General features: G+C 47.4%; 12 protein-coding genes and 3 non-coding genes across 18 annotated transcripts in view; 7 read left to right on the top strand and 8 right to left on the bottom strand.

Moving 5' to 3' along the window:
- Window positions 1-1,391: 1,391 nt before the first annotated feature.
- On the top strand, window positions 1,392-24,791 carry LOC135813987 (cytochrome b-245 heavy chain-like). Its single transcript, XM_065327033.1, has 20 exons — window positions 1,392-1,675; window positions 3,434-3,529; window positions 4,593-4,703; window positions 5,180-5,264; window positions 5,930-6,045; window positions 6,507-6,534; window positions 7,033-7,079; window positions 7,430-7,455; window positions 8,141-8,221; window positions 12,662-12,815; window positions 13,371-13,463; window positions 14,642-14,713; window positions 14,995-15,057; window positions 15,651-15,705; window positions 15,887-15,987; window positions 16,360-16,442; window positions 17,160-17,280; window positions 18,526-18,597; window positions 21,023-21,147; window positions 23,796-24,791. Exons 1-20 carry the CDS (start codon window positions 1,631-1,633, stop codon window positions 23,917-23,919), a joined length of 1,698 nt encoding a protein of 565 aa, XP_065183105.1. The 5' UTR covers window positions 1,392-1,630; the 3' UTR covers window positions 23,920-24,791.
- On the bottom strand, window positions 19,314-19,385 carry Trnad-guc (transfer RNA aspartic acid (anticodon GUC)). Its single transcript has one exon. It is a non-coding gene; the product is annotated as a tRNA-Asp (tRNA).
- Window positions 24,792-24,927: 136 nt separating the features above from the next.
- On the bottom strand, window positions 24,928-40,639 carry LOC135813988 (cysteine-rich with EGF-like domain protein 2). The gene is made up of 12 exons (XM_065327034.1): window positions 40,314-40,639; window positions 34,589-34,671; window positions 33,269-33,323; window positions 32,456-32,511; window positions 30,066-30,118; window positions 29,425-29,463; window positions 29,073-29,122; window positions 28,031-28,148; window positions 27,560-27,661; window positions 27,027-27,113; window positions 26,662-26,763; window positions 24,928-26,254 (listed from the first exon to the last, which is right to left on the bottom strand). Exons 1-12 carry the CDS (start codon window positions 40,434-40,436, stop codon window positions 25,872-25,874), a joined length of 1,251 nt encoding a protein of 416 aa, XP_065183106.1. The 5' UTR covers window positions 40,437-40,639; the 3' UTR covers window positions 24,928-25,871.
- Window positions 27,242-27,313, bottom strand: Trnad-guc (transfer RNA aspartic acid (anticodon GUC)). Its single transcript has one exon. It is a non-coding gene; the product is annotated as a tRNA-Asp (tRNA).
- Window positions 40,640-41,937: 1,298 nt separating the features above from the next.
- On the bottom strand, window positions 41,938-48,851 carry LOC135813989 (tRNA wybutosine-synthesizing protein 5-like). 3 transcript variants are annotated; one of them, XR_010553144.1, is made up of 7 exons: window positions 48,716-48,851; window positions 48,300-48,596; window positions 45,174-45,246; window positions 44,202-44,246; window positions 43,769-43,906; window positions 42,365-43,240; window positions 41,938-42,052 (listed from the first exon to the last, which is right to left on the bottom strand). XR_010553144.1 is itself a non-coding variant. In XM_065327036.1 (7 exons), exons 2-6 carry the CDS (start codon window positions 48,530-48,532, stop codon window positions 42,734-42,736), a joined length of 996 nt encoding a protein of 331 aa, XP_065183108.1. In that variant the 5' UTR covers window positions 48,533-48,596; window positions 48,716-48,851; the 3' UTR covers window positions 42,285-42,453; window positions 42,726-42,733. The 3 variants fall into 3 exon arrangements, 2 of the variants coding, with proteins under 2 accessions (XP_065183108.1, XP_065183107.1); XM_065327036.1 differs by lacking the exon at window positions 41,938-42,052 and having other exon boundaries at window positions 42,285-42,453; window positions 42,726-43,240; XM_065327035.1 differs by lacking the exon at window positions 41,938-42,052 and having other exon boundaries at window positions 42,285-43,240.
- On the bottom strand, window positions 42,182-42,255 carry Trnan-guu (transfer RNA asparagine (anticodon GUU)). Its single transcript has one exon. It is a non-coding gene; the product is annotated as a tRNA-Asn (tRNA).
- An 84-nt stretch (window positions 48,852-48,935) lies between the features above and the next one.
- On the top strand, window positions 48,936-54,696 carry LOC135813990 (peptidyl-prolyl cis-trans isomerase FKBP3-like). The gene is made up of 7 exons (XM_065327037.1): window positions 48,936-49,139; window positions 50,609-50,710; window positions 51,743-51,829; window positions 52,198-52,342; window positions 52,910-52,977; window positions 53,538-53,632; window positions 54,169-54,696. Exons 1-7 carry the CDS (start codon window positions 49,032-49,034, stop codon window positions 54,221-54,223), a joined length of 660 nt encoding a protein of 219 aa, XP_065183109.1. The 5' UTR covers window positions 48,936-49,031; the 3' UTR covers window positions 54,224-54,696.
- Window positions 54,697-56,646: 1,950 nt separating this feature from the next.
- Window positions 56,647-73,714, bottom strand: LOC135813991 (uncharacterized). The gene is made up of 17 exons (XM_065327038.1): window positions 72,666-73,714; window positions 70,898-71,013; window positions 68,662-68,821; window positions 68,224-68,257; window positions 67,591-67,729; window positions 67,306-67,458; window positions 64,404-66,377; window positions 63,748-63,809; window positions 63,291-63,396; window positions 62,525-62,610; window positions 61,974-62,074; window positions 61,211-61,281; window positions 60,587-60,694; window positions 60,062-60,132; window positions 59,355-59,481; window positions 58,892-59,056; window positions 56,647-58,164 (listed from the first exon to the last, which is right to left on the bottom strand). The coding sequence occupies exons 1-17, from the start codon at window positions 73,486-73,488 to the stop codon at window positions 57,925-57,927; spliced, it is 4,536 nt and encodes a 1,511-aa protein (XP_065183110.1). The 5' UTR covers window positions 73,489-73,714; the 3' UTR covers window positions 56,647-57,924.
- Window positions 73,715-76,164: 2,450 nt separating this feature from the next.
- LOC135813993 (uncharacterized) lies at window positions 76,165-81,705 on the top strand. Its single transcript, XM_065327039.1, has 2 exons — window positions 76,165-76,461; window positions 78,885-81,705. Exons 1-2 carry the CDS (start codon window positions 76,432-76,434, stop codon window positions 80,943-80,945), a joined length of 2,091 nt encoding a protein of 696 aa, XP_065183111.1. The 5' UTR covers window positions 76,165-76,431; the 3' UTR covers window positions 80,946-81,705.
- Window positions 81,706-82,644: 939 nt separating this feature from the next.
- Window positions 82,645-87,849, top strand: LOC135813994 (cytoplasmic phosphatidylinositol transfer protein 1-like). The gene is made up of 8 exons (XM_065327040.1): window positions 82,645-82,836; window positions 82,961-83,109; window positions 84,634-84,722; window positions 84,925-84,932; window positions 85,267-85,338; window positions 85,759-86,013; window positions 86,307-86,370; window positions 87,325-87,849. The coding sequence occupies exons 1-8, from the start codon at window positions 82,786-82,788 to the stop codon at window positions 87,399-87,401; spliced, it is 765 nt and encodes a 254-aa protein (XP_065183112.1). The 5' UTR covers window positions 82,645-82,785; the 3' UTR covers window positions 87,402-87,849.
- An 817-nt stretch (window positions 87,850-88,666) lies between these two features.
- On the bottom strand, window positions 88,667-91,682 carry LOC135813995 (far upstream element-binding protein 1-like). The gene has a single exon (XM_065327041.1). It carries the CDS (start codon window positions 91,581-91,583, stop codon window positions 89,046-89,048), a length of 2,538 nt encoding a protein of 845 aa, XP_065183113.1. The 5' UTR covers window positions 91,584-91,682; the 3' UTR covers window positions 88,667-89,045.
- A 51-nt stretch (window positions 91,683-91,733) lies between these two features.
- On the top strand, window positions 91,734-93,922 carry LOC135813996 (large ribosomal subunit protein uL11-like). The gene is made up of 5 exons (XM_065327043.1): window positions 91,734-91,883; window positions 91,964-92,037; window positions 92,133-92,313; window positions 93,296-93,492; window positions 93,874-93,922. Exons 1-5 carry the CDS (start codon window positions 91,847-91,849, stop codon window positions 93,880-93,882), a joined length of 498 nt encoding a protein of 165 aa, XP_065183115.1. The 5' UTR covers window positions 91,734-91,846; the 3' UTR covers window positions 93,883-93,922.
- Window positions 93,923-99,557: 5,635 nt separating this feature from the next.
- On the bottom strand, window positions 99,558-111,425 carry LOC135813997 (proline-serine-threonine phosphatase-interacting protein 1-like). Its single transcript, XM_065327044.1, has 12 exons — window positions 111,107-111,425; window positions 110,928-111,028; window positions 108,390-108,464; window positions 107,930-107,964; window positions 105,928-106,037; window positions 105,542-105,604; window positions 105,195-105,290; window positions 104,489-104,614; window positions 104,199-104,297; window positions 103,743-103,839; window positions 100,881-101,078; window positions 99,558-100,269 (listed from the first exon to the last, which is right to left on the bottom strand). Exons 1-12 carry the CDS (start codon window positions 111,134-111,136, stop codon window positions 100,244-100,246), a joined length of 1,056 nt encoding a protein of 351 aa, XP_065183116.1. The 5' UTR covers window positions 111,137-111,425; the 3' UTR covers window positions 99,558-100,243.
- Window positions 111,426-119,183: 7,758 nt separating this feature from the next.
- LOC135813999 (vasodilator-stimulated phosphoprotein-like) lies at window positions 119,184-130,705 on the top strand. Of its 2 annotated transcripts, XM_065327046.1 has the most exons (12): window positions 119,185-119,398; window positions 119,486-119,651; window positions 119,802-119,970; window positions 121,526-121,630; window positions 122,226-122,608; window positions 122,841-122,920; window positions 124,006-124,027; window positions 124,274-124,304; window positions 124,738-124,768; window positions 125,601-125,751; window positions 128,482-128,539; window positions 129,727-130,705. In XM_065327046.1, the coding sequence occupies exons 1-12, from the start codon at window positions 119,394-119,396 to the stop codon at window positions 129,750-129,752; spliced, it is 1,227 nt and encodes a 408-aa protein (XP_065183118.1). In that variant the 5' UTR covers window positions 119,185-119,393; the 3' UTR covers window positions 129,753-130,705. The 2 variants fall into 2 exon arrangements, with proteins under 2 accessions (XP_065183119.1, XP_065183118.1); XM_065327047.1 differs by lacking the exon at window positions 121,526-121,630 and having other exon boundaries at window positions 119,184-119,398.
- Window positions 130,706-131,113: 408 nt separating this feature from the next.
- Window positions 131,114-140,553, top strand: part of LOC135813998 (transketolase-like) — a 9,933-nt gene continuing 493 nt past the window's right edge. Inside the window, exons 1-11 of the mRNA XM_065327045.1 lie at window positions 131,114-131,361; window positions 133,156-133,226; window positions 135,061-135,107; window positions 136,597-136,716; window positions 137,031-137,128; window positions 137,352-137,543; window positions 137,803-138,133; window positions 138,416-138,737; window positions 139,539-139,756; window positions 140,056-140,272; window positions 140,494-140,553. The exon at window positions 140,494-140,553 is cut by the window's right edge and continues 493 nt beyond it. Of these exons, the coding sequence (XP_065183117.1) occupies window positions 131,279-131,361; window positions 133,156-133,226; window positions 135,061-135,107; window positions 136,597-136,716; window positions 137,031-137,128; window positions 137,352-137,543; window positions 137,803-138,133; window positions 138,416-138,737; window positions 139,539-139,756; window positions 140,056-140,272; window positions 140,494-140,553 (1,759 nt within the window). The 5' untranslated portion in view covers window positions 131,114-131,278. The remainder of the gene's footprint in view (window positions 131,362-133,155; window positions 133,227-135,060; window positions 135,108-136,596; window positions 136,717-137,030; window positions 137,129-137,351; window positions 137,544-137,802; window positions 138,134-138,415; window positions 138,738-139,538; window positions 139,757-140,055; window positions 140,273-140,493) is intronic.

The following is a 140,553-nucleotide window of genomic DNA, read 5'->3' on the forward strand; positions in this document are numbered from 1 at the left end:
TCAGCTCATACATGTACATGTACGTGCCGCAAGTGCCAGCCTGCAGTCGTGGCCAAAGAAATCCGACCCATGTGCCGAAAGCAGCGCCAAAGCTCATACGGCCCTCGGATGGGTTTTTGATCGTGCGTGTGCATAAAAGGAAAAGGAAGCGTGAGTGTGGCGCTACTTTGACTCGTTGGTCGTATTTCTTTGGCCAAGACTGTCATGGAATACTCCTACGAGTACGGAGTAGAGTCCGATGTGCAACGCAGCAACGCACGCCATGACTATCCACTGCATTGTAGAGCAACTCGGATCCAGTGTCACTGTCAACAATGGTCAATGAGCCTAGTATTAGTAATACTGCAGGAAAGCGGTCAGAAGTCGGAGAAGTGAAGTGAACCCTGGAAACCAGTGCAGTGCGCAGTGCCTATTCCTCTTTGCACGCTAGGCGGAAAGTAGAAACACCAATGTCACCACGTAGATCTACACGTGACGTTACATTACTCGTAGGGATTTAACACAATTATTCTCAATCTTCCATTTGCGTCGTGCTGAGGAACGGTGGGTGCTGTGAGCTACGGTAGATCGACGAGTGGATGGATGAGCAGCAAAGGAATTCAGTAGACTTGAAAGCGCGCCACCAGGCCTACCTCAGCTCACAGACTGGCGAAGAGGCTGGCGAAAACCTGAAACCGGCAAAGCGATAGTTCGACCGCCATTGCACCATTGTAGTCTCAAGGGCAGCAGGAAACGGGTTAGTTTCGCTTTCGACCATTCCCTGCCCACACTCTCCGCGCGTGGACCATTGCTTACTGAAATCAACTCTCTGGTAAACCTACCTAGTACCTATAATACTATGGCCCTATGCCTATGGCCCTAAATTAGGCCTTATGGGCTGTGTACGTGTGCCTGCCTGTGTGCCTGCCTGTGTGCCTGCCTGTGTGCCTCGCTGGGCATTCGTATCCCTGATGATTCAGTGGTCGCGTGGAATGTATTAGCATTACACTATTTACAGCATGACTGTATTGACCACCGTGCGGAAGGGCCGGCGTGAGGACCCGCCGCGCGCTCAATTAGGCCCCGTCGAAAGGCTGACTGAGGACTTTTGTGGTAAGCTCGTCTCGTCCTAGTCGCACTTCCCTATCACGCCGTCAATTTCACGCCTAATCGTCTCGTTGCGCCAACCATGTCCTGTGGAAAGAAGTAACACACTAGTGTCGCGAACACAATACACTGATGCAGTTCTCAGTCTCAGATCTGCCAGTGTGCCAGGTTTCACTTTCAGCGTCCATCCAAGTGACTAAAGCCAGTCTATCAAGTCTGTACTGTTCACGCCGTGGATGTAGACCCACGGCCACGCGGACGGAGAGCCGATTCTGACCTGGCACCGGTGATGATGCACACAGGCACAGGCACCGTGTCGGCACACCACACAGCACACGCTGTAACACTGTGTCAGAGAGTTGTACTTGTAGGCACAAGCACACACTAAATGCTCCTGGCTCTGAAGCAGCATTGTCCTGGGCAGAATAAGGAGTTGTTTCGGTCGTGACGTTTCTTGGGCATTGCCTTCAAAACACAAGTTTCGTGATCAAGCCAACGTTGTCTGTCGAAGTCACCATCGATACTGCTACAGCAAGGAGGAAAGATGGGAGACTTCTTGGTGAACGAGGCGCCACGTTATCTTGTTCTGGTAAGGCGTTGCATACGGGCGGTTGCTGATAAGAGCGTGTCTGTATTGTTGTGTGCGCAATGTATCGGTAAATACTGCGTTTTATCTTGAGCTTCCGAATGCTGTGGGGGATGGAACATGGCTACCGTCTCACTCTCGATCTCATTCACCAGTCACGGAAATCAGTGCAGCAAAGATAGCATCGCCTTGATCATGGGTGCGAAGCAGCCTTCTCTGATCTTTAGGAGGCAGGTCGTGCGCGACTGTGTCGCTAAAAAAATGCCCTGTTGGATCCGTGTCGCGTTGATATTTTTGAGCGCCAAAGCTTTCTTGTGGTCAACCGTCCTGGACTATTGTGACTATCGTTCGTCTTGCGTATGCGAAAATCCAAACTATCGACACTGCAATTCTGGGCTTGGAATACATGTAGACAGGGCAGAGTTCACATTGACAAGGTCATAGTTCACAAGCTAAGGTCACAAGCTAAGTCAGAGTTCACAAGAAGTTCAGCAGTGCACAGACTTGTTTTTTTCTACTCAGCTAAAGTACCGTATGTAGCCTTGCGCCTGTGCGCACCTAACAGGTCAGCGGAGACTTTTGAGATCTAAACATTACTTCTAACTGACAATAAGTGATAGTGATACACGGACAAAGTGGAGCAATACTGCATGCAGCACTGCACAGTCCACAAGCTAAGCTGAAGACAAGTGGAGACCAGGGAGAAGGTTCTGCATCACTCCCTGATAGAGACCCAGCAATTACCATAACTATAGCGCCCAGGGCAGGAAACAACTGCTGCGCACAGTGGCCAATGACAGTGGTACGGGTAGGTACTGGTAATGGATTGATGGTCCACTGCCTGGATACCTTCCTGCATGGGCTTGTATCAAGACCATGAGCAGCTAGCAAGCATGAGGAACTGACATAGTTCTGGAAACTGGAATAGTGCTGGACACATGGCGCTTGGTCATACAATGTAGGTCCTCTCACGCTGGGTAAAAAAACCAGGGTAACGATTATCGTTCGCGTCCCCCAGAGAACTCGCGACAGCTTGTAACCTGACCGGAAAATCCAGGGGCAGATGCAGCGCCAACAGTGGGGGTGAGAGGATATGTCTCACAACCACTGGCACAAGTGCCAAACCCCGATTATGGGCACAGTCTGCAAAATCAGACACCAAAGTTCCTTGCACAAAGACTACATGTAGCCAAGAGTCTGCAGCTGTGATGGGTTGCTGTCACAGCAAAACTGATTCCATGATTACATAATTTTCGTGTTGTAGTGTGTACAAGTAGGATTCAAGCAGGTCTCTTTCTGCACAACTGCAGCTCATTTGTATGCACTACATTACACCACGTCCTGCCTCACGGATCTGCACCAAATAATGATGAAATACCGGAATTTCGCCGTGACAGACACCCATGCAGAAAAAGTCAGAAGCTGCAGACCCTGGGTTGTATGTACTCTTGCTTGCACACATAATCCACCCCCACCCCTCTCCCCCAACCAGGACCTCAAATTACCATTGGCTGAAACAGTTGGTTCCCCGAGCAACAAAGCACACAAGGTTGAGATCACGGTGCTATTCATGTGATGCGGTGATTGTACTACAGTTTGTGTATGATATGGCGGGTACACATGATCTCCTCAGTCGCTTAGTGTCAACACCTGCTGGTGACCAAACAATTGATCCGTCCATGGCCTGACCAACCGGGCTGGTTCCGCCGGTCCTGCATTAACATGATGTCTGTACTGTACTGTGTGTCTCGCTGTGCACAGATCCTATGGATTGGCATGCAGGCATACTTCTTCGTCTACTTCTGCTGGGTGTTTGACTCCAGCAGGGACTTCTTCTACCTGAAGCTGGTCATCGGGGTAAGCGGCATGACCAGTGACACAATGATGGATCCCACAGCACATTTGCTCTGCACTGCACACAAGCCATGGAATACATGCGCAGACTACATTGACTGAGCAATGCATGAAAAGACTACTTCGAAGTACAGTCTGTATCGCCTATAAGGTTGGCGGCTATAGTAATATACCGGATATAGTGATCAATTTATCAAATTCATTTTCATTTGCCATAACTAAGTATACATAGTTATCGCGTATAGTAATAATTGTCTATAGTAATATATCGCCTATAGTGATCAAATTCTTATTTCAAAAGACCTTTATTACATTATTTTTGCATCGGTTATAGTGATTGATGTAAAATCAAGCGATGTTAGAGGAGAACAGGGTGTTGATTTTTCGTGAAGAGCTTGTCCAGTGAGTGTTGTTTGGTGAGTTTTGCTCGTACAAGTTGCCAAAATATGCCTCCATCATGAGGATATGCTGATTTTCTGTGTCAGGAGCTACAGCCAGCTACATGACATTGTACATGTATGTAGTGCGTATGTGCACGGCGCGCTGAGTCGTTTGACACCCCATTCGCATACATTGCATGCAGTATCGGTCATAGTAATAATTATATCGCTTATAGTGATAAAATCATCAAAATCAAACACCAACGCTATAGGCGATACTGACTGTACATTGACTGAGCAATGCATGAAAAGACTGCATTGACTGAACAATGCATGCAAAAACTCCATTGAGTGAATAGTGCATGAGTTTGCTGTCTGGAGCTCTACGGTCGGCAGTATAGACAGGGGCGTCGGGAGGTATTTTAGTGTGGTACGGTCAGCCATGTGAAGTACAATTTAGTCGTGTGGGAGGGGTGGCTGAGCTGAACATTTTGAAAATTTAGAGCCCAGGTGAGTGCATTTTATTAATTCACAGGGTATCTGTGGCAAAAAGTGGTACGGTCAATACCGTAGTGACCGTACCATGTCCAACGCCCCTGATAGATCAAGTGTTAATTCATGTTGATCTTGATGTGGGTGTCTCCTTTAAAATCATTATTAAAATGTGTCACATATGTCCCTTGCAGAAAGGGTTGTGCATAGCACGAGGCAGCGCGGCCAATCTCAACTTCAACAGCATGCTCATCCTGCTGCCGGTGTGTCGCAATCTCATCTCATTCCTGCGTGGATCCAATCAGGTACAGAGTACAGTGTTGAGGATAAGCATTCGTACTGATCTGTGCACACCGCACTGTGTGCATGTGTTGTCCTGCTGGCTGTACCTGTGCAGTAAAACCCTACTACCTACCTGCATGAAGAGACCACCTGCATGAAGAGACCGGTCATTTCAGAGACCAGACCATATAAACACGTTGATGCTCTGTGACCCACCCTCAGTATCATCAGTGTTGTCTGATACTGATTGGCCCAAAGCCATGATACCCTGCTCTGAGTTACAACAGAATCAACCTGACCACCATTGTCAACTCATGATTGTCAATGCATGTGCACCGTGTAGTCAGTATGTCAGTCTGCCACATGTTGCTGCTGCTGCTGCTGCTGTTGCTGCTGCTGCTGCTGTTGTTGCTGCTGCTGTTGTTGCTGCTGCTGTTGCTGCTGCTGCTGCTGCTGCTGCTGTTGCTGCTGCTGCTGCTGCGCTGTCCATGGTGTACAGGGTGTGCGACGAGTGGTACGGCGTTTGCTGGACAAGAACATCACCTTCCACAAGTGCATAGCATGGTCCGTGGTCTTATGGACAGGTGAGTAGCAGTAGTACTGATCTTAAACTCCTTGTACGTACTTATCGCTGTGTCCACAGTCAGGCTAGCCCACTTCTACAGCAACTAGTTCAGCTTCGCCCGCACGCTACCCACACAGTTGCGGTGACCCGGGAACAGGCCACCTCTGCTCTCAGCCTTCCTACTGCCCATACCCGCTTTGGCTTTCACTTCCTCGCATACAGCGCAGTTGCATGCTGGAACACCCTCCCTGCTGAATGCCATCTCGCCGACTCCCCCGCTATCTTTGTCACACTTGCCAAGCAATACCTAGGGTTCCCTGTAAGAAGGCAATAGCCTGTTTGGATTACCCTAGTAAAATAAACTATATATTCTACTACTACTACTACTACTGCTGCGGCTCAGCTGAGAAATAGCCGAAACTGCTAGCCTTCGTTTTCTGTATTGCAATCCCCTGCGCATGCCATTCACAACATGTCCTGTCATTGATAAGTCTGTGAGCAACTCTCCACTGATTCTAGAACTAGTTTTGGCTTAACATCCGAGTGGACCGAGTCCCAAAGTTTAGATTGTTCAGCTTGCTCCCGATCTCTACAATTTCACATGCATATCACAATGTCCTTCAACTTGTGAATATTTTAATGGTGACCGGCATTACTCTTGTCACGGTGTGCTCTCATTTCTAGCTATCCACACCGGCTCTCATTTCTGGAACTACGAGCGGATCACGGTTGTCCACAGTGAGGTTCCGGGCATGAGCTGCATCCCGCTAAACGCCCAGCCAGTACAGCTGCCCGGTGTGGTAAGGGAGTGCACTAGTGGCAGTCTAGGTCATATTATGCAACATTTTATACGACGTCCATTACATAACATCATACATCGTGCATGCAGGACCGCCGGAAGCAGTTTTTGAATGGTCTGCTAGTTTCATTGCCTTTCATGCTTTGTGTACAATATGGCGGGTACGCATGCCCTCCACGGTAGGAAACGCGTGCTGGTGGCCAAAAAGTTGGTCCGGTGATAACCTGACCAGCTGGACCGGTTCCGGCGGGTCTGTACATGTGATATGTATAGTACATGACCGTATGTGTGTCCGCTGGTTCTCGTGCTGGGGCTCATTTTCTCCGCGGCATCCGAAATTCATTTATTGACATTGTCCAACAAGTGCGAAAAATCAGGCCACTGTCTAGTTGTTTTTACTCTGTGTGTGTGTATCTGTGTGTGTGTGTGTGTGTTTGTGTGTCTATTTCTTATTGGCTGTAGTCACCAATCAAAGTCATGTGGACGACATGTAAGTAACAATACCCAAAAGCACCATTTTGTGTTCCTACCCCCCCCCCCCCCTCTCTATGTCCAATCAGAGTTTTCACACGCATTGGCCTATGTACAAGTGGAGTCATTGTCTGTTTGGTCACCGATATAAAACAACTTGCCTTGCACGTGTGTCCCTCTTGCCTATTCGCCCTGTATGTCACCTTCGCAGAAACTGGCCTGACTGGACTCTATGACGGTTTTCTTGTGGGTGATGGCAATGTGACCTGTGAGGATTCTGTGCTAGCAAACTGTTGTTCATGGCAGTGTGTGACTTGCCATATTACATGACTAGAGTAGTACGCCTGTGTGTATGTGTGTGTGTGTGTGTGTGTGTGTGTGTGTGTGTGTGTGTGTGTGTGTGTGTACGTGTGTGTGTGTGTGTACTAGCTGGTTCGGTTGGTGGGTACACTTACCTAGTATGTACGTGTTCGTATTATGTTTGTGTGTATGTGTATGTGTGTGTGTGTACACATAGATGCTGGCATCTCCGGTCATCTGATTGTGGTAGCGCTATTCCTCATGGTAAGCCACTCTTATCACCAGTATCACCATGGTTACCATTGTTATCATGGCACTGCATCATGGGCTTTACGCCATGACCGATCCACTGTGAACTTGAAACAGTATGCAGCAATACATTTAGTGAATTTGTGAATTTAAAAAAAAACTTTGACATCTGTTCTTTCCTTGTGAGTGTGTAACTTTAGTTGTGTGTGTGTGTGTGTGTGTGTGTGTGTGTGTGTGTGTGTGTGTGTGTGTGTGTGCGCGCGTGTGTGTCTGTGTGTGTGTCTGTCTGTATGTGTGTGTGTGTGGGTGTGTGTGGGTGTGTGTATGGGTGTGGGTGTCTGTCTGTCTGTGTTTAACATACCCAGGTGACATCATCCATGGAAATAATTCGGTAAGTCAGGTGGTGCCAGTGCGCAAAAATAGAACATACGATCAGTTTAGGTAACCGGGATGGTCGGACAGCCTTTACAGCTTACAAGTGGACTGGCTGATTACATCCGGCACCTCTGCTATACGGTAACACTTGGGTTTACCGGACCCTGCATCAAGCGGAATCCTGTCCGGACAGGACACACTAGCTGCCATAGAAAAGTCTCCGAAACAAGCGGAATACTGTCGACTGAGGAAAGCGGAACGGATACACGCACCAAGTACAGTTTTTGCTTGTCACAAGCAAGCTCCGTACCGTGCCGTGTGGACTAACTTTAACACATGCAGAAGCTGTTTGCAGATCGCGATCTTACAATCGTAGTTTTCAGCATGTACTCAGGGCCTTAGTTAGTACATGTACATGTGCTGTACCATATGATCAGGTTCGCCAGCCACATGACTTCCCCACATGGTGGCACACCTGCTCCTGTGCCGCGAGCATGGACACCCTAAAAATCATGTACTGGAGAGGTACATTATGGCATGTTGTGTGTGTACTGTACAGATGTGTGTCTGTGTGTTATTGTGTGTGTATGTGGGCATGTGTGTGTGTGTGTGTGTGTGTGTGTGTGTGTGTGTGTGTGTATGTGTGTGTGTGTGTGTGTGTGTGTGTGTGTGTGTGTGTGTGTGTGTGTGTGTGTGTTCAGGCGATCCTACTTTGAAGTGTTCTGGTACACACATCACTTGTTCATCATCTTCTACGTTGGCGCTGTGGTCCATGGTCTCCAGTAAGCTGAGAACACAATGTTTTTTTTGTAAATACCCATCACCTGCAAGTTTTCACCCAGTATATATGCAGTGAATGGGATTTTCGGTCTTTGACCACTTGCTGGTGAGCTGATCTACACACCTCCCACCGCTTTAGGAGCTGCATCTGCGCCTTGATCCTTGAAGGGTGGTGGCGTTCCTACGGATGCGGAAAACCCGGCTTCCAGCCGAGTTTCACGCAAACCGTGAAATATATATATATTGGAAAGGCTTCCTGTCTGAAGCCTTTCCATACTGGTACTCGATGTTCCAGTTTTGTGACACGAGAATGGCACGAGAATTAGTGTACCGCTGAGTGTACCGCTATACACGTGGTCGACACGTAGTCGACACTTTGTTGATACTTTTTTGACACGTGACCCCGTCAACGGTCTGCTTTGTGCCAATGCCACTCGGTAAACGCCGATGTCGCGTACGACAAAGACGACTATCCCGTACGCGAAATAGTTGAGAATTGCATGACGTGGACCTGACGGCAAGGACAACTGCGAGGAGGCCCCTTTCGGTACCCCTGACGGGAAGGAGAACTGCAGAAGTCGACGAAGTCGAACGAGGAGGTCCCTTTTCCGTACCCCATACTGCAAAGTGCCATTGATGGATACCTTTTGCACCTGGAACGACCCCTTAAACGCTGTCGCGGCGACTATCCCGTACGCGAAATAGTTGAGAACTGCTGACGTGGACCTTTTGCACCTGGAACGGCCCCGTAAACGCTGTCGTGCAGGGTACTAGGGTGAAAAGCTGCAAAGACGTCCCCTCTACTAGGCTCTAGGCCTTTGCCTTTGGAGACATCGTCGGCGAACTGAATGCGCAGGGCGAAAAGAATTGCTGCAAAGACGTCCGCTCTAGGCCTTTGGAGACATGGTTGGTATATTAGACATCGTGGGAACTCCTTCCGGTACTATACAAACTGCTGACGTGGCCGTGGACATGTACATGGAGAGTCATGGTGGGACTTCATGTACATGGATACATGGTGGGAATTCCTTCCGGCACCCCCGTACCGCAAAGCCAACGGTGGGGAAGGAGAAGTGCAGACGTGCAGGAAGACGAACGAGGAGGAACCAGGACGAGCGAGCAATGGCAGGACTAGCTGGACCGTAAGTAATAGCTGAATTGTGCATGACAACTTGACATCCATGCGGCACTCGCCACTTGCCACTGCATATTTCTTGTCCACTAACAATGTCTCTCTTCTGCCCCCTGTGTGTCCACGGCCCTGTTGCTGAATTGGCCTGATGAATCGAATGTCTTCCGCAGCTGGAACGGCCCCGTGAACGCTGTCGCGTCGGCGACTGAATGCGCAGGAGGGAAAATATTGCTGCGAAGACGTCTCCTCTAGACGACGGTAAGGCACCCCATTGATATGTTGCCAGTGTGTGCCAGGGTATCGCGCGGTGGTGAATGAGGAATGATGAAGGGTACGGTGGGACTGTAGACCTGTATTACGTTACCTTCTACTAACACGTTATCAGGTGGAGAGTGTCTTGTAGTCACTCTCTCTATTCCTGTACTTCATTACGTTTAAGGTGTACGTATAACTTCTCAAAAAAATTTAATGGTCTACAGTCGTGTCGGAAGGGTACGGTGGGACTGTAGACATGTTACCTTCTAACACGTTATCAGGTGGAGAGTGTCTTGTACTCACGTTATCACTATATCAGGTCGAGAGCGTATTGTAGTCACTCTCTCTATTCCTGTACTTCTTTACGTTTCAGGTGTACGTATAACTTTTCCAAAAAATTTAATGGTTCACGTCTTCAGATAGAGAGCGTATTGCACCGTCTAGTCTCTGTAGTGCATTGAGATTTTGTTGATCGAACATGAAATGGATACACAGACAAAGCCAGGCCAAGTACATGGCGAGATGTCGCCAGAAGAACGTCTTCAGGTAGAGAGCGTATTGCACCCACTGTCTAGTCGATTTTGTGGATCGCACATGAAATGGATACACAGACAAAGCAGGCCAAGTACATGAGAGAGTGGACGATGTGCAGATCGACACGGCCTGCGGGTACTTCATTAAAGTTACCCATGACATAACTAGGATAAAAGTTAATCACTGCAAAAACATTGCCAAGTATGTGAGCACTTTGGACTTGACAGAAGAGTGCACGGGCGACGTTGACAAAACATACTGGGCGGTGACTGTCACTATCATGACAGCAGGGCACATCGCACGCAGCATCGCAGATCGTGTCGAATTGCGTATCATAATATTGCAAAATTGCTCCTGTGCATGCAAGTGGATTTCATTGCACTTCTCAGTTTGGGAAATGCTCGATTATGACAATTCTGCGTGTGAGTGCACTAGCCCTGAACAGACATGTAGGTGAACCGTTTGTGGCGTCTCATAGCCTACCTCACGACCTTCTGCTTTCTTTCTTCATCACTTGTATCTTGCAGGTATATCATCCCGTGACGACCACATTGAAGTCTGAATTTGAAGTGTGAAGATGCTTCAGCAACCACATCATACTTTTCCATTGCTTTCATTGTGCTTCTACTGTGCATGTGTGTAACTTGTGGGGTAAACATGTGATGACATTGTATGCTGGCGACACGGTCAGATGTTCATGCGTCTAACGTACACCTGCATGTTATGCATTGAAAAGGGTTTGCCACTTGCGATCCTGGGACGAGTATCAGGTCCGCTTTGTCCTGTGTGGGCTGTATCAGATTGCTGTTCACTTCTCTATCTGTTGGATATGTGACTTTCTGCAAGTTTCTGGTGTATGATGGCCACGTCCTTGCTTGTCACTTTGTATGATATTACATTCTGTATTCGCTGCTTCCATGGCATGGTCTGCAAACTACAATCCTTGGGCAAATGTCATGTTTGCTATGTTGTGCTTTGGTCGTCAGCTTGTCTACACGCTGTAGTTGAATTATTTTTGTTTCACAACTGACTTCCTCAAGTACGGTGGCCACTGCTTTGCATGGCATTATACATGAAGAATTTCCTGTTTGTGTCGTGTGCATGTGCGTATGTGTGCGTGGCCACGTGTGTGTGCCGTGTGCATACACATGTTTGTGTAGTTGGGGTGGGGAGGGAACGGAAAAAGAGCTGAAATTATCCATATAAAAATCGCTCTGTGAGCGGTTCTGAAAAACCTTTACTGGTACTGCCCCGTCGTAAAAGTAAGAAATTAGAACTGGCCCATTGTCCCCCCAAATGCGAACTGATCCACCTAAATCGCGAATGACGGGACCCGAACGCACCAGTAGCACGAGGTTCCTACCTGTGGATGCAGATGGGGACGTTGGTCCGGACCATGGGCCATGTACTGTACTAGCGGAAGGCTTCCCTATCAAAATAATAAATTCTACTGCTACTACTGGTGTTACCCTATGATAATTGCCGTGATCCTGTGCCCTCCCGACCTCGTGCTACTGGTGCGTTCGGGTCCCGTCATTCGCGATTTAGGTGGATCAGTTCGCATTTGGGGGGACAATGGGCCAGTTCTAATTTCTTACTTTTACGACGGGGCAGTACCAGTAAAGGTTTTTCAGAACCGCTCACAGAGCGATTTTTATATGGATATATATATATATACTCAATATATACAGGGGGAAGTGGTCCCGTCCACCGCAAAGAGGGCTCAACAGCGCTGGGGTGCACTGGAGCTAGTACACAATGGAAGCGGTCCTCACCAAGAAAACACAATCCGTTGCTACTCCGAGTTTCTTGAGTTTTTCAATCGTCAGGCAACTTTTGTCAGTTGCCTGACGATTGAAAAACTCAAGAAACTCGGAGACAAGAAACTCGGAGTAGCAACGGATTGTGTTTTCTTGGTGAGGACCGCTTCCATTGTGTACTCAATATATATATATATATATTAACTGGTTTGAGGGAAAGAGACAAACGGGAAAAGTCTGAAGAAAAAATTGACTGCCACCACCAGGACTCGAACCAGGGACCCTCGCTTGTAGCCAACGATGCTCTAACCACTGAGCTATGGTGTAGTCGTCATCCCAGCAGAGGCCGTTCAACATTTTCTTCAGATTTCGTAACTCACACTTCCTGTGAATCCACACAGGCGGGTGGGACGCAGCCCTCATATATATATATATATATATACTCAATCTGCGGACAGAACTGTTTCGTCCTTTGTGGACTCGTCAGCGCAGCACATATATATAATTATATATACACCATCGGCATGCATTACTAGGATTCCCTGTAAAAAGGCGATGATGCCTGTTGGGAATTCCATGGGCACACAGTGGGCGCCGTGATATCATCTGCTCTGTGTGTGTGTGTGTGTACGTATGTGTGTGTATGTATGTGTGTGTATGTGTATGTATGTGTGTGTGTGTGTGTATGTGTGTGTATGTGTCTGTGTGTAAGTGTCTGTGTATGTGTATGTGTATGTGTATGCATGTGTGCATGTGTGCAGGGGCCTAATCCAAGGCCAGGTGAACACGGGTATTCATGATCCCGACAGGTGCTATCAGACGTACATGAACGGTTCAGGCATCTGCAAGATAGACCACGCGACTGACCCAGACTGTGATCTGGCAACTGCTAGGTTCAAAAGTGCTGGGGCACAGGTGAGCAGGGAGCCCTCTAAAAAGCAGTTACTCTTTCAGCCAATAGCAAAGTTACTAACGTTAAGCCCAAATGATCCAGTACACCTGATACATTGTACATGTGTGACTTACTTGACTGCTAACCTGCATGGCCTGATGTCTGTTTTGCCTATTCAAACAACATTAAGAAAGAAAGTTTCTCATTAGCTACTGTAGGCTTTCCAGCTGGAAGTGGTTCTCATTCATGCTCATCATAAATCAATCTCCGTATCTCTGTTTCGGAAGTACGTCATGTACTCATACAGGGATGTAGATCCAGGGGCAAGCTTGCTTGTTTTCATGCCACATGTGTGTGCGTGTATGTGCACGCGCGCACACACGTGCGTGCATGTGTGCATTTGTGCGTGTGTGTGTATGCATGCTGCGTGCATCTCTCTTTTTCTCTGTCTCTCTCGCTCTGTCTCTCTCTCTCTTTCTCTCTCTCTCTCTCTCTCTCTCTCTCTCTCTCTCTCTCTCTCTCTCTCTCTCTCTCTCTCTCTCTCTCTCTCTCTTGCTCTCTCACTCTCTTGCCCTCAGACGTGGAGGTGGGTTGTCGGTCCACTGGTGCTCTACCTGGTCGAGAGAATCATACGATTCATCCGTGCCCAGCAGAAGGTGGTCATCACCAAGGTACATTGCACTCATGCACTCATGCACTCATGCAGTACAGTAGCGGACATGACCACGCTAATGAGATGGATAGTCAACCAGTACTCACAGTGATAAACTCGGATGGAGAGCCAATGTTTAATTTTTTAGTAAAGAAAGGGACCAAGGAACTACAAGTTACGCTATAATGTTCCCCTCCTATGTTATCATAATTATAACTTAGAACCTTCCAAGTCGGAAGGCTGTTGGAGTGCGCACCCAAGACGTGCTAGAGCTGATAGCCAGTTAGTTGTAGAACGTCAGTCCTGTCGGTCAGTTTTGCGCAATGTTATCGCATGAGCTGATTGTCAAGTACCTGGTGGTGTTAGTGGACATTATAGTGTAACTTTACTTGTAGTTCCTTGGTCCTTTTTCTTTACTATAAAGTACTATCAGTCTACTCGGAGCATTACAGTATAGAGTAACATACCTCACTGCCTGTACTGTTAGTGTGCATGTAGGCATGACCGCCGTATTAGCCCCTGAAGTAGAATGACCCCCCCCCCCCCTTTGATGTGTACAGTGTACTACTTCATGCTGCTCTTCTTACGTCGTACTGACTTGCGTCAGTACTTATGCATTCTTGTACATCATGACGTATTCTCCTCTGCTGTACCTGATTAAGCCTGTCGTGCCTGCGTGCGCAAGGCACGCGATCTCTTTTGTTCCTTAGTTCTTTCTTGCTGTTTTGTGCGGAAAGGAGCGTAGTTTTGATGGCTCCTTTGCATTTGTTCTTATTCATTGTATAAACCTTCGGTATGTAATAATAATAATAATAATAATATTGACTGGTTTGAGGGAAAGAGACAAACGGGAAAAGTCTGAAGAAAAAATTGACTGTCACCACCAGGACTCGAACCAATAATAATAATAGTAATAGTCTAATTCTCCCCCCCCCCCCCCCCCAAAAAAGTCACTGAGCATCCATGAGAACATGGACCACAGGCATTGACCAAAGAGCAGAAAAAATAGAACATCTACAGGGGAAATGTTCCGAAATGGCATTTTCGCCATGACAATCCAGATATGATCTGCACTAATAATTGAAGGAGTGTGAGCTCCCACAGTTGTGCTATCTGCACATACACGATGCACTGGTAATCGTGTTCTAAAACTTTCGACTGTACCCATTGTCTGGGATCATTTGTCGGCGTGTACAGGTGGTTCAGCATCCGTCCAAGACCATTGAAATCCAGATGCAGATGAAAGGATTCCACGCGGAGGCAGGCCAGGTAAGGAGTTGTAACATTACAACTGAACGGAGACAAAACAATAATCTGCCTTCTTGACCAACTTTTAAGTCTTTGCTGTGTACCTTGACAGTATGCGTATGCACTAGCCACACAGTAGTACTCTTTGTGCTTGTTACTCCTAATCCAATACCGTGACGACTACTGATAGAATAATCTACATTTAATAGACTCTGCAATAATTGTACTTCCGGTAGGTGACTGTGGACTGAATCTGTTCTCACGGCTTTCCTGTACTGTCCTGTGTCGATGTACTCTTGTAGTACATCTTCATGCAGGTTCCGGAGATTTCATGGTTTGAGTGGCATCCATTCACCCTCACCTCGGTAAGTTTCCGGGCCATGCTTCATAATTCCAGCACAGCAAGCAAATCTTGTTAAGAAGACATCACATCCCTTATCTCAGCTACTGCTGATGGAAGCTTGTGAAGAAATTCTTCGTATTGACTCAATACTATGGAGTACAAAGTTGAATGTTCTTCAACTACTAGTACTCTGACCAGTTCATTCTATTACTAGTGGTCACTCTTTCTCTACTTTACACGTGCACGGCGCTCGTCCATATCAAGATCAATACTAGTATGTCTTCACCAAGCCGAAAGACAAATAGACGTCCCTCCCAAATCAAACATCTTCTCTACAGATATCGATATTTGTAGGCGGTTCAACGGTAGTGGCCACATCCACATCTACATATGCGCTGTAACTGTTGTATTCCTTGGCCACCTCAGAGATTCTTGATGGTAGTACATTGTGTTATGCTATGCATCTAGCATGTGCCGTTTCCCTCCCGTGTGCGAAACAGACTTGGCATTTTTAGTTGCTGTGCATGAGTTGAGCCAGGGCTCTTGTTGTTTTGTATTGAAGGAATACAGAATACTACAACGGTCACGGCAATCTCTTTTTCTCTTTTTGTACAGTCCCCAGAGGAGAACTATTTCAGCCTACACATACGCATTGCTGGAGATTGGACAGGTAAGCTGTCAAGAGCTATCCGCTGCATTGGACTTCACTGCATTGACAGCCTTGCTTGCCTTGTAAAACGGTCATGCCTGCTACCATGTGCTCTCTTACTCTTGGCTTCTTGATGTGTTTGGATCACGACAGCATGGCAGTAACAATTCCGATCCCGTTTTGCTCTGTGGATGTTATGCAGATGCGTTAGCGAAGCGTCTTGGCGTCGGCAGTGGAGAGTTTCAGCCAGCCCAGAACATGCCCACTATCCGCATTGATGGACCATTTGGTACACCGAGTGAGGTAATCTTTCAAATCATTAATTTTAAGTTCAGCTCCTATCCATGAATAGCTACAAGCAATGATGAGCAACGTGTACCTGGCACGCTGTACTCAATGCCAGCCGCAAAAATGCCTGCAAAGTTACAACTGACGCAATGCCTATCACACAATCTCTGGGGAAGGGAGGGTGATACAAATAACGGCCTTTTTTCAATTCACGCATAATTAAAGTTGATGTACGTTGTAATGGTGTGTGTGTGTGTGTGTGTGTGTGTGTGTGTGTGTGTGTGTGTGTGTGTGTGTGTGTGTGTGTGTGCGTGCGTGTGTGTGTGTGTGTGTGTGTGTGTGTGTGCGGGCGTGCATGCGTATGGGTATGATCTGCTTATCTTTCAGGACATCTTCCGTTTCCGCACAGGCGTGTGTATTGGAGCAGGCATTGGCGTTACTCCATTTGCTTCCATACTCAAGTCTATCTGGTGAGGAGAGCATTACAAAAGGAGGACACCATACTAATTTTCTGTACTGTACCAGCAGTAATGTGATGATTACTTAGAGAGTATGGGACATGGTGTTGTAACTTGTCACTGATTATCCTGTCTCCCTGTTGTATTTCTGCATGACATGCGGGTTGGGTTGTGACTGGGATTATAAACCAGGCAACATATAGCGGGTAGGAGCATGTTGATGCACTTACAGCAACAGTATTTTTCTCCTGCCATGGGTCCATGAGCACATCCTTGGGTTTGAAAGCATGTGATTCGTGGATGTGCATGGCAAGAGCATGATGCGCTCTTGCAGTGGTTGTCCTGAAGCTTTTGCAATTCTATCTCTCTGTTACTGCCAGTCAGCCACTGCATTCCCCTTCTCTGCTACTGCCAGTGAAGCCATCCATCCATCCATCCATCCATCCATCCATCCATCCATCCATCCATCCATCCACCCATCCACCCATCCACCCATCCACCCATCCATCCATCCATCCATCCACCCACCCACCCACCAACCCACCCATCCATCCATCCATCCATCCATCCATCCATCCATCCATGAATCCATCCATCCATCCATCCATCCATCCATCCATCCATCCATCCATCCATGAATCCATCCATCCATCCATCCACTCACCCACCCACCCACCCATCCATCCGTCCATCCATCCACCCAGTCTTCTTTTTCTCTGTTGTTGCCAGGTATCAGTCACTGAACCCTGACAAGCAACTGAAGTTGAAGAAGGTCTACCTCTTCTGGATCTGCCCGGACACAAATTCATTCGAATGGTTTGCTGACCTACTAAAGTCCCTGGAAGATCAGGTGAGACTGCATGGCCAGTGTAGCCTATGAGCTACGAATAGTGTAAATGGTTGACAACTTGACAAGTGATATGAGTCATGACTCACCGCTGCACCAAACGCACTAACAATACAGTCTTGCTCAATGTGTCCACGGACTCCACACTCATGGATAAGCCAGCGCTCTGTACCTTTGCGAAGCCTTTAGCCTCGGGCAGGAAGAGGGGGCACAGTGCCTGCCTAACCCTTTCCAGATTTCATTGAGCAGCACTGCTTCTGGTATTATAATTGACTTGCTTCAGCTTAAGCCTAGTTCACATTCGACGGGGCGCGACGGGACGCGACGTAAGGATCGACGGGAAGCGACGGGACGGTCTGACGGCGTCCAATGTGAACACCAGGAACGGGAACGCAACCGTACTACCGTACAGATCGGGAAGCGACGGGAAGAGTTGGATCGATCCAACTTTTCATACCGTAGACGGGCGTCGACGGGGACGCAAGCGTACAAAACGGCTGCAATTCGAGTGTGAACAGGAGACGGCGTCGTGCGCCGACTACTCCCGATTCGTACTTGGAAATTTTTAGCATTTCGAACACTGCGCTTCCCATGATAACTCACAGAATGACTAGCACGACTTGAGTTGAATTTTAGCAACATAAGATCTCATGTCACTTATTGTATTTAGGGATAATTCAGAAGCGTGACAGACGAACTATTCTATCATTTACTGGGGCTATTATTTGACTGCCACAACTTTCAGGGCTAATTTTTTGGCCTTCATGAAAAACTGGTATTGTGAACTTGATTCTGCTTCTTTCAAGGAGAAATAATTGAAAAGAAGTCCCGAAAAACGAGAAATTAGGTCCGAAGTCACCCCGTCACGGACCGTGCCTTATGACTCGCGCCGTTCGACGTTGAACGTCGCAACGACTGCTGCATGTCGTGTCGTACGAATCGTACAGGATTTTACAGCTCACCCCAGCCCTCCCGACAAGCCCTTACGTCCCGTACCGTCGGCGTTGCGTCGAATGTGAACTAGGCTTTACTGTGTAGACGCATGGCTGCGACAAAGGCGGTTAGAACATTTGAAAGAATACGGACACGCTACAGTATCATTTCCATCTCATCTATATAAATATTTAAAAAAGAAGCTCTACATGTAAGTTTTGTCCTGTTGCTGGTGTTGTGTGTTTTGTCCTATTGCTGGTGTTGTGTGTTTTGTCCTGTTGCTGGTGTTGTGTGTTCTCTACCACTATACTGTAGATGATTGAACATGGGCGTGCAGACTTCCTGGATTACAACATCTACCTGACGAGAGGTTGGGGAACAGATGAGGTGAGTAGGAAACATGATACATTTGACTTCATAGCCACAACCAGCAAACACACAAACATCTCAGAGCCAGTGTGATGGGAGACAACAGATAAGGGGTCGTCGCAAAAGTTTTTTTGTCGTCCCTGAAACGAACATGATTCATTTGGGGGGGGGGGGGGGGGAGGGGGTGCGAGCCAAAATCGCAAGTCGACCGACACTGTACATATGACATGTACATGCATGCGATTTTCGTCGTCCAGCATAGCAAGCTGTGTTCGTTTCAGAGGGAGGGGAGGGGGTCTGAGTAAAGGCCGATTCACAATACAACTTTCTGCGACGCGACACGCGATTTGCGACAGTTGCGACAAGAAACTGCCTGTCGCGAGCTGTCGCAAGCTGTCGCAATGCACCTGTCCCAGAAGTTGAAGAAAGTTCAACTTTTGCGACATGCGACACGCGACATACACAAATGGAGTACAGTTTCGACCCTGGGTGCACGTGCAGTGTACGTGCAGTGCACGTGCATAGTACTACTTGTGCATGAGGATGTCGCAAACATGAAGAATATTGTGAACCGTGTGTCGCTGTCGCAGCTCGTCGCATGCGTCGCAAGTCGCATGTCGCGTCGCAGAAAGTTGTATTGTGAATCGGCCTTAAGAAATGAACGATGTTCGCTTCAGGGACGACAGAAAACTTTTGCGACGACCCCTATTAAAGAGAAAGAAAAAAAGAATGTCCTCCCCGGCCGGGAATCGAACCCGGGTCTTCCGCGTGACAGGCGGAGATACTCACCACTATACTACCGAGGATTGACTGGTGTAAGATCGAAACGTGCCCAGCTTGATAGGAACACCACATGTGCACTGCGAGTACTGTCAAGTACCACGACAGCCCCCCCCCCCCCCCCCACCAACTCGTCCTTTTGTGGTCGTGCTGTGGAGGTGGTGTCCTGTCTGAAGGTCATACAACACGTACCTTGTACACACATCACACACTGTGCAGTCAATCCATACTCAGTTTACTTCGGAGATCCACACTAAAACATTCGAAGTGTGACATTAGTATACTAAGGTTCTCACACCGTCCAAACTTTGTTGCACTCTGCCATACGATTTTCTTTTCCCTTGCTTGTAAAATCAAGGTGGGGCGCTCTCGGTAATTTACGGTGTAGTCAACCTCGAATGAATTTTTTTACGAGAAACCACGAACCTCAAGAACAGAATACTGCATGATAGAGGTGGTTGCAGACGCAACTGTGGTGGTGAAACTGGAGCATCTCCGCCGACCTGACGTCTCGGCTTCAGCGACACTTCAGTGCACCAAAAAATGGGGAGGAGTAGGCACAGGAGGAGGGGGTACATTTGTATAGAGGGTGGAAAATGGAAAGATGATACATGTGATAGAGTAAAAAAGAGGGAGCCAGGGTGCAAGTGGAGAGGGTGTTCAGGGACGGTTCAGAGGCCATCTGTGGCTGAGTGCCAGTCTCGACTGCGGAGAGACTTGTAGGCGCGTTCCTTGAATGCCTGCATTCCCTTCTGCGTGGGAAGGTTGCATAGCAGGGCAGATGGGAGACGATTCCTGTCTTGGATCGTGGCATGGGAAAATGATCGGAGAGCACTATTACGAGCTCCGGCGGGCAGTGTCGGTGCTAGTTGGTGCTGCTCCTCTTGCTGGTGGCGAGTGGAGCGCCGGTGCTGGTTAGCAACTGTCCTTGGTGGTGTCATGGTGGTCAGGATTGGGGGACCGTCAATCCAATGCAGCTTGTACAGGCATGTTAGTGCTGCGAAAGCCAGGAGAGGGGTATTATTTCGGGCAGGTACTTATTTACAGACGTTCACAGTAGTCAATCAGAATCAGTCGAAGTAATGAAGAAGATTTCGAACGTAAAACTGTTCCGAGTTCAATCTCCAGACAGCTACATGTAGGTGTTTCGATCTTATTAAGTCTCCTCAGCGGAGCTTAGAGTGACTCTGTAGTATTGGTGCTCATGCTGCTACATGTACAGTCGTCCCTCTCCATCCAGCATTTTATAAACCGTCACCCTCTATAAACCAGCGTAATTTTCAGCAACCAAAATGTCCTCTTCGTGCACATTGCAGCAGAAAATCAGATTTTGTAATCCAGCACCCTCTCTAATCCAGCACCCTCCCTAATCCAGCACCCTCTCTAATCCAGCACCCTCTCTAATCCAGCACCCTCTCTAATCCAGCACCCTCTCTAATCCAGCACCCTCTCTAATCCAGCACCCTCTCTAATCCAGCACCCTCTCTAATCCAGCACCCTCCCTAATCCAGCACCCTCTCTAATCCAGCACCCTCTCTAATCCAGCACCCTCTCTAATCCAGCACCCTCCCTAATCCAGCACCCTCTCTAATCCAGCAGAATTCCGTTGCAGAAATGGTGCCGGATTATAAAGGACGGTACTGATATTGTGTCTAATCTACAGGCTAAGAACATCATGCTGCACGAGGATGACGAACAAGACCCTATCACTGGCCTGCAACAGAAGACGCACTATGGACGACCGCAGTGGGCGCAGATCTTTTCCAGCATGGCTGCCGCTCACAAAGGGTGAGTGTTATATACGGTAGTATGCATGTCATGTATCAGTAGACACACAAGTAGGTAGTAACACACTTAAGGCACGAAGGAGGCAGTGTAGAGTTTGTCGCAACAAAGGGAACCTCTTTGTCGCACAAATAGAAATGCATTTACTACAGTCAGACCTCGCTTATCAGGCCTCTTTTATCCGGTTCCCTCGCCTATCCGGATATTTGTGTGGAATACGGATGTGTGCGGGTTAAGCGAGGTCTGACTGTACATCACACTTGCATCCATCCTTCTGTGCATGCCCATATTCACTGTCTTTTCCCATGCATGTACTTTGCCTTGCTGGTCGTTCGTGGAGTTTAAAGGGGAAGTTAAGGCAAAAATTAAAATTTCACCAGTTGTAGTCTTCGGGGTGCTGAGTCGAATGGTCTTGGTCCGAGGAAGCTGAGACGCTCCCTTCCTACTTGAATCCCAATCGAACTCGCGCACTTCCACCGAAACTGGGTGACTGCGCCCTACTAGATGGGGATTTGTATGCAAAATGTCACTAAAATCGCCATTTCGTTCTTATAAAAGCACGGATGACCGCGATTGGCCCATATGTTGTACTCTTTTGGACGCTGAGTCGACTGGTTTTGGTCCGAAAAGGCTGCGATGCAGCGTTCCTCCTTTATTCCCAATCGAACATGGTTGAACAAGCGGTCACGTGATCCTGGGTGCCCAAATCACCTGGTCACCACGCCAGCACTGGCCCATGCCCAGCAGGCGACAACTAACTTACTTTCACACCAAGGTTCAACTCGAGTGACAGGACTGCACCCAAAATGGGTCAAACAGGCTAGTAAGTTGTACCCTGCAGGCGCGGTGACCAGGTGACTGGTGTACGCAGGAGCACGTGACCGCTTGTTCAACCATGTTCGATTGGGAATAAAGGAGGAACGCTGCATCGCAGCCTTTTCGGACCAAAACCAATCGACTCAGCGTCCAAAAGACTACAACATATGGGCCAATCGCGGTCATCCATGCTTTTATAAGAATGAAATGGCGCTTTTAGTGACATTTTGCATACAAATCCCCATCTACAGTCCGTTTCAAAAAGATTTGCAATCCTGGCGACCGCCCGCGGAGTTTGGCGTCTTACCGTATGAGCACTCGAGCGCTGACTGGAAAAACTCACTGTGAACTCGAAGAAATATTCCGCGCGAAAGCAGGAAAAATGACAACTCACTCACGTTGATACAGTCACGTCTGGTTTGCAACAAACGAGTTCTTCCTCGTATCGATAATGTAGTCAGAGATCTAGAGAGGACATGTCGAAACGAAAGTTTGGTAAATGTTGACGAGCGGAATGGGTCCCGTTTTGTTACCAAAATAGTTTCTTTGAGCTGCGATGCAATTTACTTACCGTGTGACGAAAACGACATCGACACGGACTCATTCCCAAGGCCATGACTTGGCAAAGCTAACCGTGTGACTTCGACGACATTTTGAGAAAAGCAGACGCTTTTGAACCATGTGAACGCTGATAGAAGACGGCGTTGACTACTAAATTCAAATAAATTGGCGATCTTGAAATACTAAAATAAATCTCAAAAAGCTTCAGCGCGATGACTTCCATATTCACTCACGCCATTGCAGTGTTGTGGGTGTGTTCACATGGCGTGAGCCAGTCAAGTGTCAGTCAGTTCGGCAGGAAGCGCGAGCTGCAACAAGCCGTCTGGTGCAGCCATCTTCTTTGTCTTGTACCAGCTTGATCACCAAAACAATGAAAAAAGGTTTGTCTTGAGGATACGTTGGGATTTGAACTCACAACTTCATGGTCAGCAGACAGCATTCATAACCACAAGGCCAAAAAGGAAGGGATAAATCGTGGGTTTTGATAAAAAAATCGATACTGGCTTCCTGGGCAAATTGTAAACCATGGGAAAAGGCCGGAAACCTGGCCAAAATTCTAACTCCTTAACGGCTGGTCCAATTGTTCCGAAACCTTCACAGAACAATTTGCCGTGTCCTAACAAGCCATTCTATGTACTTTGTTGTCCAAATTTCCCTTATCTTCGTACTTTTTAAGACCCAAACCTGATTGTAAATCTTTTTGAAACAGACTATAGTAGGGCGCAGTCACCCAGTTTCGGTGGAAGTGCGCGAGTTCGATTGGGATTCAAGTAGGAAGGGAGCGTCTCAGCTTCCTCGGACCACGACCATTCGACTCAGCACCCCGAAGACTACAACTGGTGAAATTTTAATTTTTGCCTTAACTTCCCCTTTAAGCGCTCCTCGTGGGGCACCAGGGACATGACAGTCCCGCAGCTAGGATGCATGGGGCCACTGCATGAGAGCACTGTTTCTTGCTTGAGCTGCACACACGCACGACATTTGCGCCATTGGTCAACAGTAACCAGCATTGACTGCATGATGCAGGTCTGGCTAGTGTCTAGTGCAAGCTTTCTAAAAGCCAGCATAATAACAGTTACCAGCACATGGTATGACCGGAATCTGAATTGCATGTACCGGGCGGTATATTGGTGTAGACTGCTTGTCTGTGCTATGATAGTGCACGAGTAGGTGGGTGTTGAAACGCATCCTTTCTGAACAGTATGTTACTGTATGATAGCCACGCTGACTCCATGCTATGCTGTGCTCTGCTATGCCACTATGCTGCCTGACAGGGAAGACCTGGGAGTGTTCTTTTGCGGACCCAAGATCCTGTCCACCAAGCTACACATGATGTGCAACCAGCACACTGACCAGGCCGCAGAGACACGATTCTTCTATCACAAGGAGAATTTCTAACATATACCCATCTTCACCCGGCAAACCTCACACAGGACATGTGTATTCAATAAGCTATGCGTGCTGATGGGCTTAAGTTTGGGAGTTGCTCCAGATAGTAGGCTGATACAAGCCATAGGTGGCTGATTCACGCAAGCCAGGCAGATGACACAGGTGGCTGATTCATGACAATCAAGCGGATGACACGATTGCCTGGTGTGCTTGCCTAATCCTTCTGTTTTTGCAAGAAACCTGTCCAGCACAATACACATTGTACATAGAACTATTTATCATCAGTGCTAGTACCAGCAGCCATGTTGAGCAGTTTTTTTTCCTCTGACCAATTCCTACAGGCTACGGTAATCTTTCCATGTAAGCACTGCCTCTCCCTGATAAATATACCCCCATTGGATTTACTCGATCACCCCTCTTTTGATCTAGGTAGATAATAGAAGGCCATTCAAGCGTATTCAAATACAATGCATGGGGGAAACCAACCAGCTTCGCTATTAATGAAATTTCTTGAGCACTGTTTCACATAAATCCAGTTTCACTGTTTCGTTTTTCTGCACATCAACGCTCACTGCACCATTGTTTACAATTCTTCTGGCGGAACAACTATTAGCATTGAATACTATAACGCCAGGACAGACGGCCAGGTACTTAATTTTTCTCATGAAATCGGTCTAAATCATGGAGACTTGCTGAGATCAGGACAAGACATTGATTTCTGGCTCTTCCTGCTGGCCTGCCTTTCTACAATTCTGGTGGGATCAATCTGCACAACCAACCACAGGTGCACTCTACACTGTACCCACACTGATTTCATTTTGTTTTAAAAGCAAAGACCAAGCCGCAAAGCCCTGCCGAGACAGCAGGTGCGGTGCCAGGGACTGCACGGATGTGGATGGAGATGCCATCCACCAATGTCACTTTGGCTGCAGCCCTGCAAACATGCTCTGTAGTGTGACATTGGAAAGCTGTTCCCTAGTGCAACTGGCCATGATGCACTACAAATGTACGACTGCGTCATGTCAGGGCCGATTTGCTGGTGAGGAGGATACGACTTTGAACGACCGGCAAAGTGCAAAATGCATCTCAGAACAGGCAGCATTAGTTTAGTTCAGAATTAGCATCCTAGCAAGTTTAAGTCAGCAGTTCAGTGTCAGATAAATACAAATCATTTCAAATCGGCAGTGACCAGCTTTAATAAAAGGCGATGAGGTGTATACAGTCCAGTAGTGTATGTGCTGTTAGAGTGTAGGTGTGTGTGCTGTTAGAGTGTATGCGTGTATGCTGTTAGAGTGTATGTGCTGTTAGAGTGTATGTGTGTGTGTGTGTGTGCATGTGCTGTTAGAGTGTAGGTGTGTGTGTGCATGTGCTGTTAGAGTGTAGGTGTAATGCATGTGCTGTTAGAGTGTATATGTATGCGTGTATGCTGTTAGAGTGTAGGTGTAATGCATGTGCTGTTAGAGTGTAGGTGTGTGTGTGCATGTGCTGTTAGAGTGTAGGTGTAATGCGTGTATGCTGTTAGAGTGTATGTGCTGTTAGAGTGTATGTGCTGTTAGAGTGTAGGTGTGTGTGTGTGTGTGCATGTGCTGTTAGAGTGTAGGTGTGTGTGTGCATGTGCTGTTAGAGTGTAGGTGTAATGCATGTGCTGTTAGAGTGTATATGTATGCGTGTATGCTGTTAGAGTGTAGGTGTAATGCATGTGCTGTTAGAGTGTAGGTGTGTGTGTGCATGTGCTGTTAGAGTGTAGGTGTAATGCATGTGCAGTCTAGTCTAGTGTTTACTGGATTCACTTAGCAATGGTTAGTACTGGTAGTAGCGCAGGTAGTCTCCATTATCGGCAACGTTGAGATCAAGTCAGCAGCAGAGTACGGGGAAATATAACCGTCAGCTTTTAAATACAACTCACTAGTGATTGATTGGGCGTCATGTTATGAGTTAGGACTGCCATCGCACTATCATGATCACAACTCATCTTTGCTGGATGATGACGCTGTGGCGTGTGACTCCTTGGCTGCTGGTACATCATCGTCATCGTCGTCAGCAGTGATTTCCTCAACGGGCGGTAAGTCATCAGCAGTGACCGCCGACTGCTCAGAGACCGGTTCCTTGTACTTCGTATCCACAACACAGCCACCCTTCTTGCGTTTGTAGCCCCGCTTGCACAAACAGCTAAACGAACCCACCTTGTTAACACAGGTCTCAGTCTCCTTGCAGGCAGCAATCCGGGGTAGCTCAGTGGCAGCGGCAGCAGGAATAGCATCTTTGTCGCCCGTGTCTGCTGCTGCCTTTTCCTGTGCCGCCGAAGCTGTGGAATCCTCCACACCCTCCTCGCATTCATTAATATCTACAACAGCGGCGGGTTGTGTATACACATACACACATAAACAAAATATAAATATACATACATCCGTACACACAGCAGCAGGTTGTGTATACGCATACACATGTACATACTGTGTGACTTGTGTGTATCATGTGCGTGTAGTACACACACACATGATACACACAAGTCACAGAGCACTACGCATCTTCATTGTAACTAGTAGCTTCATGCCCTTAGGCAGTCATCAGACAACTAATGTGCGTAAGATAGGTCTGTGCAACACACCCACACACACACGCACACACACACGCACACACACACGCGCACACACACACACACACACACACACACACACACACACACAATGACAATCGTGAACTGCCTACAATGAATATACTTAGAATCGCGACCAACACCACGGCACTCACCATCACAGAGCGTCGCTGTCGCGTTCCATCTGTATCCTTGTGCACAGCCCTTGCAGTCCTTGTGGCCAGGGTCCTCACAGCTAGCACAGCTCGTGTGGCAATCTGTCCAAAAACAACACCCGTGATAAAGGTGGCGAGGCTCAGGCAATGTTAGCAACATGTAGGGTGTAGTACATGTGGGAAATTCTTTTCACGGACAAGAGGTCAAGTACTGCCAGGAAAGGAACTGCATCCTCTCGGCTTCCCAGTTTAGCTCCAGGGATAACAACCGTGGTATAAAACATTCCAGACATTGCAAATAAATGAAAACTAGAGAAAGGATATGCACACTGAGAGATACATGTACTGGTAGTGGGAGACAATACCTTGACAGGAGAAGCTACCCTCAGAGTTCACACAGTACTGATTAGCAGCACAGTTGTGCAGCGACTTGCTCAAACATTCATCTATGTCTGTACAGCGGATACGCCAACACATGGAAGAAAAGTTAAACAAAGAGGCAAGTGGAAGTGCCGGTAAGTGAAAACACTTTCTTTGTGAAGGATCATAAACTGCAAAAATGGAGGAAAAAAAGAATGTCCTCCCCGGCCGGGAATCGAACCCGGGTCTTCCGCGTGACAGGCGGAGATACTTACCACTATACTACCGAGGATTGACTACTGAAGAAATCACAACTGAATTCTATCAACACACCATACACACATTTAGCAACCAAAACAGGTGTTCACAGCTGTAATGACACCTGTAATTCATTCTTGTTTTCAGCTCTCATAACAATTGCACACAAGAAAAAAACACACAAGTAAAACACAAGAAAGCACACTAGACAAAAATAGACAACGAATCACTATTAGCAGAAAATGGAGTACATGTACATTGAACAGAGTACTTGCATTACCTCGACATCCTCCTGTAACTAGCCTATTCCATCCTGGCCCACAGTCCAGACAGTGTTCTTCCGATGCTCCGGTGCAGTTGAGCAAGCAAGCGCGATGGCAGTCTGTGCATAATAATGCAGCAAGCACGTGACCACACTCAATGATTCAAACACACCTAGATACGTGTGCGGATAGACCGGTCTTGACACCCCAACTGTACCTGTGTTTTGAATGCCACTGCCCCGTGCACCGTGCCAGCAGGGGGTGGTGTTCAATACAACCGTGCCAGCATGACCTACAAGTTTGACCTACGTATACACTTCAGGTACCTACTTCCTGGGATGCTTGCTAGGGAAGTGACAATCTGCACCATGCAATACAACATGTACAGTACTGTGACTCAATTCATGTCCGCTGCAATATGTACGAGTCCTGTAGTAACTAGTACTTTAAGTAACACGTGCCACCATGAATACACTCTCACAGCGTACTTAGGCAATCGTTGAGCTTGGTCTCATTGAAGAATCCAGGCAGGCATTGATCGCACTTTGTTCCCGTGATACCATAGCGACAGTTGCATATCCCAGAGCCGGTACGGTCTCCTGCACCCTGTGTTACCATGGTCACAGAGGGAGAGTAAACACACGAAAAGCAGTTACCAGCATCAGATGCACATACGACAACAGCAGCAGCAACACGAGCACCGTTATTCGGAATAACATGTAAATGGCCTCACTGTGCATGGACACACCAATCATAGCCAGGGAAAGAGTTTGTTAATGGTATTAATCTTATGCCCCCGCTTCACAATTAAATATTGCGCCAGAGCTTTCGGCCATACTCCAATTTACTGCATTCCCAGCTCGTCACCTTAGGGGTCGTCCATAATTATCGAACTTTTTTCACAAAACGAAATAATTTCGTTATGGGGTGGGAGGGGGTTGACCAATTTCGTTTCAGAAAACATTGATACATGTGCATGCCCATAGGAGCAGTTACACACTTGCAATATGCATGCATATGTCAAACCTTTTTTACGTTCTGAGGGGGAGGGAGGGAGGGGTTGGGTCTAAACTAAAATAATTCGTTTGGTGAAAAACGTTCGATAATTACGGACGGCCCCTTATGCTTTGTGGTTCGACTGAGAGCGCATGGTTATGCCACCGCTTGCTGAATATTACCACATATGCACGTAATGTATTAAAGTGCATGCATGTTTTGCCCGCACAAACAATTGCAGAAAGGACATTCCGCTGCTGCTGGCCTCATGCCTATAGTTCAGTCTCACGTCGCCCAAAACGATCGTCATGCAGTACTAATATTGCACTACTGAATTTCTTCCCAAGATGTCAGGACACTTCGCTTGAGACATCGCACACTAGCAAAAACAAATCATCATGTGCCACAACTGTCCCACTGCCCAGGGACGTGGTGAGAACATGGAGCGGAACTGCACTGTACTGTACTGCTTGGCGATGTGCTGGGTGATGGACTGGCAGAGTTGGTACGAGCATTCAGTGCACCGGTACTCACCTCACACTGCCCATTTCCATTGCATGGTTTCTCCACACCGCCTGGACATGCTGTGCACGAGACCCACCCACCCACCCACACACACCACAAGACAAGGGAAATCAATAGTTGATTTATCACCAAGTTTTGAAGATATCATTCTACCCGAAATCATTCCCTCAAAGCATTACTCCCCGAATACTTGCAGGCTGCAGCACCAACTTTTAAGAAAGTGCAGAGACGGCGCCAAGGAAATCCAACAAGCTCAACACACACGCACGCACGTACACACACACACACACACACACACACACACACACACACACACACACACACACACATACACACACACACACACACACACACTGCTTACGGGCACACTTCTTTCCAAACTCATTATCACGGCAACAAGCTGAGCAGTACACACACACAGAACAAGCACACAGAGAGATCACATCAACCAACACATGACAACAAATATACTGTAGTGTTACAAGTGTTCTGTAAGTCAACAAATATTTGGCGCATATTTTTTTCGGCTATTTTCGGCCGAAAATGTGTTGCGGCAGAAATTTTGTTTTGCAAGGTTCAGTGTGACAGTGTATACATGCGGCAGCAGTACAGGCCGAAGCGTTGATGCGGCCGAAATGAGTTTTAGCCCTGGGAGGCCGAACTTTGAATGGAAAAAATAGTATGAACCCGCTTGGGTGGACGTTTGCTGCGAAGTGGGCGTTTGCAGCGGACTTTACCGTACATGTAGACATCAATAATGATATTTTCGAGGGCGATTCAGAGAGCTCCTACCACATTGGCAGCAAGAATAGAGCATGTACAACAAGAACAAAAGTATGGTAGGTTACTGTTGGCATGCAATTGAATCTAAACGTCTTAGCCTTGCTACAGGCTTAGCCGCTATGCTAAAACTACAGCAGGCTGCAGTACTGGGACTTACACACTCAGTGGCCACACCACACTACACTGTACTCTGTAGCACTCTCTCCCGCTAGAACTCACTTTTAGTCCTGACACGGCATAGCCAGTCTTGAAGATCCGGAAACTTGTCCTGCCTGCACACCACAGGCAGAGATGATGATGATCAGATTGATTCCAGTACAGGTAGAGATGAAGATCACAGTCAGTACATGTATGCCATAGTGGAGAGCAACAGTACATGTATGCCATAGTGGAGAGCAACAGTACATAATTGTATGCCATAGTGGAGAGCAACAGTAGATGACATTGGGATACGGAACACTAGCAAACACAGTTAGTAATGGATGATGGCACCATGGAGCCACCCTGGACTGGCTGGAGCAGTATCAGAATTGTGTGATCAGCTACACCAATCAGACGGAAGGTCGAAACAGCTACAATTAAGCTAGGTGAAATCAGACCCCAACTGGTGCGAAGCTGGTGCCCTGGACCAGTTTCCATTACATGGCTGTGACTAGGCTGTTATTCATACGTCAAATTACAACTTGCTCATATCTCCATAGTAATACACATCTCTATAGCAGAACACATCTCCATAGCAGTACACCTCTCCATAGCAGTACACATCTCCATAGTAGCACATTTCTCCATAGCAGTACACCTCTCCATACCAGTACACACCTCCATAGCAGAACACATCCCCATAGCAGTACACATCTCCATAGCAGTGCACCTCTCCATAGCAGTGCACCTCTCCATAGCAGTACACATCTCCATAGCAGTACACATCTCCATAGCAGTACATAATTATCTCCATAGCAGTACGCATCTTCATAGAAGTACATACATTGCAGTACTCATGTCCATAGCAGTACACATCTCCATAGCAGTACGCATCTTCATAGCAGTACATATCTCCATAGCAGTACATATCTCCATAGCAGTACACATCTCCATAGCAGTACGCATCTTCATAGCAGTACATATCTCCATAGCAGTACATATCTCCATAGCAGTACATATCTCCATAGCAGTACATATCTCCATAGCAGTACATATCTCCATAGCAGTACACATCTCCATAGAAGTACTCGTCTCCATAGCAGTACACATCTCCATAGTAGCGCACATCTCCACAGCAGAACACATCCCCATAGCAGTACAAATTTCCATAGCAGTACATATCTCCATAGCAGTACACCTCTCCACCATACTGTGTGACTGATCCTTTCAATGTTCTAATCTTTCAAGTGACTTTTCCTTTTCTACCTGGACTCCTCCTTGGTTTCCCTTTTCTCTCTAGCTCTTCTCTTGTACACTCATACCTTGTTTATCCGGGCAGTTCGGGACCTTGCACTGCCCGTAACTTTGAAATGTCCGTAACTCCGAATCATATACATCTTGATGGGGAAAGTGCACAAGTGTGCACAGAACATGGCATGTGACGTCACTTTTTCCACACAAAGTGACAAAGGAGTAGTAATATTTCCACTGAAACTTGCCCCCAGGGTGCCCGGTAGACCGAAGTGCCCGTAACTTCGGGGTCCGGATAACCGAGGTATGAGTGTACCTTCTTGCTATTATCCACTTAAATGTGGGGCTTTGAATAAAACAAGCCGAAGCAGTACATATCTCCATAGCAGTACATATCTCCATAGCAGTACATATATCCATAGCAGTACATATCTCCATAGCAGTACATATATCCATAGCCGTACATATCTCCATAGCAGTACATATTAGCGGCAGTACACATCTCCATAGCAGCACGCATCTCCATAGCAGTACACATCTCCATAGCAGTGCACATCTCCATAGCAGTGCACATCTCCATAGCAGTACACATCTCCATTGAAGTACATATCTCCATTGCAGGACACATCTCCAAGGCAGAAAATAGCTCCACGGCAGTACACATCGTAGCAGTAACGTAACACATCATAGCAGTACACATCTCCATAGCAGTACACTTCATAGCAGTCACATCTCCACATCAGGACATATCTCCAAAGCAGCATAAATCTCCATAGCAATGCACATCTCAATGCCAGTACTTGTCTCCATAGTGCATGCCGGTATCTTCATAGCAGTGCATATCTCCATAGCAGTACACATTTCTATAGCAGATCACATTTCCATAGCAGTACAAATCTCCATAGCAGTATATATCTACAGAGCACTGAAACCAGGAAGAAAGGCTTTGATGACCGTAGCTACGCCGCAAAAGACAATGTTCCCCTACTCCTCTCCTCAATGTGCAAACGACATTACGAACAGTACAGTAGCGCTGGTGGCTGGTGGCGTGCCAGGACCAGCGAGGGCGTTCAGCTGTGACACGTGACAAAGCACCAGCTCAGCTAGCCTAGGAAAAAGATAATGATGACGAACAAGTCACGGTAGGGCTTGCTCTCTCGTTGGATGTGACAGCATGCAATGCAGAACTCAACAGCCGGTGGGACGGAGGCACTTACTTCTTAAACCACCAGACTTCAAGGAGTTCTTCGTACTGCTCCAAGAAGGATGTGCACTGGAAATAGAGAGCAACAGACGCAGCGCTGACTACGGTCTTAATACATTGACATGATTGCATCGTCCATGACACAGGTCAATGTTCAAAAAGGATGCCAGTCACATTAGAAAGCGACTTAAACCTCGATTCAACAATACCATTGAGTGATGTGATGTGAGGACTCCAATGCATGTACTTTAAGAGGAGTAGATAAATGGTGGTAAAACACACAACTGGCAAAAATAGCGGTGAGTATATGCCTGCCCACACAGCGCTCTCTAAGTTGCAAAGTTCTGGCAAAGAGTGCTCCTTCTGCTCTTTGCCAGAACTTTGCAGTTAAGAGAGTGTTGTGTGTGCAGGTGTGTATTTACAGCCATTTCACAAGGTGTGTTTTATCACAATTTCTCTATTAAGGTTATCATTGAGCTTAGAAGTAAGTGTGAAAGTACACACTGCAACTATACAAGAATTCTACTAGCTAACAGCTGACAATCCTGATATGCACTGTGTAAGACTTGAACTGGTAGCCTGTAATCAGTCTACGACCAACACGGTGAGCTATGAGTAGAAAGTTAGCAAATAATATCCTCCGCTTGAGAGAAAGCCCTCTTTTGTATGATGCAACAATTTTGTAGCAAGGTGGTTTAGAAATTACATTCACCTTGCCGGATAAGAGAGAGACAGAGAGACAGACAGAGACAGAGACACAAGGGGGGGGGGGGCTTGCAAGGGAAATATGATAAGAATGGTTCTGAATCTGGTAACCTACACTTACCCCATGGTTGCCCTTTTCACATGCTGACTCGATGATTTCCACAAGACGAGTTTCACTGAACAACAACGAACAATGCATAATCACCACCAGCAGCACGACCAACAACGATGGCAACGACGACGGCGACGACGACCACCACCACCACCACCACCACCACCACCACAACAACACCGTGAGAATAAAGAATTCAACAACAAGAACAACAACAGAAATAGAAACATTTCCCCAATTGCATTACTGTCTCAAACAAGAGGGAGAAAAAAGAGGCAGGGAAACAAGTACACTCACATCTCTCTTATCCTGAGACCTCAAAGTTACAGGCTCCTCGGTCTACCGGGCACCCTGGGGCACAAGTTTTAATGGAGATATTACTACTCTTTCGCCAGTATTTGTGGAAATAGTGACGTCGTACGCCAGATCTCTGGCTCCTCCCCATTGAAACGTATGTGACTCGGAGTTTACAATACAGATACTTCGATGTCATGGGCAGTATCTGATCCCATACCTGCCAAGTATCCCAATTTTTTCGGGATTATCCCGCATCAGTTTGAATTAACTCATGAGATTCCAAAATTCTTTTTGGATTATCCCGAAAATTACGTATCTAATATTGACTGAGTACGAGGTCAATATAGGAAATAAAAGCCGAGTAAAAGACCGAGGCAAAGCCAAGGTCTTTTACGAGTTTTTTTATTTCCTATACTGACCAAGTACGAAGTCAATATTAGATTTATCACGACAAACAGTCCGTATTTCAAATTCCAGAACGATAACCTCATGAATCCCGGTTTTATGATTGTGCAACCGTTGCACCACCACCTACTCATGCAGTGACAATGCTGCACTAGGCACCGTTCAACTGCGCAACCCCTACGCAGTCAAATATAAGCAGTCAATATAGCCCTAAGGAGTGAAATATGCAGGAATATTTGACTGCTTAGGTATGGCAAAAATCAATGGGAGTCAATACTAAGAGAGTACAATAACCAAGCCTTGTTCTTGGAGCACTTGCCTAGTTGCCTTTAATGATTCTGTACTGCCATAGCTGCAGTACTAGAAAATCTACGTGCACAGAGCTGCTCAGTGAAAACTGATCACGTGAATCCAGTGTGTGCCCTGCACCACTTCAATCCAGTGTGTGCCCTGCACCACCTCAATCCAGTGTGTGCCCTGCACCACTTCAATCCAGTGTGTGCCCTGCACCACTTCAATCCAGTGTGTGCCCTGCACCACTTCACATTCCAGTTTGTGCATGTCTAGGGATGCACAGCGCCCGGTGTGCATGCATGCATGCATAGCTACTAACTGCTTAGTGCTTACCTCTTCAGGTAGGAGACCTTCTTGCGCTCCTCCCAGTGAACATCTCCGCCGCCAAAGTTGGACCTGGACGTGCGCTTCTCGCCCTGGACAGCAGTAGAGAACAGTAACAGTTTACTTCCTCCGTATACAAAAACTTCGTGACTTTTTTTAACGGTGTTTTTGAGCAAGAACCTGCTCAACGAACGGCGCCAAAGGCTGTCATCGACAACCCACGTCCATGTCGAGGTTAGTTTGGTTGATCCCGAACAGATTCTCCACGGACGCCATGCGTGTGAGGACGTTGCCGACAGAAACCGTCAAGAGTCAAATGAAAAAAACTAACACTTACTTGCTCGAGACTGACACCTGGACACAGTGACGAAGTGTAGCTCGTGGCTGGAACACGGAGTCACGCGGCACTCGTGGCCAGGCTCGTACTTGCGGTGCGCGGCCCCATAGATCTACGCAGCGTGAGAACATAGAATACTGATTTGTAACGCTCGCACGGCAAGATGAAACATTTCAGTCGTCGTGCAACCAGCGCAGACTCAGGATCAGAATGTCGATGGCCTGGCTTTCTTCGCCTCTCTCCAGTCAGACGTCTCCTTTGTCGCCAAGGGGAATCGCAGGGACCTCCTCGAAGCCATTGTAGAATGCTTGGAAGGATTATCCTGGCAAGAAAATGCGAAGCGTGTGGGTGTGCTTGTACGACTCATTTCACGGCATAATGGAGGTCGCGGGTTGGAACGACTGAATATAGTGGACACCGATTCGTACACAGCTCTAGAGATGAAGAAGACGTAGCCAAAGTCCAGAGTCGGATCATCACTACAGGTGACAAGAATCTGAACAAAAATGCGAGCGGAAGCGGCGACTGTTGGCGATGCGGAGTCCGCGTCGTCAGGAGACAATGACATGAGCGACAAAGACTCTGAAAAAACTCAATCTCATCCGTCTGAGTTGCTTTTTCTTTGTATATAGCTTGTAAACAGGTTAGACAACGCCACGAGTGTTATTCCGAGTCAAACGGATCAATTCCAGAGCTGTGCGCAGCTTTCAAATAAAAGTCACGAAGTTTTAGTATACGGAGGAAGTACTCAGTGACTCAGTAGTCATGCACGCACGGCTGCATGGTGACTAAACACAGTGAACTACTGGACAATGCCGGCAGAACCGCTGTATCTCGGATCTCCTGCACCCTGGCACATCAGTCTCACAAGCAACACCTCGCCGAAGTAGATCATGTGACCCAGTGCTAAGGCGAGACCAAAATATAATCGAGATTCCCGGGCAGGATCCATGTGAAATTGGTGCGGGCGGGCGAATTTATATTTTATTATTTTTTTCCAATGTATGTATGCATGCCATGCTGAACTTTTTTTACAGTATTTTCCGGCAAATTTTATTCATTTTTTTACAGAAAACAGGTACGCGGTTTACCCGTTCGATTATTTTTCTGTATTTCGGCCAACAATTACCCTGATCTGCACATCGGGGAGTCGTACAAACCCGGGTTTGTGTGACTTCACGTCACAGATCTACTCACATGATCAGTACTCTACATGTATGAACTGCTCAAAAAAAATGGCTTTGGCTCGATTTTGGTGCGGGAGAGCCCGGGAATCTATATATATTTTTGGTCTCGCCTAACCTTGATATACATGTATCTTTGCGTAGCGCAAACTACCAGCATAACCAGTTACTAAGTTAGTTGTAGAACGTCAGTACCGTCGGTCAGTGTCGTGCAATGTTATCGCATGAGCTGATTGTTTAGTAACTGGTTATGTTAGTGGACACTATAGCGTAACTAACTTGTAGTTTCTTGATCCTTTTTTTCTTTACTATAAATACAACCAGTAAGCCTCTTTTGCCAGCACTATGATAATTGCACTTCACAGGAAAGGACCAGACGGTCAAGATCCTTGCTTAGGCTGAGTGGAAATACCGGCAACAAACGGGAGGAAGGAGGTTACCTGCTACCAGTAACCTGCTACACATATTTTCATTCCTGCCTGAGCCTCGGTGCTACAGTAACATTTTACCATGAGGAGTACTGTAGTACGTACAAGCATCCTAAATAGGATCTAATGTTGTTGTTTTATTTTGTCTCTCTCTCGAGGGACCAGTGCCACAAGCAACAACGCACCGAGCGTATGTCCACGATTTGTTTTTTTGGTGGTCACTTGCAGCAGTATCAATGCAACTTAGCCACTTGCAGCAGCCCCAATGCAACCGGGTCATTTAATACACCGGTCCAAGTCGCTGACCCTGACACCATCACCGACAGCCAGGCAACGCACCTATTGGCCACACTGGATGCCGGTGACAGCCAACCCTCTAGCACTCCCAACTTCGACACAGATGCCACAGCCACTGGGGGCCCGGCTGGATCTGCGGACGCTGCAGAGGTCCCCGACTTACCAGTCTTCCCATCACCGGACCGCACCGCATTCCGACTTGGAGACCTGACAGGGGAAGACTCTGTGACAGCCATCGTTGAGGCGTATGAGGTTGTCGTCCACTTCCGCCCCAACCTGTTCCCAGTTCCCCAGGGCACCGTCGGACGCTCGTTCATCTCCCAGCTCAGTGCCTTCTTCCACAGCTTGTGCCTCGGCCTCAGAAGATGTCGCACTCAAGGCGGCGATGGTCTTCCCACAGCTGATGTTACAGAACCCGTAGGGCAACCATACCAAGCCGTCTCCACAGGAACACCTAAGAAGACTTCTTGAACTTTGGCGAACAGCAAGCCTGCCGGAACTGCTCTGCGAGTCAACCACCATCCAGAAGTAGGTCCAGGACAGGAACCAGCCAGCCAGCCGCCCGATCCCCCCCCCCCCCCCCTGACCTGGCAAGGGCGTTCGCCACTAATGTGTCCTCCGGCAAACTACCATCCGCCCTCCATCAGCTTTCAAGTGGTGGCTGTAAAGGAGTTCTCAGCCTGGACACCACTGTCGGCACTGACACCACCCGTGACCTTCTTGTCAGCAAACATCCGGCAGGGGAGCCGGCTGATGCAGAGTCTCTGCTCACGGGTGAGCCACCTGTTCAACCCCACAGTGTGATGTTCTCAAGCCTGACCCGTGACGTCATCCACCGGGCCGCCCTGCACACCCACGACACGGCTAGGCCATCATCGGGCGTGGACACCGATGGATGGCGGCGCATGTGCACCGCGTTCTCCAAAGCGTCGGATGAGCTGTGTGACTCGCTTGCGACATGCACTTGTCGCATTGCTACCACATACGTCAACCCAGCGACACTGGAGGCGTTCGTCGCATGCCGACTAATAGCCCTTGACAAGTCGCGGGTGTTTGACCCATTGGTATCGGTGAAGTGGCCAGGCGCATTGTCGGCAAAGCCATCCTCACTTTCACCGGGAGAGATATCCAAGATGCAGCGGGCACCCTTCAACTGTGTGCCGGTCAAGAGTGCGGCATTGAAGCTGCCATCCATGCGATGCATGATGTCTACCGTGAGGAGGATGCGGATGCCATATTGCTCGCCAACGCTTCAAACGCCTTCAACCGGCTTAGCCGTGAAGCCTGCCTACGGAACATCCGTCACCTCTGTCTCTCTATAGCGCCAGCTGTAATCAATACCCACCGCCAACCATCTTGCCTAACGTTATTCGTTGATGGAGAGTGCTTGCTATCGCGTGAGGGTACCACCCAGGGTGACCCTCTGGCTATGCCCGTATCCGCGCTTGGAGTCCTCCCGCTCATCAAGAAAGTTGCAGTGCCTGGTGCGAAACAGGGCTGGTATGCGGACGATGCTGCAGCCGGTGGGAAGCTAACGCCTGTTCGCCAGTGGTGGGACAATCTTGTCAGCCACGGTCCCGGGTATGGCTACCATTGCAACGCCCAGAAGTCACTCCTCCTGGTCAAGCCCTCCAGGTACGCAGCTGCTGTCGAGATGTTCGAGGGGACCGGTGTGCAGGTCACGTGTGATGGTTGCCGCCACCTTGGTGCACCTTTGGGTACGGATGAGTTTATAGAACAATTTGTCCAATCCAAGGTCGCCACCTGGTGTGAGGAAATTGCGCAGCTCACGACCAACGCTGCATCGCAACCACAAGCCGCCTACTCCGCATTCACACATGGCCTGCAAAACAAGTGGTCCTTCCTCTGCCGGACCTCCTCCATCCTTGCTTGAACCGCTGGAACACGCAATCAGTGGTCGACTCATCCCCGCCATCACGGGTCGAGCTCCACCTGGGACAACCGTTCGCTCCCTACTCTCTCTACCTTGCCGGCTTGGGGGACTGGGTATGGCAAACCCCTGTTCAATGGCTGAGCAGTACACCTCGTCCAGAAGGATCACGGCTAGCCTCGTGTCTCGCCTGCTGGAGCAGGAGTCGTCTCTTGGCGACTCTCTGACTCAGCTCCGGACGGTCAAGGCGATAGTTTGTGCCGAGAAGCGGAGCGCATCCAAGTCTATGGCTGACGCCCTTCGCTCGGATCACCGGGAGCTGGCCCCTGTAAAAAGGGTGCATCCAGCTGGCTGACCTGCCGCCCCCTCAGCCGCCATGGTTTCACCCTCACCAAGGGAGACTTCCGGGATGGCCTGTGCATCCGGTACGGCTGGACACCTCCTCGGCTCCCAAGCCTCTGCGCGTGCAGTAAGTCGCTGAATGTGAGTCACGCCCTGTCGTGCCCGTTTGGTGGCTTCTCGACGCTGCGACATAACGAGGTTAGGGACATCACCGCCAGAGCTCTAAGGCAGGTCGCTCATAACGTGACGGTGGAACCGCACCCCCAGCCCGTCACCGGAGAGGCCTTCCGCCATCACACAGCTGTCACGAAGGAGCAAGCTCGGCTGGACGTTGCGGCTAGTGGTGTGTGGTTGGCCGATTCGAGCGCATCTTTATTGATGTACGGGTGTTCAACCCTTTTGCGTCTTCGAATTGTGCCACCTCCCTCGCTGCTAGCTACAGACGCCATGAACAGGAAAAACGCCGGAAGTACGAAGAGCGAGTACGCGAAGTCGAGTATGCCTCCTTCGTGCCCGTTGTACTTTCTGCCTCTAGTGGCTATGGCAAGCATGCCAATGCGCTTTTCTCGCGGATCGCCTCTCTCCTGGCTGAGAAGAGCAAGGAGCCATACGCGCAGATTATCTCCTTGCTGCGCTGCCGCCTTGGGTTTGCCCTGGTGCGTCGTGGTGCCATGTGCCTGCGTGGCTCAAGGAGCATGTTTGCTCCTGCCGTGCCTGAGTCCCCTGCTGTGCTAGTGGTGGCGGAGGCACGCATCCAGTGAACCTGCAGTGATCCTACCGAGTCTGTATAATCATTACTGTATCTGATGATTCGTTTTATATAATTGTGATGATTCTTCACAAATGTGTTATTTTGCCCGTACAAGAGGCTCAAGGAGTTCATTATGATTCCTAAAAAAACGAATTACTTGGTCATTTGCACTTGCAGCAGGTATTTCGCGTAATTATTAGTACTTCCGGATGAGATAAGTTACTGGTGACCGGAATTATGACTTGTTGTTACTCAATAAATCCGAAAGTGGAGTTTTACAACTGATCTCGATTTGCAAGTAAATTTAGGGGGCGGCGACTGAAATAGCAGTCGGGGATCGGCGCCCGCGACTAACGTGGCAAGATAGAATTCCCCTATAATTCTGTTGCCCCTTTCACCATACTCCGATGCAAGTATCGGGTAAGGGTAATAGTAGTAACGTTACTAATACCCTGACTGACTGACGTAGACAAGAAATGCATGGCTTCGAGCGCTTGTGCTCACCTCACGAAAGCCCTTCACCAGCTTCTTGCATCGCTCGCATTGCGACTTACTACCCGCCTGAGCGCCGCTAGCACATAAGACAGAGAGTAGCACTGAAATAGCCACCAGGCGTGGGCACCACATCTTGCGCTTCCGCCAGCTTCGGTCCGCGTTCGGACGTGCGTCAAACTCAAAGACAAGGCCTCCGCGATCCGCAAGTCCGGCCGATGTGCCGGCTTCGTTCTACGGGATAGATAACCCAAAACTCGTTCACTACAATTACAAAATTAGTGTACAGTTTGATGGTGTAGTTTATTCATTTCTTGGCCTGTCTGTTCTGTGTGCACACGTACACATTCCCTAGATTTACTTGTTCCTCCTTCCTGTGTTCCAGCAGCTAGCTACACTGTAGCCTACAGCTAGCAGTACAGGATTTCTCAGCTGATGCCGTGGTGGTTTGACTCTGACTCTGAGTGATGTGCGGCTAGCTACATGACTGTACACAAGTGTACAGTCAGTAGTGTCAGCACTGTCACAGTAGTACAAACTCGGACGTATTCTTTCAAAACAGAATCAAAGACCCGTGGAGAAGCGTCGGAAGCGAGCAGGAGTGACTGTGACTCAGCAGTGTGACTGTGAGTCTGACTCTGAGTCTGACTATGACAGTATGAGTCTGAGCTCATGAGGAGCATGATCGTGCTGTCACTGAAACAGTGTAAAATAGTGTAGTGTAGATCAGTGGTATAATACACTGAACGATTTATGATAGGGAGGATGTTTGCCCTTCCAGCACCAAGTGATTTCAAGTACACGTCACCGGTACATGCACAGTACCATGAATCTCAGTCTGAGTAGATCTACCATGAATCTCAGTCTGAGTTAGTGAGTGCTCAGTCTCCCGGATGATCAGATAACACTCCAGTGCAGTCGGAAATAAATGGGTGGTTGATTTACTCCGAACCTGACTCCTGGAGTCCGGTGATGCAGGTCATAAGTATGATCAATGTATGTCCTGTAGATCTACCTACCACAACTGGGTACAAGGACTACAAGTACTAGTAGAGTAAAACCTGTAACTACCGACCACCCCTTGGTGCCAGCAAAAGCGGTCTTTAGTGGCAGGGTGGTCTTTAGTTAGAGGTTCTGCATTTTGAATGTGAGACCGTCCGTGCCTGGCGAAGTGGTCGGTAGTACAAGTACCAGGCTGATTGCTAGTCACGGTGGTCTTTAGTTACAGGTTTTACTGTACTTGTGATATTGCCGGGATTGTTGTGCGCATAGTTTGGAGGGCAGAGACTTGACTGGAAGCTTGGGGAAGAACATTGAACTTCTCTCGGAGTCCGGACTAACGTTACAAGGCCAGTGCTGGGCTGAATGCCATTGGCCTGAGGAGGCTGCACAGAAGCATTCACTGGGCTGATTCGCATTCAAGCCGCTGGGCTGATCGAATACAGACAGTACCCTCAGAGAGAGACCGTCAGGCCCAAGTCAGATATCCAGTATTGAAATGAGGCTGGTACTGTTTGTATTCGATCATGGACACGAGGCTACACTTCCCCTTCATAGGCTTTAATCATTTAGTTTAATGTTCTAATGAGAAAAAATCTTACTGGTTTGCTGCCATTCCTTCTCTCCCCCGCACTAAAAGAATGAAAGACGGGCGTCACGTGCTGATTGCATTGAGCATGAAACTTGGAATTGCAACAAATTAGCCTTGCTCCTGTGACTGTTGCACTGAAGTACGTATTACTGCACAAACCCTACACGTATTTGAAAAAAATAGTTGACACAAAAGCTCTGCATTATCTTAGGTCTGACATGCAAGCATGTCCATATATGCTTATAGGCCACCTTGCTTGCAGCTCTGGGGAAAGAAAAAAAAAGATTTGCGTCCCCGGGTGGGCTTGAACCACCAACCTTTCGGTTAACAGCCGAACGCGCTAACCGATTGCGCCACGGAGACACGCTGGAACACAGCAGCTCTACAATGAGTCTAGTGGTTCGAGCAGGATCACTTATCATCATAAACAACAATGCAGACTAACAAAAGACACTTGGCAGGTGAAACATACCAGCAAAGTAGCAAGGCCAGGGGTGCACAGAGCGGGCTGTAGGGATAACTGAAAGAACGCCTTGAATTTGAAAGCAGAGTCTACAAAAGCTGGAATGAGAAGAAACACACAAAACAGAAGAAGAGAAAAGGATTTGGAGTGGGTCAACTGGGCGTGGGAGTGAAATAAAAGCTTCCGTGAATACATGCAGTGAAAATGTGAAATAGCCTAGAAAATAAAATAAAATAAAATTCCTATTCAACAGCAAATCTGCCAGTCCAGGTCACACAGTCTGTGAATAAACTTTCTCTCAATAAAGCAAGCTGGTCATTGACTCAAGTACTAGTTAGTCTCAGTAGGGAGATCTGCAAAGAAAATTTACCTTGCAGGTCACTTCCCATCCTCCTCACTCTCTTGCTTTTCACTGCTTCCACTCCCGTCCGCATCAGCAGAGCAGAATTTCTCCCGCAGTCGAGCCATCATTCTAAGCGCATAGAACTGCTGGTACTCGGCTGGAAGTGCGGATAGAGACTGCATGGATTTGTCGAGTGATTGCAGCGCCCGGCCGGCAACGGATGGGTCTTTGTTGCCGTACGGGTCGCGCTTTTCGTACATGTCCGCGTCCAGGTGCCGCCAGAATACGTTGACAGCCACGCCAAAGTCAAGCGCCAGGACATTGTGCGACCAGAGTGCCGGCATAAACAACACTTCGCCCTCACGCAGCGTACACACCCACCTCTGAGCGTGTGCATAGTCAGGATATGCTTTCAGGTCCGGCTCAAGTGGGTCAAGGATCGGTGATTTGTCGCTGCTCAGGTAGAGATGTAGTGCATCAGACGGTGCAAATAGCACTACCCGTTTGCTTCCTTTTACTTGCACCAGTACATTATCCATCACCTACATACATGTACACAGACGCACACATGCAAGCATACATGTACACGCCAGCATACAGGTACACGCCAGCATACATGTACACGCCAGCATACAGGTACATGCACGCACGCACACACGTACATGCACATGCATGCACACATGAACACACACACAAACAGACGCGTATCATTGAGTAACGCAACACACATACAGAAGGGATCGTACAAATAACATTGCAGTTTCACCATAAGTTGAATAGGCACAGTAGCCGCAGCAGCAGCAAAAACAGCCACTACACGCAATCCACATTGACAGTACCCGGTCCCATACCCTTTCAAGGCTTAGTACTTCAATGAAACACTTCAGTGTCCAACCCTGAAGCTAAGTACACCGGGCACTAGGTTATGCAGGGTAAACGTCAATCGGCAACGTTAGTCCAGGCAGCAGTGCATGCATTCAAACTTTCAAAGTCCAAACCTCTGCACTAAAGAAACGATGCAAATTAATGCGACGAAAAAAATAATGTTTTTCACTAACAAGAGCACTTACATCATAATGCGTCCAGAGTTGAATACCAGGTGAACCAAGGCGGAGGACCGAGGAAAAGAACTGACTATCGTCAAAATAGCAAGGTAGCTGCAAGTCATTGGCAATTTCTGGAAACTGCACAGCGAAATCAGCACAATCCTAGAACAGGAACAGGACAGGACAGGAACACAGATATACCAGAGCACAGAGCAGAGCACGTGACATTAAACCTCCCTGACTCAGCCAGGGATTGGACAACACAGCTACAAGCATGTAATACCACTTACACAAACACATGAAACAAGAGCTTGCTTTGCTGGACGTTAGAGTTACAAAATGATCTCAAATGTGATACAAGATATCTGAACTGCACATAGTCTCAGGCAAAAGCAGACTACGCGCGGCACGCATACACTACACGCCAAATCAAATCCAGAAACAAAACAAAATGTACCTTACGTGCGTCATCGCCCAGCGCACGCAGATAATACTTTTCATTCTGCACAAAAAACAGGAGAAGTACACATTGTACTGGTTTGAAGACAATAGTGTTATACAGGAGCATAGACATAGAGTTGTATGATGGCAATGACCTGGAAGTATCCACAGAAGTACATATACTACCAAACACTATGGGGAAAGCCTTGCCATTGCTCCTTTTCTGATGTTGAGCACTCCTTCTGCACAATCAGTCATCTAGACGGAACTTTAGCCCTACAGTTATCAGCATTTATTTATTTTATTCCAAGCAATACATGGCTGGGATAGCCAATGACCACTTTGCGTGGCGATTGCAAGGTTTTTATAGCCAACCACGGCTAACAAGGAAAAGAGTAAGAAGTCAAAAAGAAAAGGAAGCATACACATGCATGTACAAAAACTGATTTTGTGGGCGTGTGTGCGTGCGCATGTGTGCGTGTGTGTGTGTGTGTGCGTGTGTGCGTGTGTGTGCATGTGTGCGCACGCGCGGGTGCGCGTGTGTGTGTGTGTGTGTGTCCCATATGGTGTGCGGTATGTGCAGCGATTTCCATAGGTTGCGGGTTCGATTCCCGACGATTATGGTCACACACATCTTTCTTCTCTTTCTCAGACTCCTCCTGACTTTTTTCATTCTCCTGGGTGGTTACCAACAGCCAGTGCATGCCGGAGTATGTGCTGTGATGTGTGTGCGTGAAAAAAATGAAAAAGACCAAAAAGTAGGGATTTACTGGCCAGAAAAAAGCCACTTCATAGCTGTGTGGTGTAGACCAGGCTGAACAGTGGCGGTCAATTCTTCAGCCTTGCAAGCTGTTGAATGGTGCAATCCCAGCACAAGTCACTATGGCTTCTGCTGTAGCATCGCTATCATCAAATGGTCAAATGGTGTGTGTGTGTATGTCTGCTTGCATGCATGCATGCGTGTGTGTGTGTGTGCGTGTAGCGGTACCTCAGAATAGAAGAACTCTGTCAGTGGTCCCGTGGCAGATGCACGCTGCACAAGCTCATCGAATCCAAGATTCCTAGCCCAAAACAGAATCAAAAACACAAGCATGAGTATCATTATGACGGTGCTGTACATGTACTGTGGACAAATAGAACAAATTATATTGCGGTAACTCTGAGCTTCATGTTAAATATTACATTCAACAGCCAACAATAAAGTAAAGTAAATTATCGTGTCCGTTCTCGAAGGGAACTCACGACGGCCGCTCACACCCGGTAAACCCTAGCGGCAGATGCAGCGCCTAACGGTGGGGGTGAGTGGATAAGTCTCACAACCACTGGCACAAGTGCCGAGAAAGACCCCATTAGCCGCATCCAGACAACAATAGCAATGCACAATTATCCCCACCACCATCACCCCATAGAAAGGTCTTCACGAGGATCGAATCGTCTCATTCTTTTACCAAATACTATTCAGTTCGGGATCTTTGCCACAATTTGGCATACTGTATTTAAAGGGGAAGTATACCCTAAAATCAAATTTTCACCAGTTGTAGTCTTCGGGGTGCTGAGTCGAATGGTCTTGGTCCGAGGAAGCTGAGACGCTCCCTTCCTACTTGAATCCCAATCGAACTCGCGCACTTCCACCGAAACTGGGTGACTGCGCCCTACTAGATGGGGATTTGTATGCAAAATCTCACTAAAAGCGCCATTTCGTTCTTATAAAAGCACGGATGACCGCGATTGGCCCATATGTTGTAGTCTTTTGGACGCTGAGTCGACTGGTTTTGGTCCGAAAAGGCTGCGATGCAGCGTTCCTCCTTTATTCCCAATCGAACATGGTTGAACAAGCGGTCACGTGCTCCTGCGCACACCAGTCAGCTGGTCACCGTGCCTGCAGGGTACAACTTACTAGCCTGTTTGACCTTTTTTGGGTGCAGTCCTGTCACTCGAGTTGAACCTTGGTGTGAAAATTGTCGCCTGCTGGCGCGGTGACCAGGTGATTTGGGCAACCAGGACCACGTGACCGCTTCTTCAACCATGTTCGATTGGGAATAAAGGAGGAACGCTGCATCGCAGCCTTTTCGGACCAAAACCAGTCGACTCAGCGTCCAAAAGACTACAACATATGGGCCAATCGCGGTCATCCGTGCTTTTATAAGAACGAAATGGCGCTTTTAGTGACATTTTGCATACAAATCCCCATCTAGTAGGGCGCAGTCACCCAGTTTCGGTGGAAGTGCGCGAGTTCGATTGGGATTCAAGTAGGAAGGGAGCGTCTCAGCTTCCTCGGACCAAGACCATTCGACTCAGCACCCCGAAGACTACAACTGGTAAAAATTTGATTTTAGGGTATACTTCCCCTTTAATTGGCAAATTTTCGGCGCATTCGAATTACGGCCTCCCTGTGCTAAAACCCATTTCAGCCGCATCAAATTTTCGGCCTGTACTGCTGCCACATGTATACACTGTCACACTGAACCTTGCAAAACAAAATTTCGGCCGCAACAAATTTTCGGCCAAATATAACCAGGCCGAAAATAACCGAAAATAAATATGCGCCGAATACTTGTTGACTTGGCTTCACATATTTGGCCAAGCCCCGGCTTATCTGTCTGCCTGTCCCTTGCCTCTTCATGTCTGACTGTTTGTCTGTCCATCCATCTGCCTGCTAGCTACTCATCCTGTAGTACTAGTATATACTCTGGTCTATAGTCTAGCAAACTATACACTGGATATATTCAAACAATAGGAGGACAGAGGAAATGTTTTTACTCAGAGTTTCACGCACTAAGCGATCATCAGAAACACAGCCTCCTGTTTTCTGATGATCGCTTAGTGCGTGAAACTCTGAGTAAAAACACTTCCTCTGTCCTCCTATTGTTTGAACCAGCTCTACCACACGGTATTGAGCACTCTCTTGGACAGCCTGGAACCTCTCTGTTTCACTGGATATATTCTTCTAAAATCCTTACACCACTCTTGGTATAGTCTGCTTTGTCCCCCCCCTTCCCCCTCCATACCCCTTCTGCATTTACTTCTTGGTTTAGGCTATCATGACACTACGGTACAAAGCGCTGCGTCTACGTCCACGCAAGGAGTTTTGGTCAGTTGTCATGATGATCCATGTACGGGGTGAGAACGGGAGCAGAGGAAACGGGAAAACGTAGACGTGGCAGGGTGAGGGAGGGGGGGGGGGGTACAGGTTAGACCTCTCTATAACGTAATCTTTGGGGCATGGTCATTTTAATATTATAGCGAGGTTCGTGTTATAGTGAGTTGGGCACACCAATATGCAACATGTACGTCAAAATGACGCTCTTTGCTGACTGATTACAACTGCAGCGCTAATGATCCACTCCGATCAACTCAGGAAGGGTGTCTACTGTATGTTTTGAAAACACTACTGAAGTATGTCAATATGTACTCTACGCAATTGTAGTGTTGGCAGAACGCATCAACGCCAGTATGGCCCATACTGGCGTTGAATGCAAGCAAGGGTATGAAGCCGTGAGCAGAAATTATGTCAAGAAAAGAATGTGATTCGGGCCGGAAAGACACTCAACTGTAGCCTTGTAGGACTTTTTGTGTTATACTGAGGTCTCTGTGCACGTGGGACCAAGCAAACACTGCGGAACAGTGCGTTATAGCGAAAATTACACTCTAGTTCATTACGCTATAGCGAGGACATTTTGTACAGAAGTAATGCAGTTTCGGCGGGGACATTTGCATTTCGTACGTTATGAGGTTTATGTTTTAGCGAGGGTTATAGCGAGGGTCGTTATAGCGAGGTCTGACCTGTATACAACTTTTCGGATGAACATGCGTATCTCCCCCAGTCTTTTCCAAGCGACCTTACACGTGCGTTTGAATTTTCAAATTTCTCCAAAACGCGACAGCGTGTACGGGTCAAGAACTGCGCCTGTGTGATGACACGACCACCCGTTTTGGATTTTTCACCGTAGACGTATACATAATGTACGTAGACGTAAACGGGAGTCAGAGAACGTAGAGTGATAGCCTTATGAGCTTTTCCGGTCGTTTAAAAATTTAAAAAACAAACATGTTATCAACATGGCACATTTACTACGTGTGTGATATTGCGTACAGGTGTATTTAACAAACTCACTTGTAGGCGAAGTTCTTTTTCACAAAATCCATCTTATCTGATGGACAAACGTGCACTTTCACAGGTCTTGATCCCACAGTTGTACTCAAATATTCGGGAGTCCACGTTCGCACAGCCTCGCCAAGCTCAATACCACGCAGAATAGCGGGTTTTCTGGCAGGGTATATTTCGGACAGAAAGAGCTCTTTCGTGACGTTCTCCACAACAGGTACTTCTTTATCAGGGTTCTCCATGGCTGTAATTACTAGTCAAGATTAAAATTTCTAAATCACTCCGTCACTTCATCCACGAAGAATTCTTCAGTAGTAGTAGTAGTGTTTATTATTTGACTAGGGGAGTCCCAACAGGCATGGCCTTGTTACAGGGAACCCTAGGTGAATCTTTGTGAGGTGAGCAAAAGTACCAGCAGATTGTGCCTTCAGCAACTTTTCAAGGCCACAGTCTGGGACAGATAGGGCAGCACACGCAGTAGTTACCAAGACGCGTCAAACAACAAGAGATGACTGAGTCTACAACGATCCAACATCCAACATCCAACATCCAGCTTTCTTGCTTCTATTTCTACTTTCTAGTATTTTTCGTTTCAAAAAAATAATCACGTGCGCCACGTGCACCCTCTTCCATTGTTGTTTGAAATTAAAAAAAACGTCTCGACGCTGCGCTGTCAAATCAAAGGAGAAGCAAGGAGGTTTTCAGACGGCTTGTTCTTTACATTTTCATTCCTTCGCAACCATGGCTAGCGCCGAACCAGTATCGACATACACTGAGGAGCAAATGGCTTCAGATGATGTCTCCAAAAAGGACATCGTCACGTTTCTGCAAGAGAATGGCAGAGAGAAAGTGAGTATATAATACACCTTTGAAATACTCAGGGATATCGTAATGGGTAGCCACCGTAGCAATGCCATGGGTATTTGGATTTCAACCCGTAGCTAGACCGACGCATAGCTATTTTAAAAGGTAGTTCGGAACAGTTTGGGTGAAATTATGATGTTGGGCATGGGGATGTATTTTTGTGGGCAAGCATAGAACCCATGCATGTACAATTTGAAAATGAGCTGCACCATGACAAAAGGGTGCTTATGGCAAAAAAATCACAAACTGAGTTATGGACACAGCGCAATGGCTGAATTCTCACTGCTTCTGTTGCAAAAAACCGCATTCAAAAAGCTTGATAAATCGCAACGAAACTGATCAAATTCGAAAAGAAAATGTGCACTCTCAATATTGCACACTCAACTTTCAAACGAGTTTTTCGCAGTTTGATGTCGCGTGCCATAAGCACCCTTTTGTCGTGTCGCGGCTCAAATATGATCAGCCCATAGAAGACTTTTACCACGAAATATTTGGGGTCACCAGGCATTATAATCTCCCCAAAGGGAAATAACATCCAAATTGACAAAGCCCGTGTATAGGCCCCTGGGCGTATAGAATAGCAGCCTCGATTTCCTGGGCGTATACAAGGGCACGGGCGTTATTTTGGAACCGGGCGTATACTTGGAATAGGGATAGCAGTAAATATTGGGTATCTGTACCTGTACATGTACTGGTATTGCTGGCATGGCTGGGCGTATACAGGGGCATGGGCGCTATTTTGAAACAAAAGTGTTGACTTCCCCTGACTGGGCGTGTACACGGACGGTGGGCGTATACAGGGGCTTTTACGGTAGTACAATACTGCCGGGCGCCGAAGAACCGAAAGAACAGCCACCGAAGAACAGCCACCAGGCTAGAATTAGTACATGTAGGGAGGGTGCTGGATTAAAAACTCAGATTTAGGCCGAGTAAAAAAAATTACTAGATGATCGTCCTTTTTTTGGAAAAATCGGGGAGGGCGGGAGGATTTTATTTTTATTTTTTTACTTTTTACCCTCTCATGCACACAGTGTACACAACAACATCAAGGTTTTTTTTCTCTTTTTTTCTTTTTTTTTCTTTTTTTCTTTTTCTTTCTTCAGCAGATCGATACTGACGTTGTGATATACTAGTAGTATGTGGTCCATATAGTAAAGAAAGTATTAAACAAAGCGTGCACATGTTTCCTGCATCCGCGATCGGTAAAAAACCAACGATTTCGGCAAAAACTCACGATTTAAAAAATAAAATATTTCTTGGGGCGCTGACAAAAACTGGGGCGGACGGGGACGATCATCTAGCTTTTTTTTTACTTGGCCTTACATGTACTTGTTGTGTGAATGTATATGACATGTTGACTCTTGAAACTGTGCTGGCTTGTAGACTGCCGAGAGTACGTGATCTGATGCTTGCATTGCTTCTGTGTTCGGTGTTGCTACTTCTCTGATTTCCAGTTCCTGCGTGACAACAAAGTGTTTGGCAAGGTGGCAAGCATTGCTAAGGGAAGCAAGAAGGACCACTTGATTTCTGTCTACAAGAAAATGTTCGAAACAAAGGTACAGAATTCCGTCGAGGAAATAAATACAACTTTGATGTACAGTACGTCAAGAAGCAGTTTGGTGTTTCAATTTGAATTTTTTGTGCTACCTGTACTCTTCTTTGATTCTAAAGGACACCTCCATGCAGCTTCATTGAACTTCAATCATTTGCAAGCAACTTGCCTACACTCGCGTATGCACTGCATTTCGCACCAAATCCAGTACAGTAAAACCTGTAATGGCGACCACTCGGATATGGTGACCACTCGACAGTGGCGACCACTTTTCCTTGTCACGGACGCATTCACATTCAAAACAGCTCGGATAAGGCGACCACTCGCCTAACGCGACCAACGACCACCCACCCGCGACCGCGTTGCACCCGGTACCCTCCTACAAGCACATGTAGAATGTACATGTACATGCACACTGTGCACTGTGCACCACACATGGTGGATCTACACATCAGCGCAGGAAGTGTAGATGTACATGGTGCATGCACGACACCTGACAGGTCTGAGCCTGAGGCCCCCAGGCACGAGTCGTGATAGTACTTAGTAGCATACATGTTTGTATTGTAGGTGTGTGCAGTGAGAAGCACTGATCAAAATGATATATCGCATGTACATGTATAGTGAATATGTTCACATGACCCACTGAACCTGGATAAGAAGACCACCTGGCCAAGGTGACTACTTTTTCTCGTCCCTTGAGTGGTCGCCTTAGACAGGTTTCACTATATCCAATGTTTCGGTCTTCATGACCATCGTCAGGAAATGATGATGGTTATGAAGAGTGAAACGTTGACATAGTGCTGGACGTTGTGTGAAATGGAGTGCATACGTGAGTGTAGGCGAGTGTACTGTTCCTGTGTTGAGACTCTTTTGAATCTGTTATCTCAACTACTAGTACCGGTATGTCAATGTTCCAGTCTTAATGACTATCGTTGTTTCCTAATCTGCTATCTCCTTGCATTTATTTCATGATGCTCTATTCTTGCTTCATCTTCTCCACCTCTTCTCTGTGTGTCCCATGACTTCATTGCTTCAGGCGTTCAAGGGCACCGAAGGTGAGGGTGATGCTGTGGAGGAGATGACTGCGAAGGCAGCTGCAGTCACAGTTACTGAAGAGGCACCGGTGAGAGAATGATGACTATTAAAACGAAAGCAGCTGAGTAGAGCAAGGCCAGAGCCTTGTATTCCTCTTGCTGAAGAATTGGGTATACCGGTATGCACTGGGATCAATTGTGCAGAATTACTGAAGTAGATATAAACACACTGAGATCAACCGTCCCTCTCGGCGGTGCTACTACAACTAAGTAGCATAGCTCATACCTGTATTGAAACTCTCTCTCTCTCTCTCTCTCTCTCTCTCTCTCTCTCTCTCTCTCTCTCTCTCTCTCTCTGCTCTCTCTCTCTCTCTCTCTCTCTCTCTCTCTCTCTCTCTCTCTCTCTCTCTCTCTCTCTCTCTCTCTCTCTCTCTCTCTCTCTCTCTGCTCGTTGTAGGCTGCTGCACCAGAGAAAATCCGATACACCAAACAGACCACTAAGAAAGGCTCTACGACCAAGGTGAGGAAGGGAGACTTGGTTGGATGCAACTACACCGGCACTCTAGAGGATGGCACCGTCTTTGACACCAACATTGCAACAAGTAAGTCGCAGGTCCTGTCTCACAGGGCTCTATCACCTGATCCTGCACAGGCATAGCAGTGCTGCTCAATGAAATCCGGCCGCATGAGTCAAATTTGTGCCTTGCACCATTTCGCGGCCCAGTGTTCGCATGTCTAGGGCTGCGCATCGCCCGGCGTGTACTTGAGTGACGAGACTGGATTTCATTGAGTAGTACCGTATGTGTGTGTATGTGTGTGTGTGTGTGTGGGGGGGGGGGGGGGGTGTATACTACTTTCATGAGTGAACTTTTCAGTGGTGGTTTCAGACTGTAGCCAAGTAGTAAATCCCATTCAGGACAATGCTCATAGTCGTACTGTGCACTAAACTTTATTGCAGAAAACAAGAGTCAGTATGCAAGTCTAACCCCAGTCCCATGTGCCGGGTATTGGATTCACAACATACCGATGTAATGATTTTAGAAATTGCATTGTGAAGACGGCGTTTTCTGAGCTGGGTGGAGCACTCCGATGCCACCAAATTTTCTTTTCATGGACAGTGATGTCAACTTGTGCTTTCCCATCGCTTGATATGCTCTTTGGTTCACCAGGTAAGAAGAAGAAGAAGGATGCTGGTCCTCTGAAGTTCCGTGTGGGCCAAGGCAGGGTCATTCGTGGTGTAAGTGTTTGGAACTTGGAATCTGACCTTTCGTTCGCTAGGTTGTTTGCGGCTCTGCTCTCCCGGTGTTGTTGCATGAAATTAATAGTATTAGTAGGATGATTGTTGTGGACATCAAGTGCCAAGTCCATGATTGGCGGTGTCGAGTTCACCGTTCCACCTAGAACTGCGTGCTGGTGTCGTGCAGGGCTTGAGTGATATCCCCCACCACCACCACTAAGTGCCGAGTCCATGATTTGCTGCGTCACTTGAGTTCACCGTTCAAGCTCGGTCCGCATTTTGATGCTGTGCGGGGCTGGAGTCATATCCCCTAGTGTCCGATACGTGTGCATGGTTTGAGCTGATGTGTCAGGTATCGGAAGAGTAGTGGCTTGACATTAGCAGTACCTCTGGTGGCTCTGGTGAGGGAACAATTTTAAATACTCCAATGCAGCATTATTTCAGTTGGCAGGTGAACTGACTTTTTGTTTAAATGGACTTCTGTGTTCATCGGTTTGAGGGAAAGGTACAAATGTTTTTTTGTGTTGTAAAAAAACTTGTAATTTTGTCTATCACTGTAGTGGGATGAAGCACTTCAGACGATGACGGTCGGAGAGAAAGCAAAAATCACAATTGAGCCTGAATGGGCTTACGGCAGGAAGGGCTTGGACGGAAAGTAAGTTCTTCTTCCAACGTAATGTTTTTCAAATGTCATGCATCATGGAGTGACGTTCTACATGTACTTCTTCATTGTACAGTAAAACCTGTCAAGGTGACCACTCAGACCAGGTGATTGCCTGTCCTAGATGACCACTGCAGCCGGGACCAAGGGGTGTTATTTCCAGTCGAATGACCCTGGATAAGGAGACCATCTGTATGCGGCGGCCACAGTTGGCATGTCCCTTGAGCGGCCGCCTTGGGCAGGTTTCACTGGATTGCTTTTCCCACTCTCGATGTCAGATCTGGTCAATGACATCAACTCCCCAACTCTCCTTTGACTGGAAATAACACAACAACGCAAAAGTACCAACTGTCCTACAAAGAATCAGTACATTCCAAATTTCCGGTTGTTTGTTGACTACCAAACAACTATCGTGTGCTTTCGAAACCATGGTGACGAAAGTCGGGAAGTGGTCTATACCGTGCTTAGCCGGATACACTCAGTATGTGCTTCTGTGTCTGTGTGCTTGTGTGCTTGTTTTGCCTGTTCAGGATTCCACCGAATTCAACATTGATATTTGAGGTCGAAGTGGTCAGTGCGGAGTAGACTGTTGACTGGACCCCTGTTGTTTTCCTCACTGCCTCAGTCTTTGGCCAGCCACCTAGTTGAGTACTACCAGTACATGTCGGTCTCAGCACAGAGATTAGCCAGGCGCTTTGGTTCCTACAGGTTACTCCACATGCTGCTTATTGGTGTCATGGTGACCTCTCCCCTGCTCAACCACACCAACAGCCTATATGCAATCGTGTTGTTTGCATTCCCACAACGTTGAAGCTTCTCTGGCTTTTCCGCGCATTATGCGTGCTCTTCTTTAGGAATTTGTTGGCAGAGCTCAAGTGCGGCCTCCCCATGCCCTGAAGTTTGTCATTCGGGGCTTGGCATTTTGGTTTGGCCGTGTACTCTTTTCAGTATTTTGTATCTCCTGTGCTCCGAGTTGAGAATCGTCAAGGCTATTCGCTTTTACTTTGGACTAGTGATAAATACCATACCATTCTGAAGGAGTCTGTTTCCCTACGGTAGCACAGTCAGACCTCGCTTATCCGGTCCTCTTTTATCCGGATCCCTCGCCATCCGGAAGAAATTCGTTGGTTACTGATTTACAGCATACTGTAAAACATGTAATTTTGGTGCATTCAAATTTCGGTGCCAGGGACCTGCCAGGTTTCAGGTGTTATTTAGAATTAGGTGACCAGCGGTCCCTTCACATACAGTGCATACTCTAGTGTAGGGGTGAAACGGTTCCATGTTTTTCATGTTCGGGTACCCGAAGGCCAGCATTGTTTCCCACGGTTCGGGTATCGGTTCCATGCACTCTTTTCTCCAGATCGACAAAATGCGTTCGCGACAATTTATTTTTTAGAAAAAACATTTTCACGAACAAGAATGAGACATATCGGAGATCAAGAGTCCAAGTGCGAAGAAGATAATGACCAGAGAACTCTTTGGAAGAGGTAAGGCATTTAAAATCTTGAGTAGACTTGACGTGTACATGTTTTTGTACAAGAACGAGATTTTTCGAGTTTCGGTTCGAAATTTGACGGAACGGGTACCCGATTCTTTTCAGCTGGCGGTTCCAAAACCGGTTCCTCACCCGAACCGTTTCACCCCTACTCTAGTGCCTTTTAGGTGTAATTTAAATTTAGGTGCCTGGTTTCTCTACCGAAATCACCGAAATTTAAGCTACACCGAAAATTACATGTTTTACTGCATATGCCATGCATACATACAGTATATGTGTTCGATTATCCGGTTCCCTTGCCAATCCGGATATTTTTGTGGAAAACGGATGTGTGCGATTTTGAAGCGAGGTCTGACTGCACAGCTTGACTGTTGAATGAGTTGATTGACCGGTATTGTCAGCCTCTGCTGGCGGGTTATGCCGAGGGAGCAGTGAGATTTGTGCTCCATACGCAAGTTGCACATTCTTGCTTTCACGTATAGTCAGTCAAATGCCGCACACCTGGCTGCCAGCTATCCAAGAATGTCTGGTATCTGACAAGCTGGAAAGTACTTGTACGTGTGCTACAGGAACATAATGTTATTAATTTGATCCCTGTCATTAAGTCTTTGATCCTGTCAGTAAGGTATGCTGCAGGTTGTCGGAACCAGTGCGACAGGTGAGGCCAAAGCCTCACCAATAATATATTTAAAAATCTTGTGATTTTTCATCATTTTTGAAGCAACAAATATGGGCTATGTGAGCCCATTTTCCCCCAAAAAAACATCCCGGAGGAGCACCAGTGCGAAATACCTAAGGTTCTTCCGACGCCCCTGATCCAATGCCAAAGCAAACCAAGATAAAGATGGTTGTGCTGGATATTGTTTTTTCAATATTAAAAGGAGCACTTGATGCCTATCCTGAAGCTGAACTTATCCAGCGGCAAGGCGAGCATGGTCAGAGGAGAGGTTCACCTCGAGTTCGCGCTTTACAGTCATGGTCCTCACACCAGATTGTGTAAAATGTGAAACTTGGTAGTGAAAGCGAACATCTCCTGTCTGTCTGTCTGCCTGTCTGTCTGTCTGTCTGTCTCTCTCTCTCTCTCTTCCCTCCCCCCCCCCCCCACACCACCACCATTGTTGCTCCCACCTGAACAGTCATGATTGCACACAAACACACATGTAAACTGTTGGTATCGGTCATGTCTGTTTAACGATTGCCAGTGAGTGCCCAAAGCAGTTGCCAAGTCACGACCTCGACCATGCATTCTAGCTGGCACTGAGCTTGTTGGAAAAGCTGTCTCTGTTTATGTACTTTTGATCTGACTGGCAAAACTCATTCCACAGGGAAAGAAAGTGAATTCTGCTAATTCCACCGATTAGTAGCGCGGAATCATGGTTTTCCACACCCTCCCTGACTTTACCCAATAAACACCAAAGGACCACACACGTACACCCATGAAGACTGCAAGAAGAAATCAGGTCAGCCATACTGGCGAGTTTTCATTTCCATGTTATGGCGTCACGTAGGATTAGAAAAGGGTTTGGACGGAAAATTAAATTCACATGATGGGTATATACATGTAACAAAAGACAGGAAGAGTGCTGTGTATTGGTGAGTTTAAAAAAATCATAAAAAGCTATGTGGTGGGTGCATGTTCAAGGATAAAAAGCAAACCAAATGAAACAATGTTTACCTTTTTGTTGTTGCACCTTGTGAGATAAAGTAAAACAAATATTGAAACCAGGAAAAACGCCATGCAATGGATGCAGATAATAAAAAGCTAGAGTTGAGAGATAATCTGAAAATCTGCTGAGCACGAGTGGAACTAAAAAGTAAAATAAAATATATCAGTGGAAGTACAGCTGGGTGCTATAAATGCTGCACGGGGTGCACACACCAACTGACACACGTGGAATGGGCACCACAACACAACTACAGCAATACAGCATTTACCAGCAGGTCAGCAGGACAAGACAGGCACCTGGGGGGTCTACATACACCTGGCTGCGTAGGCATAAGCGCCAAGCCGAGATTGACCATGTGCACAGGGGAGTGCTCACACAAAACACAAAACACAAAACATGATAGAAATTGGATAAGAATGCTCCATTGCACACCAGCCACTGCATACACGGGGCAGCGTTGAACCAGCCAAACCTTGCCACACAATGTTAGACTATTTTTTAAAACGTTAAATATTTAAATTAAAAAAGCCTACCAAATAAAATAAAACGAATGGTGTGTGCATGCGGGTGCACGGGCGTTAGCAACTGGTGGAGATTGGAAAATCTTGACTAGGTAGACGCACACAAGCACGTACGAAATGCACACTGAGCGGTTGAAAACACACACACACACCCACACCCGTGGGAAATGACAAGCTCACCTGCGCGGAGCACTGCGCCGCAGCACAGGTGCTCCAAGACCGGTGCCATGACAGAATTCAGGCGTGGACGCCAAGATCAAGACGGGAGCAGCGGACACATTCAACACCGTCGAGGTGTATGTATCATCAGCTGGCCGGCCGGAGTAGATGCCAACAGGGCGCTAGCAGCAGTCCTTGTGGGAAGGCAACCGGTGAGCAGTAGTGATGCACAGTTGCTACATCATGTCACACATCATGACCAGTGTCAGGTAATGGTCGGAGTGATGCAGACGATCACTGCCATGACATCATGATGATGTCATGGCATAGCACTATTCAACCTGGACCAGCAGTGTAAAGCCAGCTGGCAGTTTGTTAATATTGTCATGCTTCTAGAACACAGCAACACTTGAGCACAGCACGAGCCTCTATGACTAAGTTCTACGTGGGAGCTTTGCTACCAAAGTCGCCTCCCTTCATGCACTCCAACATCTGGTCTACAATCTTGGATCTGGGCTGCCCTGCACTGTCAGTGCTGGGTGATCTTTTCAGTGCTCCATTGCGTGTCCTCTTTGGGTCGTCGCCTTCCACGTTGGGCCGCTCGTCTATTTTCTTCTTCAGAGCAGCCTGTAGCTCGCGCTTCCGTAGTTTCTCTTCCAGGATCTTGCGCTCCTTGTTCTCCTACAAGTCAACACGACAGCAACAACAGGGACACACTCAGCATACATGATCACATGCATGCACAAACACTCGGCGCTTTGAGGGCCAGGTTGCCAACACTGCTGAGTGCACACGTAACTGTTCCATGATGTGCTGGCATACATGATGTGCATGCAGCAGTACACACTCCATGCTCACTGTACGCACATCGCAGAACGTGACAGCCACAATCATGTACTACCACAGACTCATACTGCAAAATGAACATCACATACGCGACAGGAGCGCCGGAAAGAGTTGAACATTGGCGAGCCCAAGAGTACATAATCCCCAAGAGTGTGCAACTCCAGCTACGGGATCTGCGACGGCAGAACTTCACATCACATGATCACATTATTTGCACTCTGTGCATGAGAGATACAGGGTTGTACGCAACCCAGCTTTGGGTTCAACTCTCTTGTGGTCACTTTGCACTGTTTGCCAGTGTAACCTTTTGAACCATGTCTCGTGATGTGAAGTTCTGCCATTGCAGCACTGCATACTGGTAGAGATTGTGCAGGCAGTTGCACACTCTTGGGGGTTATGTACTCATGGCGAGACCAATCCGAGGCGGGGAAGATGTTTTGAAATAATTGTGCCCTCAAGCGAGCCCGTATCTTTAAGCTAACAGGAGATTTCCATGAACAATAGACAATTCCTAAGCATATCGGTGAGGCTTTGGAAGTACTTGGCACACAAAACACCATACCTTGACAGCATCATTCAATCTTTTGATGAACATCTGAATGTTGACCATGAAAGTTTCCAGCTTGAAAGTCGTGGGATCCTCGGCAAAGTAGTCACGGATTGCGTTGGCCTTTATGTCGATGTCCCTAAGCGGTGTCTTCAAACACTCCAGTGTCATGTCTGCCCGCTGCATGCAAGAACACGCCAAGGAACATGTGAGAGAGAAAGAAAGTTAGACAGGTAGATTGATCGATCGATAGAGATAGAGATAGAGAAAGAAAGAAGAGAGAAAGAGAGAGAGAGAGAGAGAGAGAGAGAGCACGTGAGTGTGATGTGATACAGAAATTTGCACAAGTAGCATTCAGACAAGATGGCGGTCTATAGTCTCACAGGTTGTGTTGTATCAGCACTATGACTTTAGACCACATTTGTAGCCATTACCAAATCAAGAAACTCTAGAAGAAAGTAGGGAAAATCATACTCACATCCAGGAAGGGTTTCACTCGATCCCTCAGCTCTTTGGGGAACTTCTTCGTAGCTTTGTTGGCTGCCACGGACTTGATCTTGCTGTCTATGGCTGTCACTTTGGAGGAGAGGAAGTCAAGGGATAATCTATTCACAAAGACAGCGAAAGAAATACAACCCACTTGTGAGCACCATACTGCCAAGGTATCTGGCTCATCCGGCTGGACGATTGCAAAACAAGTTGAGCTCAAATCAACTGTTTCACCGGGACGGGCATTGTGACGTGTTTCCTGTGTGCGACATGAAGTATGAATCAGGCTTTAGTGCCAGCAAGTGGACCTGCAGCACTGCCCAATGAAATCCAGTCACGTCACTCAAGTACGCACCTGGCGTTGTGCAGCCCCAGACCTGCAAACACTGGGCTGCGAAATGGCGCAAGGTGCAAACTTGAGTGACACGACCGGATTTCATTGAGCAGCACTGTACATACCAAGCCACGCAGTAACCATGGTAACTTGGATACTCAAAATATGTCAATAGAAAATCCACATGGCCAAAGGACAAAGGACAAAAGGTGTGCAATGTGATGTACAAAATACATATGCATCTATTTGTGCAGTCGGATAGTCGAGGTATTGGGATAAGCGGGGTTTGGTAGCTGGGTTGAGACTGTGCTTCAACATGACCTCATGGAGGAGAGCACGGCGGGAAAGGCGAGAGAACTTACTTGGATGCATCCGGCAGGTTCTTCAACTCATCATTGACTTTCAGAAGATGAGCGTGCTCCTTCGTGATACTCTGCCGTAGCATAGCAACAATAGCAACCGCAGTAGACAAGTGACTTTAAGACCATGGCGTCAGTGACACCTGCAAGCATTTGGCAGGACTGGACACCCATCAAAGTCTACAAGTGTTGTATTGTATTTGTATTGTATTGTATTTATGGACAAGTAAAGACATTCTCTCCCGGTGATAATGCTGCATGATGGCAATTGTAATCAACTCAAGTCATATCTCTGTTCAATTTCCCCAGTGTAGCAAGTCCTCTGTCCGAAATCGACTCCACAGAGCAGCTACCCAGCAAGGAAGAGTGCCTGCTAAGCCATTTCCGCATGTTCAGCCCATGGGCATCAGTAGTCAAAGAGCTCAGAGCACATTCTGGATACGAACATAGACACTAGCACAGGGCATATGTTGCTCAAAGCAACACTATGCGTTGAGTAAGAGAAGACGTTGGTAAGGACTCACTAACCTCGGCGATGTAATGCATCAGGGTCACACGGGCTTTGTTGGATTTCGTGTCGTCCAGCTTGGCCAGGGAGTCAATTTTAAAGCCGGCTGCATTTGCTGCAAAGGTACCCTACGAAGACAAGCACCGTACATGCACACGCACATGCATATAGATAGCATAGCACAACAGTACCGTACCCAGAGATCAATACAAAGGCACAAGGCAAGGTTGCCTTGCCAGTACAGTGGAGCTCTGGCAAGGTATACCAGCCCCCCCCCCCCCCCACCCACGCCATGTACTTTACGCAGTTGGAAAAGCTAGACCGACAAATAACGCATGTAAGTTGTCAAAGTACTGAGAATGACTTCCTTAGTGCAATGAAAGTGCGATGTCCTCAATCGACTACTGTGTTTTCTGTTGTTGCAACCGGGTAAGAACTGGTGAGTAGCAAGCCGCTGTCCAGTCAATTCACGATCCCTAATCATGATGACAATAACATGCCACCAGTGTTGTCTAAGTGGAAGTAAGCTACATGTAGTTGATGACAGGTAGCAACATCAAAACGCCCCTCCACCTGACTACCCTTCCTAGGTCAGAGCTGATATTACAATAGAACTAGAAGAGAGGAAATCCAACAAGACGTACGTGGTTGAGGAAGTTTCCAATGGTCAGAATAAAGACAAGGAGCTGTTGAAGTGCCCGCGACTTGAGCAGTTCTGGACAAGTGGAACAACACATGCAGCAAAGCAAGCAAACACACTGTTTAGGACACACCTTTGACCTTTGACGCCCATCGCCGGAGGCGATGATAGCAATGCTACGGCAGAAGCCATAGCAACTTGTGCTGGGATTACACCATTCAACAGCTTGCAAGGCTGAAGAATTGACCGTCACTATTCAGCCTGGTCTACACCATACAGCTATTTGGAGTGACATTTTCTGGCCAGTGAATCCCTATTTTTGGTCTTTTCATTTTTTTTCCCCGCACACACATCACACCACATACTCCGGCATGCACTGGCTGTTGGTAACCACCCAGGAGAATGAAAGAAAAGTCAGGAAGAGTCTGAGAAAGAGAAGAAAGACGTGTGGACACACACACACACACACAAGATCACTGAGCAGTGATGGTTGTGTAGCATGACACACCGTATTGTGTGTCAACCACACACTAGCAGGGTACAGTCCAGTCACCCACACAGTAGCAGTGTACAGTCCAGCCAGAAACATCCCCCGCATGCTGCAGAGAACTCTGGTCTTGATCGGCATGTATTCATTAGCGGCATGGGCACATGGGTCTGAATTTCAGGGACGACTCAAACGGGCAACGTGCATGGAAGTTCTATTAGCATTGTTCCACGTTCCACCTGCCCGGGTCATATCGCAAGCTGTACGGTTGGCAGCTTACCTTCACAGGCAGCACTCAGCGTGAAAACACCCGGCCGGATATCCTCCACAGTCTCGTGAAACTCAAGCTGTAGCAGCATCATGTCCATACGGAACGGCACACTGCAAGGAAAGGAAATACACCGGCACACAGACACTGCGCTGAAATACTGTTCAAATACACCAGCACACAGAGTCACAGGCACAGCACAGAAATGTACCAACACACAGACACTGCACTGAACATACACCATCACACAGAGTCACAGACACTGCAACCCATCGCGTACAGAGGCCAGTACACAATGTAGCAAGTGCACACTGAATGCCACTCACAGTGTTTGGTGTTCAATGCACTACAACAAGCAGTATCTATCCGTCAGATTGCTACTAAGATCAACGGAACTAGGTTTCGACAAACCAAACCAAACCAAACCACACCACACCAAATCAAATCAAATCAAATTAATCAATCAAACCAAACCAGACTGGACCGGACTAGACCGGACCAACCAGACCAATATCGTCATCCAACAGAGAACACAAAAGTTCCATACATATCCACCATCTTACTGTGAAATCTTGCGCATCTTGGCATAGAATCGTTCTGCAGGGCCCAGATTCTCATAACTACCGCTGTATGCAGCAATTGCTTCGTACTGGAGAGCCAAGCAAGCAGAATGAAAATCAAATATAAGCAGCGTCTAGTACCTTCAGCCTACATTGTCTGTGTGAAAAGTGACGACCAGTGTGCTTGCCGAGAAATTACATAGCCCACCGGCAGACCGAGACATACCCGCAGCGGTGTGTGTGTGTGTGTGTGTGTGTGTGTGTGTGTGTGTGTGTGTGTGTGTGTGTGTGTGTGTGTGGACCAGGCTGAATAGTGACGGTCAATTCTTCAGCCTTGCAAGCTGTTGAATGGTGCAATCCCAGCACAAGCTGCTATGGCTTCTGCCGAAGCATTGCTATCATCGCCTCCGGCGATGGGCGTCAAAATGTCAAAGGTGTGTGTGTGTGTGTGTGTGTGTGTGTGTGTGTGCGTGTGTGTGTACGGAAGAGGGGGAGGGGGGGGGGGGGAACAGTGGGCACTTTCTTCGGATGTGTCACAGATCTACGAGAGCAGTCTAAAAGCAATAATCCTTCATACTTCACACTGCTACTACTGCAATGAAAATCCAATCACGTGACTAGCGCATAGGCACCGTAAAGCCCCAGACCTGCCAACATTGGGCTGCACACAGGTGCACGGCGCTACCTTAGCCATGCGATCGAATCCCAGTGAGTACAACTGCACTTCGTACGTTATGCTGAAGAGGATTTGTCAGCATGCACAGCTTACCAAACTGTCATCTGGAATGAGCTTTACGAGTGCCTTGACTTGGTCGAGGTCCATTTTATCGGTATCGACGTCATGAATCCACGACATGATATCAGGGATAGAATACCTACACAGAGGAATAGGGTGGACACAGAACAAGCTCTTCAAAGAACCTAAGAGCTACATGTACGCGGTGTCAGTATCATGCAGGAAACTGCCGAGCACATAGGCGGCAGCAGCAGTTTGAGAATCACAAAAAGACATTTTTACATTCAAAACCGCCAAATTTTGCACGGAGTTTCTTGCGTTCAGAAAGTACGTAGAGGTTTCCGCGAGTTTTTGTTTTGCCGAACCGCTATCCTCTTGTGGTTTGCAAACTTTTGACACCATACTTTGTGCGATCCAGAACACATTCCTACATATAACTCATTCCATCCCACTGAAAATTAACAAACAATTCCATCAGTTGCTGGCTCACCCCTTGAACTGTTTCAGGAACACATTGACGTTGAGAGAACTTTTGCCATCGACCAAAGACACCTGACAAGCAGAATACATGGACAACCCCACATACGCACACCCACACACACACACCAACATGCACGCCCACAAACATGAGTGAGCATGCTAAGGAGGACACACATAAATGATGCGCATGCTACGCACAGGTGGCAACTAGCAACTACAATAGTACTGTCCATCTCCAGAGTGTGCGACTCGAGCTGGGCAAGTTACACTTCCAAGGCTTCAGTTCAATGTTCCATCGTTATAGTAATCAACAGCGACGTCATAAAGACACAACTTTGCCCTCAAGCCTGGCTCTTCTGCGTCCGTTTGTAGCTCAGGTGTAACTGTAACTGACAGACTGGTTGATGCCGCTCCCCTCGCATCTCAAACTTGCACTGTGGCGGAGTGCCATTCCGCGGTACGATAGCACTAGTGTGCGGAATCCCCATGCCAGAGGCATGTCCACAGAATATGACTTCTGTGGACGTTGGGTTTGTACTTGCAGAACGGCATTCCGCCACAGTGCAAGTTTGAGACGCGAGGGGAACGACATCAACCGCTCTGTCAGTTAAAGGTGCACGGCTATTCATGTACCAACAGGTTGTTTTATTTCAAGTGCAAACTCACCTTGCCGGAATCTGACTTCTTCTCGTCAGACTTTGCTGCTGGCTTCTTCTTCGCTACAACCTTGGCTGCAAAAAGCTCCTCCAGAGCTTTAGCATCAAAGTTGAGCATCAGATCGTTGGGATTCTTCCACACACTGACGGCCCGATCAGCGTAAAGCTTATTTGCCGGCAGTTTACTCCAGTTGACCTTGCGAAGCTTTTGAGACGGCTTGAGGTTGGATCCTGGTGTTGCCACTGCTGCTGCACCTCCCTTACCAAACAATCCAGCAGCTTTGCTACCAAAGCCCCCCATTCCTGGTGGAGGAGGAGGACCACCCATCCCTGGGGGAGGGGGAGGACCACCCATCCCTGGGGGAGGGGGAGGAGGTGGGCCACCCATCCCTGGGGGAGGGGGAGGAGGTGGGCCACCCATCCCTGGTGGAGGAGGTGGGCCACCCATCCCTGGTGGAGGAGGTGGGCCACCCATCCCTGGAGGAGGAGGAGGCGGACCACCCATCACTGGAGGAGGTGGTGCTGCTCTTTCCATTTCTGGTGGAGGTGGAGGAGGTGGACCTCCCATTTCCGGTGGAGGTGGAGGAGGTGGATTTCTCATTGCAGGAGACGGTGATGGATCACCCATTGCTGGAGGTGGCGGTGGTGGAGGCATGCTATCCAGTTCTGGGGCTGGTGGAAGTGCACTGACATCTTCTGGTGGGGGCGGGGGGAGAAAAGCTACGGTGTTATCTGCTGCCATTGGAGGTGGCGGTGGTGGCATCCCTCCCAGCACAATGTCCGAAGTGCCAGATGGTGGTGGCGGTGGTGGTAGAATGTCACCATTTACTGCTTTCTCTGTTGAGCTTGAAGTGCCATCTGCTGCAGCGGGTGGGCCTACCTGACCCAAGCCAGCAAACATACTGGCACATGGCGGTGCCGGAGGGAGTGAATCGGTGCTACCCGATGCTTGAAACATTCCCAATATCGGTGGAGGCGGTGGGAAATCCTGAACTGCTCTCGATACGGATGTACTGGACGAGGATGGTGAGACTTTATAAGCTGTGATAGCATGGCCAGATAGTCGCTTCAGCACTGCAAGAGGATTATGTGACGAGATGGAAGATGACATGCGGGTTGAGCCTTCATCAGCAGCTTGAGACGGTGGTTTGCTGTGGATTTTGGTCAGAGAGTCTTGCGCCTGCACTAATGATGACTTGATGCGGGACAATATACTCTTGTCTGCGGAATGAGCGGGGTGGCCACGGGATAAACCACTCCCGTGTGACAACGTACGTCCAGCACCTTTCTTTCTATTGCCCGCTGCCGCTTTTGTCGGCACGACCGGCACATTGGTTAATTCGGCTGCTGTTGGAAACCCATGGGACTCGGCTGCGCTCGTGGACATGTAATTCCTGGCACAGAACTGTTCTGACTTTGGTTCCGGACTAAACACTACATGTTGAGTGTCGCTGGTCGCTGACAGGAGAGACATGTTGTGCAGGTCACGTTGGCTACTGTCGATAAATGTCTGACTTGGTGACTCGGCTGCTAACTGCAATGAATGGCGCCGAGGTCTTGCTACAATAGAGTTTGGGTCACTGGCAGATTCAGGGTCGTGCTCTGCACTGCTAATGGAAAGGAGATCGCCGTCAACACATGTGATCAGGTTGGACAACTTTGTCAGTGCGATCTCGGCCGAGCACTGCTTCACCTTCTCACGCATCTCACGCTCCTGCTTGGTGGAGGTCTTCTGGCGATGTCGCAACCTCGATGTGTTCACCGGCCCTGATACGGTCAAGCGACGAACAGATGCACCGGGCTCGCTGGTGACGGAGACAGGACCAGCCGAGGCGGAGACGGATCGGTCATGGAGAACGGTGGCGTTAGTCGGGTTGACATCCGGAGAGGGGAGTTCGCACTCTGGTGTCTGACCGACCTCTTTCAGTAGAGCCAGGTCCTCCGGCGTGGCCATCAGGGACTTCTTCACAGACCAGCTCCTCTCCTAAATGGCAAACGCAAGAGCAGACACAACAGGCAGTGATTTATTTATTTACTAGTATGTGGACGTTTAAATACACGAGTTGTATTGTTCAACATCAAAACCAGGGTGCAAGTGGCACACACACCAGGATTTGCACACAGCGCTGAGGTCAACGTTGAAACATGCCTTGTTATTATCCTCAAACCAGAACCGGTGGTAAACGACAGCTCTAATAAGTAAGTCCAATGTGCATACAGTACGGAAGACTGGTGCAACACTATACATAGCAGCTGACGTACATTCTGCTCAACATCGCTAACAAATGGCACATAGAGATACATGTAATGTTATACTGGCTTGATCTGGCATTGCTGCACGCTTCACAATAGATTTCACTAGGTGTTATAGGCTAGCATTAGTACATGTACATGAACTATGACACCAGCTCTGGGGCTGGTCAGGAAGTTGGACATTGATCGGGTCTTCCAACCTTGATCCCCAGCAGTTCTCGTACATTTGGAGGCTGATGGCTCATACTATAGTGGGTGTACTATAAGCCATAGTATTACAGTCAGACCTCGCTTATGCGGTCCTCTTTTATCCGGATCCCTCGTCATCTGGAAGAAAATAGCTAGTTACAGATGTACAGCCTACGTGATGCATCCAACATAAGCAGTGTTCGGTTATCCGGTTCCTCGCCTATCCGGATATTTTTTGTGGGAGACGGATGTGTGCGATTAAGCGAGGTCTGACTGTATGCTTGTGCTCCTGTTGCTCACTGTGCCATCTGTGCTGCACATTGTCCCATCGAGTGCCACTTCGTGCAGGCGTCATCCATAAGGGACAATCTGTGATACACGTGGCACAGCGTGCAACATTTCCTTGCGCATGACTGTGTGCTCCACCACCCACGACAATGTACACGTATACCGAAGGCGTTATACCGTACCTCAATATCGGAGTTAGTTGTCGCTCCTACTATGGGCTTCATCATGGCTTCAATAGCAACCCATTGGCTATTGGATAGAGGTCCATGTCGTTCAATGGAAGCAAGATGCTGCATGATGTTGAGAAACAGCGCCATGCAAGGTGTTGAAGAGACCTGTGAGACCAAGACAATGAGAAAAGGGAAAGGCGAAAGGTTGAGAAAGTTCTAACTGGCCAGCACATCTTCTGAAAAAGACGGAGACTGACACAGAGTACGAGCACTTCCATAACCCTGAGGAGGAAATACCTTGCTGAGGATGCAGCGGAACAGGTGCTGAGGGGTTTTCGGGCTGCCTGCTCCACGCATGTCAAACTCCATATCATCCTCATGGCGATGCTTGTCAAACACATTCACCTGGGTAACAACGTCCAGGTCATCAGACAGCCTGCACACAGCAAACAACATACCCATATCACCTGATCATCAGACAGCCTGCAGACAGCAAACAACATACCAGCAATACAGCATGTGTGCATACATGTACATAGCCAATCGGTTCAATACTGCACCAAATACACCTGGAGTCAAACCCGTGCTTAGTGCTGACCCCATGCCACGATGCGGCACAGAGTATCAGTCTCTATAGACAGGTGGGCTTTCCACACAGGTCTAAGTGTATATTGTAGTATAGCATGGGGTCCGAGGTAGCCGGTTTCTTACCACGGGTGGTATCTGACTACAGTGGTCAGTTAACATAGGTCTGACTGTAACCAGAGCCATACTAGGGTGGACTTGAGAAGGGCTGCACTGCATGGACTCGCCGCGTATGCATTTGCGTTCAAAGAAACAAAGTTAGAGGAGAGAGAGAGAGAGAGAGAGAGAGAAAGAAAGAAAGAGAGAGAGAAAGAAAGAAAGAGCTCTCTTTGGAGTTTGTCTTACCGTAGTATATCTAGCTCACCAAGAAGACCAAGATCTGTCAGTACAGAGAAGCAGAGTGTAGATGGAAGCAATTAGAAAAGGATGTCAGACAACATACACAGATGCACTATAAACCAATTTTGTGTACAAACAGTATGATGGGCAGTTTGTTCACACGAAAACAATTCAAAACATACGAAACACTCTTGGTGTTCAGTAAATAGAGCTTGACAGAAAACAAGAGAGCAAGGAAGAGAAAGAAAGCATGAGAGATGGAGAGAGAGAGAGGGAGAGAGGGAGAGAGAGAGAGAGAGAGAGAGAGAGAGAGAGAGAGAGTGGGAGGGGGGAAGAGGAGGAGGAGGAGGAGGAGGAGGAGAGAGGAGAGAGTGACTGAAACTAGATCAGACTCAGGTAGACTTAGAAATAAGAACACCACAATCAGAGACTACACTTCCTTACGGAAGAATTCTTCACGCAGATACATCCGCTCCTCAAAGTCGCGTTCATTCCGAAGTAAGCAGTTGATGAGCAAGAGAATGGAGACAGTGAGACTGTTCGCTTCAGAGAAGTGCAGAGAGCTAACTAGGAAGTCGAAGAAATGAGGATTGGCTGTCAAGTACTGCAGCAGAACAAATCACGCACAAGACAAATCCAAGATTTTCAGTTTTAGGTGGCATGGCCGTGGCAGCAGGGGTGTGAGTCTGACTGGTTCATGGCATGCCTGGCAATCAGGTACTTCCGACAATGAAAACAGCGTCTTACTACAGTGCAGGGCTGATCATAGCAGGCATACCGATGAGGGATTCACCAAAGGCAAATGGATGCCTTGTGAGAGAGTTCCCTATACATATCAGATGGAACAGGAGATAGATAGCTAACTGCTTTGGAAGCTGTCTATATTCTCACTAGGAAACCAAACAAGTCCATGCGGAACAGAACACAGTCGCACTAGGTTGATAGGTAGCACACCACACATTACAAGTGTGATCCTTATGTGTGTATTGTTGCCCCTATGATACATACACACACTCTTCCTGTTTCTGTGCTTGTTCTAGCGTTACCACCTACACGGTGTACACCGGTTAACATACTAGTAAATATTAGACAGTTGCTCATTGCTGTGTAATATTTGTACTAGTAACTCATATGTGGACGCAGATCGAGAGCCAAGAATTAACTTAATAAAATCAATAGGGCGGGCCAAAGGTTTACAAGTTATCTGTAGTTGTCGAACACTAATATTACCACGATATTGGTGAGACAGAGCGTGCAACGTTTAGCACAATACTGACACGCAGCACTGATAAGCGGCACTGACGTTTCATAACTTAAACCTTCCAAGTTTGAAGAAGGCTGTCAGTTTGCGCATTCGAGACGTGATGAAGCTAAACATCAGGCCATTGAATGTCAGTACTATTTGTCAGCACCGCACTAAATGCTGCACGTTCTGACCCTTGGATATCATAGTTGTCATTAGTGCTGGCAAGAGTAGATAAACAAGAGCGTGCAACTCCGCATCTCTCCTGCACAATCTGCTGATACCCCGGCCCACGGCGGAAATTATTGGTGACGTCAACTTTATACAGAGCACGCGCATTTTGCCGCAGAGCAGTGTGAGAGCACGTTCTGGGCACCGACCTTGTAATGTAAAGCCCGGCCAAGTGCACGAGGCAGAACTTCCCTAAAGACTCGTGTGCGTCGTAGAAAAGATAACGTCAACAATAATTTCCGCCGTGGGCCAACCCATCCTTGAGTTGCACACTCTCGTTTATCTTCTCTTAGTGCTGGACAACTACGGATAACAAACTTGCAAACGTTTGCTCTTCTCTCCCGTACTAACAGTTGCATATACAGTCGACCCCACTTATAACGAACTCGCATACAGCGAATTCTGTGACACAACGAACCATTGTCCGTGTCCTTTTTTGAACCCATACTGAATTGACCCTTTATAGCGAACAGTTTTCGTTTATCACGAACTAAATCTTGTAGGGCTGCATGCAAACCAAGTGCAGTCATACTGTCATGGGCCACATGTTTAGTCATGAGTTGCTGCTTGTATAGTATAAGTGCACTTCTGTTATAACAAACTTCGGCTATAAAGAACTAACTCTCCTGCACACTGGTGTTCGTTATAAGAGTCGAGGAGTCGAGTGTAGTTAGTTTCTTTTCTGCATGTATTCACTTGACGAAAAATGCAGGTTCCACTCGACACTGAGCAAGTTCATTTTGGATTTGGACTCAGCATGATATTAGGGAGGTTTAGTCCCACGTAACGGATACGGGAACGTGGATGATACACGTAAAGTTCATGCAATGGACCCACGTTCGCAATGTTGTATTTAGATACACGGAACGAACAAAAGCATGAAGCGAAAGGCCCAAACTTGGCCAAAAACGAAGCTTCGAAGCTCATCGAATATTTTGATTTCGTTCTTCGAAAACTTCTTCAGCTGAGCACCCTCACAGCTTGCACAATGCGCTCCATTCTGATTTTCACTCACGTTCTGGCGGAACGTGGGTGAGCCTCCATACACGGTATGTCGTGAATCAAAAAACGGCTGTACGTAGGTCACTGAGGTACACACACGTAAAGTACACACGGACTACGTGGAACTAAACCTCCCTATTGGCTACTGATGGAGCCCTGTTCTTCGGGCGACTCGTTCCATCACAACCAGATCCAGTGTCTTACCTGATGGACTTTGAGAATGTCTAATGATGCATCATATCCATCCATACTATACACACACAGGCAAGCCATCAACTCCATCACTTGTTTCCGGACCACAATACTTGGTGATGACAGAACTGGAGAGGCAAAAAAACACACACACACAAACATACAAGTCATGATTCACAAATTATCTAGGAATTGCCGGTAACTCAGAACTTGCATACTTCCTGATGGCAAGTAAATATTAATTTTGTAATGCCAATCAAACAAGGCCGGTCTAGGCAGCTCGAGGTAGAGACTGTCGAATCCTCTACGAGCAGGCCTAGATATTTGATGCTTGAGTGGAAGTTAGTGCATATGTGTGAAGTGTAAATGCTGCTGTCTGATGATGGCTGAAATGCGTGAAACTTAAAGTAACAGCTACACAGCCGTTTGCCTCTGTTACGTGTGTAATGCCAATCAATAGCAGGGGCGTCGGAAGGCAATTTAGTGTGGTACGGTCAGCCATCTGAAGTACAATTAACTCGTGGGGGAAGGGTAGCTAAGCCGACATTTTGGAAAATTAGAGTCCAAATCAGTGCATTTTATTGATTCACGGGGTACTTGGGTCAAATAGTGGTACGGTCAATACCGTAGTGTCCGTACCGTGTGCGACGCCCCTGAATAGTTTATGACCCGATTTGGAGCCGTTTTTCGGCGTTGAAATGCCAATTCTGTGACCAGATGGGTCAGAATGGTGTCCGGTAGACGGAGATGCCCGGATTAGGGACGTCCGGATCTGGGGAGTCTTACTGTACATACATACACACACATACACACACTTACTTGTACTTGCTTGTTGCTCACTGCCAAAACTGGTCACGTGGGTCTCCCCAGGAGAGGGGAGAGAGACTCAAAAGGAATCTTGGAAAGATGACTCAATTGGCTATTGAACCGCCCAACGGCCGACACCCCCTGAAATCCCCAAAACTCTGGGTGGACGTGGACTTGAAAATGATCCCACTTATGGGCTCACCACACCTCAGCAAGTGGGTGAGGACAAGGTGCAGAAAAAGGATTGACGGCATCAGGGTATCCGTCCCGGGATCCAACTGCAGTTACCCCTGCCCCCAGTGAAGGTAATATTTGCTACTAGTGTGGGTGGCAAAATCAGAGTGGATCTGATTCAAGCTTCACTAGCACCATGATTACACAAGAGTTAATCTAGCCAGAAGTAGTCCATGGTTAACAGGTATGTCTACTTCAAATAGAACGTATATGAACCCTGAAACCAACAAAGGTGGTCGGTACAACATTACACCTTCAAACAGCCGAGCCCATTGGCAACAGACCCAACACTATCCGGCATAAGCATACCCACCAACCGAACTAGCTGGCACACACACACACACACACACACACACACACACACACACACACACACACACATACACACACACACACACACACACATGCAAACACACACACATGCATGCACACATACACACACACACACACATGCCCCCCCCCCCACACACACACACATGCAAACACACACACACACATGCAAACACACATACACACACACACACACACACACACGCACACACACACACACACACGTGTCACACACACACACACACACACACACACACACACACACACACACACACACACACACACACACACACACACACATGCAAACACACATACACACACACACACACACACACACACACACACACACATGCATGCACACATACACACACACACTCACACACACTGTACATCAGTACACATCACGTACCCAGAGCCAGGCTGCTTATGCAGTATTCACTTTCCACGATAGCATCAAGGCCTTCCGGGAGGTTCATTATCTGACGTAGACACCTGCAACAGCCGATTTGCCTTATACCCTGCCAAAGAGGAATGGGAGGCGGACGAGTGAAACAGGATTCCATTGATTCAAAGAAGACTTGCAGGCCACCAATTGCAAGAAACACCTTCAGCCACTCGGCATCAGCCTGCACGAGTGTCTTGATGAGGGCTGTAATATTTTGTGACGTGCGGAATAGCCGAACACACTCCTCTGGACTGCAGGCATAGCCCACGGACCATCGTGGAACACCTTCCAGAAAGCTTTTCGGACAGAAGTGCTTGCTAAGTATCTTCCATCTCTTTTGAGCTGCTTTAGACCCTTCCTTGGAGAGAAACGGCAGAACTCCAGTTTTCTTAGCTAGTGATGCAAGGCTATTCTCAATACTCTCCATTGGTGAACTGCCTTTCCCCTGAAGTTTCTCCTTGTCTTGACTTTTTTCCTTCCTCTCTCGCCTGCTTTTCCTCCTGAAACTGGTGAAACTGTGCGACCTCTCACGTTCCTCGCGTTCAAGAATTTGTCCAGTTGAAGAGGCGGCTGACGCCATATGCTGTCGATCATCACCTGAGCCCAAAGTTCCTCTTTCAGCCCTCACTCTTCCCACGTTACTCTTTTTGACAGTCCTAAGTGGATTCCACCACTTGGATTTGCGGCCTTTGCGGTACTGCGCGTAACCATCCTTCTTCCTCAGGCCATCAAGGTTCACGGGGGTCTCATCCCCGGGAAGAGATAGAGGGTGGTCAGATTCAGCCATGACCTAAGATGGTTGTCTCTAAGGACGAAAATTTGGCTACACGACTGAGCATGAATTCCCCATCCCGTTTGGGGCAGCTTTTCACACAAGACAGCTTTGAACGGTATGGACACTTCTCAATGCTTGCGGTTCCCACTTGCTCCTCTCCACTCTCCACAAGATGAAAGAAAAGCCCATGGCATGATCAGGAACAAAAATTAACTACTTTGTTTCAAACAATTATTCGGTGGGCTCCATAAAACCATTGTACTGCGACCGATCGCTTCTTGTATTGCACTTGAATTGAAAATGCACTGATATGATTCGGACTGAGTACGGTACGCGGTATGTCTGTTCATCTGCATATTTGGCACAGACACGGCATCCTATGGAAGGTCAGGATTTCGTCTACGCCAGGGAGCCCTACACATCTACGTATGTGTAGGACTCCCTGGTCTACTCTCTTTTCTTCATGATGAGAACCTCACGACAACAGTCATTGTTTTTGTGGCTCTTGTCGAAACTTGGCCTACTTGTATTACCAAGAGTAACCCCCATGAACTCTTGGTACCGGATGGAGTCGAGATTAGTTTTGTGCTGTTGGAGTCTGCTTCTTCGCTTCAGTGATAAGGCCGGGACAGAACGCAAGTGGAAAGCCATGTTGCGTTGTACTACTGCATGCTGTCCAGACTCCTCTCTACTCAGGCTCTCACTTTTGCCAAGAAAAAAGTCAAATCTAATATAATCTTCCTCAACACTTTCGACCAAATGCACCGACCGCACTTGAAGTACACGTCAAGCAAATTATGGGTCGTGATCAGGGAAGAAGAAGTTGGTGCCAGAGGTTGGTGCGACTTCGTGACCAGGGAGTAGTAAAAAGGTCTCCGAGTCGAGTCCCTGGTCGTGATGATTGATGGCTTACATGTAATTATAATTTATAATCGATATCATTCCGACACCCCGACTTTCGATCAACTACGGAATCGCTACGTATAATCAAGAGTTCACGGGGGTTATGAACTCTACTAGATGTGGTGGCGGCAGAGCTGAGAGGGACGCCTTTCAACGTCAAGCCCGGTTTTTGTTCGGAAGTAAGTAATAGTTTGAATTTACCTCGTAAACAAAACCGGTATGGGAGGTTGACCTTGGGCCGTCCCGGTTGCTGTTTCGTCCTCAGACCTGAAATCCTTAGCTACCTCAGAACTTCTCCTTGGGCACCCTGTAAAAGGCCATAGGCCTGTTGGGTATAATACCCAAGTAAAATAATAAATACTACTACTACTACTACTACTAATACCAAGAGTACATAACTACAACGTGTAACTTATGTGCTCTTGCTAATACCAAGAGTACTCTTGCTACTACTACCGGTACTACTAGAACGCACGGGCGAACGAGGAAGGCGACTTATGATGCCAGAGTCAAGCCAATCGGGTAGAAAGGACATCATCCACGGTGACTCCACGGATGTTTTCGATTTCGGGTGTGAAGCTCCATCCTGAGGACATCACCGCCGCCTCCGTCGACAGTTAGAGGCACGTTTATAGGCATACGGGCTATGGGTTTCTGGTCGCGGCAACAGGACGCCACCAAGGGTCGCTGACCTTGGCCGTTGGGCCGTCCTTGCTGTTTCATCCGGAAATCCTTGGCCACCTCAGAACGCACGAGCGAACGAGGAAGTCAATCGGGTGAAAAGAGCATCCTTCTAAACGCCACTGATGTTTTCGACTTCGGGTGTGGCGGGCAAGGAAACGACCATACCGGTATTTCTGTAGAAATTGTCAAAGGACTACATAATACCGACGCTCCGAATCAAGCCGCATATTCGCGTATGCGTAGATCAAGTGCGTACTGCTGCGCCACGTGCACGCCTCTTTTGGCCTTTTTGGGCCGAAGCTTCAGCCATTCCACGTGCCAGTAGGCCCAGTACAGCTTGTTTGAATCCTGTAGATCCTTCGCTTCATCTTCGACTCCTTGGCCTTGTCTGCCGTGGTCGACCGGTGTGGCTTGGGTGGGTTTGGGAAGTGGCCTGGAGATCGAGAAGCGAATGAAGTCAGGAGATATGTGATGTACAAATGTAGTGCATTCTGCTTGTTCTTCTTACTAATAATCTTACTTCTTAGCCAGAGTGCATAATCCCTGCCAAGCTGAAGCTTAGGGTTTGGGGCTCTTGGTTCGTCAAGCAGCTCATGGGTCACGCACCATAGCCTCATAGGACTGAGATGCAATGACTTTGTGGGTACCGGTAATGCGGTCATTTAGAAAAGCGATCCTGTCAGCTTTTCTATTACCGGTATTGTGGTTTACGTACATGGAAGGAGAAGAAATGTTGAGTAAAATAAAATAAAAAAAAGCGAACACGGAGCCTACATAACAATCATAACATGAATGCAGGCTACACCCGGGTACCCGGCCCCAACTATTTTGTCGATATGGCCAAGACTACAGTCTTGGTCCTACGGCTACGCACGTACCATGATGTAGATTATAATACACAGGACCCTGTTGTACTAGATTTTTTTAAATTCTTGTCCTTTTCGCGCACCGTAGACCTTCGTCGTCACGTCAGTGCAGCTAGCTGTAGTGGGGCGCCGGTACGCGGTGATGGGAAAGTCAAAGCTACACACAAGCAAGCGTACATCTTGCTACAACCAAGAGTGGGGTTATGTAGTTTCCGGTTGGTACATCAGTGGTTGGTACATCAGTGGTAGTCGTCTGGTCCGAGCAAAACCTTTCTTGAGCGACTGGCTGCAGTGTTTGCCATAGTAAAACGTGATCCTGTTGCTACCCATCCCACTAGACAGACACCGTTGCCGGATTACCTGATTACCTGAATACCTTCACCGCAGCCCGTTCGTGATGCTTTCAGTGGCAGCCGCCAGTCCAATAAGATGCTTTCGTCATTCGTGAAGTGAAAACTAGCCTGATTTCAACTACGGTTGAGTGTGGAGTGGCACGGGAGAAATGCGAGATGCACATGGCGAGATGCACATGGTGAGAAGAAGAAGAAGTACACTGTCGTATTCTTAGAAAGGGAAATATTTTGTTCATCCATAAAAATTATGAATCATGTACTCAAATTATTATTTTTGGGACAGTTCAGTATGTTCAGAAATAGAGCATGTACAAAGTGATCCAGACGACCTTGTTGGATACGAGGTGAGGTGTGTTTGAGTATGGCGGCCTAGAACAGGAGTGGACGATCAGAGTGCCTTGAACAGCCTTGAGAATATTGAGTGTTGATGCTCACTTGGGTCAGGGTGACGCAATCGACGTCACCGTATCACCATACATGGCCGTACTCTGGCGAGACACACAAATACTGCGCGTGCTATGTAGCAGCTACATCAACTGATCCGTGTTTACACTGTTTAGTCAGTGCTAATGTCAAACAGACCTGGCTGCTCCATGTACAAAGCCAGAACAGCCGTACCATACTCTGTGAGAACAACATTGAACTCGTTACAATACTGTGATATAACACGTGAAACGCTAGCGTCCCTGCTCCAGATCTGCATAATCAAACACATCAGTACGAGTACAATTACATTGTACAATGTACTGATCCTGTGGCTGACGGTCTTTAAAATTCAGGTGGAATCCTGATGCAGCTGTATTTTAAACCCAACTACCCAGGAAATTGTTATGCTGCAATTTTGTTCTTAAAAGCACACATATTTGTACGCAAAAGTCGTTGTTTTGGCAGAATCAAGGGGTCATTTTTGCTCGGCTATTACTTATAAGCACTAGTGTACAGTATTATATGGATGTATCCTGGTCCATAAGATGCTTGCGGCCTTTTATGGGTGTAGCGGCCAGTCTTCGTGCACTTTCATGTGTGCTGGTATGGTCTGCATGTGCATTCCCTGCCAGACTTCTGCATGGGCATCAATTGTATGTATCGATGTCAATGTGTCAACAGAACTGGTAAATTATGTACAATTGCGCTCGGTGAAATCCGACCCAAAGTTCAAAACTGGCGCCCTACATGTAGACCAGTTCTGATTACATCACTGTATTCATACATGTGTACGTCCAGCCGCATTCACACCGCTTTCAAGGTGTCAAGGGCCGTGCAATTCGAGGGCGCTAAATATCCACTTCGGGTTGGATTTCAACGAGCGATAATGTTATAGACGGCCCGATAGTAGCTGAAATTGAGTATTTTTTTGCAGTTTGTTCTTATTTACCACATGTGCATATATGGGGACGTGTGTTTAGGTTCGGATTCTAAAAGTACATACTTGCATTATCACACAGATTTGGAGTCTGACAACATTGTGTTGCAACGGGTCCAGTGATCCCCTTGTCGTCATGTTGAACTAACTCTTGTACCGGATCTCTCCTGTCGTGAGTTCCTGTAGTAGGCCTCTGCCCCAAGAGTGTGCAACTGCCTGCACAGCCGCTATCCAGTGCTCCGACGGCAGTACTTCACATCACGTGACGTGCATGTAGTTCCAAAGGTTGCGCGGGCAAACAGGGCAACTGCAGTGCGTTTAAAGATATAGACGCGTGATTTTAAGAAAACCGTTAGGCCAGCATCTATACCACATAAAGCCTGTGATCACTTTGTGCATTAAAATTTCAAAATGGGGCGTTTGCTATCCGATCGCTTAAAAAAGTATACGAGAATAATTGAGGGAAGGACTTGAGCAATATTCGGAAACAATTCTCAAAATGCTCCAGCCCAATGTGAAATATTATTTCAAAAATACTATGCGTCTATATTTTTGAAATGGACTGTAGTTACTTGACCACAAGAGAGTTGAACCCAACGCAGGGTGGCGAAGGACCCTGCATCTATCGTGCACAGGGTGCAAATAATGTGTACGGGTCCGTCACGTGATGTGAAGTGTCAAGCCATTGCAGACCCCATAGCTGGAGTTGCACACTCCTTGGAGTTATGTACTCAGTCTTGCTAATAGACACAAGCTAAGTTGCTAATTACGTGCAATGCTTGTTACCGCGAGGGTGGGGCCATTTGGCACAAGTTTGCAGATGCGCATGCACAGTTCAAGGTTCCTTTTATCGCACATTTTATACGGGAATCGTGTTGACAGGTATTGGTCCTGGAAGAACGCTCCAATTAGGCAGCACATGTGTATTCTCAATTATGCCGTATTCTGTCCTCACAGAATAACGCTGACAAATTCCTGGACTTATGTGCACAAGTATGCAGACACAGGTACACACGGTCCTCTTTCACCTTTCCGGGTGTGTTGATTAGCGGTGGCCGCAATGATCTGCCTGCGACCTGCCCATTCACTTTTATTAATTGTTCTAAATGGTGCAAGGAAAGTGGTCCATTTGTTTGTACTTCAAGTATCTTCTTTACCAGTGGCTGGAGTGTAACTTGTCTTGCATAAATACTGATGTCGGGTACCCACTTATTTTTGCTCCCATTGCTGTGCCTGCAGGGGGACCTCAGCAACATTGGCAGTAGCTGCCTCATGACTATAGCTGTCGCCTCTATAGGTAGCTGCTGCACAGTGCTGCTGGCGCTACTGCTATGTATCAAACGCAAAAGCAAAGGCGACCAGCCGGCTCCGCGGTCGACAAGCATCATACGACCAAGCGCATCTAAAGCCAATCATCAGCACCTTGGAAATTATACATCCCTGCAGAGTGCAGACAGTTCAGACTGCGTCTCTGCCGGCAACCAGCCGCCACATCGCACTGGAAAAGCCTCTTCAGAAGGGGAAAGTATCGACATGGCAGGATCATCACAAGCTCCTCTTGAGGTGCACATCCACGACTGCCAAGGTGAGAAAGATGTGAACGACGCGACATCCAGAAAAGGTCAAGAAACTGCATCCGTTACCTGTGAGGCTTCATCAGATCGCAGGCGAGATGGGCAGCCGGTAGAGGTTGCGAAGAAAGAGTCTCTGTCATTCGACGATCCTGTGTACGCGCAGCCTAAAAGGCGAGGAGATGTCTTCACACCTTCTTCGCCTACATTACCGGCAAAAAACCATCCCCATAACAAATCCATAGAATCCTTGAACGCATCCCGTCCACCGAGCACTTCACCAGAATCCGGCAAAACCAGCCCCCTCTCTCTGGTACTGGGTTGTAAAGCTACTGATTATGAAATGGTCGCCAGCGGTGCACTTTCTAAATATGCACCTGTGGACGCAAGCTCTGCACTGTATGTGGGAAAGTCGGAGAGTGAGCATGCATATGCTTTCCTTGATAAACAATCTAGACAAGCTGGGAAACATTGCCGGCTATCTCACAGTGGATCTGGATCACCTGGAATATTGGCCGCAGGGCTTCCTACGAAAGACGGGAAAGTGGGTCTGCGAGATGCCCCGCATTTCAACTCTTTGCAAGATGTATATGCGGGCACTGTGGATGACTCTGAGGCATACGCCAAGCTCGAGGGAAACTATGCATCTGTGCCGGATATGGATCTGTCCTCTTACTGTTCAAATAGGGGCAAACAACCGATTATTTGGTCACGGCGAAAGTTGGCCCACCGCTCTAGTACTGTATCGACAACAAAGTCAACTTCTCCATTGGCTCACAAAGACCCTCCTTCGCTCGAATCAGCGCTAGAAGTTGTTTACGCGATGCCGCACCAATCAATAAGCTCTCTACCTGATTTACCCTTTTTTTCTCAGGACAGCGTGGACTCTGGCTGCGGTCAACACACTATCCAAGAACTACACTCTGGGAAAAGCTTTAATAACAGGACTGAAAGCACTGACATAGGTGATTTGCCCAACTACGCCAAGCCAAAGTTAACTGGATTCCCTTCAGGCCCTTATGCATTGCCAGATTTTTCCACCGATCCCACACCAGCGGACTCCCACAAGATGATGATAGCAACATGCGCCTTGTACTCTTCACCTAATATCATCGAGGAGGCGCCTGGTGGATCTATCGAGTACATGGCAAATAAATGCACTGAGGTGAATGGCTCAGTGGGGATGCAAGTGATGCAACAGGATGATTCCATGGACGTGATTTGTGACGCCCCACCTTCATCCCGCGGTGAATTGAAAGAATCACTGCCACCTGTGCTAGTGACTAAATCACTTCAACTGCAAGCAACGTTAACGCTTCCATTATCGGATGACAGTGGGGATTATTCTATCCCAGCCGATTGCGTTCAGAGTACCGCACCTTCCATGGGTGATCGTTCAGTGAGTATTGAACATGCCCTCAACGACAATCACTCTCTCATGCTTAGGCGAGCAGGGACAGCCCAGTCTCGTGGCTCTCTGGAGAATTTGGCGCTGGCATATCCCGATGACACATATGCAACGCCAATAGACGCCCTCTTTCAAGCTGGTACGCATAAAGACTCCATAGCAGCCCCAAGCTCACCAGCAGGTCGGCGCAGGAGAATCACTTGCACCTCCACTGTGTGCCTTGAATCATCAGGCTCTGAAAGTGAGGACGATGCAGAAGGCTTGTATTCGCGTCCGGCTGATTGGGTGGAGGACGATCCGTGTGAAGTCAGTTGTGAGTGATTGGTGCTGCACTATCTATCGGGTGCGCCTAACGCTTAGTGGAGACATTTGGACATCTTACTTTATAGGCACTGTCGGCAGATTCAGTGATGCTTGCTGTACATAATACGCTTTGTGCATGTTATAGCGGACCGTGAGTGTTATGACTACAGTCACCGTTGTGTTGCTCTGTGCATGTTTGTTGTGAGGTTGTGGACCATATAACGGCCCACTAAAGTCAAAATTATTATTTGTTTTGACCTATAGCGCATGTAACCATTTTTTAATAACAAAGCTGTGCATGGAAGTAGTTCTTTTATTTAACTGGATGTTCATGATGTTTATAGCCAGACAAAAGTCTGAGTGTATTTCTCAAATGTTTCATGATAAGATGATCTAGCTGCAGAACTAACTCACTTCTTGCCCCCATGAAGCCGCATTTGATCATAATACATGATCTGGACAGTTGTAGTGATTATATTATCTTTTGCTGCCAGGATGATAAAGGCAAGCGGATCAATGACTGCATGCATGCCCCCCCCCCCCCCGGCTAGTCTTTCATTTTATTTTCATGACTCTGAGCCGCCAGCATGGTCACATGCTATTTCTTTCCTTGCCAATTCTTGCCTGTTTCACATTATAATTCCTGTTATTCATACCCCTGCCCCAGCATAGGATGACAAGGAAATGCTGTCTTCCATCCCACACTTCTGTCTTTCTTTTCTGCCAATGCCGGATTCACTGAGTCACCATTGGAGGCACTGCCCTTTCAATAGACACCCGGGCCTCGGGTCTATGCCTGACGTTTACAAGCCACGCTCCAAGTTTGTACATGTATGTGGCAGCTTCCTGCTTCTTGGTTGTTGCACGGAGCTGCAGTGTTAACATCAAACACTGTAATTTCTCCTTATTCATGTACCTACGTTTCCCAGGTGCCAATTTCCCCAGCACTGATCACAGGGATGTGGGCCGCGCTGCAAACACTGCAGTGAGGACTGATCACGGGTGTGTTCGGGATATCACAAAATTAATGGAATAGCGATATATATACATGTACCGGTAGTAGTATGAGTTTGCAATTTGGTTCTCAAAAACTGTTATAATTATACAGTACATCAAGTACAGTTGCGCTAGGATATACATGTACATGTACATGAGCGCGCCTGACGAGTCTCGTGTACATTTACGTAACGACAAGCATTACAATGTAGAACAAAGTTGTTCATGTGTCACCAAGAGTACATAACCCCCTTGGTGTCACTATAAGTATACAAAATGTACATGTAAAAAAATTAATAGCAAGAGTACATACATGTAAGCTATTCTCACTATGATAAATAGTGCTCTCATCAGACTCCATTGTCCGTATTTGTTTTCTATGTATCAGGAGTCCTACAAACAAAGCCAACCATTTTTCTTGGAAGGCGAATATAATGACATTGTACTACTGTCTGTAGTACCGGGTTTGTACAACTCGTGGGTGTGTACATGTAGTAGTAGTGCGTGTACCCAAGGTCAGAGTCCGGGCCATGTGCAAAACCAAAACCGGGATAAAGATTGTGACGTCAAACTGCGGGTTCTTTCTGTTCTGATCCAGACCAGATGACTGACGTGTCCCCCCGCCCCGTCCCCCCCCCCCCGGGCCCTGGAGCGGCTGATTTCACATCTGGGCCGTGTGGCACTTGTGTGCATGTACGTGGCTTGTTTCGTTTGCACCGCGACACTCTGACAGCTTGAACAAGACAAGATTTTCTGCTGAGGAAAGTAAAGTTTCACTCTCAGCTTTTGGTGAGCTGTTTGTACGATCACGCCAAACATTAGTCTTCCTTCGTTGGTATGTTCGTCGCGATGTAGATAGAAGATGGTTCTTACACAAGAGTATCGTGTTTGCTTGCCAGTATCCGTGGACGAGGTGAGAAGGCAATGCTACCCTCCCAACAGTCTGACAGTTGCAGATTCTTGTGGAAGTAATAGTTATGATCTTTCTCCCTTCTTCATGTGCAAATTCGTTTGATGTAATTTCCTTATGTGTCCAGTATCGTATCGGACAGTTGTATATGATTGCCAAGCATAGCTTGGAGCAAAGTGACGAAGGAGATGGCGTGGAAATCGTAAAGAACGAGCCCTGCGAGGATCCTGTTCATGGCACTGGGCAGTATACGGAAAAACATATCCATATATCAAAGTGAGTGCTTTGTTGAACACTCTTGGTGTATCATGATCTTTGCATCCCGGTATAATCATGATCATGCTGATGATGGCGCCTGCTCGCCCAAGTCCCGTTCACCGGATACTGTACATGTAGAAGGTGTTCACTTTGAAAAAGTATTTTTAGGCACTGCTTATAAAAAATGTCCTGTCAGAATTTAGCCTTTAGGAATTTCACTGACATTACCTAAGGAATGTGCCCATGTGTTACACTTCTGTCGACAGAAGGGCATGATCTTCCACGTGACTGGGATCCCATGGTGGAGGGGTTGAAACTTGACATTACTAGCAACATATTTAGCAGTTCCATGAAAGCTGTGACCACTGACTCATAGAACGCCCGCCGAGTTCGCAGTCTGATCACAAACACGAACGAGTACAAGACTTTTCACCATCCCTGCTGCTGTCACTCGTACACAAGCACCTCACAGTGTTTCATCGCATTCAGTTTTGTTGGCGATGCAAGGTGGGCGTATTCCGGACACACATTGCTCGATATTGATATTTTCGGCTCTACTGGTAGTCCGTCCCCACCGAAAATGTAGATAAATTCCTCGGATAGTTTTGCATAATTATGCAGAGAAAAAAACATCATAAAGGCTGATTCACAATACGACTTTTTGCGACACGACTTTCAACACCTGCGACGAGCTGCGCCAGCGATATACGTTTCACAATCTTTTTGGTGTTTGCGACGTCCCTGTGCACTAGGGGAGCGCTTGTGCCACCACAGGAACGGTTGGACTTTAGGCTCTTGGCCACCATCAGCCGTTTTAAAAGCTCTGAAAGGCTTATTCTGAATGCATTCAGCTACTTTCACCCCGTTCTCAAAAGCAAGAAGCGCCATGCCATACTATGTTCTACCATTTTTGGTATTATTTGGACAGTGCAACTAAGAGTATACAATTAGGTACAACTGGTACAACTCACTACAACTCTCTGAGTTGTAGTTCAATGTGCTGTCCTATCAAAGTTCATGACGAATGAACCTCCCGATCCCTTCCCTTGCGGTCTGACCACTTGCTCCTTTCAGCACAAGCTGCTTGCTTGGTGTGACCCCGGTCTCATACTAGTACATGTAGTCAGGTCTTCTATAGGAAAGAAAGTATCTGGCAGTGACACATGAACAACTTTGTTCTACATTCTAATGCTTGTCGTTACGTAGATGTATACACATGTGTTGTACATACTTCTGCAAGTCTACACATTTTATTCACCACTGAGACGTTGAAGCACAACTTTCGTGCATCTGTACAGCTGTGTAGTACGGTCTCAGTATCACGTACAATTTTCTTGCGCATTTTCATGGATAACTTGGGGTTTGTGCAAACAAATGAAGGCACAGATAAAGGGCAGTAACAAGGAAAACTGCAGAGGAACGAAAACTGCAGATTTTCACGTTGTCCCGTGGCACGGGGTGTTAGGATGAATGAGCTATGTTTAACTCGCACCCACTCCCACTCAAGCCTTTGTCTTTCTTATTTTGTCGCATCATACACAGCAAATTGCCAGGGTGGATCCGTCCTTTCATCCCCAAGTTTATTCACATCATTGAGAAAGCATGGAACTATTTCCCCTACACGCTCACAGGTTAGTCTATGATATTCCGGATTTACAACTGATTGCTATCAGCCGAGTCGAAATGTTGCACGTTGAATGCATGCTCACAATGTGTGTGACTGTACACTACGTACCAGTGTGTCCATGCCACGCGATGTCATCTAACTAATATGTGTTGTGCGCATGTTGTGTTTTCTTTCGCTGCCTTCTGTCTGGAACAACCTATCTTCAGAGTATGAAGTAAGTTGAAAAGCACAGCACATCTCTAGATTCTGTGAAACATTGTCAAGAATACCTGCCCCTGGTTGTTGTTGTATTATAAGTGGTGCTGCATTGGCATCAACGGCAGCAACAATGCCGCCAAGATACCGATATAGCCTTTTCATAAAGTGATACATTTGGCTGTTATGGGCCGTGCTCTCATCAGATGTCCTATCTCTGCGGTGTCTTCACATCGTGAGAGATCTAGTGCTCTTCCATCTTTATCTGCACACTTGTACCCCAGCCTTTTTGTTTACCATGATGATATGTACTAGTATGCTGATCCTACTCTCTTGCCTGTTCTTATTTGCAGTGCTCCGTTGTACCTCGGTTTAGCGTGAAGGTCGAGACGCGTTATGAAAACAATAACGGCTCGTCGCCCAATGTAAGTGCAGTGTACCCCAATGGCCACTGGGCCATATCGGTCTATAGTTACTTACAGTTTCTCGGTGTTTTCAGGCTAACCGCGAGTCTCCAGACGTTGTAAGCCTTATTGGCTTTTGTCTTGGGTGTCATGATTGGACTTTGGGGAACACGAAAATACCTTTGTCTGAAGATAATTGACCGTCGTCTGCAATGAGATTATGTTGTGTAGTCATGTCCTCTCTATCTATCTATCTATCTCTCTATCTATCTCTATCCATGAAATAGGAACTGTATCAGTATTGACCGCGCGTTCATTTCTGAAAAAGCATCTGGAAATTCGCATTGCATCTTGTACTCCAGCAATGCTTTTCAGCACATGATGGTGTATACTGGCTCAGCTTATTCGGCCTGCATTGCTTGCGTTGTGGTGTGTTTGCAGGCATTGAGCGTTCCCGAATCCGGTCTCGACCGGCCTGTCCATTTCCTGGACATTGCCCACGATGAGGTTGCAGAGAAGAGTTACAAGGAGGAAGAGGACTGTCGCGTGTTCAAGTCCAAGAAGACCGGCCGTGGCCCGCTGTCTGAGAAAGACTGGAAGGATCACGTGTCACCCGTCATGTGTTCCTACAAGCTCGTGACTGCGACGTGTGGAATCTGGGGTGTCCAGGGCAAGATTGAGAACAAAGTCCACGAGGTGAGATCTACTGTGTGTAATGTATGATGCCTTTTATTTTATTTTCAACGCTGGTCTTAGGACTTACTAGTACAGAATATGTATGCAGAGAAGGGTGTGGCGTGCACGCTCGTATCGACATGCCAGCACCCTTTTTTCTCAGAAATAAGTCAAGAATTATGTACTTAGTAGGAGTGTTCACAGTTCAGAATGTATGCCCTTTACGGTATACGCATATAGACTTTATATTGGCAAGTGTGGTGAAGTTGTAATGATCTGTATTCGCTTCCCTTGTTCTCCCTGTGTTGCTGCAGCAAATCCGTGAGATTCTACTGCTGGGACACCGACAAGCATTTGCCTGGATTGATGAATGGCATGGTCAGTTGTTCTTTGTTATCATTTCCAAAATAATGTTTGCCTGTTCATCAGCTAGGACTGGGCAGTATATAAAGACTTCACGCCCTGATCCCTTGTAGCAGTCTGGCAAGTTTACTCCATCAGGATATTCTTCTGCCCATATTACAATGGATGTGTTTCTCTGAACTCTGCTCACTTTGATACAGAGAAACGTGTATTGTTTCTCATGCACGTGCAGGAGCGGTGGCTATGGTGTGCTAACTACTGTGCCAGCAGGGTTGCACATCCTTACGCTGCAGGCTCTCCTCAATGGAGAACAAAATCCTTCTGACTCTGGGTGTTTTTGACCGATGTTTGAATACCTATACTTCTTTTAGTGCATTGTCGCTTCAATCAAAAAAGTGCGCAACAGTGCATATGTGCTGCGTAAAAAAATGTCCATGGTAGCATTTTGGTGTTGACGTACGTCATCATGAATCTTTCATTGCTGGATGGCCCATGGCCCATCATACAGTAAGTTTACCAACCAAGGAACTTATCTGTAAGGCGACAACGGGAAACGTCCGTGCCTTCTTTATCTACCGTACGACAAGCAGCAATGTGCCACAAAGTTTCCTTGCTGGTATGGTAAAATAGCTATGTGTACCAGTGGGAGAGCATATCATGCATCACAATTGAGTCAATAACCTCGACAACAGCGGGGGGAAACTTTACATTGAGCTCCTTCTTTTTGAGCCGCACACTCTGATCTACTATAATCTCTATCTCTTTCTCTCTCGCTCGCTCTCTCTCGCTCTCTCTCGCTCTCGCTCTCTCTCTCTCTCTCTCTCTCTCTCTCTCTCTCTCTCTCTCTCTCTCTCTCTCTCTACTGCTGGCACCTGGTTGGGTATGTGTGATGGCTTCACTTACCCATTGTTTCCTTCATTTTCGTTTGCACTGTGTGTGTGTGTGGTTATTGTTGCTTTGCTGTTGCAGGCATGACGCTTGATGATGTCCGTGAGTATGAGAAAAAAACGAATGAGCAGACAAATGCGAAAACAACTGGAAAGTAGGGCCACTGGAAAGCCTTAATTCTTCACTCACATAATTATGTAAATCCTTCATCCAATGAAAATCATAGTTCGTTTTATTATATTTGAATAGAAGCCCCATCGAATCCTTTGATATAACCGTTATTTATTAGTATTATGGCTCTGCCACTCTGATCATGCAGACAACTGTGTTGCCTGCCTTGCTACTATTGTTTGCAATCCTCGCTGACAGGGTTTACGACTTAGAAAGTCATGTCTAAGAAGTCCAACGCTTATCGCGTGCAGCGATGCGAATGCTTCTTTCTTTCCTCCCTGCTGCCATTTAAACTCATGTTGGTCCTCCTGTCCTCTCTTTCTCTCACTTGTTTTTGGCATTGTGCCACAGCTTTCTTTGCTGAGATGTCCAAGAGTTTCACGTTGTAGTTGAGTTGATTTATTCAGACTGTTGCATAGCTTTTACAGTCTCATACTTTGTTCTGGGTGCAACGCTGAATGTGACTTATAGGCCGTGCATGACTTGGTCCAATTTCTACTTCGTTTTTGGCGTATTGTGCGGATGTACGAAATCCTGTAAATACACACCGGTATATACTACCTGGCATATTGGGTGTCTGTCATACGCACTCGTACTGACACCTCCCAGTTCTTCGAAAATAGCCTACTGTATAAATCCTGTCTAAAACAACGTTGACCATGCACTAGCCAGGGTTGTAACAGTATTGTGATGGAAAGAAAGAATGAATGCTCTTGTAAAATGTATGAGCTTCCTTTTTGTGGTTGAAATACCGGTGAACACACCACAGTCTACATGCAGGGAGTCGTCAGATACGTATTTGACGACTCCCCGCGCTACATGTAGGGTTACGACAGTACAACCAACACCCAGTAGCCTATTCTAAACCACGTAGAACCAGGGAGTCGTAAAAGTATTTTACGACTCCCTGGTAGAACTAATACCAAGAGTATAATTATAACCCCCCCCCCCCCCGTTACTCTTGCTAATACCACATAAATTAACTTAGGGGTCGTCGCAAAAGTTTTCTGTCGTCCCTGAAACGAACATCGTTTATTTCGTACTCGGACCCCCTCCCCTCCCTCTGAAACGAACACAGCCTGCTATGCTGGACGACGAAAATCGCATGCATGAGCATGTCATATGTACAGTGTCGGTCGACTTGCGATTTTGGCTCGCACCCCCTCCCCCCCAAATGAATCATGTTCGTTTCAGGGACGACAAAAAACTTTTGCGACGACCCCTTATTTTTCTTCTTCCGAAAAGCGCACTGTACTATGTGAACTCGTATCGAATGCGAATTTAAGATGCTAAACCTCTTTTCTACTACAAACCGGCCATCGTACAATGCAGCAGAGCCTTCAGCATCATGCATAGCAGAAAGGTAGAGCCCTTTGTAAAAAAAAGAGCAAAAGGGTAAGACATGCCATACGATGCAGCTTCAACTGGTACACGACATTGTACTAAAGCAAAAGGACAAGACACGACCCAAAACAAATTTAAAAAAAAGAAGGAAAACAAACAGCTCTGGTGGTCTAAAGTGGAACAGCACGGGAAATCGACAGCAGGAATACAATAGCAGTTGCATACAAGACAGTGTCCAAAACATAGTAAGTCAAGGTGGAACACAACAGTAAGTCAGTTCAAGTCGCTTAGCCATAATAAGCAGGCTGCGCAGACCAACGAGATTGGTCCGAAGAAGGAGCGTATGTGCCATTGTCATCACTTGGAGCAGGCACGTGATGTTGTCCAGGTGGATGATGCGGATTACCACCAGGCTGGTATGGTCCTGAAGGCGGCTGGCTGAGCAGAGGTGGCCGATAGTTACGTGGAGGTGGTTGCTGCTGCTGCTGCGGTTGGTGTGGTGGCTGGTGGTGGTGCTGCTGCTGATTGTCCATTGGCGGTGGAGCACTACCAACGTATTGTGGATTTGACGAGTTATCATTGTATGCGGCAGGTGCAGACGAGTAGGAGCCAGGGCCTTGTGGCGGCGCTTGCTGATGATAGTTTTGTGGCGGTTGCTGCTGCGAAGGCACACCATAAGGTGCCTGTTGCTGTGGAGGTCCTGGTGGAGGTTGTTGCTGCCCTGGAGCAGGTTGCTGCTGGCCAGGCCCAGCTGACTGATACTGTGTAGCAAATTGGCCAGCAGCGGGTGCATGCGCTTGGCCAGCAGGAGGCATTGATCCAGCCATGCCAGTGGGCATGACACCAGGCTGTTGTTGCTGTGGCTGCGGTTGCTGCTGTGGCTGTGTTTGCTGCTGCTGCTGCTGCTGCTGTTGTTGCTGCTGGAGCATATTGGCAGGTTGTGCAGAAGCAGCAGGAGCACTAGGCACAGGATAAGCAGCAGAAACAGGCTGATATTGAGTTACAGCAGCCGGTGCATATTGACCCATGTATGGGACTGCCTGATATTGCCCCTGAGCCATGGGCTGTTGTGTCTGTTGCATGTTAGCAGGATAAGCTGCAGGTGCAGCATACTGCTGCGCATACTGTTGGGGATATTGTTGAGCGTACTGCTGTGGATACTGTTGAGCGTACTGCTGATAGTACTGTGCCCAAGCAGCAGCATTTGGATCAGCAGCAGCAGCAGCTCCATCCTGCTGTTGGCCAGCCGTATTCTGCATGGCCCACATCTGACCTGCAGCCTGGAGCTGTGCAAGCTGCTGCTCCTCACTCTGCCCGGAGGGAGTAGCCTGAGATGGTGCTTCATACTTGCCAGTTTGGATATATTTCACAAGCGACTCTGTGTTGAGATTTGCAAGGATAGATGAAGCTGTCGAGTCATCTGTGGCAGTGGGAGCTGCCTCGGGTGCAGCTGTGTGGTGGCTGCCACTGGAAGACGCTGTTTGCTCAAATTTACTTCGAATCATTCCCTCTGCTGCTTTGCACTGCTCTGCTGTTCCACGCACTAAGAAAACCTTGTCACCGGACGCCTGTACTGCATCACGAATTAGCTCGATATGCGCACCGGATTCAGTCTGCATCTGACGTATAGTCTCACCACCACGGCCGATGATCAAACCAGTATGTTTAGGAGGCACAGAAACACTAACAGACACAGTGGCTGCCGAGCCATCATAGCCACCGTGCTCACCAACAATAGATTCAACCATTGCCTTGGCCTTGGGTAAAGAATCTGGCATGCCGTTCAGAATGGCAACTCTCTGAGGCGGCAGTTCCCCATCTCCATCAGGCTTAAACTGAATGTTAACACCCGTCTCGGCCTGTATCCGCTTTATCGTTTCACCGCCTTTCCCAATAATTGAGCCAACACTCTCTCTGGGAACTAGCATTTCTAGCTTATTTGCTGGATTGATTGCTGAAATATTCTGAGAATCATTGGAGATGATCTCGGATATCTTGGCACGAGCCAGTTGGACTGCATCTCTCGGACCTTCGAGGCGAAGAGGCTTTTCCGTTGCATTGGCATACACACCATCCTGTATAAGTTGAATACGACATCCAGTTTCCGCCTGAAGGCGCTTGATTGTGTCACCTCCCTTGCCAATAACCAGACCAGCACTGCTTTTTGTCACCATCATCTCAAAACGATCATGACCAGGCGGAAGTGGTGGCAATGGCGCACCCGCTGCTGCAGCTGGGTTAAAGCCCTGCCCTTGTGCAAATCCAGGGCCCGGGTGCTGTCCACCTTCACCACCTTGGGCACCTGGCAAATTTCTTGCAGCAGATAGGGCAACTTGAAGACCAGCCAATCCAGCTGGAACCCCTAGCATCTGCAGACCCCTTCCAGCAAGTCCAACATTAGCCAATAAACCAGCAACTATGTTAGGCCGAATCAAACCAACGCCTGGAACTGCTTTCGGGAAAGCACCAGCAATTCCAGCTTCACTGGTACCTCCACCAGCACGTACACCAATGAATTTCGTAATCAGCTGCTTCGCTCGTATCACCTGAGCAGATGATCCGGATATTTTGATATGTCCGTCAGCTTCCCCTGTTGAGTTCGAGGGCGGATTCTGACAGGATATGGAAGCACCACTCTCTGCTTCAAATTTTGCCAGCAATTCACCATTTCGCCCTATTACTGAGCTTACAAGGCGCTGAGGAATTGTCACAAAGTCAGTCGATGAATCTCCATTATGACCAGCAACCTTTTTGGCAGGATGCTCATATCCGTCATGAATAGTATCGTGCGGACGCTTTACACTGGATGCGTGACCAACATCCATTTTTCATTGCATCTACAGCATTCTTCGAATCGCATAGATAGAGCTCGAAGAACCAACAAAACTCTGCTACAGCCTACAGCTAGCAACTCACGGCAGACTTCGCTATCCAACACAATTTCTTCAAAACATAAATTTCCCACTCAACTTGTAAAAATCGTGATTTGTGTTGCCATTTTGTTCGTGTGCGCGCAAGCGCGAGGTCCTCTTTTCGCCTTTCGTCCATCAAAGCAGTTGCTGAGATCGCAAGCTTTGTTGGTGGAAAAATGCCTCCCAAATTCGACCCCAACGAGATCAAGATCGGTAAGCAAGGAAGGCAGGATGGAGAGGAAACCTATGGATCCTGTTTTGACGTTGGAGCTGCTTTCGTGTTGTGTTGATAGTGTATCTTCGCGCGACTGGTGGCGAAGTCGGTGCAACTTCGGCATTAGCCCCCAAAGTCGGTCCATTGGGATTGGTAAATAGTCTGCTGATCATGGTTCATGCTGATCACTTGGACAGAGTAGTGAGGAGTGTGTGTTCCGTGTATCATTTTGTCCTATGCATTCTTAGTCACCAAAGAAGGTCGGTGATGACATTGCCAAGGCAACTCAGGACTGGAAAGGTCTTAGAATTACTGTAAAGCTGACCATCCAGAACCGTCAAGCTGCAGTGTCCATTGTACCTAGTGCCTCCTCGCAGATTATTAAGGCTTTGAAAGAGCCTCCTCGTGATCGCAAGAAGGTCAAAAACAGTAAGTACTTTAGTGCATGTAATTGTGTTGTAAATTCTAAATTTCGTTAATTCTTGTACGCACGCATGCTTGCTAGACTTTTCACTCAACATTTCCAAATGCTAGTTTTTTACGATGTCCTGGTGTGGCGTGTCGCAATGTAGAATTATGACTTGGGATATCAAAGACACAAAATAAGTGTTTGGTGGGCAACTGAACTGAGTTGCACTCAGCGCGATATTTTTACTGAAATCAATCGTTGATCGTGGATTTTTTTACCAAAAAATATAAAAAATAATGTAAGACCATACTAAGACCATACAGTATGCTGTTACCAGTGCTCCCCGGCGTTCATTGTAATGTCAATAATTCCTTGTGTACGTGTTTGTTAACAAGCTCAACAGTGTGTACTAGGATGTGGTTTTGACTCGCGAGGTCACAGAGTCGCCTGTTTGCTTGCCAAGTGCAGTAGCAATGTGGGCACATTTGCCTCGCAACAGTGACTTGTGCTCTTATCCTCTGGCGGGCCTACACCCTTGAGTGCCTGAATGTAGATTATGCCAGATACCTTTTGTACAGACAAACTTATCATTATTTAGTTCTAAGACCAGTTTCAGTGCTGTATGTTGTGCTATGTACTGTAAACCGTGAAATTATTGCGGTCTAATTTCTGCGAAATTCGCGACCGCGTGGAAATTGCGAAATTTAGACAGCGCGAAAAGGAGATCCATGAAAGGTTTAGCAAGAATGCCACAGGTTTAGCAAGAATGCCATTCTGCAATCGCAAAATTAAAACCTCGCAAACCTGTCCGGATTCTGAAAACGCGAACTAAAAACGCCGCGAAAATTTCACGCTTTACAGTAATTGTGTATGCTTGCAAAAATGCAGACAACGATTGTATGTGAGAATTGTACAGTGTCTGCACGTGTGCATGCTTTTGCCACAGTGTAACACATCGGTGCCCGCACTGTCTGTGTCGTGTATTTTTTTCTTTTGTTACAGTCAAGCACACTGGCAATGTCCCGCTGGAGCAGATCATCGAGATTGCCCGCATCATGAGGCCACGCAGCATGGCTCGTCAGTTGAGTGGAACTGTGAAGGAGATCCTCGGAACCGCACAGTCTGTCGGATGCACCGTTGAGGGCAGTGACGCCCATGATGTCATTGAGCAGATCGATCAGGGTGAAATCACCATCCCTGTAAGTTCTGTTTATTGCATTTTCTCTGTGATAAAACACGTCTTTGACAAGCTCTCCCATTGGGCGTGAGAGTGATGACGTCAGATATAAATGAACGGCTTTTATCACAAGAAACACGACATATCCACATCCAACAGACTTGAGCGGGTAATGATGCGACAGGCCTATCCGAATGTCCGATGGCTGTAGTGCTTCGTGTGCTAGTTTATATTCCTCAAACGGATTTGTAATAACCTTCTTGACAGATCTACTGATTAGCCAGCCGACCTATTGTATGTGCTGTCACTGCCTTGTCCGGTGCAGATATTCATTGTATGTGTCCCAGATACCTGTTATACTGACCTTTTGTTTGTGTTCTTTCTGTGTCCTTTCTTCCTCCAGGACGAGTAAACCCACCACAAACGCTTCAATAAAAAAAAGATAAAACTTATTTACTTCCTGATCTCTGTGTGAGTGTTCTTGGAGCATTGGGGATTGCCAGGTACCTGTGTGAGGCTGTGTTGTGGATATGCCGTCTGCAATTTGCCAGCTGCGTCAAATGTGCAAGGTCAGAAAATAGAGCAGAGTGCCATGCTTGTGCACATGCTTTCAGATGCCTTTTTGCATCGGCGATTGCGTCCAAATTGCGTTGCATGTATTTTCCATATTTAGTACTTTTGTATACTGTAATGTCGCGTATAAAAGCAGGTGCTTACGGCCGTGTAAGCCGGGGTTAAAATCATGCTTCTACGCCAACATCAGCAGTCTACACTGTGCAGTGCATACTGCCACGCATGTACTTGCACGTGTACTTTGCAAAGAGCAGCTTCTATTCAAATCCTGCTTCTGTGCCACTGCGCGCTTCGAAAAACCGGCTTCCATTCGAGTCATGCTTTTATACGCGACACTACAGTATGTACTGTACTTGCATTTGACCTGTACAGTAGATTTTCTACAGTGGTGACTAATGTAATCCAACCTGGCCTTCATGGGTTCATTTTGGAAGAGATAAGTGTGCTTGTGTGAAGTCTCTTTTTCCTGCATTCAACTGTCTCCACTTGATACCGCGGTTCCGCAGACGCCTAATTTTCCGCGTTATCGCCTGTCATCAATGCTTTCGAGTGATTTTGCATAAAACCCGCGTTATTCATGGAATGTGCAAGCAATTAGTACAGGATGTTGAAAATACACTACAAAGTCATACCGGTGCATGAGTTTGTTCGACAAAGTTGTATACTTGCATGAAACTTCATGCTAAAGTTGTACAAATCTGCGAAGGCGACACACGGTTCACAATAATTCTTCATGTTTGCGACATCATCATGCACAAGTAGTACTATGCACGTGCACTGTACGTGCACGCAGGGTCGAAACTGTACTTCATTTGTGTATGTCGCAAAAGTTGAACTTTCTTCAACTTCTGCGACAGGTGCATTGCGACAGCTCGCGACTGGCAGTTTCTTGTCGCAAATCGCGTGTCGCGTCGCAGAAAGTTGTATTGTGAATCGGCCTTTAGCTATAGGCTGTCCCCTTGGAAAAACGCGATTCCGCGGTCACGGCAAATTTCGCAGAAATTGCCATCATCCGCGGAAATCACGGAATCCACACTTTTGCCCGCGGAATTTGAATTTTTAGGGTAAATTAGTAAAATTACTAAGAAAGCAGCAGAAAAACTACTTTGCGATCTGATTGAGCACATGATCTTGCCAGTGTAGGTGAGTGCAGGATAGGGGTGCGTTTGGTTGGTACGATCTAGAACAGGATCGAACAGCTGGTGCACATGGAGCAGCCTCATGTCAACCAAACGGTACTCCAGAAACAGAGCACATTTTTGTGAAAAATGTGCCAAACTTGGTGCGCGTACGTGCATTCTTCATAATGTGTATGGCTATATATGGGTCACCGTGGTCACTTTGTACGGTACAACGAATCCAACCCCAAATCGTATGCATGTGATCATTTGGGACCAAAATCGATGTTCCCGCCAGGTTTCACAGTGAAAAAGGGAAACTGCTCGGTCTGCTCCGGCCTCGAGGCTGGAGTAAGCAGAACATGTTCTGGCCGACCCAGAACAGGTGCAGTCCCAACCAAACGCGCTGTTCTGGTGAATCCTGTTCTAGTTCGTACCAACCAAAGGCGCCCTAGGCCTTTCCCAAATCGGCCGGTCGAAAAGTAGACTTTTCAGAAAATCGCCGATCTTTTGGCCGAATTCTGAGATTTTACCAAGAAATCGCCGAATATACATGTTTTGCAGAGTCGTGGGCAACTGGGCATGACCGCTCGTGCGCGCCTGCATCACGGCTCGTGGGCATTTTCCAAATCGGCCGGCCGAAAATAGTGGTTTTGAAGAAATCACCGATCTTTTAGCCGAATACGCAATTTTCGCACTGAATTCGCCGAAAATTGATGTTTTAGTGCCTCAATAGCATGCAAATACAATTTCTGTAGCCAGTAGAGAGGTTCTGCACAACGAAAGTTCGAACGAAGTTTCGCGACAGGCCTTGCGAAAGTGTGTACGAATTTTCGCACGAACTTTGTGTTCTGCACATTTTCGTAGTTTGCACGCGCCAAGTGCACGTACGACATGACCCAATCTCACGAAACTTCCTACGAAAGTTCATTTCGCGTGCCCTGCAAGTTTCGCGTCCAAAGTTGCGAAAGTTCGTGCGAAGTTTCTCACTTCGTGACGTAGAGCGAAAGTTCGTACACATTTTCGTTTTGCAGAACCTCTCTAGTATCTGCGAATGGTGGCTGCGACTTAAGATGCGAATTTCCACCTTTTACAGAAATTTTCAGCCGATTCTGGCGATTTTTTCAGCCGATCGAAAAGCCGAATAGGCCAAAATAAATGGCCGATTTGGGAAAGGCCTAGTGCAGGATCTCCAAGATTCTTCACTCTCAAGTCAGTTTGTGACTGCAAAGGATAGTGTGAAAAGTGCTCCTCCACGCAACTAGTTGTCATATCCTCTACAAGGAGGGTGAAAACTTGCAGAAAGTGCCGCAGATTTTTGATTTGACCACAGAAAATGCCGCAGAAAACTCCCCTTTTCCCCACGGAATTTTGAATTATTGGCCGCGTTTTCCCAAAGGGACAGTTTAGGCTGTGGCGTTTTTAGAATTTCAGGCTGGACCTTCTTGGGCTCCGCTTTCTTCAGCGCACGACTCTACTGTATGTGCAGTGGGCAGCACCCAGTTTCAGCACACTCGGACGTCTCTTATCCGGGCACTGCCCGTATTTCAGGATAACTCCTCTACAGTAGAGTCACACGCTGACGAACATTGAGCCCAAGAACGTCCAGCCTGAAATGCTAAGAACAGCCCAGCCTAAAGTTAAGAATGGTGGTGTTGGTTTTCCGGTAGCTTCTGGGATAGATATGATCCAGTACGAATTGTTTCTAAGAACGCAGCCAGATTGCCCAACAAAATATGAACGCCCCAGGCTAACCCCCTGGAAACAACGTTCTTGGACGCGCGACTCATGTATCCTATCGGTGTTTAGGCACATATTGCACATGTTCAGGCTGCAAAAAGAATCCATTGGTAAAAAATGTGTCGATTACACATGTTGGCAGTGAGGAGTAAGCACTTACGCAGACAAAAAGGTTCAACTCCCTCAAATTCGTAGTGTTTTTGCCATAGGAACTAAAGGTTAAGGTGGCTGGGGCGGTACAACTTTTTTGGGAAATTGTTGACTGCATTTTTGAGTTTATCGGCAAGGCAGAGATGAAATTTGAAAATGTTTTCTGGTGAATCTCTGGAGAAGAGCATTCTCTAGCTTCCTATAGTTTTAGTTTTACTTTTGGACAACATTTGGAAACGTTTTATGAAAGGTTCGTGTAATTTTTTTCACAGACCTTTCATAAAACTTTTTTAAATTTTGTCCAAAAGTAAAAATAAAATTATAGGAAGCTAGAGAAGGCTCTTCTTCAGAGATTCACCAGAAAAAAATTTCAAATTTCATCTCCACCTTGCCGATAAACTTAAAAATGCAGTCAAAAGAGAGAGAGAGAGAGAGAGAGAGAGAGAGAGAGAGAGAGAGAGAGAGAGAGAGAGAGAGAGAGAGAGAGAGAGAGAGAGAGAGAGAGAGAGAGAGAGAAAGAAAGAGAGAAAGAGAGAAAGAGAGAGAGAGAGAGAGAGAGAGAGAGAGAGAGAGAGAGAGAGAGAGAGAGAGAGAGAGAGAGAGAGAGAAAGAGAGAAAGAGAGAGAGAGAGAGATGCCTGTATCTGAGGCGCCCGGATAAGAGACGTTTCAGTGTACTCCATTGATGCAGTGTAAACACATTTTGGGGGCTGATTTATCTTTGTGACAAACGGTACGTTTTTAGCCAAACTGGGCCAAATGTTGCGTAGAGCGACCCATTTCACCTTGTACCGTGTATATAGCGCCATAATGTTTGTACCACGTGAATTAAAAGCTATACTCATGGCAACAGGGTACTCAAATTAGCGTGCATCTTGCTATTAAAGGTCAAACCCAAATCTCAGTATTTTTTCCCCTAGTACGGTAGTACCGTTACAACATAATGTTTTTTGCTAAGGGTGTCTTTTGATTGACTTCTCTGACATTGGCCTTGTGACAGATATTTCGTTGTCGCGAAAGGAGGTCACCATGCAATTGCCATGTGTCATTGGAAGTGACAGTAGTCCGGAACAGTGCAGTATCCTATACATTTGGCCTCGGAGTTGTAAAATACATTGCCTATGGTCCTAGACAGGCAGTCGTAAAATACCGGTATTTTACGACTCCCTGACCCTACACCTAGTACCAAAGTGGGGGGGGGGGGGGTTATTATACTCTTGCTAGTATGAGTATGATGAAAAGTACTGTATATAACTCTTGGTATGATGCAATGATGGGATGGATTTGTGTTCTTGGCAGGGAGTCGTAAAGTATTTTACGACTCCCTGGCTCTTGGATATCTTCAGGGACATTCCTCGAGTACCAAGAGTATAACCTTATACACTTGCTAGTATCGTAAAATCCCGCCAGAGCACCCCGTCTCTCCCATCCGCCCCTCCCTGACTTCTTGTCAGGGACGTGATTGATTGTATCCTCGTATGACTCTGTCACAGTCTGTGATGCCGTACTGCACTGCAGCCGCGTGCTCGACCCCGTTGGAAATGTACGCAACAGTGCCCACCCTCCTGACCCGGGATCGCACAAACCCTGCGTTTTGTCGGGTCTGTCCGACTCCTGGCTCTTGACCTTTGGTCGGTGTACGAGATGCACGAACAGTTTTCGTAGGGTGAGTACTTTTTCATGTAGCACTGAATCCGGCAAGTAGGACTCGCCCATCCGCCCCTCCCCACCTGAAGCGTCGAGGAGGTAGGGGCGCTCTGGCGGGATTTTACGGTACATGTGCTGATCAGCAGGGAGCCCTGCATATGTGTAGCTAAGGGTTCCCTGCTGGGCAGTTGTGTGATAATTATGGAATCCGACTAAAAGTGCATACTTTGAAGTAATATTTTCGTACTTTCGCCTTGTGCAATCAGTATAGGGCTTGAAAGTGATGACGTCAAAACGGCCAGGGAGTAGTAAGTTGACATCAGATTTCTATTTTTGGATCCACTAAGGTGCGACTTTGCTATTGCCTAAGTATGTGGGTGCATAGCAACCCACTCATGTCGCATGCAGGTGTGACTTTATTTCGCCACCAGTTGTAACCCCGCCCCCAGTAGCCAAATCAGTCAGTTTCACTGGCTACATCACCATGCTGTGGGTAAGACCGCTTGAAATGTGCTTGGATCCATACAAAAACTGGATCCAAGTGGATCCAGTTTTTGAATTTTTGAAATTGTTGCTATGCTGTGACGTAGCACTTTCAAGCCCTATTTATAAAATATCCCAGATATGTGTGACAGATGCATTGAAATGCTTGCAATGCACAAAAAGGCATGCCTGCAGGGTTGACTCCAGTTCGGGCAGCTTCGCCCTATGTGCCGGCAGGTGGTGCCGATCATGCCCCCGCGGGCCCAATCCAGTACATGTACATGTACCCATGCAGGCAAGTACCCATACTCTCTTCACACTGCATGGGCCAGGTTTGACTAGCAGTGCAACCCATATCACCTCATCGCACACAGGTCTGGATTTCGGACATCAACTTTCCAAGGGAAAGCTTGTTGTGCACGGCCTCAATGAAGCAAGCACAACTAGCACGCTAGAAATGAGACATCACTACGCTAATCCGTTAGTTCAGCGCCGTCCCCATTTGCAACATGTCATGTGGTCAAAACAATAATGGGGACTTTCTCCATGGATAGCGCAAGGAGGTGTGTGGCATCTTTCCAGAAAATAGATAAGAATATGCTCAAAAATCAAAAAAATGTTGAGGAACAGGATTTCATGAACTATGATTGGTGACTAGAAGTACCTGTGCTATAATATACCCATATACCCGTATACCCGTAGGAAAATAAAATGGGACTCGCAGGCTATACACAGTGCAGAAGTGGAAGCTCATGCTTGAAATGCTAAACATAGTGAGACTGGACAGCGGCCATTGTCAGCGTCCAGTTGGACGAAATGCAAAAAAAAGAAGAAATAAAGTACTGAAAACGACTCTCAACTCCAGGATAGCAGTCAGTAGAGCAGCAGCTGTTAGTGCTCCGCGATATAGATGCATTCGCCACGCCGGGCTTGTTTGAGTGAAATTGACCAGTTCATGGTTGAGTACGAGGCACGCTTCAACGTTCCTTCCGGTTGCAAAGTCGCCTCTGGTAAGATTTAAAAAGGGGGGAGGGGGATGGACCCTCAGCCGACCAGCGACGTTTCACTTGACTAACATATAATCCGCACCTGGGAAAAGAGAACGATAGCAATTCACAGCAACAAGGAACACCTGATCACAACAAGCAGACTGGTTGCTAGACGATTTGCAGTACACACAGGGCACAAACAGCGGTCTATTTAGGTAAAGCTGTTGCTATGGACACCCACCCCCACACACGCACACCTACAACCACACACTTGTACTTGCTCACTGCCAAAACTGGTTACATGGGTCTCCCTGGAGAAGGGAACAGACATTCAACAGGAATCTTGGAAAGATGACTCAATAAATTATTGTGAAAAAGGAGAAGGACAAAATGTTACGAGTTATGACTAACTGTCCAATAAATAACTGATCAATAAATTTAACTAGGATGTGCCATTTTGTCGCACTCGCTGACTGTATAAGATCTGGTTCCGTTGGTAGACAGTTAGTCATAACTCGTAACATTTTGTCCTCCTTTTTCACCATGATCAATAAATTATTGGTTGTTGAACCGCCCAACGGCCAACACCCCTGAAATCCCCAAACCCCGGGTAGACTTGAAAATTATCGCACTTACGGGATCACCACACCTCAGTAAGCGGGTGAAGACAGGACACACACGTATACACACGATGCACGCAGAGTTACTCACTATCAGCGCCACTATCAGCTGGACGGAGCGTAGCGAGTCGATGCTTGGATGGTACGGGACTGTTTGTAGCACCAGGCGTAGTGGCAGTGGAGGCAACAGCAGCAGCGGGTCGTGAGTTAGTCTGAGAGGCAGCAGGGTGGCGTCCACTGACACTGGGTCCAGCTGACCTGTCGTAAAAATTCTCGTATTCAACGGGCACTGCAAAGCAACATGGACAGGGTTGGAGTCAATTTCGCTAAAGAAGAACTAAAGACAAGGACTGTAATTCCGTGCATATAGGCACACGGGCCTGTATTCGGATATAAGCCTACCATCGTTTATAAACCCATGGGCTAATAAACAAACACAAAATCAATACAGGCTTTGTCAAGAATAATTTTTTGACAACATGGACTCTTGCCACCATGGTACAGCAGGTCCGCGCAGTTCACCTATACCGAACGGTAGAACCACTGTGCACGCTGACTTGTACGTTTTTGTATACCTGCAAAATTCGAACCTTGGCCCAGGGCTAAAAAACGAACAATTCTTACTGGAAGTCTCAGCTGTGAAGGACGTTGGCAGATGTTCATGCATGTCGATGACGATACTATGAAGAGTACATAACCCCCAAGAGTGTGCAACTCCAGCTATGGGGTCTGCGACGGCAGAACTTCCACATCACGTGATGAACCCGTACACATTATTTGCACTCTGTGCATGATTGATACAGGGTTGTACGAAACCCAGCTTTGGGTACATCTCTCTTGTGATCACTTTGCACTGTTTTCCAGTGTAACCTTTTGAACCATGTCACGTGATGTGAAGTTCTGCCGTCGCAGCACAGCATAGAGGTTGTGCAGGCAGTTGCACACTCTTGGGGTTATGTACTCTTGATACTTCAAAAGGTTATAGGCCATTCACACGACGGGCAAACTTACTTTTATCGTACCGTTTCCGAGGATATTTACTCGGATACGATAAACTTGGACACACGCGTGCAACTGATTTTTTATCTTGGCCGAGGCCCTTTTGCTCGTGATTATCTTTGCACGCCAGGAAAAGTGTCGGTTGTTGAAAGTGCGTACTGCAAATGCAGTGCTTGAACAAGGGAAAATTCAAAATAGAACATTTCCCGGCATTTTCAGGTCACTATGGATACATTGACGGTTGCAAAGTTTGCCCAGCACCGTGTGAACTGGATCACGGTTTGCCAGTGTTATCTTCGTCACACGCGTGCAAATGTTTGCACGTCGTGTGAATGGCCTATTATGCTGGCAAACAGTGCAAAGTGACCACAAGAGAGTTGTACCCAAAGCTGGGCTGCGTACAACCCTGTACCTATCATGCACAGAGCTAGAGTGCAAATAATGTGTACGGGTTCATCACGTGATGTGAAGTTCTGCCGTCGCAGACCCCATAGCTGGAGTTGCACACTCTCGGGGTTATGTACTCTTGATACTATTGATACGATACTATTGATCTTCGCATCTTTTGAGCCACACAAGTTGTGTGGAATGTTGCTTTGCGTTCTTGAATCGTGGTTTGACCGTATTGTCCAATGGTCTTACCAGTATCGTCATCGACATGCATGAACATCCGCCAACGTCCTTCACAGCTGAGACGTTCAGCTCGTGCTTATCTTACTTGAATTCTTACTGGATATTTTTAATATACAGAACCTGCATAATTTCGCAATAAGCACGGAATTACGGTACAACTGTAATCGGAACACACAAGGGTTGATCTTCCGTAGCCAAAAGGAATACTCCGGAAGGTAGCGTACAAAAGTGCACCACAGTTGTATCAGGCCACCCAGAATCAATTCGTTGCTTTGGGCCACCCCACTGACCGTGGTCTTCCACGTGACCGCAGAAATGTTTTTTTAAGGATAGAATCAGGACGTTAGGGCCGGGTTCCACTGCGGCTCCGCTGCTTGTCATCCGCGGCTTGAAACGTCATCATTACCATAGTAGCCGCGGCTCGAGCTAGAGCAGCAAGGCCGCGGCTCACCGCGAGCTTTCGCTACGATTCTCGATCAAAAACTGCGAGCCGTGGTCGCGGCTCGACTTGTTTCCCGCACTTTGCATTGTTGTGTACGGGAGAATTTTAAAATTCAAATTTTAATTCGTTGCGCAGGCCAGAACACGAGGATTTTTTCAATTTCGCGCAGGTGAAACGTCATCAAAAAATGTGGAGCACGACCGCGGTACCGCGAATGGTGACTGTCAGTGGAACCGCGCTGCTCCGCTGCATGCGGCCAAGTGCCGCGGAGCCGCAGTGGAACCCGGCCCTTATCGCCTTGCTGCTCGATGACAGGTGCTTTGGTGGAACTAGCTCCTCAGATCGCAAAAATTTAGTGACGCAAACATTGGGCAGTTTTACAGTAGTCTCATTAAGTTCATGAGTTTGAGAGTTACAAAGGGAAATGTCTGAAAAGAGATTGACTGTCATCAACACCACTCTGAATCAAAATGTCCGTTTTCCAAATGCACTCGTCAATCAGGTGCACATCGACAGCATGTTCGATTGTCGTATTAGTACCCCCCCCCCCCCCCCCCCCCCGCCGGCAATACATTGGTTTTCCAATGTTCTTCATTGCTAAGTCTAAAATACACTGTGAAAAGAGTGAACATGGCTAAGCACATGCAAGCGTTCAGGAGGCCAGGTAGACATGTATGACCGGTACAGGTGTCCAGCACATTATAAACCAGCATAATTTTCAGTACTAGTAACCAAAATGTCCTCTTCATGCACATTGCAGCAGTAAATCAGATTTCTTAGTTGCCGGATTACAACGGGACCACAGTATTCCTGTATGAAGCTGTAGAGAACAGTGACAGGTGTGTACGAGCGCATGCACTCATCCAATGTTTGACTCACATGGTCGTTCACCCCCTGTCCCCTTTTGCTTGACAAACGTGCGAATGTCCAGTTCCTCGTCGCATTTCTCGAGTGATACCCGCACCGTCTCGTACATCTGTAAGCAGAGTCACACAACGCAAGATGTGCATTCGGCGATCTCACCAAGACAGAACAAACACGTAAAAAATGGCGCAGCTCCGCGAGTGACCACAACGGAACACCTGGTAAGTGATCGTTAGTCCACGCTACAACAAAGTGCACTGCATTTAGCAACCACCGGCATTGGTGAACAGTTTTTATATACCAAACATCATATTATGGAGGTTTAGCAAGATGAATTTCGCGCTTGTGTTCACACTCCCCTCTGTAACGGATTAGGTATGAGGCACGGGTAACAGAAATTAGTCGTGAAGCCCAACCTGTTGTTACAGGAAATGTTGTTACATCCAATGTCCACTGTATCTATCATTATACCTCATCCTCCTGAACAGCCATGGACGAACAGACGTTGGAGTACTTCCACATTATTCCACGTAGAAAGATGATCCTGTCCTGCTCAATGTCTTGCAGTTGCTGCAAAGACAAGAGGGAAGATGAACAAAAATTAAAGACACCCATCCCCAACAGCAGCAGACCCTTGAGGTCACCCAACATGCAACAGCATGCAACCTTTTGGGAATTGATTTACTGCCTAGGGATACCGACAGGATCATGCTTGCAAGACGAGCAAAGCGGATACCTCTCCATGTACACGTCGTACTGACCTTGCAGCCAACTTCCATGTCCTTCTCCCATAAATCACGGTTCTCCTCCAAGGTCCGCACGGCCTCCAAGTAGACAGCATCGGCCGTTTCTGCCGCTGCTCGGGCTCGTTTCGCTTTACTTTTCAGCTGTGCAAGTGTAGAAAGAGGAGAAGAAATTTAGTCCACTTACCAACTGAACAGTCACTCACACACACATCGACCCATACACACACATGCACAGACACAGCGACCCCCCCCCCCCCCCCCCCGCCACACACACACTCACACACACAGCGACCCATACACACACACTCATAGAGCATACACGATGCTTACTGGGTTAATTTAAATATCCCAGTATATAGTAGGCCGGGGTAGAGCGAAAGATGACTCTCTCAAAATTAATAGTGTACAACCTGAGCAAAGTGCATCAATTATCTGTTTCCTTTGTCCAGTGGATTAGCTACATGGGCCTCCCACTTCAGTCCATTCAGAAAATGCTGAGGTCACATGCTGTCGACCATGTTGGTTCCACTAGCCACGTGCGATGAGCGCTTTCTATACAAATTTAGCCACATGAGAAAGATGTGCAACCACTGTATTGGAAGAGCACTTCACACCAGATTGCCAAAACTGAAAAAATTCTGATACACCAGCTAGGCTTGCCACACAAAGGAGTTCAATGCTGCGGTCTCTTCAGTGCAGAAGTATCAGTGTCATGGCTTACTTCGTCCAGTTTCTTCGCGGGCAAGTGGCTGCTTTTGGAAACCGTTTCTTCGGCCTTGTCCGCTGCTCTACACTTGGAGTAGTAGTCTTGTTTAGCCTGAATAGCAGAACAACAGGGAGAGAGAGAGAGAGAGAGAGAGAGAGAGAGAGAGAGAGAGAGAGAGAGAGAGAGAGAAAGAGAGACACGGAGGAGGAGAGAGAGAGAGAGACAGACAGGCAGACAGACAGAGATGGAGGCAGAGAGAGAGACAGAGCAAAGCAAAGAGAAACGGGTCACTGTGTTCGATTATTGGATTTCCACAACAGGACATACTGAGTTGTAGCCGTCAAGAAGTGTGATGACCTTACCTTGTTCTCATTAAGATAAGACGTCTTCTTAGTTCCTTGTGCCTTCTTCACTAAATCTTCAATCTAACAAAGCAGGACAAAAATTGAGAAGGGCGTTGGCCAGGTTGGTGACAGTTTCCCAAAACGACTCACAGTCCCAATCCAAGGGAACTCCTAATCCCAACAGCAAGAAAGGACTATCAAGCTGGTATAGATATTGAAATTAGTGCGGGTGGAGCGGTCCAACCGTGCATCTAGATCAGAGAGCCCTCCCCTACCAAATTCAATTTTCACAACATGGAGCTTCTCAAGCTGGGAAAAGTACTGACACATATTCGCATTGACTTGGAACCTACTGCTGGCGTTGACACGCTCAAGCACCATGCTTGGAATCAGTAGCAGTGTACCTTTTTCCTCGCATCACGCTGCTTCTCCTTGAAGTCCTTGACTGCTTTCTCGAGCTCTGACGACATCCTCTGTGAGACTGCAAAGTGCTCCCTGCTGCAGGACTCCGTTTCTAACCAACAAAGACAAAGACAGCAACACAGAAGTTTTGACTTAGCACAGGCCGGGTGCCACTACTGTATAGTGATGTAGTGATAAATTCTGCGGTGCAAGCTTGCAGCCAGTTTCCTACGTTGAGACTCATACTACTTCAAGGTAGTTGCTCAGATCGAATCCTCAAGAAAGTATTTTATTCTCGCACCCTATAACGCACACATGAAAAACCCCGTAGTTCAAAGGATGCTAGCCAAGACTGTACTGGCTCATTGTCGTATGTCTTGCAGTGAGTTGGTTGCAGGGGCTGTTCTCTTTACGGGCGAGCCAATAACCACTACATAGGCAATATGTGATTGTCAACCTGAGTACTGCGAAGTACAGTCGAATGTCACTTATCCGACCACTTCGGGAATCAGGTATGTTGGATAACTGATATCATTTTTTATGTATACAATAAATGAGGAGGCCGAGGGTTTATGACCAATAAAAACTATTATAAAAACCTCGGTCCCGTATTTAGAATCAACCAGTAAAAACTCCTACTCAATCTCCAACAACAAAATTAGTGGACAGTTGTTATTTGTGTTGCTATGACAACTCGTGTGCTGGATGAGTATTTGTTGTCATTGGTTCAATTTCTTTTACTCTTCATAGGCTATCAGATCATTTTCCTTATTCGGTCTATTTATAACCAGTATCTATAATGAGAGTGTGGTCTGTCTCCATGGTTACCGGTGTTCATTTCATAACTATAGCCACTTCTCCTTGTTAGACCTTCTCTGGAAGGCCCATTCTTGCATACTGTAAATATACAAAAATTTCGGCGCTGCAAAATTTCGGCACTTCACGATTTTTGACATTTCGGCGACGATTTATTTTCGGCGTGGGGTAGAGGGCATGGTATAGTGCGACAGATCTAGATGCTGTGAAAATTTCATCGGCGTTTTAATTTAGGCGTTTTGGGTCGGTGCCGAATACAGCCGAAATTAAGGGGCCGTCCGTAAATATCGAACTTTTTTCACCAAACGAATTATTTTAGTTTAGACCCAACCCCTCCCTCCCTCCCCCTCAGAACGTAAAAATTGTTGACATATACATGCATATACAACAAAAGTCGCAAGTGTGTCACTGCTCCTATGGCCATGTACATGTATCAAACTTTTCTGAAACGAAATTCGTCAACCCCCTCCCACCCCATAACGAAATTATTTCGTTTCGTGAAAAAAGTTCGATAATTATGGACGACCCCTCAATAGCTGCCGAAAATTTGTATATTTACAGTATTCCAACAGCAGCCAAGGGAGCTAGCTCTCTTGGTTATGCGGACTGGGTCCGATCCTAAAAAGCTGTTTTTATGAACTGTTTTTATTGGATAGGATATGATTATGTTGAATAAACGAGGTTTGTGTCAATGGGAGATTGACTTGGAGTTTTTACGAGTTGATTCTTAGTGCATATATGGCTGGATTTCACTGATTTATGTACACAATACCCAAATATACTAGTATTCATGCATATTCATGAATTCCTCCATGTACACATACATGTACATGTTAGCATACTTGACCACATCTACTTTAAGTAAATGCATATTACACCGTATAATATACAAATTTTTTATTTAGAATTTTACTGTTGAGAGTCATAAAATTACCACTCCCAGGCGTGTCGGATAACTGGCGACCGGATAAGTGACATTCGACTGTACACGGATAACGTGACACTCATTCTAAATCTCTCTAGCTTTGGCTGGAAAAGTGGAGTGGATCGCTAGACAAACTCTGCCTGAGCAGCATGCACATATTCAAACAAGATTCAAATACCAGGATAACGTTTCTAGAACAAGAAAGATCAAGCAAGACCCACAACAGGGGGTGGCAATATCAGAAGGTGAGGCCACGTACGTACCATATTTCAAGCTGTCCCATGACGTTCTTAGAGTTCTGCAAGAAGACAGAATACACAGAAAGTACAAATAGGGAGGTCATTGTATACCGTACTACACTATCAAGCAGTCAAACATAATGAGATATGTCGGCAGATGACACAGATACCAGGAACTTACTCATGGCACACATTGCGGTGCCCATCTTTCTACAATGTACTGTAGTTTAGTTTCAGTAAAAGCTCAGATCAATACACTTGTCACACTAGAATTGTTTTACCAGCCTGCTACCTAACAGCCGAGCGCAGTATGGTTGAGCAACGCATGTGCTCAGGTAGAACCAGATCTCAGTAGTAGCCAGGTGCGACCAACGGTCAGTTGGTCATGCACAGTTTCCATGTGCTGCATACGTATATCCACTATGGGCGATGATCGAACTCCCATCATATCTCAAACACCTATTTCTCAATTCTCATTTCTTACCCCAGCTCAGTTTCTCCATGAGCGTTCCTTGCCAGTCTCTGCATGTCCTTTGCATATGTCTCCTCAATTTTTGCCCTGCCAACAAGATAGTCGATGTGCAATAAAACATGCACCCACACCCACACCCCACACATACCCCCACCCACACACACATACACCCACCCACCCACACACACACACATACACACCCACCCACCCACACACATGTACACACATACACACACCCACCCACACACACCCACACACCCACCCACACCCACACACACATACACCCACACATGTACACACGCACACACACATAGATGCTGGTCAGCACAAGGATTCAAACATGCCCACACAGATGTACACACTCCCACACCTGGATACACAAAATGTGCACAGACACACAGACACACAGACACACACACACACACACAAGTAGACACAGATATACACATGCGAAGAAAGAAGGGTAAAACAGAGCAGTTAGTTATTGCTGTAACTCTGAGTTTCATACAGAAACGACCATCAGAGAGCACTGACTACTAACTACAATATCCAAAGAATGTGTTTGATATATCCTGCAGCATGTGTCGGTGACATCACGTGAATATGTACCAATGGTGTGTCCACATGCGTGAGCTGGGTGAAGTGAAATAGGACGACAGACAATAACAGCATCAAAGCATGAATATGCTGCAGGGTAAATCACCACCTCAGCAGTGTGTGTTTAGTTCATGCGATGGATGACAGGTGAGATAGGGTGATTGTGGTAAAAAAATAAAAGGAGAAAGCTATGGATAGGGCCAGTGCCAACAACATCAAAACATGACACACACACACACACACACACACACACACACACACACACACACACACACACACAACAGGGCATATTCGTTCTCGTCTGCAAGTTCCAGCTCATGTGACGGTGAGAATTTCGACAGATAATACAGTTGCGTGCCAGCACCCTCGGGACATGACTTTGTTGGGTAAATGAATATTCTGGTTAACGGAAGCTAAACGCCATCTTCTGTTCACACATCAAAAGGACTGTAGCGCATGATTCCAGCCGTATCATCCTGAGACAGTCGTCGTACTCATCCATATAGACAGACTTGTATGTAACGTTGCATAAAGGCAACGTTCATGATGCTCCTTCCGCTTCCAACGCTTCCAACCGTGCTGCGACCCACAGTTAATTGGGAACTCGTGGCCTGGCATGAGCAAAACATGGATGTGGCAAATGGGATGTAGGCCTTTGGCCTCTGGTTGGTGGACCTGACCTATCCTCCCCCACCGTTTAGGAGCCGCATCTGACGCCTGATCATGGGGTGGTGGCGTCCCACGGAAGCGGAAAGGTGGTTCTTGACCAGGGAGTTGTACGACTCCTTGTTCTTGACTTGCCCGGTACGCGAACCCGTCGGATTTTTTTCTTCTCATGATGCTCACTGCCCACATTTACTTGAAGTAGGACCGCAAAAATACAGTGTGTGAGCAGTCAGTGCGCTGTTGGGTAACCGACGTGGCAGATGACAGGCCGTCGGATACGCGACATGCGATTGTACTTACGTCCGTGCCTGCACTAGGTGCCCAGCTCAGACCTCGGCGTGGGGTGATGTTCATGCTCTTGTCTGCCTGCAATTGGTGCCCCGACTCAGACCTCGGCGTGTGTTGATGTCCACGCTCTTGTCTGCCTGCATGTTCCCTAGCTTCTCTCTTCGGCATAATTGACATCACTTTGTGGTGTTGGAGTAAGCTGGAGCCTGGGCGATAATGGACAAACTGTGCTGTGCTCATTGTTTGTTCTATATAGACAGTTCTGTGGTCTTCAATCGTTGCTCATGAGTTACTGTCGTCAAATGGTTAGTGCGCCTCTTCTTAAGTGGTAGCTCAGTAAGACCAATGTTTTCGTTCCACTCCCCTTTTCCGGTTATTGGGATAGATGCAGGGTAGATGATACATCGGATTCGGCAGTTCGCTTTTACCACATGCACCTCACCTTGCAAGCCAAGATCTTCATGCTATGCCTGTAAGGCTCTATGCCCAGGTGTATTGAGCACTCACTCACTCACTCTCTCTCTCACTCACTCTCTCTCACACGCACGCACACACACACACACACACACACACACACACACACACACACACACACACACACACGCACACACACACACACACACACACACACACACACACACACACATACACACATACACACACACTCTCTCTCTCTCTCTCTCTCTCTCTCTCTCTCTCTCTCTCTCTCTCTCTCTCTCTCTCTCTCTGCCACAACTCGGTCAAGGGCAAAATGAAAACACATAATTATGTTCAAACACACACAAACACAGACAGACAGGCAGGCAGACAGGCAGACAGACAGACAGACAAACTCACAGACAGACACACACATACATGTACACAATCTTGAGAAAGATGTGGCTGTTATGGATGTAAATGCACAAATTTGACATTCCGTTTAGTACAAGTACTAAGAATCACATGCATGTGTACGCTAGTGTAATTGCATGCGTTTGCTAGTATACTATGTGCGTGTACCTTGCTTTTATGAAGTCCTCCAAGTCTTGTGACATTTTCTTGCCATCTTTGAGCCTTTTCAGGAGAATCTCGAAACCCTGAACTCCGGTAAATTCGGTCTCCTACAAGCAAGCAGCAGTCCAAATTGGAAAGTCTCCATATCTGCTATACACTGAATCTGGAAACCTCTCGAGTCTTACCCAGAAATTGTCCTCAAAATTGAAACTCATCTTGTCTGAATGCAAAACCGTTGACGGAACTGAGGGGCAAGTTCAACGGCATAACAAGCTACTCGCCGAAAGTTTGTCACGACTGGGCCATATTGTCTGACAGAGGCTAACAACTGCAACGGGAAACTCTAGATCGCACCGAGGCCCTATGTTTCCCGAGAGTACCAAAAAATCATGCCACATGCACAGTGAGATTCACACCACACTTCCAGACGTGTAGACGTTGTAGACAGGGTATCCAAGTAGGGACCAAAAAGGGGAGGCTTCACTTTCACAAATGACCTGACGTGACGCATAAGTGCTTCCGATGTTTCAGCCAGTTTCACTGCATGCTTCGTGAGGAATCGCATGAAAAAAAGTCTTTTTTTCACGCCTGAAGTAGCTCATGCTCAGCATGCATGCGGCGCGGAGACAGTGCATATCATGCAGTAAGCTGATCAAGAAATGGGCCAACCGCAAAATATTTATTTGTACGATAGTTTTCCACAAAAACATGACATGATTGCAAGAGCTATAGAGTACAGCTAAGCAAGGCTTCTGTATATACCAGAGTACAGCTAGTAGTACAGTCCATGCTGTAACCGTTTGAAGGTATTCTTGGAAAAGACAATGCTTGCTCAAGGCAACACAACTGATATAGGGCACTTCATGCCCTAAGCCTATTTTAAAGGTGATAACGCGAGTGCTGACAGGATAGGGAAAGGTGCAAGATACAGAGCTAGAGGGCAGATAAGGTTAGCGCTAACAGGGAACTGTTACACCATCCCTCCCTCCTAAGCGAGGCACAGGTGCCTCCAGGGAGTCGAGGAATATGTGGAAAGGGAATAATCAAATGAAATCGTGTCAACCCAACAACGCTCATCTAATTGAAGCACCGTGCAAGGTAACCAAGGACAGTCAGGCGAGTGAAGATAGCGGAAATGGGGAAAATCTAAAACAGGAGGGGAATGGATGGCTTAACACAACAAGGATCAAGTGGGAATTCTCAAGGTACACGTGCAATTGAATTTGAGCGAGTAACATTTCGCGGTAACCATAGTGTCACTAACATGCCCTGGACGCCCTGTAACGCCTCAGAGCAACTATCGGCCTACCGGCCTCGTCCAGCAAGTTCCCTTCTGGCTCCCAGGTGGCTTCGTCGTCTGGGTACCCTTGCCACTTGACAAGGTACTGAGTCTGATGCCTTCGCTGGCGATCGTCAAGAATCTTCTCCACCATGTATCTGGTCTGACCGTGCAAGTCAATGAACGGTGGCGGGGGTGGCTGCCGCCTGCCGGGAATAGTATTCTGCTCATACCAGCGCAGAGCAGTGACATTGAAGACAGGGTGGCACCGAATAGCGCTGGGTAGATCCAGCTGATAGGCGTTGGGTCCGATCTTCTTGATGATTGGGTAGGGCCCGAACCACTTAGGGCGTAGCTTCTGTGAAGGCTGATCCCGAGCTTCTGCGGTTGTTAGGAAATCCTTGTACACCAGCACCATGTCGCCAACCTTCAGGTTGCTGGGCACCCTTCCCCTGTCTGCATACTGAGCTTGTCTAGCCTGAGCGGCAATCATGGCGTCCTTTGCCAACTTGACGGCATCCGCCCGATCCTGGATCCAGTCTGGGGCACTCCCTCCTCCCCTCCGTACCAGGAAATCTGGTGGGGACTTGGGATTAAGTCCATAATTTAGATAAAACGGCGTCACGTGCTAGAAGTGGAAGACTGATATGAACTATTAATTGCAAATTCGCAAAGAGGCAGAAGCTTGTCCCAATTATCTTGTTTGTGGTTAACAAACGCTCTAAGCACATCCTCAATTACTCTATTCATTCTCTCAGTCTGCCCATCGGTCTGTGGGTGATTGGCAGTACTAAACGACAAGGTGGTACCTAATTGATGAAACAATTCCCGGAAAAATTCAGAAGTAAATCTTGGGTCCCGATCACAAACAATAGTGGAACTCAAACCGTGTAATCTAAACACATTCTGGAGATACAAATCAGCAGAACCCTTAGCGTCAATTTTGGAAGTCGTGGGGACCAAATGGACACATTTTGTAAGCCGGTCAACAAATGTATAAATTGCATCAAAGCCCTGAGGGGTCTGGGGTAAGCCAACGATAAAGTCCATGGAAATATCTTTCCAGGGGGTGTCTGGTACTGGGAGCGATTGCAGCAAACCGGATCTAGGCAACCCACCCTTAGTGCGCTGACATATGCCGCAAGATTTAACAAATTTCTTCACGTCAAGGCCCATCTTGGGCCAATAGAAGAATTGACGAAGCCGGAAATATGTACGATCCCGTCCCTGATGGCCTGCCGTAACACAGTCGTGGTACTCCTGCAGGAGCTGAAGCCTTACTGCACACTTGGGTACACACAAGCGATTGTTTGGGGCTGCACGGAGGTATAAGTACCTGGACTCTTCATCCCAATAGTACCGCTCGTGTAGATTATCAGAGGAATCGCCGCGCAGCCGCTGAATTATTGGGGAAAGCTGCTCGTCATTCTGATATGCTTCTGAAATCATCTCAGCAACACTATCACTCAGTTTCAAAGCAAACTCAATCGTATTTGAGTCAAATGGGGTGCTGGTAGGATGGGTGGGCAATCCTTTTCCTCAACTACATTGCCAATTGCTGACCCGCGCAGATCAGGGCGGCGGGATAACGCATCAGCCGTATTTTCCTTGCCGGGTTTGTGATTAACTGTGAAGTCATAGTCTGCAAGAAATTCACTGACCCATCTAGCTTCGCGCTTTAAGTGAGATTGGCTTTTGTTCTCAAGTAGACTACGGCCATGCTGTCACTGAACACTTCAAAATGCTGGAATAGATAAATTCTCCAGGATCGCAGTGCAAACACCACCGCCAGGGTTTCGCGTTCTGCAGCAGTGTAATTTCGCTCCGCTTGTGACAGCTTACGACTGGCATATGCCACAGGATGCCAAGCACTATCGCTTTCCCCCTGTTGGAGAAGGACGCCTGCTATTGCAAAATCACTTGCGTCTGTTGCAACTCTGAAAGGCTTCTGCACGTTTGCTAGTTTCAACAGCGGTGCACTCAACAAGGCCTGTCTCAGGGATTCGAATGCATGCTGACGGGGGCCACTCCATTCGAACCTGGCATGTTTGCCAGTGATTTCCTCTAATGGCCGCGATATAGTAGAGTAGTGCTCAATAAATCTTCTAAAGTAGTTCGCAAAACCAAGGAACTGTCTCACGTCCGTAACTGTCGTCGGTGGCTGCCATTCCCTCACTGCTTTAAGCTTCCTTGGATCTGGAGCGATACATTCACCGTCGAATCGATGCCCTAGAAACAGAACATCCTTGACACCAAACTCACATTTCGACTGCTTACAGAATAGCCTATTTTTCCGGAGCGTCTCAAGAACTGTCTGGATATGTTCAAGATGATCTTGCCAGGATTTGCTGAAGATAAGAATATCATCCAGAAACACTACCACAAACCGCCGTAAGTACGGTTGGAGAATACTGTTCATCAGTGACTGAAACGTGGCAGGGGCGTTAGTTAATCCAAAGCCCATGACCCGGAACTGGAAATGACCGAAGGGAGTATTGATAGCCGTCTTAGGTACATCTTCCTGACGGATCCCAAGCTGATTGTATCCCGAGCGTAAATCCAGCTTACTGAAGTATGAGCTACCTTGAATGGTATCAAACAGGTCATCAATGTTTGGGAGGCAAGCTTTGTTTTTGATGGTGATCCTGTTCAAATTCCGCCAATCACAAACCATGCGCAATGAGCCATCAGACTTTTTAATGAAAAATACTGGGGCACCGTATGGTGACTTGCTGGGTTCGATGAAGCCCTTGCGGAGGAGTTCCGTGAGCTGGGCTTGCAATTCGTCCATCTCGAGTTTGGGGAGACGGTAGGCAGCCCGTGATGGAGGAACGGCACCCTCCTCAGTCACAATCTCATGGTCGACATCCCTCTCTGGCGGAAGCTCGGTCGGCAGGTCGTCTGGAAAGATGTCCGAGTACCGCCGCAGAAGGTTAGCCAGCTGCTCTTGATGATCTGGGTGTTGTCTGGCGGCTGATGGCTTGCTGTCCTCCTCGTCGTCAGTAGCGTTGACCCACGCCAGGATTCCCTGCGCGCCTTTCCTCAACTCGCGGCGAGCCTGGGAACCAGATATGAGCATGCTCTCAATTGGCGGCGACTCTTGATGCTCCGTATCACTATTTTGGCCGGAAGGGGGTTTAGCAACGAGCGGCTCTCCGTTCAGTTTGACTTCGTTGGTCTGAAAGTTGATATCTGGATTGTGTCTGGTCAGCCATGGCTTGCCCAGGATAGCATCATAGCGGCTCAACGGAAAAACTGTGAAAGATTGGGTGTCGCTGAAGTCTTTCACGATAACCTTTACCGGACCGGTCCTCTGCAGTCCCGATGATGTCGATGAGCCATCAGCCAGGGTTACATTCAGTGTTTCGTCCTTGCTCTCCGTAACAAGGCCGTTTCTTTGCACGAAAGCTTCCGATATGAAGTCGTGCGTCGATCCCGAGTCAATAAGCATAATTGCCCGGCGGCCGTTGATCCTGCCCTCAACACGGAGAAGGTCATGCTCCAAAGGCAGCTCCGTGTCCTGTACTGCGAGATCAACGTTGCTGACATGGGATTCCTGTTCGGCAACATCTTCCGAATCAGCTTGCAGCGTCGGTTCTTCCAGCTCTAGTACGCTGTAACGGTTGCGTATGTCAACCGGGTAACCGTTGGGTGCTTTCCGCTTGGTCGCCAGCGAGCGCACGCCATTCTTCACTGGCGACCAGCGTTTGGGTGTTGATTGCTGGGACAATCCTGAGCTAGGTGACCTGGCTTCCGACAAGCGAAGCATCCACCCTGCCGACTCAGGTGACGCCTCTCCTCCGGTGTTAGCCTTTGGGGTCGTACTTCGGTGCTGATTCGGGTTCGGCTGTTGGTCCGCCGTTTGCGCTGACCTGATCGCTTGGCTCAGATCAGTGGGGTGCTCTCACAGCACCCGGGTCTTGACGGATGGGTGCAGTCCATTTACGAACAGCAGTCCTCGGGTCAGCTCGTCGATCTCAGGCACTTGTAGGCTTAGGCGTGAGAACTCGGTGACATAGCTCTCCAAGCTTGAGTGCTGCCTGACAGCGAAGAGATCCAGTCGCACCCGCTCTTGATGATGCAACGGACCGTACACCTTGGCGAGGGCTTCACGCAGCGCTGGCCACGTCGAGAACTCCACACCCGTATCCAACGATGCGATGAGCCATAGCTTGGCGTTGCCGCTCAGGAAGCCCGCTGCGTAATCCACCATCACCGATGAGTCGGTGATTCCCAGTGACCGAATCGCCAGCTCAATGGAGAAAGCCCACTCCTTGAACTGCGAGGGCTTGCCATCGAAGATCGGCGGCTCCTTAATTAAGCCTGGTTCACACTAGGCCGATTTTCCGGCCGGTGCTCCGACACCGACTCCGACATGGAGTCTGCCGACTGTGTCGACTGAATCGGACGGCCTGTTCACACACGGGGAACAACTCACTCGCAATAGAGTCGCATCGATTATCCATAAAAGCAAGAGTTCATGGGGGTTATGAAATTTTGGTAGGACATTACATTTCATCAAGACTCAAGAGTACAAAAGTACAAGAGGTCATGAGCTCGACATCGACGCTCTTTGCTGTCATGGTGAAAAGCCTACTGTGATTGGTCCGAATCCCGCTCCATCACTTGCAAGCAGTAAAAATCGGCCGGCTTTTCGGCTAAATATCGACCAGTCGATACTTGGCCGAAAACTAGTGCGACAAGAAAATCGCCGCAGATTTGTCGGAACCCTGTACGACAACACAGTTCACACTACGCAATTTTCGCCCCGATCTTGAGGATTTTTCGTACGAGTCCATGTCGGCCGGAAAATCGGCCTAGTGTGAACCAGGCATTAGCGTGCCGAGGCTTCCCGGACGAATGAGCGGGCGGCACAGGGAGCGGTTGCTGTCGGTTGCTCAGACGGGCGCTGACTTGGCGACTGGCTTCACGGACCTCGCTGGCCAACCTGAATAGCAACACACAAAGAACAAGGATCGCCACGACAATGGCGAGCTCCAAGAACACCATGCTAACCATCCTCTGCTACCAGTGTAACCGTTTGAAGGTATTCTTGGAAAAGACAATGCTTGCTCAAGGCAACACAACTGATATAGGGCACTTCGTGCCCTAAGCCTAAGGTGATAACGCGAGTGCTGACAGGATAGGGAAAGGTGCAAGATACAGAGCTAGAGGGCTAGAGGTTAGCGCTAACAGGGAACTGTTACACATGCACTCTTGATGATTGTGAGGAATAGTTTCTCTTTGCCCAAACTGATAATACTACTTTACTTAGTCTTTGGCTTGTTCGCCTTTGCCTGGAAAACTTTGACAAGCGCAGTTTGCAGCCGACGTCATGCATCGTGGTTGGGTAATCATGCAGTTTAGGGTCCCAAATTATTTCGCACTTTCCCAGTGTTCAGTGTACTGTCACACGCGTTTTCAGTGTACTTTCACATCATGAACTTTATTTTCATGAAAACATGTGTACTTTCACTATGCTTCTTCTTTTCTCGTGTCAAAGTTTTGTTTCCTTTGTCAAAGTTTTGTCTCCTTTATGGAAGTTTTTCTTTGACTTTGTGGTAATGGCTGGGCGTCCCGGAGCGCCGATACGCATTGTCCCTCAGGCACACATTCTATAATGATCATGCGATTTTGATGGAGAAGTGGACGGTGTTCACACTAGTGCCGATCTTTTCCAGAACCCAACTTGGTCAACTGGAGTTCCTTGCCGCTCGGCGCTGTATCAGCAACGAAATGCCTTGTGCCAAGTGTGGGGCGCTATGTGGCCTCACTAGACGGCAGGAGAGCAGCGACGGGTTTCGCTGGAGATGCCGACTGTATGTCCGGAGCGTTCGCGGTGGTTCTTTTTTTCCCTGAAGCGCAACTTCGGCACATCGCGAGAGTTGTTCCCGACGTACCTCTGCGAGTTCGTGTGGAGACACTGAGTTCGCGCGGAAGACAACACGTTCGGCTCCCTGCTCCGCAGTGTTCACCAGCAGTACCCAGTCTGATCTGTCCTCGGTTTTCATGTGAAAGTACACTGAAAACGCGTGTGACAGTACACTGAACACTGGGAAAGTGCGAAATAATTTGGGACCCTAAACTGCATGATTACCCGTGGTTGAAGTAAAACCAGGGAGCCATGAAAGAAACTATCTCATTACTACTCCCTGGGTAAACCACCACCGCAGACAACATAAGGGCCTGGTCAGACTGCGGCAAATTTTCGGTGCCTGACGAAAAAAGAAAAGCGTCCAGGATTCGCGATCACACTACACACTCGTAGTAGACTATACACACGGGGGAGAATGAAAATTCAAACTTCATTCGAGCGTCAAGACAATAGTGGTAATTTCCACGACGACGTCAAATAATCCTTCACCTTGGGCCAACATGACAGTGCTACAGTGGAGGATGAAAATGTGCACAATCCAGCTCATCCATGTTGTCGTACATCGTACTGCACTTGACAGCCTTGATCCCGCCCCTGCCGTGCAGTTGCAGTTGGGATGGGAAGCGATATGGCCGGGGCGCGGGGCCGGGGGCCGATCAACAGTACGGTACATAAACAGCTATATATAGCTGCGCCTGCATACATGCATACAACTTTGTTGTACATTTCCTACTTTTCTGTTGATCATGCACAGTATAGTACTCGATCCGCGATCCGGTGCATCGACCGTACCAGTGCATGCCATGCGCTGTTTTCCACAATTTTCGTATGCAGAATCTAAAAACGCCACATATTAAAAGGTACTCATACATGTTACATGTACCGTAGTTGTAGATCTCTCTCTCAGCTCCTGTTTGTTCTCATGACGCATGCATGCATGGATTACGCGGGTTTTATGCAAAATCTCTTGACGCAAGAGCCAATATAAACGCAGAAAATGCGCGTCGAGTCCGCGTTGTGGAGCCATGTGAGCAGTTTGGCTAGAAGTTCGGGATCAGATTGCAAGACCCAACCGCAAACCACTGCAGTACTGTTGATCTGCCTTGTACAAGCTCCTGTAGTCCACATGTAGTCTACATGTTGTGAAAGAAGCAAAGAGGTTGAATCTGTGTGGCAAGAAGCTTTCGCCACACGCTTTGCAACCAATTCTCCGCAATCCTGTTGTGGTGATTTGGTGTTAGATTTTCGCTGTAGGATCTTCCTTCCTAGATCCTACGCATAGGAACTAACTTCTAGAAAATAGTAGGATAGGATCAAAATGAGGTGAGTTTGTGCTTCCTTGTTTGATTGGCGTTTTGCCGCTTGCACACAACTCGGCCGGAAGATTTCTGTTGCTTTCTTCTTGTTCAGTGAACGGTCCGTGATCGGCGCCAAGGCCGCTGTTGTACTCTATGACGATGCCTCCAAGAAATGGGTGCCCTCGGGCGGCGTCAACGGACCAGCCAGTGTGGTTCTTTACACGAATGATGCCACCAGCCAGAGTCGTGTTGTCGGTCGCAGATTGCAGGATAAGGAGGCAAGTGGAAGAGGATAAAAGTGGAATTTGCAGCTGAAAGTTGGAACGTGCGTTGTATGTCGAATATGCGGAAAGACTGGGAGCGCCGTGGCACAACAAATGTCAAATATTTGAACTGGCTGCGTTGACCTGTTGTTCTCGGTGTCATAGGTTGTCATCAACTCTTGCTTGTACAAAGGAATGAAGTACAACCAGGCCACGCCAACTTTCCACCAGTGGCGTGACGTCCGTGGTGTTTATGGTCTCAACTTCCAATCCAAGGACGAAGCTGCTGCGTTCGCCGATGCCATCCAGCAACACCTGCAGAAACTTGGCGGAGGTATGTTATGAAGTGGACTACCCGGTATTCGTATGTGTGATAAAAAATTGCCCTTCTACTCGGTGAAACGAAGGCAACATTGAAATATGAACTTAAATTGAAACATTGAAATCATATGTGGCAAATTAAACAACACACTCCAACCGCGAAGCCAGCAACCTCTACAGGGGGTTCCAGTATAGTCAAAACTGATTACTAGCTGATACATGTACACTGACACGCATAATCGCATATGGTTGCCAGTAGTACATTTACGAAACTTAGGGGGTTCCGCGGAACCCCTGGAACCCCTCCTGGATCCGCCCCTGCACCCTGAGAATAGTGTTTCTGACTATGGATTGTCTTGTGGAATTCGTGGAAGCATTTTGCAATTCGATATGCAGCATTGTGTGACGAGCGGCACGCAAGATCAATGCCAGGCATCTTAACCAGCTTCGCTTTAATAGACGCCCGTAAATGCAGTGCTGGTGGCGTGGTGGAAAGGGCCCAGATTGTGAACGGATATTTTGTATGACAAATTAAAAATGGCTTCGGTTGGTTGCTAGGTCTTCAGTCAGTTCTATCATGTGAACTGATTGCTAGTATGATTGATGGTGAGGTTCTACAGCGCTCATAACTATCCCGCTGATCTTCACGGCTACTAGAACGAAACTGGATGAGCATCTGTTCTTATTTCCACGGACATGTGGCCTGCCACTATGCTATTCTGGCTAGAATGGAACCCCTATTGCGGTGTGTGTACTGATCTGCATCTGTGTAACAGCCATGTCCTATAAGCCCTGGCAAGATGTTCTTACTATGTCCCACGAAATACCATTGTTGTTGAGAATACGGAGAGTGTGGAGGAGGGGGGGGGGGGGGGGGAGGGGGTAACTTTGGAAGATGTGCTTTATGGCTTCCAGTTGCAGGATTAGATTGAGCCAATCACACACTGCCATCGCTGATTTTTCGCTTACCAAGCTTTCCCATCTACCGTATTTCCTCGATTAATGGACCATGCTCGAATAGTAGACCCTCCTAGAGGCCTCACGGAAAAATAGTAGACCATGCCCGAATAAGAGACCCGGTCTCTTATTTGAGTTCATCGTTTTGCGCATGCGCACTAAGAAAGCACGTGGTGGATCAAAAAAGGACGTGATTTTAGGTTGTGCAACTACAATTTTTGTAGTGGATAGTGCTTTCTTTCATTATTTGAGCACGGTCCACTATATTTTCATCGGCACATCGCTGGACATGGTGGATTTTTAACACGTCATAATATAGAACTTCTATTATTATGACGTGTTAAAAATCCACCATTTCCAGCGATGTGCCGATGAAAATATAGTGGACCGTGCTCAAATAATGGACCATGCCCAAATAAGAGACCAGGGGTCCAACCCTCTTCAAAAAACAAAAGACCGGGTCGATTAATCGAGGAATACGGTACTCCACAACTGTAGTTAAGTTACATTTTAAACTGGCAGATTGTCTAATCTTGCAGTAAATGCTGTCGTGTCTCGTCAATTGATTGCAACAGAGCAAAGCACTGATATTGTCTGAATGACTCTTGCAGGCACCGTCATTCCACCCAAAGGAGCCGCTCCAGCCGCTGCACCTGCTGCTGCGCCTGTAGCAGCACCAGCTGCGCCACCGGCTGCACCCCCTGCACCTCCCGCAGGTACTGCACTATTTCATCCTATATGGGCACTTCTGAGCACTTCATGCCGTGAGGAGAACCGGACGCCACTTGTCCGGTTCCCTTGCTCGCCAGCTTCTTGCATCAGATTTACAGAACAGTGCAATGCATTATTTTGTTTACTCTGCAAATCCAGCTTTGTTTTTAATAACATGGATTGTGTGTATACATGCATATTTAGCAGCTTTATCTTACTCCGTTTTTCTAATCTTTTGTATTCTTTCATATTCACCTGAAATCCACTATGAATAATTGTTATGAATTCTTTAGACTGCAGCTTGCAGCAATACTAGCAGTGCGTGCAGTAAAGTATCCTGCAGTGCTGCATATGAATTGACAATACAGTGCTGCTCTATGAAATCCGGTCGCTTGAGTCAAGTTTGCGCCTTGCGCCAGTTCGCAGCCCACTGTTGGTAGGCCTAGGGCTGCGCAACACCCGTCACGTACTTGACTAACTCAGCTGGATTTCATTCTGCTGGATTTCATTCAGCTGGATTTCATTGAGCAGCACTGTACCTACACATCAGTTAACCAATTTGTTTGTGTTTCTATTTTTGGTCACTGGGCTCCTGCTCAGCTCCGGCGGCACCCCCGGCACCTCCAACTCCGCCAAAGGCGGCCCCGGCGCCACCTCCAGCGCCACCGAAGGCTGCTGTCCCGACTCCACCCAAGGCTGCTGTCCCGACTCCGCCTCCAGCACCGGCAGCACCACCGGCGCCTCCTGCGCCACCTGCACCACCAGCGCCAGGTGGTGGCGGACCGCCCGCACCACCCGGTCCCCCACCGCCACCTGGCGGCGGCCCTCCGCCACCACCCGGACCTCCTCCGCCTCCAGGTGGCGGCGGCCCTCCACCTCCACCCGGACCTCCTCCGCCTCCTAGCTCAGGCGGTGGTGGTATTGGAGGTGGACTTGCCGGTGGACTGGCAGGAGTGAAGCTGAAGAAGAGATCTGAAGTGCAGGTAGGTCTACTTTTGATCTGCAGTAGGTCCTTTGAATGATGTATGGACCTTCTCCCCTTTGTTCTTCAATACTGTCCTGATGTGGCTGTATGTCTTGATGATAGCTGCCCTCATCCCTAGAAGCATTCAGAATTGTGAGTATTTTATACTTGTTCCCCACCGAACTACTTTGAACTAGTTCACATAGCCCACTCAGCGCTGCCTCTGTTCCACTGTATGTATGTGTCTTTAGGAGAAGAAACCCGAGCCCAAGTCGTCAGGTGGCGGCGGTGGAGATATGATGGGTGAAATGGCAAAGATGCTGGCAAGAAGGTGAGTTTACTTGCTGCTGTTGTGAATTCATGATCATTTGCCTTTCCTCAAGAGTACATGAAAACCAGAGTGTGCAGCTCGGATGGGTTGCTGTCACGGCGAAATTCCGTGATTACATCATTTTAGTGATGTAGTGCGTACAAGCAGGATTCAAGCAGGTCTCTTTCTGCACAACTGCAGCTCAGTTGTACGCACTACGCCATTTCCCGCCTCAGATATAGATATAGATCTGCACCAAATATGATGTAATCACGGAATTTCGCCGTGGCAGACACCCATAGCAGAGTAGACCCCAAGCTGCACACTCTGGTTTTCATGTACTCTTGCTTTCCTTTATTACTTGCAACTTGTCGCCTGGGTGCGATGTCAACTTGATGGTACCCTGAACTCAGCAGGCTGGGTACCCTGGAGTTTTCCGCTTTCTCAAGAGTTCCCCTTCGCCCCTTTCACGACTTCCATCAATTCCACAATTGCCAATTTGTGGGTTCAGATGAGCAGCAACAAGAATGTTCACTCAGTAGTGGTTATCTTGGACTCCTTGGTAGGGTTATGATCTCCACTCCCCAAAGGATGCCACTAGATTCTCAGTACAGTAAAACCTGTCAAGGCGACCACTTGGATAAGGCGACCACCTGTCCTAGAAGACCACTCAACCCAGGACCGAGGGATGTGATTTCCAGTCAAATTACCCTGGATAAGGAGACCACCTGGTAACAGAGACCACATTTTGATGGTCCCTTGAGCGGTCGTCTTAGACAGGTTTCACTGTATTTGATTGCCATTGCGCACTCCAATGCACCTGCGCTGGATAACTCGAGTCTGCCTGTGTTGTCTTTGGGACGGTTTTCCGCATCACGCTTTATTGAATGATATCACTACAAAGCTTGTGCGATTAGCTTTCCAATGAACCGAACCGTCATTTAGAGAGAACACGTTGCAGCAAATTATATTTGAACCACAGGTATAAATATAGACATTTCTCAGATATTGCGTGCACATTCATAAACACCCGAACACATCCTTGGCATGAGCAGGTGAGAGTGATTGTTTTTTTTGGCTGTTTATTTGTTCTACTTGTTCTACAGAAAAGCAGCTTCTGCCGCCTCGGTAAGTTATCATATTTCTGTGCATAGTGTGACGATGTCTTCCATTGTACATTCCATAGCTATACCTTCCTGACTTGCCATACAATGCCAGCATGTACCAGCCATCATTATCGTTTTAGCACATATTCGTTCCTATTCATAACTCGCTCTCATGTGTTTCTTCTCTTTTTTCTTCTCTTTTTTACACATAATTCATTGGCAGTGAAATGAATCTATGCTCTTCCATTGACTGTGTACTTGTTTTTAGGAGAAGGAGCCATCGGCACCCAGTGCTGCAGGTACGTATGCGTGTGTATCTTCAGACGTAGTAGCCATTTGACTGTATACTTTCAGCCTCGCAAGTAACACTGCTTTTCTCATGCTTGGTTCTTTGTTTATTCAATACGATCATTCCGTAGAATCCTGGGTCAGATAAGCAGTACCTCATAAAAGAAGCTCTCTTCCTGTTCCCCACGGGGATTTCCATTCTCTACTGTTTTCTTTGTGCAGTGGGGTATGTTCTTTGATTAGTTTGTGCTGGATGATCCCAGTGTGACTATGTTTCATTACCACCCCTTGCCAGTACCATGTGACCATCACTAAAAAAATCTTTGGAGTTGAGGTCCAGCACAGCCCCTGTGGTCGACTACAGGTATTTCATATGTTGTGACGTAACATAGCTACGTAACGATCTCTATGTTTTGCTCGCATATCAATGTTTCATTCATGCAGACAAGCCCGAACCGAAGAAGGATCCTGAGCCGTAAGTCTTTAGGCAAATATTGTTTCTATTTTATAGTGTGCATTTGCCCGTGTGTGAAAATGTGACTGATTTGCCAATGGTGGTTACTGGCTTGCAACATAGATCACCGTCACTGAGTGATGCATTCCATCTGATGTCGAAGACTAGATGTTTATGTTATAGAGCAAACTGCCTTCGTGAACCAGTAATAGCCACAGAGCACAGAGAGGTTCCATTGGCACATGCTTTCTCGTTCATTGAGCTGGTCGAAGACGATGAATCGGTATGCCACTCTATCCGGCCATCCTTTCAATACCTTGCTAAGTTATGCTAGCAGAACATGTTGTGCAACAAGACGTTTCCAGTCTGTGCATGATGTAGAGACAGACTTGCCTCGAATCCGACTGTGCTTCATACCATATCTATAGCGATCTCCAAGAGTGCTTCGAAGATTACAAGCGCAGTCTCAAATATAAGTGCTGCGTTTGTAATTGATAACTGTATGTCATGCATATTCATGTTTGACGTTACACAGAACACGTGCATACATGTGGCACGAGTCCGTGATTGAGCTAAGAAGTACGGACTTAGTGCACCAGGAAGTACAAAAACTGCATTCACCATACCTGCTGGGAAACTTTGTGCTACTGGTATAATTATCAATATATAATCAGTAATCACCAATGCCCAATCATGTACCAGATGGTTGAAAGTTTATACGCCTGGTCTTGAAGCCCAGGGTTGTGACTGGTTGGAAAAATATAGCCCTGGGGCTTATAATAGATGTAATGATTATTTTGCTACCGGTTTGCTCAATTTGTATGTGCACTCTCTTCTTGTTTTACACATATAGGGCGAAACCGTCCTCTAACATCTTCAAGAAAACCGACTCCACAGCAAAGCCAGCACCCGGTGGATTTAATCGTAATTTTGGTTCAGCGGCCAAATCGACTTCATCAACCAGTATTGGTTGTAGTTCGGATGATCTGCAAAAGCTCAAGCAGGTTAGCTTTTCACCTTGTGCTTTGTTCGAATCCCGCTCTTCACTCATGGATATGAGTTGTAGGCTATCATATTTCATTGGCTAGATGTCAACCTGTTGTGTACCATGCATCTAGTTAGGGGTCATTCAGACTACCGACCGCCTCGTCAAACCGTGAAGGACATTCGCACTACCCCGGTCCCGTAAAGTAACGTTACTTGTGCAGCTCTCACCGCGGCACTGAGAAGAGATTATCCCTTACTCCCAGCCTGGGCACCTTTTTTACTGCCGGAATGCTATTTCTGCCGCAGCAGTAAAGCTGTTCCGCAGGCAAAGTGCCAGTAATGTCATGTGGTCAAGTCACCTTGGCAACTTTGAACTTTCCCATTCCGTTACTTTTTATCGGTAGTCTGAAAGCGCCCTAAGACTGTCATCAGACTACAGTACAAAGCGCTGCATGTATGGTCCGTTGTCATGATGATCCATGCACATTCTAGTGTGCTGATACCTTTGAAGTGGCCAAAAAGCTTTGCATGTTACACTTACTGCTGTTTCTATCGCCAGGGTGTCTCACTTATTAATGTTTGACTGTGCATCGGGGTGCAGAAAGAACAGGGAGTTGCATAGCCGGTGCACCGGTGAAGTGTGGCACATGTTTACAGCGGATGTGGTTAAATTCATATCCCTACAATTTAGGGGTGAAACAATAAACACTGGATATTTGAGTACTCGCTCAGTTTTCTGAAAGAGTCTCACTTAGAGTACCGTATTTCCTTGAACACCCGCCGCCCCTTGATTACCAGCCGCCAGTTTCTTTGAACTGAGGGCTATTTGTACACAAGTGCAGAGCAGTTCACAATTTGTATGCTATTTCACAGCTACGAGATGACCTTCAGCTATGATGTCATGTTCCTTCACCTGCAGCTAGTGCTGCTCTCGCTTCGGACAAAGCACTCAAAGGCGATCTAAAGAAGGGAACAAATCGCCATGATGTTGACCTCGCAACATAACGAAGAGGAAGACGAGTTATTTTATCGACCACCAAAAAAGACAATAGTACCGTAAAGTACCGTCAAGAGTACATAACCAAGAGTGTGCAACTCGACGATCCTCCAGCCCATGGCGGAATGTTTTTTATGACATCAGTCTTTGGGGGCGGTTTGGCTCACTGATGCCATCATGCGTAGCCAGAGATCAAAGTACAAATAATTTGTACATTACAGCTACGGTAGTCGAAGCAGAACAACGGACGATAGATCGATGTGTCTTGAACCTGACGAACTCTCACCGTATCTACGAAACAGGCGCGGGAAAGCATACCCACTTCATCATATTTCTGCCAAAGAATGACGCAATAAAAAAATTCCGTCGTGGGTGAACCCATCGCAGCTCAAGATGAGTTGCACACTCTTGGTTATGTACTCTTGGTACCGTTGATCCGCTCCTTGTCAATGTTCTACTTGTGAAGCGACTTCGGCGTATGCAACGAAATACGATGTTGAACCGACGCTTGCACTGCTCTACACAATACGTGCCAATCCAGGATGAAAATGTGCACAATCCAGCACATCGAGTCTGATCCTCTACGTTGTTGTACATCGTACTGCACTTGACAGCCTTGATCTAATTCCCGCCCCCTGCCGAAAACCCAGCTGGAAAGCAACATGGTGGGGGGGGGGGGGGTGGAGGATCAACGGTATTTTACGGTACGCAAACAAAGTAAACGGATGAAATGTAAGACGCACTATATTAAAGGATCGTCATATCTACAAAAACCAAGAACTCAGATCGGAGAACTTGTCTAGGAGAAAGTGGACACTGACGCTGTGAAAGGAACGAACGCAGAAAGAGAAATCAAACGCCAGAGAACAAAATTTGCGGCGTCCTGCTATAATATTCCATCCAAATTTTTCAGCATCCACGTCTTCTTGAAGCTCCTCCACTTCATCCCCGTCGCCATGACGGACTGCTGCTGCTGAACAAGCAACTAACTTGCTAGTTGACACTCGAGCTCCTTCTCCATGATATTCTTTCAGTTAAACACGAAAAGAAATGAAGATGCACTAGCCTACGGTGTAGCTGGACAACGAAGGTTCAACAGTGCGCATCGTACGTGAACTCTACGCATACAGCACGTACATTGTGACGTACAACTATTTTTCAGGACAGCACCCGTTTTGCTAGTTTCGAATACAGGCCGCGGCAGCTGTTCAAGGAAATACGGTATATTGGCCGATATTCAGTCATATGAAATACATGCAAATAGGGGAGAATTCAGCAGTTTCAATGTGTGCGAGGAGTAGAGCTTGATATGCAGCATGTGTGCTATTAAATGGTAAAGCCGTAGAGAGTCAGTGCTTATCCTTTGTAAACAAAGAATTAGGGGTGAAACAACGAATATTCAGTTGGAGAAATTTGTATTTTGGTGCAAACTTTCACCGTGGAGCATGACTCACAATATCACTTTCTGCGATGTGACATGCAGCACTTGCGCCACCATAATTATGTCTGTCGCAGAAGTTTAACTTTTGCAGCATGCAATGCACATCTATGGGATACAGTGGATTTACATGCAGTTAGTGTTGTAGAGCAGCATATGCACTGAATGTACAGAAGTTGTCGCAGACATCAAGGAAATTGTTAACCTAGCAAGAGTTCAGGATCCCCCCCCCCCTCCCTCAAATATGGCTCCTTGTTATGTATGGGAGACAACAGCATTGTGTTTGTAATGTCTGGTTTTGTTTATCTACAGGAAATCCTCTCTGATGTCAAGAAGGAACTTCAGGCAATCAAAACTGAAATCATTGATGGTAAGTGATCAGGTCTGCAATTTCTTCCCTCCCATTAGCTTTTAGTAGTACCGTTAGGTACCGCGAGAGCACCCCACCAACTAGTCATTTCGTGGCCGTGCTGTGGATTCGGTGTTCTGTCTGTAGGTCATACGGCATGTACTTTGTACACACATTGTACTTTTTGTGCAGCCAAATCCGTACCCAGTTTGCGTTGTAGCTCCGCACGAGAACATGCTAAGTGTGACCTTAGTACACTAGGGTTTTCACATTATGCACACTAACGTGCTCTCTGCCGTACAATTTCCTTTCCCTGGCTGTAAAAGCAAGGTGGGTTCTCTTGCCGTACTTTACGGTGCATGTATTTTAAAATAATGCCTGTGTGTCGGGCGGGGGGGGGGGGGGGCAGGGGGGAGGGGGGGGGGGCAGATGTGAGATCTATCCACAGGACTGTGCAATGTGAAGGCCTAAAATTGATTGCGGTCGAAATTCATTTACAGTACTCGGCACACTATGCGAGTGCATAGATGCAGTAACAGTACAGGCTGACATTTTTGATGTGACCGGTTGTGGAGCATACTGGCCAACCCTCCCGTTTTTCCCGGGAAAATCCCGGAAATCAACACTCTTCCCGGGGTCCCGGGATTTCAAGCAAACTCCCGGAAAAACCAAAGTTTTGTCTGATACAGGATTGAAAACTCCATGGTTTCTCCCCGAATGTCCCGGTTTTTTGAACTTTTTTCAAAGGTATGTACGGTGCTCATTCGCACTTCGAACTGTGCACAGCACTTTGAAGACCTGACCATGCAAGATCTGCACTGACAAAGTGACAAGCGGGCGCCGACTGATCAAACTGCACTACAGGGTCGATCTGTGCTGTACGCACAGCTGCAGAGTCGAACGTTTTTTTGGCGGGAAAAGCTCTTTTCACTTGTTTTTGTGCCATCCAGGGATTTTGAGAGAAATCCAGGGATTCTGCATGTCTTGTCAAGGGATTGAGATTGTGGTGGTTGGTCAGTATGGTGGAGCTCAGAGGCTGAAATTAAAATGCAATCCTTACACACCCACTGGGTGCATATGCACTGGTATGCTATCAGCCCAAACTTCCCAGTACACAGCAAATGTATATGTCTCAAACTCGGCAACCCAGGCCTTGTATCGGCATACCCACATGAATTTCTTTCTTGCTTTTCTTCCCATGTCTACAGCTATTAAGGCAGAGTTGGGCAAGTGAGAAGTTACAAGTCTGGTAGAAGTTGCTGTTCGGATAGGCAAGAGGTGGCATGATATGCTGAAGTGACTATGTGTGTAAGGACACCCATTATGCCACCATCCTCCGTGACTGACATCACATCGGATCTAGGCGTGCGTGCCACGTGCTCAGATCAAGATATAAAATGAGTATACAGTTGGCATACAAGCTTGAAGCGGGCACACTGCTTCTTGCTCATGCCTCGGCATCTGTGTTTGTTCAGTTAATTTCGTCCACGCGTCTTTTTATTCTTACTTTTTTTCAAATTCACCTTTCCTGGCTGCATGTAATCCCTAACGTCTAGTATCTTATTCACTTTACCCATGTATAATAATACCATGCCCTCTTCTTGCATTGTCAGTTTGGATGACCTAACTACGTCCATTGGCGATGCAGGGTTTGCTTCCTCCCCGTTTTGAGCGCATTCAAATCATTCAGGTTATACTCTTAATGAAGTTAGTAAATTAGTAATAGCATACTGTTGCATTTTTTTTCTTTTATCTGTTCTTCCTACCGTCGCTGTGAGTGACAAAGCTTGGCTCCTTTTGTACACATCTTATACACTGCATGGTGTAGCTTCAGCTTGCCAGCCGGCTCTACGCATGAAATAATTGTCTTGAGCTTTGACATCTCCTTTGGATTGCCGTCACTACGGTGTAGTACTTACACTACACAGTACACTTGTCCGTATCTTGCGGGATTAATGAGCTCAGCACACGTTGATGTGGCTGGCTCGCCTCTTACGCCATTGAATTATTTACCACTGAGAACTTGATTGCCTTTTCCCTGTTATGCCGCTGAGATTGCTTTGTCGATTTGCTTGACCTGGACTGTCGCAGCAGTAGATCTAGACACCAGTGGACTCTTGCTAAAATGGTGATGTGCCAAATACATGTACACTTGCTTGGATTGGTCATCATCATGGCTTCAAATCATGGTCGTGTATTGTAAAATAATTAGTGCAGAGTGCTGTAGTGAAGAGCTTTTGGCAAAATTTGCCAGTACCTGCTCATGTCATCATGCTCTACGGCAGATTAGCAACAAACCAATTTCGTGTGACATGTACGAGTATCTCTACTCTTGATCTTGCTCACTCACAGTCAGTCAAATGACACAAATGCAGTCAAGCATAAAAGTACAAACACGCACACGCACACGCACACACACACACAGTATAGTGACCACTAGTCACACACACGCAAGGGTGACGAGTCAAGATGGCACGATCACGAGCCGAAGCTAGCGGGAGCCTAAAGTAAAAGTCAGCTCCGCGCAGAACACAGACCAGACCGGCCACACGTACACTTGCATAGACCGCTAAGCCTACTTCTACGAGGCTACAGTTTTTATACTTTATAGTACACGGAGCGTACTGAAATTTCTGTATTCGAAAGTACTCTTTGCGTTTTTGTGGGACTGTACTGCATTCTTGTCAGAGCTGTGGGATATCTTAGCTCCTGCCGTCTTTACAACAAGTCTCCCTGTTCTTGTTTCCAACTGAACTCGCCATGGCGGACATTCAAACTCTCAAGGATATCGCCAACCGTCTGCGAATCTACAGTATCGAATCAACGACAGCAGCCAAGTCTGGGTAAGTGAGCACTTGCAGCAGTGCAGTTCTGGGGCGCCGGGCAGATATTGCAGCCACAAAAAAAATAAGTGCTGCTTGCCAAAAGCTTGTCGTGCTGACCGCTTGAGTGCTTTGCGGGCTGGACTCTCGTATCCAGGCACGGAAGCTCTAAACAGAACGGCGCAGTTCTGCCATGAGAAGTAATGGTTGAAGCAGGTTTCTCCTGCTGTGATTGTGGGATATCTGCCGCCTGAGCTTAGAGGAGTCTGATTTATTATTTTTAGGGGTCAACTGGCACGGCAATAAACTACTTTTTCACGGAACCAAAACTAAAAATATATGAATAATGATATGACTTGAAACTTGAAGTCTAGGTCGCGTTGCGTTGGTTTCAAAGGTTTTGATATTTCCCCCAAAAACAAAATTGGCCACGACCCACCCACATGCACAAGCAAAACTTTATTAGTTTCGTGAAGAAATTATCGATAATTATGGATGGCCCCTGGCCCCTTTACTATACCAGGAATAATTATTGGTATTGCTGGTTCACTTTAACACGAAAATGCAAATTCAAGAAATCAGTATGGGCAGTTTCCCAGGATACCTCATGATAGAAGTGTGTCACTGCAGGATTGAAGAGTGTGACTATGTAACCATGGTAACCCCTTTCTTCAGTTTGACAGTTACTTTAGTTCCTTTGTCAGTTCCAATAATTTTTATGGTTCCACATTAGGGCCCGGTTACATACATGTATGCACTGGGGTTCCACTTCGGCGGCGAGGTTCTGCAGCAGTGAGCCTGGTGTTGCTCCAGCGGAACAACGTGTGTATGGTCACACATACCAACAGGGCAAACTCCTACTTTGGCGGAAAATGAGAGTAAAGTGGACTGTGGTGCATACGGTACGGAGAATAGACGGGCCCAACGACTATCTTGCACGCATTTTTGTTGCATGGACATCATACGCATATAAATTTCTTGTAGCAAGTCCATATACAGCAGACCGTGGTGCTTTCCGCTGAAGCGAAACCGCAGCAGCGAGAGTTCCGCTCCCACAATTTTGGAGGCAGCGGATTTGAGTTTCCGCTGGAGCGGAAGCTCCGCTTTTCGCCATTGCCATGGCATTTTTCGCTCCTGCGACGTCGCTTCAGCGGATCCGCTACTTTTGAGTGCATGTGTGACCGGGCCCTTATTAGGGAGTTCAGTTCCGGCCCGGGTCAAGCCAAAAAATGCAGTCACAACTCGCCTGTACATCTAAATGGGGCCCAGATGACAGCTCCCTGGCCTGACTTCGAGCCCTCTTCTATCTGATCCTGTGGCCAGTACTCCCTTGCGATGCTATTTTTAGGTAGCCTTTCCATTGATGCGACACATGTCTTGCTTGAACGAAAATGACTGTCACGCTTTGTGCAGAGGCATAGCGAAGTACTGATCTCGACCAGATGCATACTCGGCTCCGGGAGGAACACCCGATTTTCATGTTCAGCGGCCTCGAATTAGTCTAAAACAAGAGGATTCTAGAACATTCAGGCTTGCGCTTTTTCACGGTAGAAGGAAAATGATCACAGAAACCAGCCCGCGACGATTTCCTGGTGGTGGACGAAAAAATCGAGTGAACTGCGCGCACAGTGTAGAAGCGGTGACGTTGAAAACGTGTGAGTTAATCTCTTGGGATTTGTGGCCTGAACTGATTAACTGTTTTCCACCACTAGTGTTGTGAAGAGTCTAGAATGCAGGGTAGAGCAATACACACACACACTATTTATCACAAGTTGAGACGAAGCGTTGGTGTTTATTGTTCTCCGTTGTCTGCAGCCATCCGACATCATGCATGTCGGCAGCAGACATCATGGCGGTGCTTTTTCACCATGAGATGCGCTACGACGGTATGGTTTTGCTGTATTAGGTATTGCATTTGTGCACTGTGTACGTGATTTATTCCAATCAAGGGTGCATACTGTATTTTCCAGAGGTTATGCGATAACGTCAAATCCGCCATATATAGGAGCCAGTTGGGGTGGCAAAATGCCCAAAGCGGGTACAGAAACCCCTTATATAGAAGAATTTGGGGTGGCAATGACGTGTATCGCATAACCTCTCGCACTGCCGTAAAAGGAAGACAGCTGAGTGGCAAACCTGCTGGATGCTGCCAAATATGGGAGAAATGTGTACTGAGATACTCTCTGTCTATATACCATAAAATCCCGCCAGAGCGCCCCTACCTCCTCGACGCTTCAGGTGGGGAGGGGCGGATGGGCGAGTCCTACTTGCCACAATCAGTGCTACATGAAAAAGTACTCACCCTACGAAAACTGTTCGTGCATCTCGTACACCGACCAAAGGTCAAGAGCCAGGAGTCGTACAGACCCGACCGAACGCAGGGTTTGTGCGATCCCGGGTCAGGAGGGTGGGCATTGTTGCGTACATTTCCAACGGGGTCGAGCACGCGTCTGCAGTGCAGTACGGCATCACAGACTGCGACAGAGTCATACGAGGATACAATCAATCACGTCCCTGACAAGAAGTCAGGGAGGGGCGGATGGGAGAGACGGGGCGCTGTGGCGGGATTTTACGGTATACCGTACTGGCAATATATGTTGCCGCATAACGCGTAACGCAGGGGGGTGCGGCGTAACGCGCGACCAGGCTAGTGCGACAAATTTTCGTTGAGTTCGTAACGCACGTCCGGCGGGGTGCGGCGATCTTTTCATTGCAGTTTGCAAAAAATGATGCGGCAATAGCAAAAAAATGATGCGGCAATAGCAAAAAAATGATGCGGCAATAGCAAAAAAGTGATGCGGCAATAGCAAAAAAAGGACTGCGGCAATATAGAAACCTGTGTACGGCTCCTGTGCGACTTTGCATGTAACGCCCTGCGTGCGGCAAACATGTGCCAATGTAACGCTTCATGGCCTCACTGCGGCAACATATATTGCCAGTACGGTATGTATAGCGCTAATACGGAAGTCAGCTGAGTGGCAAACGTTATGTTTTATTGACTTCTGAGTGGGAAATGTACTATGGTGAGTCATTCGAAAAAACCTCTAGACATGTACTATGATAGTCGAATTAATGGTGATAAATACGGTAAAGAAGAGGTTGGTGCGACTTCAGCGATACTTGGGGAATTGTGTGTCGCTCCCTGCGTGGGACCTCGCGCTTTTCCTGCCGACTTGAATTCCCATTTGACTGACTCACGACTGCCATCCCGAGCACAAAAGAAGTCCATCGATAGATGTCTGTATTTCGTGACAAAAAAATCTGCGTGCGGCTTATACTCCAGAAAATATGGTACTCCAGAATGTGCAATTCTGCATATGGGTTCAGGATGACGCTTTTCGTTGTTAACCATTGGTGTCACAGGTCGTATTGTTGCAGTGTAGCACGTGTAATCACCAATCTTGGCTCCAATGAGTTATCAAGAATGATGTATGCGACGCACTCCACTTTGCGAACCTGATGCAGAACTCTGGATTATGTACCCTTGCTCCAATGCATACGTATTAGAGAAACCCTGCTCCTGATTAGCTTTCCAGGCAAATGTAGGCGTGGGTGCAGTGAGGATCAGGATGCATGTCTGAGACCTATCAGGATCAAACGAGCAAGGCTTATTAAAGGTGCTGTTAATGCTATGCATGTACATAGCTTGTCTGAGCTAGTACTACAGCTATATCCGGTGGTTGATGATACTTTTTGGTTTGCCTGTGTTGTTGGCTACAGTGAGCATTCCCCGTGGTGCCAACAATGACCGCTTCATCCTGTCCAAGGTACATTATTCATCACATCAATCCTGGTGATGGCCGCATACTCGCAGCTGTGTACAGAGGTTTTGCGATTACGTCTTCATCTTGAGATGCTGTGTATTGAGTGGCAACTAGGGGTGAAACGAAGGTTTCAAAGGTTCGAAGAACCTTCGTTCTCAATTCAAAAGAAGGTCAACACACGATTTCTGCACACACATGCACTGATCTTCCTTGTATACAGCAGGTACTGTACTGTAGTTTGTGCAGTCGACTAGTTTTGTGTCCACTTGGCTCCCGGTAGGTGCCACTGCAAGTCCGTAGTAGGCCACGGACTGCGCTTGAGCGTGGCCATTCACGGCCAAGGTGTGCAGAAGTAGTCTTGGGCAGTTTGGGGTGCAAACTGCAAAGTGCAAAGCTATGGGCATGGCAATTGTGGTGACTGCACAGCAAATATGTGCACAGTAATGTACGTTGTAGGGCACATGCACAGAGTGTGCTTCAAGAGGAACTGTGAACTGGTGAAAGAATCCTTCGACGCCTTCGTTCGTTTTCATGAAGAAGGTTCATTTGGCAAATTAAGACCTTCGTTTCACCCCTAGTGGCAACATTGTGGCATCGCAAGCACAGGTTTACCGCTCGATACACAGCAGTGTAATTATAATATTATTATTATACCGTACATCTATTGATGTCAATTTGACTGGCAGTGCTCCCGCTTGGGACTTCCAATAGAATACAATCATGTATGTCATGAACACTAAGCAACCACCGTTATAACTATTACTTACTTGCGGTATAAATACCACGGTGTATGGCGGTGGGACAAACTCAACAAAGCGCACCCGGAATCAAATTGGGTACAATAACACCTGCCAAGGCGACCACCTGACCTAGAGGACCACTACAACCAGGATCATGCGGTATCGTTTGCAGTTGAATACGGTCCAGGATTAGGAGACCACCTGTACACAGGGACCACGTTTTGAAGGCCCCTTAAGCTTGATTCATACTTCATTTCGCGTACGGGAAACGCGTCGCATCGCGAAAAAGTTGATCTGAGCTCAACTATTTCGCGTACGGGAAAGTCGACGCGCGACAATCGCACGATGACTTTCGCGTACGCGAAATGAAGTATGAATCAGCCTTTAGTTGAGCGGCATATACAGGTTTCACTGTACTTGAATCTCTCTGCCAAGACCACCCAGTCCAGCAAGTTCAACTACTTTCTGTTCTCAATGAGGCAGTCGCCGAAACAAGATTAAACTTGTTCTTCAAATAAAGTATGGAAAAGAAATTTGACTGCACTCAAGGTCTCGTGTTGTTCTGGGGCGATAAACGAATATGAAATTAGCACTTGATAGTTACCGGCGCCTCCTTTCCTCCAAGTGTGTGCTGCTGAACATACCCGTACATAGCAGTACATAGCACTGGACCCACTGGTCTCTTGGGTCAACTGCTGCGTTTTACAAGTTCATGAGTTTAAAAGTAGAATGCTGTGCTTGTTTTCTGACAGGGACATGCCGCTCCTATCTTGTACGCAGCCTGGCATGTGGCTGGCCACCCCGGAGTGACTCACGATGACCTGCTGCAGCTCAGGAAGATGGGACACATTCTGGAGGGACATCCCACTCCAGTAAGTTGCTCCGCACTGTGACAGGTCGCCATGCAGAATCTACTCAGTGTATAGTCTTGGCAGCTGGAATGTATTTTAATACATTGCAGCTTCCGAGCAGCATGAACACGGAATGATATACGTACTCGTACACACCATGTATACGCCCGTCGCAAGAGAAGCGCGCAAATTTGCAACACACACACACACACACATGCCCACACATGCCTGCTCGCATTCACGCTCATGCAAACATGTGTGATCTGTCATTCCTGCTGATATCAGCCAGTCGATGCCAAATTTCCTTCTTGTGTGTGTTTGCTGCTTGCACACAGCGTATTGATTTCGTTGATGTAGCCACCGGATCTCTGGGACAGGGTCTGAGTGTTGCTGCTGGCATGGCTTATACCGGCAAGTACTTCGACAAGTCTGAGTAAGTGCGTCTATTGTTGTGGGAGTGTGCAACTGCTGTGTTGTTGTGATGATGGTGAAAAGACTCATGTGGGTATGCAAGCCTGCATGATATGCTGTTGAGAATAACTTTGATATTAAAGGTGGGTGAATTTAGATTTTTAGAGCATTCTGCTGTACGGTTTGGGAAGGCTGTGTTTGCTTGCCTCTCACCAACTTCTTGTGTTTTGTCAATCAACTTGCAGCTACCGTGTGTATTGCATGATGGGTGATGGCGAGTCTGCTGAGGGCAGTGTATGGGAGGCTGCTGCCTTCGCTGGCCACTACAAGCTCAACAACTTGGTCGGCATCATCGATGTCAACCGTCTTGGCCAGTCTGACCCCGCCGCTCTGCAGCACGACACTGAGGCTTACAAAATGCGTCTGCAGTCGTTCGGGTATGTCATCTGTTCAGTAATGGTGTGCGTTGTTTCAAAGCACACCACCTGTATCCTTGGTTCTGCACCGTCCTTGTACTTTTTTGTACTTTTTCTTGTAACGCTATGTACAAGCGTATAGACGGTATGTTCTTACTAATGTTGTCAAGATCTGATCTCATCAGTGTATGCTAGTGTGCAATGTATGTTTCTGTCTGTTCGATTATTCAGTTTGTATCTTCGCTTTTGTTGCTATTGTTTTCAATTTTGTTGTTACTAGCTGGAATGCCATTGTTGTGGATGGCCATGACATCGCTGCTCTCGTGGAGGCATTCAAGCAGGGCCGTGACTGCACCGACAAGCCAACAGCGCTCATTGCCAAGACGTTCAAGGGCTACGCTCATGACAACGCCGCCGCTGGCATCTCCGATGAATTGAACTGGCACGGCAAGCCACTGGGTGACCGCGGTGCCGAGATCATTGCCAAGATCAAGGAGAACACCAACATGGAAGCTTTCATTGCTCCAGCCAAGCCAACCAGCACTCTCAGTGAGAATGAGGATGCCGAGATCAAGTTGTCCGCTCCACCAGCCTACGGTGCTGATGAAAAGGTAACTTTAATAACGCCACTTAGTTTGACGAGGAATGGACTGATGATCTGCCGTACTATGTCTGTACTGTCTGCACACTGTATACCCTGTTTGTCTTTCGGTGCGGACCTAGTCGTTGTATACTAGTACTTGTTGCATGGTTTATGCTGAAGTATTATCTGCTACTCGACGTGCATACTCACTAGGCGATGTTACCATGTTCGATTTATTTGCTATATGATAGCAGTGACTGATGCTGTGAGAGTGCATGCGTGTCTGTGTGTAACGTCTTCTGCTATACAGGTTGCGACACGTGTTGCCTACGGCACAGCGCTGAAGAAGCTGGGTCAGAGCAGCAACCGCATTGTGGCCATGGACGGCGACACCAAGAACAGCACTTTCGCCATCACCTTCCAGAAGGAGTTCCCCGACCGCTTCATTGAGTGCTTCATTGCTGAGCAGAACCTTGTCGGCGTTGCCACTGGCTGTGGATGCCGCAAGCGCACCATTCCGTTTGCCAGCACCTTTGCTGCTTTCTTCTCTCGCGCCTATGACCAGATCCGAATGGGTGCCATCTCGCAGGCTAACATCAAGCTGGTCGGCTCTCATGCCGGTGTCTCCATTGGTAAGCTAGGCTAGCCATTCAGTGTACAGTCAGACCTCGCTTATCCGGATCCCTCGCCATCCGGAAGAAAATCGCTGGTTACCGATGTGCAGCATATGTTATGCATACAACATAACCGGACCTCCCGATCCGCATACCGGTGCATGATTTTGTGTACAAACTGGTTAAAATGTGTACAAAGGCTTTGTCGTATCCGTTAGCAGAAGCAGGAATCAGGGAGTCGTACAAGCAAATGAGGTCCTTGACCTGCTGGATGCATGTGGATAGCACTCAGTTGCATGCACTTGTCATTTTTCTCTCTTGTTTTACATACTGTGCACGCTAGTTGTACTGCATAGGACCCGTCTACATGTATGTACGATGTCACTGCTTTTGACATGCCACATGCATATCCAGTATGTGTGTTCAGTTATCCGGTTCCCTCGCCTATCCGGATATTTTTATGGAAAACAGATGTGTGCGGTTAAGCGAGGCCTGACTGTACTACTGGTTTCTGTGGTAGAGCATCATGCTTTATATCCTACTTGTATACATATACATGTGGTATGTTTTATTATCCAGAGTACTTTGATACTTTGTACTCACTGTGCATATGTTATCCGACTTATAGTGCACATGTAGTGTGACCCACTACCCAATAGTTTCAACTTGGTTGCTGGACTTTGAAATATCTACAAACTACTTCATGTATTGCCTTTTGCTTTGCTTTGTTGATGGTTTTCTAGTTCTCCACTGGCTAGCGCACTTGATTTGATTATTTGCCTCAATACGCTCGCGCTTCTGTGTTGCTGTTGGGTACAGGTGAGGACGGTCCATCTCAGATGGCTCTTGAGGATCTGGCCATGTTCCGTAGCATTCCTACTGCCACCGTGTTCTACCCGTCCGACCCAGTGTCCATGGAGCGTGCTGTGGAGTTGGCCGCCAACACCGAAGGCATTGTCTTCATCCGCAGCAGCCGCCCCGCTCTGCCACTCATCTACACTGACATGAACGAGACCTTTGCTGTTGGCAAGAGCAAGGTATGTGTTGCTCGCATCTGCCCAGTTCACACTTGACCGATGGGTATGATGCCGGTCTTTTCATGCACAAGTTTATAAACTCAAGAAGTCTGCAGTCCGTTGCTGGTTGTTAACATACTTGTTGAAATCAACCGATATGACAATAAATCCTTGAGTGGTCCAGTGTCTTGGCCCCATGCTTTCTTCAATCTATTCTAAACTATACTTTGAAGTCACAGTGTACACGCGTGTTGTTGTTGTGGTCGTTCATGTTCATTGTATTTATGTTCATGATTATGATCTCTTGTTACACTCCACAGGTGGTGAAGTCCACTGAGAGCGACAAGGCCTTGCTTATCGGTGCTGGCGTCACGCTGGCGGAAGCCGTCAAGGCACACGACACCCTGGCTGCCGAGGGCATCAATGTGCGCGTGCTCGATGTCTTCTGCGTCAAGCCCATTGACAAGGAGCTCATCATCTCTTCTGCCCGTGCAGCTGGAAACAGAATTATCACTGTGGAGGATCATTATCGCGAGGGTAAGTGAAATCAGTGTTTGAGGTACTACTTCTTTTCCATGGTTTTGTTTCTAGTTTCGTTGCAGGTAGGATACTTTGTCTGGCGATAGAATTCAGTGTCCCTGGAAGCTCGTGTGCCTTTAGAGTGTTGCGGTTTGGCTCCCTTCTTATGTGCTGCCCTTTCGCCTGATGTGCTGTGCGTGATGATTGGTGTTTTGCTGTGTGTGTGATGATTCTCTTAGGCGGTATTGGAAGTGCTGTTGCTGAGGCTGTGTGCGAAGAAGCCGGCATCACACTGCAGA

Source organism: Sycon ciliatum, chromosome 4 (assembly GCF_964019385.1).
Source record: "Sycon ciliatum chromosome 4, ocSycCili1.1, whole genome shotgun sequence".
NCBI lineage: Eukaryota > Metazoa > Porifera > Calcarea > Leucosolenida > Sycettidae > Sycon > Sycon ciliatum.

Coding starts and splice junctions, on each gene's coding strand:
- LOC135813993 (XM_065327039.1), top strand. CDS start 76,432: ATGCGAGATGCACATGGCGAGATGCACATG. Junction 76,462..78,884: donor CACATGGCGAGATGCACATG/GTGAGAAGAAGA, acceptor CTGTGCCTGCAG/GGGGACCTCAGCAACATTGG.
- LOC135813990 (XM_065327037.1), top strand. CDS start 49,032: ATGGCTAGCGCCGAACCAGTATCGACATACACTGAGGAGCAAATGGCT. Junction 49,140..50,608: donor AAGAGAATGGCAGAGAGAAA/GTGAGTATATAA, acceptor TCTGATTTCCAG/TTCCTGCGTGACAACAAAGT. Junction 52,978..53,537: donor AAGGCAGGGTCATTCGTGGT/GTAAGTGTTTGG, acceptor CTATCACTGTAG/TGGGATGAAGCACTTCAGAC.
- LOC135813996 (XM_065327043.1), top strand. CDS start 91,847: ATGCCTCCCAAATTCGACCCCAACGAGATCAAGATCG. Junction 91,884..91,963: donor CCCCAACGAGATCAAGATCG/GTAAGCAAGGAA, acceptor TTGTGTTGATAG/TGTATCTTCGCGCGACTGGT. Junction 92,314..93,295: donor TCGCAAGAAGGTCAAAAACA/GTAAGTACTTTA, acceptor CTTTTGTTACAG/TCAAGCACACTGGCAATGTC.
- LOC135813987 (XM_065327033.1), top strand. CDS start 1,631: ATGGGAGACTTCTTGGTGAACGAGGCGCCACGTTATCTTGTTCTG. Junction 7,456..8,140: donor TCATCCATGGAAATAATTCG/GTAAGTCAGGTG, acceptor GTGTGTGTTCAG/GCGATCCTACTTTGAAGTGT. Junction 18,598..21,022: donor GAGGTTGGGGAACAGATGAG/GTGAGTAGGAAA, acceptor TCTAATCTACAG/GCTAAGAACATCATGCTGCA.
- LOC135813994 (XM_065327040.1), top strand. CDS start 82,786: ATGGTTCTTACACAAGAGTATCGTGTTTGCTTGCCAGTATCCGTGGAC. Junction 82,837..82,960: donor TGCCAGTATCCGTGGACGAG/GTGAGAAGGCAA, acceptor TTATGTGTCCAG/TATCGTATCGGACAGTTGTA. Junction 86,014..86,306: donor TTGAGAACAAAGTCCACGAG/GTGAGATCTACT, acceptor GTGTTGCTGCAG/CAAATCCGTGAGATTCTACT.
- LOC135813995 (XM_065327041.1), bottom strand. CDS start 91,583: ATGGATGTTGGTCACGCATCCAGTGTAAAGCGTCCGCACGATACTATT.
- LOC135813999 (XM_065327046.1), top strand. Junction 122,609..122,840: donor AGAAGAGATCTGAAGTGCAG/GTAGGTCTACTT, acceptor ATGTGTCTTTAG/GAGAAGAAACCCGAGCCCAA. Junction 124,305..124,737: donor ATCGGCACCCAGTGCTGCAG/GTACGTATGCGT, acceptor TCATTCATGCAG/ACAAGCCCGAACCGAAGAAG.
- LOC135813988 (XM_065327034.1), bottom strand. CDS start 40,436: ATGTGGTGCCCACGCCTGGTGGCTATTTCAGTGCTACTCTCTGTCTTA. Junction 33,324..34,588: donor AAGGTCTCCTACCTGAAGAG/GTAAGCACTAAG, acceptor GTTGTTGTTCAG/TGAAACTCGTCTTGTGGAAA. Junction 28,149..29,072: donor ATGGAAATGGGCAGTGTGAG/GTGAGTACCGGT, acceptor ATGGTAACACAG/GGTGCAGGAGACCGTACCGG.
- LOC135813989 (XM_065327036.1), bottom strand. CDS start 48,532: ATGGAGAACCCTGATAAAGAAGTACCTGTTGTGGAGAACGTCACGAAA. Junction 45,247..48,299: donor AAAAAGAACTTCGCCTACAA/GTGAGTTTGTTA, acceptor GTTTTGGGCTAG/GAATCTTGGATTCGATGAGC. Junction 44,247..45,173: donor CAGAGTTCTTCTATTCTGAG/GTACCGCTACAC, acceptor TTTTTTGTGCAG/AATGAAAAGTATTATCTGCG.
- LOC135813997 (XM_065327044.1), bottom strand. CDS start 111,136: ATGAGTTTCAATTTTGAGGACAATTTCTGG. Junction 104,615..105,194: donor CCGCGAAGAAACTGGACGAA/GTAAGCCATGAC, acceptor ACACTTGCACAG/CTGAAAAGTAAAGCGAAACG. Junction 101,079..103,742: donor GACAGGGGGTGAACGACCAT/GTGAGTCAAACA, acceptor GTTGCTTTGCAG/TGCCCGTTGAATACGAGAAT.
- LOC135813991 (XM_065327038.1), bottom strand. CDS start 73,488: ATGGCTGAATCTGACCACCCTCTATCTCTTCCCGGGGATGAGACCCCC. Junction 63,397..63,747: donor TTCCTGAAACAGTTCAAGGG/GTGAGCCAGCAA, acceptor TCCTCTGTGTAG/GTATTCTATCCCTGATATCA. Junction 58,165..58,891: donor GATTGAATGATGCTGTCAAG/GTATGGTGTTTT, acceptor GTTGACTTGTAG/GAGAACAAGGAGCGCAAGAT.